The sequence below is a fragment of the Vanellus vanellus genome (assembly GCF_965231255.1).
Source record: "Vanellus vanellus genome assembly, chromosome: 6".
NCBI classification, from domain to species: domain Eukaryota; kingdom Metazoa; phylum Chordata; class Aves; order Charadriiformes; family Charadriidae; genus Vanellus; species Vanellus vanellus.
In genome coordinates, this window is record NC_138911.1 from 33,587,575 (window position 1) to 33,716,614 (window position 129,040).

At 46.7% G+C, this 129,040-nt stretch overlaps 2 protein-coding genes across 2 annotated transcripts; both read right to left on the reverse strand.

The window, feature by feature from the left end:
- Positions 1-5,513: 5,513 nt before the first annotated feature.
- GALNT16 (polypeptide N-acetylgalactosaminyltransferase 16) lies at positions 5,514-80,940 on the reverse strand (the record flags this gene model as incomplete). Its single annotated transcript, XM_082484832.1, has 15 exons — positions 5,514-5,651; positions 12,635-12,751; positions 14,136-14,277; positions 15,283-15,366; positions 17,623-17,715; positions 18,644-18,770; positions 23,061-23,164; positions 24,198-24,282; positions 25,299-25,386; positions 27,430-27,551; positions 28,627-28,692; positions 31,134-31,201; positions 38,425-38,523; positions 42,188-42,363; positions 80,725-80,940. 15 exons carry the CDS (start codon positions 80,938-80,940, stop codon positions 5,514-5,516), a joined length of 1,725 nt encoding a protein of 574 aa, XP_082340958.1.
- A 25,738-nt stretch (positions 80,941-106,678) lies between these two features.
- EXD2 (exonuclease 3'-5' domain containing 2) lies at positions 106,679-118,390 on the reverse strand. The gene is made up of 8 exons (XM_082485353.1): positions 117,752-118,390; positions 116,570-116,826; positions 115,390-115,516; positions 114,263-114,588; positions 111,838-111,944; positions 111,487-111,622; positions 110,372-110,728; positions 106,679-109,224 (listed from the first exon to the last, which is right to left on the reverse strand). Exons 1-8 carry the CDS (start codon positions 118,088-118,090, stop codon positions 109,008-109,010), a joined length of 1,866 nt encoding a protein of 621 aa, XP_082341479.1. The 5' UTR covers positions 118,091-118,390; the 3' UTR covers positions 106,679-109,007.
- Positions 118,391-129,040: the final 10,650 nt, after the last annotated feature.

The window sequence follows — 129,040 nt, forward strand, 5'->3', positions numbered from 1 at the left end:
AGAGGGAGGGATACGGGAGCTCTTCAGCTGGGTTGGCCAAGAAATACAAGACGAAAGAGAAAGGCTGCAAGAAGTGTATTTGGATGCTTTCCCAAGGGAAGAGGAGCCGTTGGGTTTCCAGGTGCTTCTGCAGTTAGTATGTACTTCTAAAGTGCTGAAGAGGTCCAATTAGAGGGATGGAGATATCTACCTCAGCACCCCCTGCAGCCCAACAGCAGAGGGTTTTGAGAATGAAGAGACACTCACATACCGTCTTTGTATCAAGCAGGTCCCTTTTAATAGACTGCAGAAAAAGGATGTCTCCTATCACCTAACTTTCTTACTGAACATAACTTGGAGAACATCTCAGTTTCTAACAAAATAATCTGTTTTGAGTGCTAAAATGAACTATTTGAGTATTAAAAAAAAAACCAAACCCAAATCGCAACAAATCCAAACAACACTTGATTTGACTTTTGAGACAAAGCATTTACCAAATTTGACCCACCTGTGTGACCACTGTGGATGTGATTCTGCTACGTTCTTAACCTCCTACAAAGAAGTTACTCCCCTATAATTTTCCCCACACTTGGTTCTAGACCCCTTTGATGCAACCGTTTCTACTCCAAACTCTTCTCTACCTCATTTACGTGCCAGATCACTGCATGTCTGACCCTACCCTCCTCAGAGGGGAACCCCTCCCTCACTCATTTGTCTGTGTCCCTGTCCCATCCCCCCCGCCCTTTGGCTCTTCAGAAGATCAATATTTCATTTTCCTAGACAGGACTAATTAAAGTCTTCCCAGCCATCGTTACAGCCCGAGATGTCCTGGTTTCTAGGGCACCAAAGCGGTTGTCACTCAGGGCGTGCATGGCAGGACCCCAGGGACACAGCTCAACTGATGTCCTGCTGCAGAAGCAGCACTAAGTGAGAAAGCCCCAACTCTTCTCCTTTTTATCGAGTTCTCACAGCACTCAAACACCAGATACATTTCCAGGCAGCGCAGGGAAGCACTGGTTCCCCTCACACCAGCTAACTCCCAGCACACCTTCACCCTCCTTCCCTAGAGGGAGGCTCTGGCACAGATGCTTTCTGTAGGCAGACCTAGTTGATCCAAGTTTCAAAAAGCCTCTGTGGGTAAACTAGCAAGCAGTTAAGCCCTGATTTTAAACTCAAACCCTCCAAATTGACATTGCTGGCTGGGCTTTTTTTTTTTTTTTAAGGTGAGATTAGGAAGGTTTACCAGCCTACTTGGGAGTCACAGTATTTGAGGCTAAGCAATGCACATGCTAGGAGGCATGTGTGGGTGGTGATGCTTCCCTGCCCTCAAGCTAGAGGCAGAAGAAAGACCTTTGGGAGGCCCAGTGAGAAACAGGCAGGCTGATAGCCTGAGGAAAAGATCAGGGAGGGAGTTACAGGAAGAATTAATTCCCCCCCACACCCAGCTATTTCTTTCAGCATGTAAAAGCCAGCCCATTAACTGCTCTTAACTTTTGCCAGGATACTTTCCTGCCTACCCAGCTGAGGAGGGCTTCTTCACTCGTATTCAACTGATATGCCATCATATCCCAGAAATGTCTCTGCCGGCTCCTGCAGTATCCCTCCAGAGGCAACCCAGGAACCTATGCAAATAACTGGGGTATGTATGCCTGGGGGGACAAACCCCGTGAGTGACAGAGGTAGGGACCAGGCAAGAAAGGATGGAGGCTCTTTTCCAATGGAAAGTAAGGGGGAATAAGACCAGGCTGAAACACTTGTTTCAAAGTGGATTTTATTCCAGGCATTAAACAGATTCTGGCACATGCTTTCTTCAAGAAAAGGGAAAACAAATCTGGGCTCCACATAAATTACATCTGGCAAAGTGCAACTTACAAGTGAGTGGGGAAAATAAACCTTTTGAAATTGATTTCTGTACAACATTAGCTTCAGCTCCTCTTAAATAAACCCCCGTTGGTTCACAGCACACAAAATTACATTGGATGATCTGATACATTAACAGCTTTCTTAAAAGGTATTACCAATGCAAATGCTTTGTCCTGACAGTCTAGGGGGCTGTTTAAAGTAAACAGGAAAACAAGGGCGAGCAGCTGCTTGTTCTGACTGTTGGAGAAACAAATCACTGGGCCAAATTTGAGGGCTCAGTCAGTTTGCTTTCAAAAACCCCACTGGAGTCCTGTTCCAAAACACAGCACTGTGTGGACCTTGGGGAAAAAGCACAGATAACTTCGTTCCTCCTTCCTTTCAGTGCAAGGCAAATGGAAAGTATATTAATAATGAATTTGGACAAGATTTTGTTTATTCTGAGGAGAAGTTTGGTTTGCCCATGCTTGAAAGAAGCCTTTTGTGATGCGCCTCCTTTTCAGCAATTGCTAAAATCCATTGGAAACCCACGGCTTCCAGAAGGTGATGTGGGGGAATGGGAGAAGGTCTGCATCAGGCAACAGGAAGGTCCTGCAAGCAGTGCTTAGCTGGAAGCCGAATGTGACATTGGGGAGATGACCTCAGGAGAACAAGTCCAAAACCAGGTAGAGTTAGGGCTCTTGTAGCCCCCGACTCCAGGGAGAATTTAAGTTATTGACATCTAGCATATGGCCACCTTTTCCCTTTTCTCCCCCAGGCTGGAGCACCCGAAGAAGGAGAGTGTCCAATTTTCAGCTGCCCCAGCTCACAGCCCCAAATGGATACCAGTTCACACTCTGCCAGGTGGTGAGCAGTAGGAAGAGAGGCACAAACCAACACAGCTACTCCAGGTACCTCTGCTCCGGGAGCAGTCAGTAACCTCCAACATTGGAGCCAAGCACAACGTCAAGGGCAGTAGCCAGCGTGCTGACAAGAGCCCTTTGAACCAGGGCTGGCCCAAAGCTTGGAGACTGTATGTAAGCAGGGCTCCCGTGGTCTGCAGCAGTCAGGAGAATCGTTTGTGGAGGAGCTGGGTCCTAGGCCCAGTACGGTTATGAAGAAGGAACTGCAAGAAAGCTGCACACGCACAGTGGGAGCAAGAAGGAAGGAAGCAGTACCTGGTGGAGGAGTGAACGTGCTGTTAGCTGCAACCCTTAAGCTGCTGGAGAGTGAAATGGGGGAAGCTCAGATGGTCCACTTAGGATGCACTTTGATGAAAACATGTAATCCTTTAGCACTTCATTGTATACAGAGCTTACACACAGTACCTGCTCAATGGCCTTTTGTCTGTCTTTGCATCAACTTTTTTCAAGCCAGGTATGTGAGAACTTGACTGTTCCTGTCTCCTACTCCTAATGATGATGCTCTGGAAGTAGCATCTCCTGCATATTCTTGTTTGAAAAAGCGATTGCTAGTAGGATGGCATCTCTCCCCCTTGATGGGTCTGCCTGCCCTGCCCTCTTTCTGTTCCTGGCCTATTTTCTTTCCTTCTCTGCTCTTTCCTGGCCTCAGTGGTTCAGGCCCAAAGCATCTCTATATAGGGAAAGAGAAAACTCTGCAGAGTCAGTGCCCCCATTCCCACACAGAAGTGCAGGTGCACCATGCTGTAAGCTTGCGACCAAAGGGAACTGCCTCCTGAGTTTTCACAGTGCAGGCAGGTCATTCATCTAGTTAATCAGCGTTGAGACGGTGAGCTGATGTCAAAGTGAAGGGGGAAACAGGAAAGGAGCTCCCGGCACCTGGCTGATTTAATTTTTTTTAAATAAAAAGAACTGAGAACAGAAAACAAACCATCCAATTCTCACACAAGCACTTTTGAGCACATGCAATGTACGAAGAACAGTATCTGTTCTTTTGTCAACGGTTTGGGCTAATACCAAGGTAGGAAAAAGAATTAAAAAGGGATACAAGCATGATCAAAAGCAGCCAGCTGTTCAGAATCCAAATTAACATCCTGTTCTTTTACACCAGAACAGAAAGGATCCAGGCAAACAATTGCCTACTGAAGGTGGCCCCACCACCTGGTTCCCCTGCCAGGCTCTTGGAGAGGAGGAACGGTTTACAAAACCTAGCTCCAAGAGGAAAATTTAACAGATCTAGCAGGAAAAGGTAATATTGTGGGGATTTTTTTTTTGTTTGTTTGAATAAGTAAGCTTGCCCTGATAGGTCTGAAAACCCACACTCAGCTACAGCTGGCTGGTAACTGGGAGCAGGACTGGGATGCTAGCTAGAGACACCCGTTGTCTTCGGTATTTCCAGAACACAAAGGAGAGATCTCTCCAGGCAGGCCTGTACTGTGGCAGCATTTGTGCAAGGGGTCAGTTTCGGCTTCACCAACTAACCTCTCCAAGATGCCCAGTGGGAGGAGAGTTGGGCGTCGCAAGCGGAGCAGCCCTAGGCCTTTTCGCCTCCTCTTTCTGAAAGAGAGGGGTGAAAAGCGACTAAACAGAGGGACTGGGTGGCTTGTCATGCTGGGCTGTGTTCACAAGGGCCATGCAGAGCCGGAGAGCCAGCGAGAGGGCTGTGCTCCTGCCCAGCCAGCAGCAGGAAGCCTGCAATGACCCAGGGGCTGTCCCCTTCCGCTTCTCACAGAGGGGAACTGGGTGGGCTCCTGCCACAGGCCTGAGCCAAGTGCAGTGGAACTGTCAGTGTGTGCTGCCTACACAGCTCTGCCCATCACTTTCGGTGTGGGGTGCAGCAGGCAGCATCTGGTAGCACCAGGAAGAGCAGCCAGAGAATGGTCTCAGCTTCCCTGGCATCCCAAAGTGTCAGCACCTGTCTCTGACCAGCTCTGCAGGAGTGTGGTACCCTCAACCCAGGTCCACCTGGGCTGCCTGTTGGCTTGGATCACTCATAGAGGCGGAGCTGGCCTTCCACCCGTAAAAAACTGGAAACAAGAATTCAACAGGGAATAGTCTTCAAAACAATCCCTGGTTATGCTGCTAAAACAGACTGTCCCTTTTCCAGCTCATGGAAAAGGGCATGATGCTTGTCAGCATCATGCCCTATTTCCCAACCTCAGCCCATTTGACTGTAGGGCAGCTGCTGCGGGCAGCGGAAGGAATGGGGCCACCACAAAGAGGTTACAAACCTGCCCCCAGGGTCTGCTAGTTCCTTTCCAGCCCCTCCACTCATCATGATGATTCTTCTTCTGGGCAGTTCTCACTGAGACACACGCATGCATAAATGATGCATGATGTTAGAGCGAAAAGCCAGGGAAGCCAAAGAGCTACCAATGTTTCTATAAGCATCATTTAAGCTGTTGGACTGAAGGTCATGGACTCTAGACGCAGAGAAAGGAACGGGTGGGGGAGAGCTGCAAGGCAGTTCTAGTCACTCCATGTATTGGGCTGGGTCCTTCTCCCTCTCTGGTTGCAGCTGTGCACAGACATCAGCTACAAAGGAGAACTTACAGCAGATGGGAAGATTTCAACAATTCTCCTCATCCCTCTCTCACCCCCAGCTTCTTTTCTGAAAAGCTCAAAAACACCAAGTGCTCAGCTGAAATGGTGGCTTGCAGATGGGCACAATGAAAACATTTAGGGTCAGACATACAAAACCATTCCTCCCTTCCCGATCCCCTTCTGTTCCCGAAGTCTCATGCACAAAGAAACAAGGAGATCTCTGTGCTACCATCATGTTGCTTGTAGCAGCTCCCACTGTTGGCCAGGTACATCTGCTTGGCAAGGGTTGGTCACCACTCTCCCAGTCTGGTTTTCCAGGCAGAGACCGCTGACAAAGTGTTGAATGAAACTGCCTTTCATCTTCCACTTCTGTGAGGAGACAGAGGAGAAACATGCTGTTACTTCCATTTCACCACGGAACTGTGCCTCCAAGCTGGAGAAGAAAGGTTGAGCATAAACCACAAGGAATCTCCAACAACTAGGGACACTGAAAATCTGGGTATGGGCAGCATCTTCAAAGCACTGGTTTCCTGTATTAACGATACCTGGAGTTTGAGTTTAGCTGAATTACACGGCTAGATATTCAGAAGTATCTAGAAGGCAAACAACACAAAAATCAGCAACCAGTGGCATTTTCAAAAGCATATTATATTCACAATTTCCCTGCCATTCCTTGGTTTGCATCTCTAGGCATCCAGATGCCTGTCAAAATCTAAAACCCTTCTATGGCTTCTTTCCAATCTATAGAAAGCAAAGCATTGAAAGCCCTCCCTACATGGAAAGCAATCCATCCACAGAAAGAAAAAAATCACATGAGACTGATGAAGAAACAGCTTAACATCACTGATGGATCTCAAGGCTGTTGCAGAAATGATAGGCAAAGGAAATAAAAAAACTCCTGCAATATCCAGACAATGTCAAAACTTACCAACATTTTAATTCTTGGGTAATACAGCAAACATTGCCACATGCTGTGTGGTTTAAGAAATCCAGTTATGTTCACATGTTGCTGGCAGCTCTCCTCCAAATCTGCGTGCTGGTTATGTTTCTTGGTGGGCAGGGCAGTTGCAAAGCCCAGAGTAATCTGTTACTCCTGTATCACATATTCCTTCAAGACTAAATACCAGAGGCAGGATCACTTTGCCAGCACTGCTAGCCCTGACTGACAGGATACCGCTAGAGGAGAGCTGTTTGTGCGGCAGAAAGAAGATGGTTTTAATAGGGAAGGGGGCAGAGGAATGTAATGATGACGGAGAGGAAGATACAACGCAGTCTGTGCACTGCAATACCCTCACCAGCTGCTGCAACCCAAAGCCTGCACAGGTCTCAGAGCTATCTGGCTGTCATCTGGCAGAAGTCTCCCTGCAAACAGCTGAGGAAGAGTTAATACCGTAAAGCCGCAGCTGTAATGATGGAGTGGAAAGCAGGAGGTCTTTTTCCCTGGAAAGCAGCGCACTGTGCCGAGCTGCACAGCGGCCTCCCCACCACTGCTTCCCAGGGTCACAGACACCTCAGTGAAGAGCGTCTTGACCTTCTCCAAAGCACGCCTACTGTGCAAAGGGAAGCTTTTCCTTGCCCTCCACCATCCCCCTGCCTCTTTGTACTTGTGAATTCCCAGCCTCCTCCTTTGCTTTCCTCTGTGGATGTGCAATGGAACGCCCGCCAGCCATTTCTCCCACAGCTCACCAGAAGACCCTGCTGTAAAGGAGTATGCTGTTATGAGATTTGAGCTTCTCAGTGAATCACACCACTGGAAAGCCCAGCGTTTCGAGTCACCCCGGATCCTTATATTCAACAGAAAGTGGGACAAGGATGGGGAAGGCGGAGGAGAAACACTGCAAAGGTGACAGAGTTGAATATAAGGCTCAATTGGGCTGCAGGGAGGTGCCATGCATGGAGCTATTATAAAGCGTACTGACAGTAAAAGCCAAAGTAGGGCTCCTCATCTCATCTTACATGGAAATGATATTTTAAAAATGATGGATTCTACCCTTTCTGGGCAGAAACTGTGCTTTGCTGCCCTCCATGAGATACTAGAGCAACTCCCCTGACTTTACTTGAACCTTTCGCAAGACCCCCTCGCCTAACTGCCAGACCACAGGATTACCAAGGACAGCCTACCGTCTAATCCTGTAGGGACACATCGTATCTCAGACCCTTGAGGAGGGTGGGCAGTAGGAATGGGTGGAAAGATGAGATAGGATGCTCGTCTCTCACTGTCACCCACCCCTCAGCTGGGCAACTTAGTCTAAACTAGTCACCTAGTGACACACTTATTGGGGGTCCAAGGTACAAGCACCTTCTGAGAGGGCCTAGCTTTCTCCACAGGCCACAAGGGGAACCTGGAGAGCTAACTTTTAAATGACAGTGACGATGCCCATCTTTAGGAAAAACAAACAGAGCAGATATGTCCTGCATATGCAGCCAAACATTACAGAGAGTCCTCTCCTCTCCTACACCCAGATATTATGACTGGCCTGTACTTGGAAGGAAAGCTTTTGGAAGATACAAGCATTGCACAATCTGAAAAATTTTGGCTCAAAAATCTTCCTTGGTCTCCCTTTCTTGTGCAGATGGAGATAATACAGTTTTTGGGTCACAGCAGGCTTGGAGTGGAGATGGAAAAATAAGAATCCGTATTTTCTTTGAAATATTGTGTCTTGGTCCTCTTCCCCAGTGTGAACCAAAACTTTTCCCACTCTTTTGTAAAGCTCTCTCTCCATCTTTATTATCTATCATTGTAGAGTACTTTGAGGTGACTGGATAGAAGCACTCCATGTGCAATTACTAAGAGAAAAGTCAGAAATAGCCAGTCCTCTTCTACCCAATATATACAAGATCTGAAAGTGTTTACACCAGCGTAATTTTTCAGGGTAATCAAAAGTCCAGCGCTTCCAGAATAGACAGGTTTTCACTCCTCTTATTCAATAGTCTATATAAAGTCACATTTGTCCGCACTTCGGGTAATATGATACACTGAGAAGCAAGGTGGGAAAAATTTCCCAGTCACGTCCAAAGCCACACAGGACTTCAAATACTGTTTGTCTCACAAGAAAACTTAGTGTCCTCATTTTCAGGCTGGGGTCACATTCCTTCAGCACATTTTAATGAAATATGGCTGTTTAATAGGATTTCTCAGCATGCTGCTTGTTCTGCTGGGAAATACTGTACCAGTGTTTCTCATTTTCATTCTCTTGTTTTAGTGTCTGACTCTCACTTTGCCTTCTATTTGTCCTCACTATAATACAAATTAAAACACCACTCCCACCGTCAGTCAGAGCCAAAATCAAAGCAAAAGGCAATAATTTATTGTGCATTCAACTAAAAAATGCTATTCTCCAAACAACATTATGGATAACATCCATCTGGTTTGAAATCTAGTTCTGATTATGCAGAATAGCTCTTGGCTGGTCTTCTGCTAGCAGTGCCAGCTGTTGCTGTTGAATGATCAACAGGATCATGGTGCCAAACAGATTTTGTTCCTGGTTCCTCTCAATCCAAGGGAGAATAGTCTGACAGAACCAAAAACCATCTAAAGTCTGATCATGGTCTCATATCCTCCTACTTGCAAAGTTCTAGACTTATTTTGAAGTTATATTTTAGATACAGCTTATAATACTGTAAAGCCTCCGCTAGAGTATTACATATATGTTAGATGGACTGTTGTTAGCACTCAAAAAGAACAATGAAATTATCTGCCTTGTGGTCATGCTTAATGCACAACAGCTGTGTAGCATGAGCACAGATTCAGTATGTTTGAAAACAGAAAGCAACTTTACCATCTGCATGGTGCTGTCATAAGGTCTGAACCAATCTGCTCTGGTGACACTAAATAATGAGGTTATCACATGCCCCATCTTGAAGTTCAACAAGGCTAAGTGCAAGGTCTTACATCTGGGTTGGGGCAATCCCAAGCACAAATACAGGCTCAGTGGGGAATGGCTGGAAAACAGCCCTGAGGAGAAGGACCCGGATATGCTGATTGATGAGAAGCTCAACATGAGCCAGCAATGTGTGATTGCAGCCCAGAAGGCCAACCGTATCCTGGGCTGCATCAGAAGAAGCATGGCCAGCAGGTCAAAGGAGGTGATTCTGCTCCTCTACTCCACTCTCGTGAGACCCCACCTGGAGCACTGCATCCAGCTCTGGAGTCCCCAACATAAGAAGGACTTGGACCTGCTGGAGTGTGTCCAGAGGAGGGCCACGAAGATGATCCGAGGGCTGGAGCACCTCTCCTATGAGGATAGGCTGAGAGAGCTGGGGCTGTTCAGCCTGGAGAAGAGAAGGCTCCGGGGAGATCTTATTGCAGCCTTCCAGTACCTAAAGGGGGCCTACAGGAAAGATGGGGAGGGACTTTTTACAAGGGCATGTAGTGATAGGACGAGTGGGAATGGCTTTAAACTGGAAGAAGGTAGATTTAGATTAAACATTAGGAAGAAATTTTTCACTGGGAGGGTGGTAAGGCACTGGAACAGGTTGCCCAGAGAAGTTGTCGAGGTCCCATCCCTGGAGGTGTTCAAGGCCAGGCTGGATGTCGCCTTGGGAAACCTGGTCTAGTGGGAGGTGTCCCTGACTACGGCAGGGGGGTTGGAACTCGATGATCTTCAAGGTCCCTTCCAACTTAAACCATTCCATGATTCTATGATACTATCTTTTGTCAGAAGTCTTGCTTTTGCATCACTCAGACATAGACATGAAGTCTAGATCCAGAAAAGTCCAAACATCGTCCACCATAGACTTCTGATGACAGTGACACCAGAGATGTTCAGAGCTGGGCTTTCATCATGCCACTGTCTCCTGTTAAGATATTGTATGTGTGATGCACGTTGCCCAGGCTCAATCCCTTCCACTCAGACCACCTATTTGAGGCTCTTGCTTGCCACATCCATCTCTGAAGTAGCTCAACTTCCCTTCCTCCACCCCCGCTCAGCTCCTCTGACTTTCTGAGAAGCCCACTTGAACTGAGGAGTGGCTACACTCACGTGTAGTTTGAAAATACCAAGAGTGTTTGGGCCACACTCTCACCCATGGGGACACAGGCAAGTTGTAGGGCAACAGAGGGAGTTCATTCCCTTCCAGCTCTGTTATTTCATTTTTGCACTTTAAAGTTACGACAGTAGTGGCTGTCTCCTTGAAACTTAACATCCCAAATATCAGGAGCTAGGCTTGCGGGACATCCTAGGCAGGGGGTTTTGCAAGCTGCCAGCCCAGGAAGAACCAGACTCCCTCTCTGTCTTGGCTCTCTGTTGCCAGAAACCTGCCTTGTCAGCCCAGATATACACCTTCAGATGAACCCCATAAAAGTTGTTAGCTTCACTTTGCACTTTCTAACTGGGACTTGGCAGAGAAAGAGTCAGTTCCCAAAATAAACAGAAAAGGTTGCATTAGATGCAGGTGACCCCTCTAGAAAAGAGATGAAGGAGAGAGAATGGGATAGTTTGCAAAGATATCTGACTTCGAGCTGATTCAAATTCAATGTCAATATTAACAACTACTGTTGTGTTTATGGAAGGAAGGAACCATAACGACACTCCCCAAGAACACAACAAGCTTGAGCATTGCAAGTAGAACTGGCTTTATAAGTAGAAATCTGAAACGGGAGTTTGGGACTTCCAAAACTCCCCAACATTTCAGAGCATTTCAACCCAAATTAGATTAAAAATTCGAATACCCTTCTCCAACCTCATCCCCACCTCATCCCTTCAGCTGCAAGGTGGTTTGGAATGGCAGCTGGGATTCAAATCAGTCTCTACTAATATGAAATGCTTAAACGAAATCCTTGCTTACAGTCAGTTGGCTAAATCATTTGCTAGGTCAAGTCCTTGCTTTAAATGCAGTTTGTTCCCATAAGGTAATGGAAAACAACAGCTCACATCCTTAAGTGTGTGTGCACGTCTTTATAATGAGCCTGTATATAATCAACGCATCAAGGCTCAATAAATCCTATTCCAGCAGCAGAATGAGCCTGCTTGTGTTAGGCTGGATTAATCTCTTTTCTGACTAATAGGGCTTGCTCTCCACCCCCCTTCAGGGGACCCTTGTCCTTCCATGACAGGGGAGGCGGGGAAAGACAGCTGATTTTGGCAGCTGCTAAAGTCCTCTCTGCTGCCAGGGAGGAAAATGCTGCAAGGCACCTAAGGGGAAGCTAAGTGACCTAATTACAGAGCAAGGGGGTGAGTGATTACCGAAAGAAAAAAGAGCAGGCAAGCACAGCCCACCTGGGATATTCTTACAAGGCTAATCCGAACCCAGAGTTTTCCCAACGTATTTACAGTGACAACTCTTCCAGACATTTCTGCATCAACCAACCCTCCAGAGGAAAGTCTACACAGGTTTTCCATAAATGGGCAAGACTGGATTTCAGTGCTTTCTTTCGGGAAGAACTAAATTCAGAGATTCACATAACATTAAAAAGTACTGACAAAAGAGGATGCTGCTGAGGCCTGGTAGCAAACTGAGCTGTCTCCTACTTTTGGGCTATCAAAAGAATAGAGCCAGCACAGCCACAGATGACAGAAAATGTGTTCTGTCTTGGTGTAGAGAGAAGCACAGGAACTAGGGATGAGACAAGACCAGTCCACTGTCTGCCAGTACTGCGTTGTCACCTTTTGTGTTTTGCCAAGTTCTGATAAAAGGGCACATCCCACCTCTGTGAGGGCACCCTGGCCATTGCAGAGGCCATCTCTTACCTTGTGCTGTAAGGCAAAATGACTTATGTGTCCTGACAGATCAGGGATGCACATCTTGGAAACGGCACACGAGTCACAGCGCTGCATTTTGTTGGGAACACTGCTGCTGTGTATTTTTCCTCAGGGAGCAGTTTGGGTGGAACATACGGTGCTTTATGTCAGTCAGTATTTCTCAAATGAGTTCCACACACTCAGTTTTAAAAGTCTGTTCGCATGTCCAAAGACACCACAAAGAACACAGATCTCTCACTTTTAAATAAGTTAACAAATGATAGCGCACACCACCCTTCTCTTGGGTATCTCAAGGCATTCGCTGCGTATCTACCCCTCTCTGATGCTGTGCTCCATCCACGCACCGATCCGGCTGAACATAAACGTATCCAAGGAGCGAGGTCGGGGTGCTATTGAGCTGCAGCTAACCATGCTGCCGAGGGCCCAGGCAGAGCAGACACACACACTCTAGTGTGGTCTGTGCTCCCCGCTTTGGTTGTGTGCAATCTCATACATCTGAGCTCATGAAACACACCAGAGAGGGAGGTGCAGAAGATGGAAGGGACCTTCATATACTTTGACAGGACTAATTTTGCCCCTGCAGGCTGCACTGATGTAGGAACACTGGTATGTGGCAATGGAAGGATTAAAAACATGTGTGCAGTTACCTACCTGTCTGCCGTCTTTTTGATTACAGGCTTCCAGTGTGACTTGAGAGCCAGTAGAGAAGGAGGTAATAGAAAGACACTTGTCCTGCTGTCTAATTAGAGGGTCACTGAATACCCACTCCTTCGGCATAAGAAAAAGAAAGGTTCCATTAGGATCATAATGGTGATCAGATGGGGGAGAAAGAGTTTTTTCAACCAGGTATTTCAAAAACTTGTATCCTTTTTTCAACTCTTACCACAGGCTCCCTGGGAAGACTATGGCAGCAGTCTTCACCTGATCAGAAGTTTATGCTCAGGCTTGCTGCATCATGACTGTTTCAAAGCCTGAAGCTGTCTCCCCTGACCATCTGAGCTGTCTGATTAACCTCGGATCCCACGTAACTCCCTGCTCTGCAGCTTTACAGATTTAGGCCTACAAAGCAGGGAGAACCCCGATTCCTGATTTACATGACGCGCAGCTGCTTCTGTATATTTTACATAGCAGATATGTTCTGTAACAGGTATCTGAGACCTATAGATTGTCAAGTGAAGCAAAACGCATGCAAGCATATCCACGGGCTAACATATATCACCAGCACACATAAAGCACAAGCCACTTCATTTTTCCCTCCTCTCACTAGATGGATACCCAACCCAACCAACTATTATTATCATACTTTCCCCAAGGAAGAAATACAAAATGCAGTAAGTTTCAGAGATTTCAAACAGTAATGACATGGAACAATGAGTCAGATTAAATGGCATGTTGAATGCTGGCTGCAAACTGGTTTCCAACAGTTAACAGATGTGAATATGTATTTTCTGGCATAAAATATCTTACTGAGACCCTTAACTTTCTCAAACTGTTTCCTTGCTGCTTTTGGTCACCAAAAGAAGAGGCTGAGTGCAGATCCACAGCTAGTATAAACCAGCACAGCTCCACTGCAGTTAGGAGAGCTGCACCAAATTACTGCAGCTGGGTCTTGGCTATTTAAACTCTATTTGGGTTTTATACTGAAACACATCTCTAAAACAGCACAATTCAAGCCATCTGCAGCTACAGTTGAACTGGCAGACCAAGGAACATTTCTGATCCTGGGAAAATCTCTTAACCCCAAGCCAGGGTACTAGTCAAGCACAGCCCAGGACCAGTTCTCATGGGCTGGACAATGAAGCAGCGCACACCCAAGCAACGGTCTGAGTGGGAACAGCTACATGACTCAAACCCTGGCCATATCCCTCCTGCACAGACTAGTCACACCCCTGAGCACTCAAGCACTACCTGTTGCATTTGAATGATGAAAATCTTCCCACTCTATGCCTGACTGCTGGGTCTGTTGAGCCAACAGAGCTCTAAGAGATGGGCACAGCTTCTTTTTCTGCTTACTATTAAAATCATTATTAGGGCCAACTTCTTCCTTCATTTACCTCTGTACAAACCCACCAAGGTCAGAGATGCCTTTTCATTCACCAGGACTAAAAAGGGCAGAAGCAGGAGCAAAGCACCAAACTGAAGACTGCCTTACCTGAGTGACAGGTGGATTGTTCACTGTTCCTTTACAGATTCCCATGCCAGCCAATGTATTCCCTGTGGTGTCCTGTGCCCGAGACTCCAGGCAGTTTCCTCCTTGTTTAATTATTCCTGGAATCAGCTCCTTTTCAGGAACCCTTAAAGTAAAATGACAGTTACCTGGCACTTCATACACAGAAATGTCTAAAGCACACACGCACTTAGAAGGGTGTAACTGGCCCCTTACTGAAACACACTCCCCTTTATTTGACAGAAAATGAACAATATCATGCTAGCTATCCACTGGAAATGCCAGGAAGAGGCAAAAGACAATGGAGAACTTGGTCAAAGAGATGGTACCCTTTTGTTTCAGAAGGCATAAAGTGCTTTAGGTGCATCCCAAGTGGTTCAATGTGATATCTCTTCTGAAAGAGGCCATTGCCAGTAAAAAGCCACATCCACACTGACTTATTCTGCTTCTGTCTCCCCCTTTTTCTGAGTCTTCCAGACAGGAAAGATCTGTCAAGACCAGGCTACACGTGGACGTATTAGCCTCGACCCATGCTAGCTACAGACTTTGCTTGACTGAGATTAAAAGTGTGTTGTCAGGGTGTGTGTTAGCTAGCAAGTGCTAAGAACACAGCTCTACCCAGACCACCTCCCAGCAGAGCAATGCCACAGCATTACTGCATCCTGAGCCGGGGCAGGGGAAGCCACAGACACAGCTGGTCAGGCATTCACCTGGGCTTTCTTTGAACCACCTGCACCTCTGCACTGGGGCTGTCCAGCTCTACTTGGCTCAACTACCTCCAGGCAGAGCATACAACAGGCAGAGATGAAGCCTTAATGGGGAGGGATGTAATGCTCTGGCACTTGTCTACACCCCACACCTCCGAAAACACCACTGTTGCACATCTCTGAGGGACAGCTGTATGGAGCAGAGCAGAGGGCTCCCAGAGGTGAGAGCAATAAACTTTTTGCAGAGTTGTCGTGGTGATACAAGCCAGGAAATCACAGGAGGTCTCTCACCAAAAAGAAGAACAGAGGAAAACCTTTTCCAAGCATAAGTCTAACTTTTGCCCACTGCCGTCAAGGCTCAGCTTCTCATTGTGACCCACCTCCCAAATCCTTCAGAGTTTTCTCCAAGCAGAGAACTGACTCACTTGAGCTCCGGGTAGACATTCTCCAGATACCACTGAAAGGATTTACAGTTCAGTTTGCGTCGCTGCTCCACTCGGTCTGTAACACTGGAAACACAGGCAGTTTTTTGAGGATAAGATAGTGAACAGGAAGGAGGGGAACAATGAAGATCGACCAGGAGGTTTGAGGGAGACTATATGACTCTTCCCCCTTGCTCTTTCTCCCACCTAGTTGCTGCTGGGTTCAGAGCACTAGCAGTGACCTGAGGTGAAAAGGAGGAGAGAGGCGAGTGGCAGGAAATAGAAAAGGAAGACATAAACACCTTCAGAGAGCAATTCTTGTACTTCCTTTGGCTCAGAATGATGGAAGGACCCAGGTCCTACAGTGTTAAATAATAAATTGCAGAAAAACTATTTACTGCAGGACCACAAAAGTGTTTCTGCCTCTGGATGCCCCTGTAGAGGCATACCACGAAACTTGCACAATCATCACCTCCTGAAAAGGTCTAGAAAATGTTGGTGCTCAGGTATATACAAACAGTTAATCTGTGTGTGCTAGAGGTGAGGGAACACAGCAGCAGCTCTAGGCTCAGGTTGGGTTTCAGACCTAAAGAGCATAATTATTTGTTCTTAGGCACTTTGGGGAAAGAGGAGGAGTATAAGGGGAAATTAGCTCAGTATTCCCATAACTGTCTGCTGTAGCAGTCCTCCTACTGATTTGCATGGCTTTAGCTGGCTGAAGAAAAGTACTTCCCAGAAGCAGTCCTACTGAGCAGTGACACTAGGGACTCTGCTCTTCAAGCTATACCACTACATTTGGCTGTTGGGAAGGACTTTCAACTGTACCCATGCTCCTTGCCATCCTTGGCCCAAAGAAGCCATTGTACTGCTCATACCTCAGGAGAATGTACTTAGAACCTATATTCACATCAAAATTGTGGGGAAGGAAGGTTCATTTTATACCCAGTTGACAGTGACAGTGTCAGAGGCATTTTCATTCCAAAATCTAGATTTAATGCAGGTTCACAGTGCTGTTACTACAGGTCAAGAAATTGTCTGAAATCAAATCCTGCAGCTTCACTCCAGCTCTTGTTCAGCCAATGCTGCCAGTAAAGCCACCAGGCAGTCTGTGTGAACAAGAACTGCAGGCTTTGGCCCTAAAACACATTAGCTATATATCCACGTCCAACATGCAATAGTCCGGTTTCCTTCACAAGCAGCAGGGTTACTTGCTATTTGGCCTCAGCCCAGCTGCTGCAGTCAGCTCAAAGACAGATAATTAGGTAGGCAAAGCTATTTGTAAAAAAATATGTAATGCATCATGATAATAAAGCACAATGTAGAACAAAAAAGTGTGTGTGGGTCAGACCAAACCTGCTTGTCATCAAGTTAGAAGGACATGCGTCATTACCCATAGCATGTAGCTAGACACAGATTTAAGTTGATACAATAGTCACTTGTTCACAGGCAGATATAACCTGCAGATATAACAGAATCACAGAATCTCCTAGATTGGAAAAGACCTGTAAGATCATCTAGTCCAATCATTAACCTAACACTGACAAGCCCACCACTAAACCATGTCCCTAAACCCACCATGTCCCCCATAACCCACAGATAAACACCACTCCTGGGACTTTTTACATTTATTTGGGAGTTACAGGGGTTTGTCAGCAAGGAAAGCAAGCTCTCCCCTCATCCCAGGTTTTGGTGTCCATCACTGACTTCTGGGTCACAAAGAATGCTTAAGCCTACAACACCAAATCCCACGTGGCCTGGAGACAGCTTTAGCAAAGGTGCTGTAAGGAGCACAGAAGTGGGCTCAGCAGGTGCTGGAGACGAGTCATAACCAGACTGGGTTTCTAAATGAGATATCTCACCATTGGCTCTCTCCTGCCCTACCAAGCAGGCAAACCACCCATTCACTCATCAGAAAAGAGGGGAGTGCACCAAGTGCAACCTGCCCCAAGTCTCAGCTAGCTGTGCTTGCCCCGGGATTCTGCATCCGCACAGGAACTTTGGATCAAGCTCTAGTAACTGCATAGCTCACATTTCCAGAGCAGCTGCATGCTGTGTTAGAAAATATTCTTATCTATCCACTTTAAAAGTCTAGCCTTTTAATTTCATTACAGATCCCTTTGGCCTTCTGCTAACAAACGATTTATGCAGGGTTACCGAGGGAAAAATAAAGTGAACTAGAAGCAAGCCTTGTTAGCCAGACACTCAAGCTGCAACCTCCCTGGCAAGCCAGCTATTCAGAGCAACTCTGTTTCCCACACTTAGCTCAAGAGAAGATCCAAAAACTACTTCTTGCTAGCAAGGGACTTACCAGAGCCCTCCTACTGAGGTTTGAGGGCAGCTTACCTTCCAAACGACTTCCCAATGGCAGATGGCCGGGCCTCATAGTAGTACTGCTTGTATTCATCCATCCACACCTCTGCTGTCCGCTTGGTGTTCCTGCATGAGGATGAGGAGATGCTTTGTTGAGTGCTGCCAGAAAATCTGCCCTCCCAGTGAGCAGACCCAAGGCCTGTTTGCCAGGAGGGAGCAGAGGACAGTCCCAAACATGAAACACAACGGGCAGAACAGATGGATATAGATTGAATGTCTTAAGTCTACAAAGCCTTGCAAGGATGATTCAGTTCAGAAGTTAAAATCTTAATAGCCATAGTTTACCACGATATTTTCAAACATGCTCCCCATGACACCTGGACTGACTTCCACCATCACCCTGCTTTACCGTATCCCTTTCCCCAGATTAGAGTAACACCATGGAGTAATTCAGCTTAGAAAGCACCTCTAGGTATCACCTGGTCCAATCTCCTGCTCAAAGCAGACTAGCTTCAGGTTAGGTCACTTTGTTCAGGATCTTGTCTGGTCCAGTTTTGAAATCTCCAAGGATGGAGATTTCACTTCTCTGGGGCCCTGCACCAGTGCTTAACTGCTGTCATTGCGAAGCACTTTGTCTCATCTTTTTATGTTCCTGAAGTGGAAGCTGTCCTTTAGGGCTTGCCTCAGAGCACATACAGCTCAGTAGGATCTCTGGACTCAAAAGCAGCTCAGAGACAACAGGGATGACTAAGGACTACTGATACACATGCACATGTCATAGGGCAGTATCCACGAATGGCCAGGGTCTCTCTGCGGTACTGCTCCTCCCCTCCATTGCAGACTGGGGAAGAACAAGATACACTAATACAAACAACAGAGAAGGGAGTAGGTTTTGTCCACAGAAAACAGCAACTCATCCTTCCCTTGAGAACAGATGCTCAGCCACAAGCTGTTCTCTGTCATCAGGCAGAAAGACAACAAAGAATTTAGGCTTATTTAGACATGCCCAACATCAAGGCGACCTGGCTGCTACCAGGAACTACCCAACACCTACTTGATGTAAGTCAGTGCATTGCCCTCAGGGAAGTCATAGGGATGGCGCTTCCTGAACACGTGTCCCACTCGACTGCAGGGAACGATCTCCAAGCTGCCACCGCACATCCACACTCGGAAAGAGAGCTCTGGAAGAGACCCCAAGAGTCATATAGCTGCAGGCAGATCGGCAGCATTTCCAAGAAGGGCAACTTCAGCAGTGTGCCTGAAAACCTTGCCCCTCTGCTCTAGATGGATTGCCTGCAACAGCAAACCCAGGAAAAGCAATTCCATGGTGAACGTGGAAAAACTGTCCTCCCTTTGTTAAAATGGAGGCAGCCCTTGTAGCTCAGAGACTTCCTAGCCTTCTCCAGTTCCACTCCTCTCTTTGGTCCCATGAGCATTTCAGTGAGACACCTTTCCCTTTGACCAGGTCCCTGTGGTTGCTGTCAGGCCTTCAGGATGGCATTTGGCAACAGACTGCGATCACCCCCACACCCACCTTATTTTGGACTTCTCCAGCCCCACACATGGATGGAAGGGAAAAAAAAAAAAAAAAAGAATTCACAGTGTAAAGCAAATCATGTGAAGAAGAAAGGAAGTTTAGGAGACAAGGAGAAAGAAGAGAACAAGATGAGGGTATAGGAAGTGAGTCAATGTCTACCGCAAAGTCCTCTCCCTCATATCTCCATGTATCCATCCTACAATATCTTGTTCTTCTCCTGCTTGGCTCTGTTAACTAGAAAAAAAAAATAAAAAGTCGATGACTGGGTTACAGTTTGTCATCAGTTGCCTCTGCTAGGGGAGCTACTGAGAGCAGAAACCAGTCTAATAGTGTGACTATAAAAATATGGAGAGAACCCTGCTACTTGAAGAAATCCAGCTGATCCTGAAGCTAAATTCAACATTTTGTTAAAGGATTAGAAGAACACAGAGCTTTGATGTACAGGCGCTAATTTGCATCACAGAAGAGATGTGACCTCGCTCAAGCTTACGGGTCTGTCCTCGCAAGTTTAATCGCTACCACACCGGAGGGGTTTTCCACTTGTGTTTCATGTGGTGGCGAGAAGAGAAGAAGGAAGAAGGAAAATGAAAATTAGCTGAGTAGTTTGGTAGTCCTTACCAAAAGGGCTTCAGATTGTGTAGACTGATTACTTCAAAAACTTTACTCAGTTGGGATCTCCCTCCAGTAATGCCTAAACTATGGGGCTCTGATGTTTAGAAATTAAAAAGAAATTATGTATCCACATCTAATAGCTGTTTCAAAGCATGTACACACACTAACATCTTCTCAACCTTCATCTTTCTTTCTAGCTTTCCTCTTTAGCTCCTGGGAAAGGTTGTTTAAACAGTGTGTTTGGGGGGGAGATGGTGTATTTAATCTAGCTTCTAAGTAAAAAAAAAAAATTATTAGACTGTATTTTGTAGCATTTCTTACTAGCTCTTGTCTCTCCCTGACTCTTTTCTAGACCTTATTATTTTCAGTCTCTTTTCAACAGGGAGTTCCAGCTTTGAAGAGAGGAAGGGCTTTAAAAACAAAAAAAAAAACCCAAAGGCCAAGACTTAAGTTTCTGTCTGGTGGTGTGTCCAGCTGGCATTTGCTGTCCTGGAATGAGGTTCTGACTCACTCTGTCCTGTAACAGAAACAAAACTCTCAATCTAACATGTAACTTAAAGCTACGTCCGTTTCCCAAGAGAGGATTTCTCACACCATATCAATATCTTAAGCACACAGACAGACTGCACGTCCAGGTTTGTAAATGAAAGGATTCTTTAAAGAAGGGTGAAAGAATGCAGATTTTAGGCACAGAAGAGAACATGGAGATCAAACATAGCTTATTAAGGACTTTCATCCATCCTCTGATGGAAAGCATAGGAGAACTTTTTGCTGTATATTTTCCAGGATGTGACCTAGTCCATATGTGTTTTAAATGACTTAATCACTGTGGCTTTTCCCCATCACAGTGGAAAAAAGGGGTTTACCAGATCACATCCAGCTGGAAGGATATGTAGACAGCTTGTAATTGCTGCCTAATCATTCCTGTGTACCTGCTGTGTGTGTAGAGTTTGTCCAGTTCTGTGCCCTGTGTTTAGTCACAGGCAAAAAGTTTCAAAGTTGTTTATTAAAAATGGCCTTTGTTGGCAGGGAATGGCCCATCTCACCCACGCAAATTAGTCAGAACCACTCTTTCACCTCACCTGCAAATGGTGACCTTACCAAAACAGTTCCTTTCCACTCAAAATTGTAATGTGTAATAAAAATAGTGTTCCAGAACATTATCAACATTTTTCCTTGATCGCAAAATCTGATTTTCAATTAAGTACGGAAAGCTTTTTTTAAGAGGGAAAATTAACCATTTTGAATACTTCAAGGAAAACCAATACTTTTTATTGTCAAATACAGGTTGGTGTCTACCTCTTTGCCATGCAACAGCAACCGGCTCAATGTAGAAGCCACTGGTTGATTTGTTGCCTCACATTATGCTGAAGAGCTGAACAAAAATTAGCTTTAAAACAGAAAAGTAGTCTATTTTGTTTTTAAAATACCTTCCGATTACAATCATCACAGTGGTGGTGTGGCAACGTGGCTCAGGGACAGGCCCCATTAAACAGAAAATTGTGCACTTACCTTTGCCCTCTTGTGAAGAGTGGAGGTGCAGGATAAGAGACAAGTGATGGGAGACAACGAATTTACACGGAAACCACACAAGGCAAAGCTGGCAAGCCTTGTACACCTGGCCCAGTCCCACACAGCCCGGCCCAGCCGCTGCCAGGCTTTACAAGAGCAATTTGAAGGGGAATGAAGCAATTCTGTGGAGGTTTTGATCAGTTCTACACGCAGGAAGGGCTGTGGGCGTGCAGGTAATTTAACGCCACTTATGGCAGAGAGCTCTGCTGAGCATCAAGCTACTGACATATGCACCAAACAACAAAACTGGTATCCCAGGTGGGCAGGAGCAGACAACCAAAAGCCTAAAGAAATATTCTTTCTCTGTCTTTGGGGTTTACAGCTTTTGCACAGTTGCAGCTCAGAGGCTGGCAGGATGGCTAGGTGGCTGGCTCTGCAGCTGGAGCGGGGCTAACGAACAGCAAGGAGCTGAGTTTGGCTCGGCAGAGGAGTCTGAGGGACACAGGAGAGGGGATCTTCATGCCTGCGTAAAGGCTGCCTGTTACTTCTGCCAACAATGCTTAGCTGATGCTACTAGCACTGCTGAGATCCCAACACAAGCCCCATTAAAAAGAGATACTAAATATCATGAATATCATAAAACTGAAGCAAGACCTCAGAAAACAGAGAACACAAGCACTCATCATTACTATATACTTTGTTTTAAAAAAGTGGTACCTTGATATGCTGTTATCAGCCCAAAATATTATTTCCTGGTTTCAGAGAGCATTTCAGAAAGAGGCAGCTCTCCCAGCTGTGTTCGGAGTAACAAGTTTCCTCTTCCTGACTATTTCTTTCTTTCTAATTGGTCCTCCAGGTGCTAGAAGACACCATATAAATTCTTCTTTAAAGGGATTTATTTACAAATCTGTGACATTTATGGAAACTGTAGAAACAGAATAATTTTTTTGGCAGAGTTCGCTACAGAAAAGTCTATTTAAGTTGACTGCAAAACAGAGTAAAGCTTTTATCTCTTCAGCTCCACCTGCATCATTTCTAAATGAATGCCCCAAATACATGAGGTCTCTGTGAACCTCTTTTCAACACTCTTCTTCCTTTTGTCACTAACACGTGGTGACCCTGCAGCATCCCTTCACACAGGGCAAAGAGAGAGGCCTGGAATATCTGTGCCACCATTAAGAGCAAGGAGATGGGTTTCAGCACCATGCCCTATAAGATTACAGTACTCGAGTGGACAGACTACCCTGGGCCTCCGAATTCTTCAGATGTTTGTCATGCCCTAGTTTGCTTCTAAATGTCTGCATTCTTAATCTATTTGTACCCAAATTCCACTTACAAAGAGGCTTATTTTATGAGGAAAAACACCCTTCTGATCTGTCAAGCTGGGAGAGCGACTCAGACTTATCTGGGAAAGAGGAACAGGTTTAAGAAAAGAGCGTAGGAGTGACTGTCCACGTCTGAACTGGGACGACAGACTATCATGTGAAGGCCTGGAGGAATATTCTCCAAAACCAAGCAACAATTTAAATATCAGGAGGTTCCTCTTTCTTACTTGTACTGTGGAAGCGCCTGTATAATAGTGCATATGCCTGTAAGAGAGTGATAGCCCTGATCGCAAAAAGCCTCTGTTTACTTTGCACAAAGCTGACAGCGATACAATTCTGACCAACACAGAGATTACCTGACCATGTCCCTAGCCTGACATCGACATACAGCTCAGATTTCTCAAAAGAAGAGTTCTGGTAGGTGATGAAGACTGGGAAGTGGTTCCGCATTAGTGTGTCATTCCCCTGAAACACCCTAAACTTACCAAAATTTTCTCCTCCCCAGATGTCCATTTGAGTATCATATTTTCCCAGATGGTTAAACCAGGACTTGTCAATCACAAAGATGCCTCCTGCTATGACAGGGGTTCTGGAAAAGAAAACACAAGCCCCCACAAACTAATCACATGTATATGTAGCACCACCACCTTCATTTTAGAGGGGGGACAATTTGTCCAGGCCTGACAAATCATATCTCATTTAAAAGAGAAAAATAGTAGAGCTGGGACGTGAACCTGCAGCAAGCTTCTGAGATCCCCTCACTAGATCATCCTCCTGCCTTTATTAGATGGTCCTGCAAGCACTACATGAGTAATTCTGTGGCTTTTGCATTTATACAGGTATGCACAGTGTGAAGGAATGACAGGGGCAACATCTGATGAATGTGTTCACCAAGTAGACACAGTGTGAGAGACTTTGCTGAACGTACTGCTCTGCTGTTAACAAGCCGGTTGCCTCTGGTGTACAAACAGAGGCTCACAAATTACACAGAGAAACTGAATGATACTTTTATGTTACAAACAGGGAGCTGTCTGCCTATACAGACAAGCACTGCGACTTTTTGTATCGGGTTTTGTCACATTCTACATTCCTCAGAGCCACGTTCACAGCAGCAAGGCTGGCAATAACTGCTCCAGCCAACAGCCTGTTTTGTCCATGAACGTGCATATTTAGGAGGGGAAGATAATTCTGTGCCCAATTTACTAGGCAAGATTCAGTTCCCAGGTCCGCTTTACGCTTCCTGAGTGACTGTTTGGCTGCTTCATTCCTTAATTCTTCACCCGGAAAATGGAGGTCATTAAAAAACCCCAAAGGGGTTTTCTGAGGCATTCAGAGTGTTGAGTGAGATCACAAAACCAAACATATAGAAGAGGTGGCATGTAGAGGTGGTATGCCTGCAAGCCTATAATTGCTATTCTTACAATATTCAGGGAGTAATACTCTCAGAATCAGGGTATAGACCTCAATGCATTCAGAAATTAACACAAAGAGTTTGTCATCAGCCCGTGAACACTGTGGCATTTTGTGCTCAACAAGGCAGTCCCTGTACACTCCTTGTCATACAGATGAAGGCTTAGCAAAGGCATTTGGAGGACTGTACACAGTCCATCAGAGACAGCTACCTTATAGACTGAGTTGGGTCTGTTCTGGACATCTTCTGCTCTATAGGAATCTGTTCCCACTTAAAGTGAAGGCTCCAGTCAAACCCTGAGAAGGAAAAAAACCACATCAAATAGGTTTTGTTAATATTTTTTCTACTAGCTTCTGTCATAGTCTCCACCTTTACATCACAGGCTATCCCTGCTTTCCTTCCTTGACCTCCTTCATGGTCTACCAAAAATGGCAAGAGTCTATCCTAATGTAGGTAAGAAGTCCTCAGCTTCTGTCTTGGCATCCTCATCCCTTAGCATTACAGATCTCTGCTCAGTTCAACTCCATATCTTCAGGACAGTGTTGTCAGTGTGAGATGTAATTGCATTTTGCCCAGTCAGTCTTATACTCCCCTGTCTGCCAAAGTTATGAGGCTTTAATCAAATGACTTTGTGGGATGTGAAGTATTCTGGGAACAAAGGCCTGCAGGCAGAATCATAGAATCGCAGCATCACAGAATAGTGCGGGTTGGAAGAGACCGTAACCATCAGCTCTTTCAATACTAGCATTTATTTATAGTTGGCCTGGGGTGGATAGTTGAGCACAGCACAGTCACTAACATTGTACCATTGTTAAGGGTGGCCACAGAATGAGTAGCCTTTGGCAGGCAAGCAGCGAGGCAGTGAACCCCAGCTATAGAAGAGGGAGAAGAGCACCAGGCAGTGTGGGTGACCACAGGAACAGCGGCAAAGCTGCTCAGCTGCCAGGAGAGAGGTGAAAATGCTTTTCAGAAGATTCCATGAGGTAGCGGGACGGACAGGAACAGCAACTGGAAGCACCAATCAGACTCACATGTACTTGTAGTGTAGGGAGAGCATGGTGATACGTTTAATCAGCTAACTAACCCCTGAAATTGCAAAAAGTTGTGACTGATGCAAGCTCAAGAGGTAAACACTAGTTGAGTTCTGTTCTAACTCTGCAAAAAATCTGACTTGGCAAGTTGCAGGAAAAGGAGGACAGAGAGCCCATCAGAAAAGACCATTATTCTGTTTTCTTAGAAAGCTGAAGAAGAACAGCAATTATTTTGTATGGACCATCCCTCAGGCCTAACTTACACAAGCTGTTATACCTACCTCCCCGCAGATCTGCTGATGCTGCCAGGTAGGCAAAATTATCCAGGCTGATAACATCAATGATTGGACTCACCACTCGGGTATAATCCTGAGGGAGAGAGAGAACAGGGGGGAAAAAAGAGTCAGGCTTTTTTTTGAACATCTGGCAAAGCTGCCAGAGATCAGAAAACACAAAGCTGCACACATAAACCTTTGCCTGGCTTCTCCAATACAGTTCTGGTAGCTGAGCAAGGGATCCATGGCCACTACATCCAAACATGGAGATGGTGGGTATTAGCCAGCTGCATGCCATGGATGTGGGGAGTGGAGCCTGGGACCCTAACACCCAGGAGCACTGCTAAGAAACAGATCTTTATTTTTTGCCCAAGTCACAGGGCATGAATCACTGTCCCAAAGGTTTTATGCTTGTTTTTCATATCTACTGACAGCACACCTTCTGCTCAGCCATCCTTGAATTAACTCAGTATCATCAGCCTAGATATGATCAACCCACTAATAAAGCATCTTCCTAACAAGAACTATGAAATCAAGACCCCACACTTAAGAATCATAATGCAAACTGAAAAAAAACATAATATTATAATACTGAGATATTGGGGGTACTTTACTGGCATTAAGGGCTATAGATATTTACAGTTTTCCTTTGCAATTCTTTTATTAAGCAGAAGTTGAGATTATAACAATTTCTCAACACCATGACATGGCACTAAAGACAGTCCTGTAACAGCTGAAATATAGGATGAAAAAGAGAGCTGGCAATGCCAGAAACAGCTGCCAGCCTCCATGCCTTTTCTATCAAACCTTCATTTTGTGCCTTGCAATAGTTCCTCCTGCCGTAGTGCACTTGGCCACGACGGCACACCCTAGGTAAAAGCTGTCATTCATGTTTATTCCCCTCCATGCTGTGATGGCTGCACAGCGAGAGTATGTCTGCCCAGCCTGAGCCCCCCTGGCATCCACCTGGCAGCCTGGTGCTCCAGTCACTGCTCCAGCCAGCCACTGCTAGGACTGGGCAGGGCAAGACTGAAATCTGAACTAGGATGCACATCAGAAATGTGGGAAGTAGGTCAGAAACAGGCTGACTTGAAATCTGCTCACTAAATAATACTGGAGTCAGCACCCAAGCTTTTGCAACTTAGATCTTTCCCTGAAGAAACTATTGAGGTTTTCTGCTTAAGGACCCCCATGCTGTTGCTGCTGCAGCTTGACTTAAAGAGCAGTAGTAAAGAAAACATTTATGGGCTTCTGAGATGGAGGATTTATTGAGCAGGAATAAAAAGCAGAAGCTTTTAAGTCATCAATCCTGAACTTTTACCTTCTTCTGCCCCTTCATATTAAGCCAAGCAGACACGAATACAAGGCAACATTAGAGCCTCCACCCCTTCTCCAGGGGCCCATTACTACACGGAATCCTCCTTTCAGAGGATGGGATCAATCTCTGCCACTTGCACACATGGCTGCGACTTCTCCCATCACTTCTCCCCAGTTTGCTCTTACAGCAGAGCCATATGTCTCCCCCTCCAGCCCTACAGCGCAGTCAAGGAGACAGCTGCTAATAGTCCTGCCTCATTTTCACTCTTCCAGCCTCATGTAAATCCTTTCCCAACTGAACCAGTAAAGGGACAATCCTGCACTTACAGGCAGCTCTTCTGTGCTAGGAAGTCACCTGCATGCAGGTGATGTGCTTTTGCAGCCTGTCGGGAGCACTAATGGAAGGAAAGTTTTGGCAGTGACAAGGCAGAGGGGAGGGTCCAGCAGCAAGAAGGGAGATGGCCACCATGGAAAAATTGCACAGCGTGTGCTGCAGAAGTGGCTATCATATGTACAGGTGGACAGGACTAGGAAGCACAGCACCTGCAGGAGACCCGAGGTATAAGTTAGTGGTTCAAGTGTTCGCCATTGCATCCCATCACTGAGCACCTCCTGCCCTGCCACATTAGCAGAATGTAAAAGCCCATCAGGGATCTCTTGCCCATCTAGCTCAGGCTGTACCTTCCTCTGTGATAGCCTTTCAGAGGAGTACCTGACAATGCTGTCCCCACTGGTGCTGCTGATGGCATATGAGGGCAGAGGATCCACCAGCACAAGACAGGTCAGCCCCATCCATTTCAGAGGGGGAGATGGTGCTCACCTCTTTCACTCTCTGAAGCATTGGCTGCAGCCACTCACTGTTGACTTCACAGTGACTGTCCAAGAAGGTGAGGATGTCAGCAGTGGCCACTTCAGCTCCTCGCACCCGAGAGCGAATCAGCCCTACAATGAGGAAAGGACAGCAGGGGAGCAGGAAGGTCAGGAAGGGAAACAGCTGAACCTGCTTTAGAAAATAAAATACTTTGTGTGGCCATTACAGGAGAACAGGTGGTTCTCCAACATCACACCTCCATCAGGAGCAGAGAGCAGCTTTAGCAGGGCATCCCCTAGAGGACACTGTCAGCTGAGCCTTCCCAGCAGACAAAGAATGACCTGTGACTTCTGTCCATGCCACTGAGCTTTCACCTGGTTCCTGCCTTAATGATGTCCCCCTTCACTTCCAGCCCTCCCGACAGGTACCTTGCTGCTGCCTGCTCAGTGTCTCTCCCACCAGGGCATCCCGTTGCCTCTCTCACCACTTCTGTGAGACCAAGCTCTACTCCCTGCTTGTTGTCTTTCTTACTGCTTATCTGCTTTATTCCCACTTGTCCTTTATTCTGCCCTGCAGTCAGAAATGTCAAGCTGGCTCTCAAATGTCTCTGTGCTTTCTTACAGACCGTCCCACTACCTGGGATGCCATTTGTGAACTGAGCAGTGACTCCCGTCTCCCCTTCCAGATCCTTGCTCCAGGCCTGTTGTGCACTGACAGGTTTAGAAATAAGTCAGCACATGTGAGTCAAGCTGAAGAGCAGCTGGGAAAGTCAGCGTTACCATTTATGTGCATAGGAGATATATGAGAAATAACTTTCCTTAAATGTATCTATTTATGATAGATATATGATTGTTCTTCCCTTTCCCACATCTCCTAGATGGCTTGTTATCTTGCATTCTGAGTTTAAAAGGATAAGACTTACATCAGCATCTACGTCCATAAAGATCTTAAACTGTGGTCCTTGTTCTAGCCCGGGCCTCTGGACACCACTTCTCATTATTTAAGGTACAAAATAAGAGCCCTGAAGCCTGAGAGTCAATAAGTGAGGTTCTCCCTCCACAGAGCCTCCAAACTAGGACACCAAGCTCTTATACTGAAAAAACAAACTGTAACTGTAAGAAACAACATGCAAGCAGCTGGCAAGCAAACAGGGCCGTGTGGGAAAATCTGCAAAATCTTTATACCTACCAAGCTTTCCACACTCACCTTCTCGCCGGTTGTTTCGTAGACACTTCACCTTTGGGATCTTGGTAAGGAGCTGGCAGTCCTCAGCTTAGGGAAGGCAAAAAAAACATTTGGCACACAGGCATGAATTATTTGGCCTCAACAGAGAGCTCCAATTAACTGTTCTCCTGCTTCTCCATGGGAGGGGAAATTCTGCTTTCACTTAACGTCACATTAATCAGCCTGATGGCCTTAATCCTCCTGTCTAAAGAATACACAGAAGAGCACTGCTTGCTTGCTGTCCTCCTCGGACAGCTGAGCCCGTGTTTCCCGATACTCTGAGCAGCCAGGCCTTCAACCTCCTGTGCTCAGGGTTTCACAGGAACAACGGGGCATGCGCGGGCAACGTGGCACCGAGCACTGATGAAACGGAGGGACCACGGGGAGCCGGGGCTGCAAATCACCAAAGTGCCACGTAAAAGAGCGTCCTGTCATATAAAGTGATTTCATCCACTCTCTTTGCCTTCAGTGGCTCGTCTGGGCATTTCCCATCGTTTGTTCTTGGGGAAGTTTCTACTTGATTTTATTCAATAAAGGCCACAGGGATGTGACCCGCTTCCTTGGAGACACCATTACGTTAACACATGGATACCTAACCAAGGGCTTCGCTGGCAGCTTGTCAGAAGTTTATGCAGTCCCTCATTTATATTGCCCAAGGAAGAGGACAAGAGAGGAACAGCTACTGGCTCTGGCCCAGCTGTACTAATGACCACTGGGTCTTTAGTTCTCTATTATCCCCCCTCTATTCCTGCCCTAGCAGAGGTCACAGGAATAACTGTTTCTAACTCGCTCTTTTCCCTTGCTCCACCAAGGTCACCCCAGTTTCCATGTTTATTGCTTGTTCCTTTTCATGTCTCACATGTCCCCTTTCCCGCTGTCATCCTCCCACAGACTGAGCGCTCTGGGGAGAATGCAAAGGCCATTAGCCAAAATGCATCTCTTGGCATGTTCCTGCAGGAGCATTTCCATTCTCAAGGATACGTGTAATCTGAAATACTGCTCTTGTGCGGGCACTTTGGCAGCTGCTGCATCATCCAAGCGAAGTGGCAGGTGCTCTTAATTACAGAGTACCAAGATTTTGCTGGGTATCTGCTGCAAAAGAAGGCAACACTCATCTTGGCCAAGTCACAACTTCAGGTAAGTACAAGAATCCTTATCAAGTCATTCACTCTCCGGGAGTGGAGCACATCACTCTGACTGTAACTACTTGCCAGAGCTTATGAACTCTCTGTATCTTTGAAGAAACCAAGGGGGATATTAAAGCAAAGTGTCAGACCTCAAATATGAGCTAAAGTGCCTCCATGCAGGTGCCTCAGGGGACTAGCTGTATCCACAAATATCCAGCTAGTCATAGGATGGGACTTCTTAAAAATCTTTCCATTTACCTAGGAGCTTATACAGGAATTTCTGGCCAAGCCCTGTGCAGTACATGTCCCTGAGATCCATCAGTGTTGATCTGGTACACCTTGGCCACTGAGAACTGAATTTCTAGATGCCGAATATGGGACATTTAGGACTGCTTGTTCGAGGTGCTCAGAAACGCCCAACTCCAAGCGCTAGGCACAGCTCAGTCCTTATCCAAATCACACTCTAAGGCCCTCAGAAAGTTAAATCCCTAATCTCAGCATCCACCTTTAAAAATTTCTTTGGCCAAAGCTACACAAGTATTTATCAGCAAAACCAAGAAAGCAACGCTTCCTTATCTCAGTAGGCCAAGGTGGGTATTCTCAGCTATCTGTAAAGTGTTCTGAAGGAGTAAATATCAATTATTATAAGTGGCACACAACTAGGCTGTCATTGAATTTAGTGTACAACATGGGAGAAGCAAGAAGTCTCGTCCCCACCACCTCACCACTACTACACAACATCCAGGAGGCAAGAGCAACTGTACATATGGAAAGAGTCCATGGCCTCCAGTCTGCAGGTCTGGTGGGACTCATGCAGAAGGCACTCCATCCCTGTGCCAAGCTGCAGAAGAAGGTATGGCACTGCCCAAAGCAATAACCCTTCCACGACCTCCCACAGGGATGCCTGGGATCCCAGACACATGGAGACAGGCAGACAGTCTTGCCTCAGTCTGCCTGCAGGACCCCAGGCAGCAATTTTCTGTAGGTTCCACTACATCCTCTTGCTTTCTCTTGGTTTGTAATTACCCACTTTGCTCATGTACACCATTGCTACACACATATCTGGGCTAAACAGCTCACAAAATGGTGCATAATGAAACTAGACAGACATCTCTGGCAACCTGGCCAAAACTGCCAAGCTGACAGAAAGGGAAGACCCAATGGAAAGAAATAAAGAGGAAGAAGCTCTGGCCTCTGCCATGCACGGACATAAACTAAACACAGAAAAACTTCCTGTCTTTTCTTTTTCTCTTGCATACAGGCAAGAGGGAATCTGTGAGGGAGGGGGAACGAACAGAGCAAAGAAAAAAAGGAAAAACTGAAGGGAAGAAACAAGTGCAAGGGAAGTATGTCCATACTTACGATCTGAGCTGAAGTCATCTACCAAAATGATCTCCTGGATGAGGCTGGGAGGGGTCCGGTTCAGGACACTGCAGGGACCCAGGGAGGAAAAACACAACCTTTGTGAGCTGCCATAATAACAACAATGGCAGGACTGATACAAATCTGCTATTACAGCAGGAATACCAAACTCCAGTAATGTGGAAGAGGTAACCTTGCCCTTGTACCAGGGTTCATTGGCAGGAGCCAAACCGCAAACAGGAATATCCCAGAGAGCTAGGGCATCTCAGCTGGACCTTACAAGGACACACAGCCAGGAAGCTGACTGCAGGACTTGCCTGGGGGCAGCTCACAAAGGATGCTGCGGCATGCTCTCTGCTTCTAAATATAGAGGAAAAGAGGAGAGCACCGCCTGCCTCAAGGCAGCCAGGAGGCCATTCCCATCTGTCAGGCTCTGGGCAAAGCTGATCACTGCCCGGGAGGGAAAGAGCTGCCACTTTCCACAGCAAGGAGCTCTGTCTCAATGCCACAGATGAGGCCTGCTGGGGCTTTCTCACCAATTCCCTTCTTTGGGAGGAAGGCTATTTTCTTTTGCAAGATTCTGGATTTGGGGTTTATTTTCCTCTTCTGCTTGTTACTTGTCTTTCAAACCAGACCCCACACTTGCTGAGAGCACCCCTCTTTCCTCAGGCTGGTGGCACCGTACCCCACAATACCCTCAGGACTGCAGTGGGTTTGCATCTGCAGGACACGGGGGCTTTCACACAAGGAAGGGGGATAAAAGCTTCTGCCCTCCCTGGGGGTTGATGCACTCTGGTACCCTGGAGTTAGAGCAGTCTGATTCTGACTGCTTTGTCCCTCTCATTTGTTTAAGATGCTTTAAGACTAGATTTCCATGACCGCCTTCAAGTTCCTCCCCTGGGTCTACTACAACACACTGCGTATTCCCCCTTCGAGCCTCCTTCTCCAGTGCCTCTATGCACAGGCGGGTCCTCATTGCCTTCAACAAAATTTAGCCACCCCAGTGATGAGGACAGCTAAGCAAACTTTAGTATTAAAAAACAGAGGTAAACACACTCCTCTTGGTTCTAGCAACCCATCTCATTTCAGTGGTGCTCGCTCTTCTGATTTTGAGCAATTCTGCAGATTGTTGGCTTTTTTTGTCTTTGGCTTTTTTGTTTTAAACAGGAAACAGACAAGAGTAATCCCATACTCCCAGGAATGGAGCTGTAGAGAACAAATTACCATCATGCTAAGTAGCATCACTGATGGCTTTGCATACAGAGCCAAAGTTTCCTCAGTTTGGGAGAGTTTTCTGCTGTCTCACACAGCAAAATCCTGACTGCTCTGCTGCTCAGTATCACATTCCACTCTATTTCAGACTTATGCTGCTTCATATGTCTCAGAGTATTTGTATTTTGAGCTTCTATGTCCCTAGATGACTGAGCTTGCATTTTTCAAAGCTGAATCTCATTTGCTTCTCTTGGCTTATACCTCTCTGCATTTTCTAGTATGGTGGGGTGGGAAGTGGGAGATGTTCCTTTTTGCATTTATAAGCACACTTCTCCCAGCATAGCCATCATCTGCATATTTTACAGACAAGGTTGCCTTGCACTGAAATTCTTGTCTGTGCAAACTCAGTGCAAACATAACCAGCCCAGACAGGCTGCATCCTGCAGTATAATGGCTATAAAATATTATTCTACACCTTCTCCCACCAGCTTGACTATTAGCAGTGCTCGCATTTTATCCACAAGTTTCGGGTCTTCCAACTCAACATAACTGGGGAAAAAAAAGCAAAAGCTTTGTTCCCACTTCCTCACCCGTCCACTGATTCCCCAGCAGAGAGAAAACACTCCTCGAGGAATTCACAGCTCATTGTTCAATGCCCAGTTCTGCTCTCAGCTCTGCAATAATTTGCTGTGGAACCTTGAGAAAGGTACTTAATCTTCTTTGCACCTTGTATTGTCTGTCTATTTAACAAGGAATCCTAGTATTTCCCTCCAATGAGGTGCAGAGACTGGCATAACAATTGATTACTTTTAGGTACAAAATGTATTAAGATTCCAAAATCCCAAAGACAATTGGCTTTTACAGCAGAAACACAGACTGTTCTCAACTCATAGATTCCCTACCTCCTTTGTCTTTTCTCCCAGCTTCCTTCTTTCACTATCAGTATCCTTACTCTGTCACATGACACCACATCAGCATTGCCAATGAGATTCTCTCCTCTGCTGATCTGTCCATCCCTCATCAGCTCACAGATAATGTTGTTTATTCCAGATGTTAGCAGAGGAGCATCTCTTTTTTTTTCCTTTGCTCTAAAATAATCTCCTCTTTTGCCATTATTTAAATTGTCATTGTAATGAGTTGCTATACCAAATGCTCCAGCATTACAACACCATCCTTTTAATCAGAATTTATACAGGTTCTCTGCATAGGCACCAAACCACTGACAGCTGTTCAAGTCCATTGACTTAAAGCCTGACTATTCACCTTTACATTTGCACCAAAGACAAACAGTACCCACAATACCGACTGAAATCAGAAATAAAGAGAAAGAAAGGGACCAGACAACAAAGCTGCTGATTTTCCCATCTGCAAGAATGGTCACTGCAGCAGAAGTGATGGTATCACTTAATGACTAATCAGGCGTAGACATCAATCACACAAAATGCCTTTTGAGTGACAGTTATTTCTGAGGGAGAACAGGATGCCAAGCAAGTAACTGGTTCAAGAGTGACAGCTATGTCCTGCCGAGGAAGAGATATCAAGCAAGCAAGCAGTTCTTGACTGACACATGTCTCCTGCAGGACCGCAGATGCCAGCAACAAGCCATTTGAACTGGCATGTTCACAGGTTCTGGTGGATAACCCATTTCCCATTTTTTTTCCCCTACTCCCCTTCTTAGTCTCTTGCTGGATATTTTTAACCAATTGTCTCCCCCTACACCAAAAACAAATGAACAAAATTTGTCTGAAGGAGTCCCTGCCTGGGACCAGTAGGATTTGGGGCAGCGTGGCTTATCGGTGCACTGGCCTGACCCCTATGGCAACTTGCAGGCTGGGCAGAAGGTCCAGCTGCCTGTTGCCTTTACCTAGGGCAGAGGAGGAAAATGGCTGGAGCCCACAGCAGCAGGCAGGCACGTAGTCCATGCTGCCTCTGGGGACCAGAGGCAATGGCATCCTGGGCTGTATTAGAAGGGGGGTGGTTAGCAGATCGAGAGAGGTCCTCCTTCCCCTCTACTCTGCCCTGGTGAGACCGCATCTGGAATATTGTGTCCAGTTCTGGGCCCCTCAGTTCAAGAAGGACAGAGAGCTGCTGGAGAGAGTCCAGCGTAGGGCAACTAAGATGATTAAGGGAGTGGAGCATCTCCCTTATGAGGAAAGACTGAGGGAGCTGGGTCTCTTTAGTTTGGAGAAGAGGAGACTGAGGGGTGATCTTATTAGCGTTTATAAATATATAAAGGGGGAATGTCATGAGGATGGAGCCAGGCTCTTCTCAGTAGCGACCAGTGATAGGACAAGGGGTAATGGATTCAAGCTGGAACACAAGAGGTTCCACTTAAATTTGAGAAGAAACTTCTTCTCAGTGAGGGTGACAGAGCACTGGAACAGGCTGCCCAGGGAGGTTGTGGAGTCTCCTTCTCTGGAGACATTCAAAACTCGCCTGGACGCCTTCCTGTGCAACCTCATCTAGGTGTTCCTGCTCCTACAGGGGGATTGGACTAGATGATCTTTTGAGGTCCCTTCCAATCCCTAGCATACTGTGATACTGTGATACTGTGATACTGTGACCAGGAGGGACAAGTGACAGGGTGCCGGAGGGAAGAAGTTATTCCTCCCCAGAGTCACGGCTCTATTTTGCCCTCTCCCTCATAGACAAACATTTCCCCCATCCTCAAGTGGCAACAACAGCACATCACTCCCATTGCTTCCACCCAGCAGCAGAGATCCCAGGGGCAGTGGGGAGAGATTGGCAACCGCTGAGCTGCCAGGGGTGCTTGAGCAAGTCCATGGGTGCACACATGCAGGTGTGGTGAGCAAGAAAGGTCTGCAGATCAGGATCTGGCCCCTAGAACTGCCACGTTTAGATCACCCTGAAATATGCAGGAGTAATGCAGGAGTCTCATCCCTGGGTCACTCCCCAAGACCTTTTGGTACCAGCATTACCACTCAACTGAGTTACTTTGCACAGCTGTCACAATAACACAGTAAGACGGTATCTGGCTCAGGGGAGCACATTTAGGCTCCCTCTAGTTTTAATTTAAGATTAGTTCAATCCCAGTACCCTTTTCATATATTTCTTCCCAGAAATTCCGAAAGTTTTACAGCTGATTTTTGAGCGCCCAAATTCAAGCACTCATCAGCCAGGCTTGCAAATTTCTCAGGTATGAAAACTTCAACTGGTACTCACCTCTAAAGAATGATTCTCTAAAAAAGTTTTCAGCCACAGAAAATTTTGCTCTTAGTGCTGCTAATTTCCATCAGTTGTCCTCTTCCGCTTCCACTTCTCTTCTAGCATCCCCATAGTGTAATTATGATAACTAAACTTGGGAAAAGGCCCATAATAATGGTCAAATGATATTTAACTTTCACCAGGTGCATCTCAAATGCTTAATTCTAATCACCTAAATAATCATGCTCTACCCGACTTAAGAAAGCTCATGGATATAGAAATAATGACAGGCTGCAAGCCTGACTAGTCAGCAGGTAGGCAGGCAGTGCAATTTTATGCCTCCTGTTGCTTAGTATCACTGTGGTCCTCTGCAGACTCACAGCCAGGTCATAAACCAAACAGAAGAGAACAGTCCTGTCCCTTTGATACTTGGCTTATTCCAAAGTGCTGCAAAGTAATAATTACATAGCATTTGGTGCACTGACTGTGTTTGCGAATTGAGCAACAATTATAGCCACAGCAGTAACTCAGCCTGGCACATTCAGATGCGTTTTGCTGAAAGACAGGACTCTGGGTTTACAGAAGAGTCCTTGAAGAGCACTGTGAAATCTTCAACTCCCTCTGTAACATCAGTTTCAACCTGAAAGTGGGACTCGGCCCCATACCTCTTCTAACAGCGCAGCCATGACCTGAGCCTTCACCTCTGTGCATGGTTGTCAAACTTCCCATGCCTCAAAGACAAAGCTGCTAGCCAATGCTTGGTTGTGTGACACTGCAAATACAATGGAGCCCAAGAAGAATTCAGCCTTCAGGATCCCTTGTCAGAAAGGGACACTTCTGACATTTGATGTAAGCAAGGAGTAAATCAACCACGTCCACTGGCTGTAAACCATCTGTCACTGAAGACTCCAGCTGTAGCCAGAGGTCTGGGAGGAAATGGCATCCACCCCACCATTTACAGCAGAGTGCAGCCAGTCCCTCCCAACAGCGCTCCTCCAGTGGCAGCAGAATTGTAGGGACCAATTTGAACAGATGGGTCATCCGTTTTTCAAGGCCTTTGTTGGGGGCTCTGGGTTGCAGGAGACCACATCTGACATACTGGTAATACCACACCTTGAGTGCTGTGTCCAGTTCTGGGCTTCCCAGGACAAGAAAAAGAGGGACATGCTAAAGCAGGTCGAGTGAAGGACCACTAAGATAATTAAGGGACTGGAGCACCAGACATATGAGATGAGATGAGATTGAAAGAGCTGCAGTTGTTTAGCCTTGAGAAGAGAATGTTCAGAGAGATTGCAAAGTCTCTATCCTTGAAGATACTAAAAACTGACCAGGCACAGCCCTGAGTAACCTACTCTAGTTGACCTGGCTTTGAGCAAGACTGGCCTGTTAATGCATTGGCAACACTTATCTGCTCATTAGAACACATCACTTCGTAGGACTTGGATATCAATTTCTCTCTATATATGTTACTACTGCTCTGAATGTCATCTTCTCTTCATTTTAACTATCGTGGCATCTGGCTACTCGATAGGCTGCCTTGAGATTTTCTTAAGGATCCTACTTCCATGGTTTCTGAGCACCTAACCATTTATTGTCTGACCTATGATGTAATCAGCAGAAATCTCCTGCCGTTGCCCTAGCAGCACCGTGGTTCCAAACAAATCTGCTCATTTTCTGAACAGTGGTTCTGTAGAACTCATTTTATGGATCGAACGAAATAGAAATGATAGGATAAAAAGGCAAAATGTGTTAATGCAATATATACAAGCCTCGGGAAACACAGTAGCACCAAACCTGGCAGACAGAAACCCAGCCTCCTAGCCATGAGGCCAACTTGAAAAAGCCTGTTATTTATTCACAAAGCACATTTCTCTAAGCCCACAGGATCTGACAGGGGAAGAAGTGGTGATGATGAATAATGCATTCATGTTAGTGATACCATCAGCTCAACCTTCTACTCAGACAATTCACTCTTCCTTCAGCCTCGACAGGCTGTTCCTGGACCTTCAGAGACCCTTTGAGAAATGACTTGATAAGTCAGAGAGGGCAGAGGGCATTTTTTTTGTGGAAAAACTAAAAGGAAAAGAGCCTCCCTGGGTTCTGTGGGGGTGATGGGGAAGAGAAGGAGCAGCTGGAACATTGCTTTGTGGTACAGATAATTGCATGCTCCTGTCTACTTGGGGATGCTGACAGGCCCTATGCCACCCATCTACTTGGTTAGATTTGGCCACTGCTGATGATACTCAGATGTGAGGAGACACTGGTAAAAGATAGCAAGTGTCCTGCATGTTCAGCAGGGTCTGCGCGCAAAGCCCCAGCGAGGATCTGGTGGGCCATCAGGTTCAGCAATTGTTTACCAGCAAGTGACTCTGAGCACCTGCTCAGACCTCAAGGGCTCAGTCTCCACGAGACTTCGAGTTCATCACCTTCTGCTTGAAAGGCTTGCGAGCTGTGCCCCCTGCCCTCACTGGGCCAGCCCCAGCTTCTGTAACACGTGCCCTGGCAGGGCTGCTTATTCCCATTTATGGAACACAGTCCCTCCCAAGCCCCTTCCCTCAGTTATATCTATCAGTTGCACACAGTGTCCCCTTTGGCCACCCCTCACTCTTCCAAACCAAGCTCATACAGACTGTTCCCACCTGCAGACACAAGCCCAGCAGCCCCTTTCCTGTTGCTAACGATTCCCCCCACAGGGGCTATATAGTGGCTAACTGCATATGCCCTGTCTTTGAAGATACGCCCACACTACCAATCCAAGCCCCTGACCTGTCCTAGCGGAGCAGCTCGAGGGCAGATCACAAGCACTTGGGGACTGCGGCCACCCTGCTTGCCCAACTGCTGGAAAATGCCTAACCCTCCACCAGTGCCTTTCCAGGCACCATCGTTTGGGCCCAGCACGCCTTGCCGAACTCACCTCTTCACCGTGCGGAGCAGAGTAGAGCGTGCCTCGTTGTGGAAGGTGATGATGAGGCTGGTGGCTGGCAAGTCTGTGTCATAGCGTACAGAAGTGCACCTGCAACACAGGAGAGCAGAATTGTAAGCCAAACATCACCCACAAACAGCACTCAACTGCAGCAGTGTACCTAGAATTTCTAAAGGAGAAGAAAATAATATGCTAAAACCAGAAATAGCACAGTTGAGCTGCAGCAAGGGTGGTCTCGGCACACCTGCACCAAGGTTAGCAGAGCTTAAAAAGAACTGTGCCTGTTGAAAGCCAAAGTTTTGCGGCTGTGATACCTAAACTCATCATGCTGATACTGAGGAGGGCACATGGGTTTCATGGGGAACAAAGGTTCAACATTGTGGGCTCTAGTCCCTGGATTTGCCTGCGATTCATGTAAAATCTTGTTTATTCATGCACAGGACACACACATGCTAAGGATGCATGGAGCTGGTACATCCAGGCATCGCTGTATAAAGCACTTCCATTTCTTTGGATGTTGGGCTTTACAGAAAGAAAAACATTAGCTAGTGCTGTGATCTGCATCAGGGAGTTGCTGAGGTTCAACACTAATACCTCAGCTGGTAATGGAAAGCAATTCCTCCCATCTTTTCACCTGACTTTGTAATATTAGTTTCGAACATTCATAGAATCATAATATCATAGAATTGTTATGGTTGGAAGGAACCTAACATCAGTGAGTCCAACCATTAACCTAACACTGCCAAAACCACTGCTAAACCCTGTCCCTAAGCACCATGTCTACCCATCTTTTAAATACCTCCAGGGATGGCGATTCAACCACTTCCCTGGGCAGCCTGTTCCAATGCTTGACAACCCTTTCGGTGAAGAGATTTTTCCTAATATCCATCCTAGACCTCCCCTCGTGCAACTTAAGGCTGTTTCCCCTTGTTCTATTGCTTGTTATTTGGGAGAAGAGACTGACACCCACCTCGCTACAACCTCCTTTCAGGTGGCTGTAGAGAGCGATAAGGTCTCCCCTCAGCCTCCTTTTCTCCAGACTAAACAAGACCAGTTCCCCAGCTGCTCCTCATAAGACTTGTTCTCTAGACTCCTCACCAAACTTGTTGCCCTTCTCTGAAAATGCTCCAGCACCTCAATGTCTTTCCTGTAGTGAGGGGTCCAAAATGAGGTGCTGCCTCACCAGTGTCGAGTAGAGGGGGACGATCACTCCCCTAGTCCTGCTGGCCACACTATTCCTGATACAAGCCAGGATGCTATTGGCCTTCTTGGCCACTCAGGCACAATGCTGGCTCACATTCAGCCAGCTGTTGACCAACACCCCCAGGTCCTTTTCTGCCAGACAACTTTCCAGCCACTCTTCCCCAAGCCTGTAGTGCTGCATAGAGTTGTTGTGACGCAAGTGCAGAACCTGGCACTTGGCCTTGGCCCATCACTCAAGCCTGTCCAGATCCCTCTGTTGAATGTAGATGTGAATCCTGGATCCAATTGTGGCAGGTACCAGGAATGGCAGATTTGGGCTGATCTGCTCCGCCAGAGTGTCTGCTTTCTTACCTTCCAGCCAGTGTCAAACAGCAGTCGGTCTGCACTAATTCCATGTCCGATGACGAGCCCACACCTGAAATTGTGGCCTAGAGTTTTTAACAACTCAAGGCCATGCATAGACTGAATCCATCCTGGGAGGGAATACAATTTAGTTCTTACAGCCACCACTTCTTCTTCCACATTTACTTACTGTTTTTTTACAGCTATTACTAAACTATTACTGGTTTTATCATCATATTCAATCCTATCAAGTTATGACTTTTTCATTGCAATATTTTATTAAGGGGACAGCAACTTCTTACAGCAATTTTCAAACATATAAAGAAACATTGATAAAGACTAAAGTGGAAAACCTTAGCCCAGACAGGAGACATACCACATTTATCATTGTTTCAAAATAACTCAATGATGTAATGCATGTAAAATGTATTAAGGCATCAGGAAATGGAAAAGCAGCAGAGATCGGTGTATGTGTTATTTGGGGAAGTCTTCACAAGACATCAGCATTATTACAGCATCACAGAGGACAAGGACAAAGTTTGTGCTTGAAAGTCGGCCCTCTCTGGTTTGGATCAAAAAAACAGTAAGTGCTAGGTCAGAAGGAGCTTGTAAGATGCGGAGTCAAGTATGTCCAAGCTCTGCTTGAGTGCCTGAAGAAAAAGTGACATGTTAGTGACCTATTGACCCCTTACTCCTTAAACAGGGAACCAGGTCCATTTGTGACACAAGGATGGGCTTTCCTCAAACCACAGTCTAACTTGTATCAGCTGAAATAGGTCCTCATCCTAAATTGTCATCCCAGCAACCACTTCAATATAGTTACAAGAGAAGGTACTCAAACACAGCTCCCTCATTCTCAAACTGTCACCTCTGCAAAAGGAAGGAGCATGGACATAGGTTTATCTGTTCTGATTATACTTTGCTTTGGACTCCCCATTGCTGAAGGGAATCCTTGCAAAGCTGGGGCTGAAATGGCCATACATTTCCACGGAATCACATATATGGTGTTTTTCAGACTGAAGTGCAGAGATGAGGCTTTTCACAAAAAGCATGCTCTGCATGCTACCACAGATCAAAATAAACAAAAATTCACCTTTGAAGTGAGCTGGTTTTAGGCCAGAACATGACAGCAGATTAACAGAAAACAGCAATTCTGCATGGCAGGGAGACTTGTCAGTAACTCAGGACATGGCACCGCTGCCTTTGAGTCACTAGGAAGCCAATCCTGAGTACTATGCTGGGGAAGAGGAGCACAAGACTTTCATCTCACAACCAAGGTCCCAACTGTTTTCATTCACGAAGCGCCCTTATGGCTGTCAGTGCTGGCAGGCTCACAAAGCTCCGTGTCTCCTGACATCACTTTCACAGCTTCAATCAAGTTAGATGCCTTGTTTCCCATTCCCACTAGCTGTGAAGTGTTGCTTTGAAACCCTAAGTAGGGTCTAGGTACCAGCCCAGGTAGACAAGCATTTCAGACGTGGTTAGTCTCCTTCTATTTTTTCTGCATTGAAGTAGGCTGGTTTACACTATCCTATCACTATCAAACCTACAGTTTTCAAGGTACAACATTATCTTTTTTTACTCCAGAAACTACAAAATAGTTATCTGAGTGCTATTAGCAATTTAAAGGTGAGTTTAGTTGGCAGAATAAATTCACCCCCACTGAAACAAAGACAGAATGATGAGCACTTTGCAAGCCATGAAATATTGACTATAATCACATGTTCATTTCATCCTCACCCCAGCAGCCTTCATCCAAACCGTAATGCTCAGGCTGGAAAGAAGGCATGAAACCAGCTTCAGGCAGCCAGGGCACAGCAGGTGAGGAATACCAGAGTAAAGTGAGGCTGCAACAGCCAGGACAGAGGGTCGCTGAGAGAAGCCATGAGTGTGAGGGGAGTAGTGCAAAAACCAACAGCCAGATGAGCAATTCGAGCTGCAATGGAGGGGCTGTGCTGTAAAAAAAGATGATGCCTGGACTTGCGAGAAGAGATGCTAGAAAAGCAACAAGCTGGGGCAGAATTACTCAAGGGTCTCTGCGCATTTGAGACCTTTCCAGATTAACTATGAAATACAGTGAAGTAATGGACCAACGCTAGCGAAGAAAAACCCAAACCGTCCTTTGTCAGTGCTGCAGAACAGCACAGGAGGGCAACTGACTCCCCACAACAAGCAGCAGCCATGGCTTGGAAGAAGAGCTGCACAGTACCTGTAATGCCTGGTGTCCCGAATGGGCCGATCGCTGCTGAGTTTGTCGCTCTCTAGCTGATTAAAAGCATGCTGGCGGTAAGGGTCTTCTCCGGCCTTCAGCAGCTTTGAGGACAAGTAAGCCTTTTCATCAAAACCCCTCCGGCTGTTCTTCTCTCCTTGGGGAGCCCTTGTCATCTAGAGCAGAGACAAGCATCACAGCATCAGGAAGAGCAGCCTACTCATGTTGAGACACAGGTAATAAGTTCAGACACGCGTATGCTAAGGCAGGTTGTTTGCCACACATCTGGAAGTGGTTCAGGTACAGGGGAAGGCAGGACAGGGAAGAGCTTGGAAATGAAAGCAGGAAACCCTCACAGATATGGTACCAGAATTGCCTTCTCCGAGGAAGGCTGCAGGCCCTTGCTATCCTTACTGGCTGAGCTTGGGACGAAAGCTGCTGTTCCTGATAGCACTAGGCAGAGCCAAATTCCCTTTAGCACTTGTTATGCAGAACGTGCGAGACTGCAGGAATTTGGAAACCCGTCCAGGCAACACAGGTTTGAAAGCAGCCTCCAGCCAATGCGGCTGAAACACAGTATTTTGAGGAAAAACAGTTTCAGCCTTTCGGCAATCACTATCGCATCCAAACACAGAGGCAGCTGATTTAACAGGTTGCCTGCTGTGCCTTGCCCAGCGTTGCTCACAGAATGCCCTGATAAAGTTGGAAGCTGCATGTAACTGTCCCCAGTCCCACACAAGAGCAAAAACACTTGGGCCATCCCTTTCCTCTCCTAATTTTCCTCTAGCTTTCCTAGGCCACACAATCAGTGCAATGCCAGCACCCAAAAACCATTCACTAGGGCTACTGGGAGGGAGGACAGGCATAGTTCTAGCCCACGCTGAACTCTTAGATATGAGATTTTGGTTGGAAACAACCTAGAAACTGTAAAATATTGGCTTATAAAGCAATCAGGATTGTTTACACAATGAAAGTAGTTCGACAAATTGTCTATGTAGATATTTGATAGACCAAATCATGAAGAAGCCATAAAATGGTCGCAGCCTTGTATGAAGGAGTGTTGGAGCTCCCTAAAACTGCTGGAAAAGGCAGATTCTGGCACATTCACATCTCATCCAAAGCACCGAACAGTCTCCCAGATCTTGAGATCCTTCTCTGTAAAACAGTCTGAATACCCTCTAATACTAGGCTTGATCACGTTCCTTCCTCCACTATACAGCTCTTTTTAAGAGCTTTAGAGGGCAAGAGACCAGGGACTGGTCCCCAGTATCACACAGCATTTTTGTTGAACCGTCTTAGTGAGGTGGGAAACAACTCAAGAAACCCAGTGCCACAGCAAATTCCTTAAGCAGGAGAGCACTCAGAAGAACAAACATCTCTACATCTTTCTCCAAGAAGGGCTACCCTGCAGTGCAGACAGCCCTGGGAGAACCAGACAGTTGGCAAATGAAATTCAGCGTAGACAAGTGCAAGATAATGAACATTAGAAGAAACAAATTGAACTACTCATGCACATTGATGGATTTCAAATGAACCATGACCACGCGGGTTACAGATCTGAGCGTCCCCATGGACAGCTTAGAGAAACCCTGCACTCATTCCGCTGAGATGGGTAATACAGCAAATTGAGTGCACTGCAAATGGGACAGAGTAAACTGAAACCACCGTGAACACTGTTATACGAAATCAGTGACGGCTCAGCAGCCGTGGCCAGAGCACAAGTTTTGTCAAACCAGTCTCTGGAAAGAAGCTGGAAGGAGAATGAAGAGAAATTAAAGGTTAGGACTATTCCATTTGGAGAGAAGATGAATGAAGTGAGAAGAAAAATGAAGGTGGTCCATAAAATTATGCCTAATACAGCCAAGGTCAGCCTGATGCTCAGATTTCCCTTTCTTACCATACAAGAACGGGCCTGGCAGCCAGGGACCGTTCCACCACCCAGCCAGAAACAGCACAGCCCGGGGGGCACTGGGGCAGCCCCAGCCCCGGGCAGCAGGCACCTCTCTGGGGACGGGCCAGGCCATGAGTCCACCTTGGCAGGGCTCATGGTCAGGCAGGGCAGGGCTATGGGGAGCTGGAGACTAGCCCTGCTGTGGCATCGCTGGGGCAGGGGATGACAGCACCTGGGGTCTTGGGCCATGGGGAGGGTGGAGGGAATCCCCATGGGGCTGACAAGAGGTCCTGGGCCATGGGCAGGATGGAGGGAGCCCGGGGAAGTGAGCAGGGACAGGAAGGCCCATTAGTGCCCTCAGAGCCATGAACTATTGAGCCTTAACTTGAACTATTAGGGGTAATTCCTCTAGATACTATGGTTCTCACCTTACTTACACATCAAATTTAAAAAGTGGTAAAAGAGCACTAGGAATTAATTGTCAGTTAAGAATATCTCTCATTTTTATCTCAGCCAGTATCTCTTCAAATGGGGAAAAGGGAGCATTAGGGGCGCCATAGCTCAGAGGGCCTAGCTTCAGCTTCCAGACAGACAGCTAATCAACAGGTAATCAACAAGTAATCAAACAACTGATTTGTGAGCACCAAGAAGATAACAAGGTAATAAATAGGAGCCAACTGAGATTTGTCAAGACTGCATCATGTCAGACCAACCTAATTTTCTCCTGTGATGGAGTAATCAGTCTTAAGGGTGTAGAGAAGCAGTAGATAGATACATCATGACTTTGGCAAGGTTTTTGATAGGGGCTGGTAAGACGTTGTCATTAGCAAGCTGGAGAAATAATAGTCCAGATGAAACTAATGCAGAATGAGTGAAACTGGTTGGAAAACCACCGTCAGAGCAGAATTACCAGCTGTTCACTGTCAGAGCAGAGGGTCTATGGTGAGAGCAGGTCTTAGAGTTGTGTTCTGGATCCAGCAGTATTCAGTATTTTCATAAGCACCTTGGATATTGAGACTGAGTACATTTACCAAATCCATAGGAAATCCAGCAAAAGTGTCAGCCATACTGGGGAACAGGATTAGAATTCAAAATTATCTCAACAAATGGGGAAAAAAAAAGTCTGTAAACAATAAATACAATTCAATAAGGCCCCATAGACCTCTACAGTTCATCGGGTCTGCGCTAGCAGAAAACATGGAAGAAACAGCGAGCTCCTCAGAAAAGCCCTAGATTTTACAACTCATTACAAAGCACACAACAGCAAAGCCCAATAAAGAGAAGAGAGCAAATACCATCCTGAGTGGAGCCCAGACAGCTACAAACAAGCCTGGAAAAGCAAATATAAAGCTTATCTTTAAGGACTGGCTTGCTTTATCAGATTTTTTTCCTAGAATATAGATGTTTGATTACAGGACATTTTTTCACTGTTAATTGAAAACATACTTGACAGGAGCAGCACAGGTTCTCTGTAAAATAGTAGTCAGTCACCTGCCAAACCCTCTGAGGAGGGCGGACTGATGTCCACCCCCTCTTTCCTCTCCCTTCACATTACTTCACTCACTTCAGGAAGAAGTCAACATAAGCACATATGAGCTCTGGGTATATTAAAGGCACAGTATATACAGCTGAGTGCAGAGTTAACCACCTCCACAGGACAGTTCATACCTGTTAGCTCTCTATGTAGCTACACACCCTGTAACCCCATGCTTGAGGCTGGAACAGTAAGTGGGAGTTATGTGAGCAGAAGAGCCCAGTTTCTGACTAATGCTCTGTGATAGACCAAAAAACTTCGCTAGATGAAAGCAGAAATAACAATGAATAGGCACTGGAAATGTGAATGTCTAGACTAGGGATTAGCAAAGCAGTTTGCACAAGTTAAGGTTTGTCCCAAAGACCACTGAGACCTCCAACACAATTCACATACCAAAATTTCAGGAAATACTGTAAACCTTCTAATCTCATTTTGCCATTTCTCATTTTCACGTATGCTTTCTCCTTTCAGTAACAGAATGGACTGAGTTGCTCTTCTGCTGTTGAAAGTATGCTCTTATTTCTGTTTCGACACTGTTCACGAGACCTGAAACTATTGAAGTCGTGAAATCAACTTTGTAAGTAAGGGATTAAGGGAAAGGAATTAATGCCATGCACATCTATGAAAACTTGAGAGGCTCATTTCTCGACTAGCACAGTGATGTTCCTCCAGGCATGATCACTCGTAAAATACCAAGACTATAATACAGACAGTGCCACTCACTTCTGTGCATTATCACCGTCTGCCACCAGACACAGGCACGCCAGCTCCAACATCGTGCAAACAGACACTAAAATCAGAGCAGCTGGGGACCTCAGGGTCCCAAAATATTTTTTTGTAACAGCAGGCTTGGCCAAATTCAAAAAGGATAACCATACCCCAGGGGTCATGAGGAATCATTACTTAACTAGAGTAAGTACGCAAAACTCTCAAAGGTAAGTGCAATTAATCATTTCACAGTTACTGTGAAGTTAGTCCAAGAGTAGTTTTATATGACAGGACATATACTTTGCAGCTCTTGTATATCTTTCTTCCAAGTGTTTAGCGCGAGTACAACAAATGGAGCAGGGGGCTGCCACACTTCTCTTTTGTTTTAAGCTAATTTTCATGATTGTGGAAGCTCTGTCAAATCCCAGGACGGAAAAGCATCAGTGACAAGCCATCCCCAGTAAGTGTCCTTCCGTGGAAGAACTAACTGACTAAGAAGGTCTAACTGATGAATATGGACACAAAGCAAGCCAGGGAGTAACAACCCCACCAAACCTTCCTTCCTCTTGAGGCACCCCTTTGATTTATCACACTGACGCAGCCTCACATACTGCCACTTCCGTGACCCCCAACCATGCCAGCACCTCTCTCCCACCAGCCTTGCCTGTCCAACCCCCCTCAGCAGAGGTTTCCCTCTGAACTGGTTTAATGCCAGCTTTGACCCATTGGGTTGAGATACAACCTTGCTGGCTGAGTAAATCCTTTTCCCTCAGAGCAAAGGCCAGGCCCAAGTCACTTCTGTAAACCGCAGTGGAGCTTCTGGGGCCCGCACGGCGCGAAATTTTTCTCCGTGGCCTCACTCCGCTTGCTCCGTATGCTGTCCCAGTGACCTGAAGACAAGTCCCAGAGAGGAGAGGAAAGGACAGCACAGCTCCACCAGCAGCAATCAGATGCTGGGGTGAGCACACAGCAGTGCTTGGGGATGCTACAGGGGCAGGTGCTGCTCAGCTCTGTAACCCATATGCTGGCACATGGATGGGCTACAAATGGCACAGAGAACAGACAGGGAAGGACGGAGAGCTGCAGCAACTCCCAAGAAATTCCCAGGAGAACCTGCTTGCCCGGGGAGCAAGCTACTCTTGATGGGCTGAACCTGTAAGATACCGTCTCTTGAACACCTGTTGCCAAGAGTATTTGTTTTAGAGGGTGTGTTGCATTTCCAGTTGGGATTAGGAATCCCAGTGCGCACATGGCTCTTGCTATGTCTCATGAAATAGTTCGTACACTTCTCTGAAAAATAGCTCAAAATACTTTAAGAAAAAAGCCTGTGCCTGACAGCACAGGGCCTATTTTATTCATGCTTTGTTTAACTGTGTAAAATATTTTAAATGTGGTTTAGGAACCATGCTCTTAAGGAACTTCTGTTATGAAATGTTAATAAAAATTACCACAGTTAAATAGAACCATCTCTGTTCTTCAAGAAGTGCAAGTGCTGACAGAGGAGCTCAGAGACCGATTTGAAGGTTTTGTTTGTGGCCTGCACAAACTGGAGTAACACAATGCAAGCAGTAAAGCAACTTGAATGGATCAGTTCCCACCACAGCTAATTGGTTTCAAGAGATTTTCTACTCCCATCAGCATTGGACAACCTTGAAGGCCTGCTGTCAGTTCCAAATTGGGCTGGAGAAACCAGCGGTGAGCCGCCAGCAGAGGCTATTTATTTTCAATGCCCTCTGAGAAGAGGCCATGATTTCCTCCAGGCCCTGTGACAGAGCTGTAGTCACCAAGGGATGGTGGGAGTGAGAAGCATGGAAAGTTTCCTGGGGCTTGCTTTCCAGAACTGCTGCTTGCACAAGGTGCTTCTCCACCTCCCTACTCTTTTCCATTGCCTTCCGTACATGCAGAGGCAGTCCTCTGCCATCTCTGCAAGACTGCATCTCTGTTCTCTTCTGTTTTAACCCTGAAGAAACCCTTTCTTTCCATCCCTGCCTCATGGCTAGGAAGTCATGGGATTCCACCAAACATTTTCTATCTTGTTCTTCTCTTCTTCCCTCATAGTTTCACCAGACATTGAGCTGTTGACAAAGAAAGTGTCCTCAACCATCTGGCCTGAAAAGGTGGAAATCCTGTATAAGGCAAGAAAGGAGAAGCAATTATTTTTCTGTGTTTGGTTTCCACAGCAATGTTCTCCCCACACCCATCAATTTTTGGATGCTACTTTCAGAGTCTCCTCCAAGAGACACAGAAGATGGCACAGTGTTTTTCCTGTTATTGCCTACAGCCTGGGTGAGGTGAACATCACACTCTCCTGTGATGTCTGTCACAAGCAGACATGGGTTGTTAGTGTGAAGAGTTTACAAACAGGATGTTGCAGACTTACAGGTCATAACAGTGTGTTGATAGACAAGGCTTGGCCACTGCCTCTCGAGCAGCCTTGCCATGGTTTGACAAGCTGGTCTCTTGGCCAGTTTTGGGGAAGAAAGTAGACAACACAAGAGAGGAAAACAATGCAAGGGACGTTTACAGGGGGAGCAGCAAAAAAAAAACATGAGCAATTAAGTTACTACTTCTGTCTATCACAAGCGGTTGTTCCCTGATAGCTTCACACACCACTACCCTCATCCAACTTCTCAGCATATGGAAACATGTTGTCTGTTCTACCATGGTCCCAAGTCCTTGCTTTCATGTCTAAGAACTCACAATCTTGCTTCTGAGGCAGCCACGTGTCCTCTGCCCAATGATCCTACTTAGACATCTCTTTAGTGACTCTGTGGAGAAGCATCCTTCTTGCAGTATTTCATCCTGATCCTGCATGTCCTTGTCTACAGAAGGGAGGGATCCTTCCAGGAAGCACATCTGGATCACTTTGCCCAGGTCCCAAAGGTATGCAAAGGAGCATGGGCTGACAACTGGAGGACAGCCAAAAGTAACACAAAGTGTGCAAGCGCCAGCACTACAGCACACACCAGTCTCATTCATTTGGCAGACAGCAGCCCTAAAGAGTGTGGGGTACTCTACTCTCTGCCATGCTGCTTATCTGAGCTCAGCATCGCACTGCATGCAAACAAGTCACTTCCACATGCAGCGACCGGCTTCAGCGTGAACTAACCCGTCTCCGCCCCCACGTAGATTAGCAGTCCATGCATAAATCATGCCAACTTGGATTCCCCTCCGAATACAGTCCTGATGTTTATTCATCACAGAATGATAACCTGAGAAGCTGGAATGTATTATACAACCTCCCATGTGACAGGCACATGATACTATCAGTTATCATACTCTACTGCTGGCCAAGACAGATATATGGTATATAGGTATAAAATAGAGCAAGCGATGACTTCTAAAAAGTATGTCCATCTTTGGCCCAGCTATGTAATCCTGAAAAGACCTTGAGCAGTTAGCAAGGGCTGGATCATGCAATGTTTTCTGGCCCAGCTGCCCTGAGGAAGGAAGACATTGCCTGTAACTTGAGGGAGGGGACATGATACCCTCGGGCATCCTTCTAGTCTTTTTGGTTTTAGAAGTGTTGAATAAAGCAAAGCAGTGGAAGCCAAAAGGGCTTCAAAGACAGATGCCCGAGGGCACTCTCGTCCAAACAGCTCTAAGGAAATGAGTCTGCTCAGAACCCTGGAAAACCAGACCCCAGATGAGGTGAAGCAGTTGCCAAGGCCTATTTCTTCCCTCAGTTTGAAGTCCAAGGCACACAGATGTCCATTATGCAAAACTGAAAAATGATATTATAATTTTTTCAAATATATTTATGGCATTTACATATATTGATTTTGTATAAACACCCACATGTCCAGACACACATACATCTGGCTTCTATGTTCATTTGATCTTCATCTCATTCCCTGCCGTTTTTTCCCTATTTGGCAAAGGTGACATGAACACGGCCATTTTTGCTGACAGAAACCTTTATGCTTTTATATTTCTCTCCAGGAGACATGTGGACAAAACCCTGAAGAATAGTGAGGGGACGGTCTTCAAAATTACTGAGTACCAGCACTAGAGAGTAGCGTAAGGACCGTGGGGCAGTTTTTCCCTGAAACAGCACTTGTTTTCCAAGCATACCTCTCTCTACCCATAAATGTCCATGACAACATGTAATGTCAGGGAGAAGACAGACATGACAGCACACCCTTTGAATACATAAGGGACTAGGCAGTTCATGCTAGCACCCCCGCCAAAACAGCAGCATTGTCAGAAAGAGACCCCAATGGGTAGCTGGGATATAGTCCCTCAGGGAATTAAGGTTTTGTACAGAGAAACAACGGTCACACGGACATGAAGCTGTCTGCATTCAGACATCTGTTTAGTATCACATAGCAAACCTCCTTAGCAAAAGCCATCTAGGTTACTTACTGTATATAGAAGTACTGTTCTGCTAAAGATTATACATACACAGTTTGTAAAGTTGTGTTTTGAGGTCCCTCAGAGCGAATAAAAAGGCACTATAGGAAGCTGCACTTCTGGAAAAATATCCCGGTCTTTCTAAACATTTAAATATATAAAGAATGTCCCTGTTTTCCAAGTGATTTTGAATTATTAAAATAAAGAAATAAAAGGCACAATGTTTTGTTACCTGTCTTCTAAGTGTTAGATGCTCAGTGTCCTTTTAGACATTACCCGAACTCTGATTTATAGCATCTGTATCAAGATGGATTGACACAGCATTCTGTATCAAGTCTGATGATACCGTCATGATTACCTGGTAGCACCAATGAAGCCAATAAGACAGTTCAAATGAGGGTGGCCTAGGTCTTCATTAAACACATCAGTCACATAAATTGTGTCTTTCTGCCCACTCCCCCACCTACTCTGTCTGTACGACGTGTGTATGTGCCTCCTGTGCCGATGCACTAATTTATTCCCTTTGAACTCGAGTGACCTACATTCAGCCTTTTCCTCCCAGTGAATCACAACTGTCTAGAGTGACAGATGCCACCACAGATTTTTTCGCAGAGGAGAAAGCAACTTTAGACCTCATAAGCTGCTAACGTAGTCAGCAGTGACCTCGTTAGCTAAGAGATGAGCAGAGGTCAGCTAGCACTGAGGACTAGGCACTGCTCACCCAAAGCATTAAAATATTTAATATAATTAAGTTTGGGGCTCATTTTTTTTGCCTTCAATATCACGTTGTAAGGTCTTTTTGCTAAGGCTAGAGAAAGGAAGCTGAAGTACCTTTTTAATCATTCATCCTCAAGAGTTAGAGCTTTAAACAGAGATTAGAAGATTAAGAATAAAATAGTGTGGTTTTGCAACTAGCCAACATTCACACTCTGCAGAAATACTGTGCATGTGCACAGCTGAGCCAAGAAGACAAGGGGACGTTTCACACCCCCAGCAGGGACAATCCCTGCCCCACAGCAGAAGGTGGGAATTTCTCCCCATCTTCCAGCAAGGAAAGATTTTTCCCTGACATGTTTTGTTTTGTGGATCTTGCTCAAGCAGTCATGATTTTGAATATTATCCAATTCCACACTAACTCTCTCCTCTCTCCCCATGTTAATCACCAGATAGATCCTGTTACAGCCCCTCTCACTGATAGCTGCAGGTGGGAAGCACCATGGCACATCCCGCAGACCGAGCCGGGTGGCAAGCTGGCCTCAGGGAGCCATACTCCTGCCTTTGTGCTGGCCGGGGTACCACGCTGCTCCTGGAGGCTGGCCCACAGCCCCAGAGCCTGCACAGAGCTTGTCTTCCCACAAAATAACACCTGGGCAAGATGTGACCTTGACAAGTCAGGTAATTTACCACGATGCTTTACAGAGCCCTTCCTCACATTAGCTTCTGAACATCACACAGAAAGGCTCTTGGCAGGACCAGTTGGTTGGGAGAGAGCCAGGCCCAATATGAAAATGCAACTTGTCTGTAAACCAACAACCAAACTGGCACTTAACAAAGTGACTTAATATAACTCCTCATGCTGCCGTTGAATCATGACCTAGTTTCTTAGAGAAGTTCAAGAATGACCTTCAGCTTACAAGGCGGACTTGTATTTCAGAGGTTTGAAGCCATGAGATCTATCCCTAGGGACTGTACTGGTACTCTTTCGGTAGCGACAATAGTGATGGTGCACATACATCCATGATTTATTACAAAAATGAGTCGTTCTGCACAAGACCTTGTTCACTCAGATATGTCCTCCACCGTGCATTCAGCCCTGCGGCATGCAACATTGTCTTCTAAACTGGAAAAACTCATTGCTTATTTGTCAGTGAAGATTTGAGAATATCAGGCTGTTGGCATTTTGTTTAGGAGCCAAATGATATTCCATTTTAATTGATTAATTTTTCAGTTACTGCATTGCTCCAATTCCAGGACCCGGCAATCAATTTGAACTGACAAGACCCTCAGAGCCGTGCTCCGCTTTCTGCTTGGGTCTCCATTTGCAAAGGCATTAAATTCACCTCCCCAATAGCAAATTTAATCAAGGATGGTGCATACCAATGAAGAATCATGAAATGGGCTCACATATGCCTGTCAGATATGAAAAAAACCCGTGTTACGCTATGCAGGCCTCTGTCATTCTAGGCTTCAATCACGTTATTAATAGAGGCCTCCTCAACAGCCTCTCTGCTCTGCCAGTTTAATCACTGTCAACCAAGAAAGAGCTGGGCATATAAGGAAGAGCAGAGCCATTGAAGCGGGCACCACAAAAACGCACACATCTGACTGTCTTGAAATACACTCAGGACAGGTACAGCCAAAACCACATCTCACAGAAACACAGTTCTCCCCATGCACAAAACGCCATGGTCCCTCACAGGGACACTCGGCTCATTCTGCAGGTGCGAACTGAGGCAAAATAAAGTCAATTATTGCAATGACCAGCAAAGATTCTTAAAATTCATTACTCTGCCAACCCCTATGCATTACAAAGGGCAGCCGTCATCTGACTCCACACATACAGTGTTCTCAGTTTCGCTGCAAGTCTCATCTCGTAAAGATGCAGTTCCTGGGTTGTATTGTTAGGAGAACTCACAGCTTTTCTTTTGAAAGGATAATCTTTTGCCTTTGTAGTTGCAGAATAGAGAAAGGGGGATACCTAAAAATTCAAAACCCCGAAGGTGAAGATGAAGGACACAAAACTTGATTTTCAAATCAAGTAATGTTTGAATGTTTGTGGTCAGCAACAACACCGTTACAGAAACCTTGGGCTACAACTGGTTTCTGTCCTGGCTAAACCAAATCTGGCCTGTCCGAGCAGGCAGATCTGAAGAGCTGCTGGGTTTGAGTTCATTTGTTAAAAGATATGTCTGTCATTTTTCTCCACATATTCAATTAGTGAGTTTTTGTCCAAATCTCATTTTCAGAAAGCTCCCAGAGCCCTGCAGATCAGTCCCGCTTCCCTCACACCGCACACAGACTGCGCTCCTGACAGCATCCCCCCAACACAGCTGGCTGGCTCACAACCCAGCCACCAGCTCAGCAGTTTCCACTCTGCCAGCAAGTTTTCAAACAAAAAGTTCATGCAAGTGTCATAAGAAAAATGTGGGTGTCTGTTTCTGATAGCTGGGGCCGTGCCCCTAACCTTTTGCTTCCCAGAGGAGTATTGTATGAGCATAACCAATGCTATCAAGGAAGATAGACTTCCCTTCTCAAGATCTATTGGATGTCTTGTTTTTAAATTTCTCTTCTTCAAAACTATGACAGCGGAATATAACCTGTAGGACTGAGTGAACTCCATTCACGTTTTTGGGCAGTGGAACAGCCCAGATACCTCCCATTGCCCAGGAGCACCGGGCAGGTGCATTTTTCCCCACACAGATTTATTTCACCAAAGCACAGCTCCAAAAAGCCACCGGTGCTGTGATGGTCAAAGAATCTTGCCTGGACCTTCAGCAGCTTTCCTAAATATGAATGAAAAACAAAACCCGGATACATTCAGTCCTGTCACAGCTCCATGAAAACCACAGGGTTGCTCATGAGGATGAGCTCTGTTTGCTCCTCTCTGCAGAGAGCAGCATGAAGCACAGAGGCGTTGTTTGTGTTCAGAAGAACACAATGTAAAAATCTAAGTATGCTGTAAATTACTAGCGAAATCCAGTGGCAAAATTCCCAGTGACATCAGCAGGACAGGATTTCAGCCACAACAAAAATATAAACAGAGAGAAACAAACACACACAGCACTTATCCATGCCCCAGTTTTTCACTACCTTTCAGTCGTTCACACTCAGTATTTTATTTTGATCTAGTGGAAAAATTAAACTGTTTAACACACTGAACTTCCCATTCTTCCAAATCTTTATTTGCCCTGGAAAATGGCAAGATGTTGTTAAATAGCCTTCATTACCCAGAAGACAAATAATGTATACATTTCTAGCTGCAGGTTGTGGTGGTGAGGTGAAAGTTAAATGCAATACAGCTTGTTAGAGACATGGAGTCTGTAACACAATTCATTTTCTCCCAAACAGAAAAAGATGTTGAGACATTCTTCACATTTCTGGCTGGCTCCTGTTGGGTTTTAGCATTTCTGGCTCCAGAAGAGAACATGGAGATGAACAAACATGAACAAAGGGAATGTGCTGACAGGTTTGTTCAAAGTAGGTTTAAAAAAATTCATAAAACCAAAAGCAGAGCTGTGGTTGCAAGCGTGGGGACAGACAGCACCAAAGATATCACAAAATAAACTTTAAAAAACAAACAAACAAACAACAACAACAACAAAAAAACAAAACAGAAAAGCAACCATCAGAAAACATGAAAGAACTGTTAGAGAGGGAACAAGATGAGGGAAGCCTACCCTGAAATGACAAAAGGTGGATGCGAAAGAGAAATTAACCCGTAACTCTGCATTACGCTGTCTGGAATAAGCATTTCTTACTGTAGCTGGTCAGATGTAAGAGGTATTCTATATAATGATTCTGAATGTGGCAGGACTATGGACCGACAGCACCCAGGCAGTGTATTCATCTGCACATCATGCATAGTGGCAGCCTGTCCCTGCCACTGCTGAAGATGGGCTGACCAGCAACACACCCAACACAAATGCAGAACAAAACTCTTTAGCAGAGCAGCACCTCCTACTGAAAAAATGCATTTAATGGTTCAAATCTTATTTTTGCTTAGCGCTCACCTCCCAATGAGACCTCTGCAGCCACAGGGTGTGAGGCACAGAAGCTCTCATGCCCATCAAATAACGTCCACCGCTCAGGATACAGCCAATTGCCAGGACAGCATTCTTCAATCTTTCTCTATAATTAACTGATGTTTAAGCAACATGAGTTGCTCTGGCTTTCTGAAACCAGTGATGAGAGATGTGCCAAACTTTTACAGGAGCATATCCTTCAGGACTTTATCTACCTTAGTTGAAGGGCACTTTGCTGTCTGTCAGTATATATATATTACTTGATCCAGCTCTTTCCCTTGCTGCCTCCACCCCAAACCAATATTAAAAGGCATATTTAAGGTTGTAGAGTCAAGCACTCAGCACAGAAGGAAATCATGAATTACAAGTGTCAGTGCAAATCTGACCATGCATGTCCACTACCAGCACTAATTGGCATGACTGCGCATAACTACATGCCCACACGTGCCCTGGCACAGGAGACTGAGCTCCTTGAAGTTCTTCCTTTGCTTCCCTGCAATCACATGCAAAGTAGAACAGAAACAAGTGGCATGCCAAAAGCATGCAGATCAGGTCACCAGTGATATCTCACACTCAGTAGCTTCAACTAATTTGAAGCCAGAAATGGTAGCAAGAATCAGCCTGACTTGGTCCCGAGGGGAGCTGGAGCAGCAGTAAGACAGAGAAATCCTCGCGTTACAAGAGACACATTCGTTTTCCCATGCCAAGATCCTTTCAGGATCATCCCTCAAGAAAGGCTGCAGGGAAACAAGACCTCTTTTAGGAGCCCTGTTCTCCTCTTCAAAGGCAGGCCTTCTCAGGACAGGTCTTCTCTCCTAACATCAGCTTCCCACAATTATAGAGGGGTGTCCCACACCTCCATATTGCCCTGGTGGAAGTTCCTTCCCTTTTTCTCTTGCCCTATTGCCCAGTCCTGCCATATTTTTGGGAGATGCTTGTGGAGGGGAAGATGGCTGAGTTACCAAGACACCCTGTGCTTAGGGGTGCTTTGGAAGAACCTGGTCCATCTCAGCCAGAAACTCCAAGCTCTCTGCTGCTACCACCTCCTACCCTTCTTCACTGATTTTAACACTGCTCGTAACAGAGTGAAAACGGGAAATAAGAATGAAAAAAAAAAGCAAAGCACAGAACCATTGCACACATAATTAAACACCGTGCCAGGGAAGAAGCTGAGCTCCCTTTGCTTCCTCCCAGGCCTGTCGTTCAGTGTTCTGCTGGAAGCTGCAAATGATACACTATATGCAAAATGAATTTGTCTTCTTCAGCTAGTCAAAGCCCCCCCAGAATCCGATGAGAGGCCAAGGTGTTCTTAAACTCAAACTGCAAGATATTCCAATGCTGATCCCATAATTGGCCATTTCTGCTCAGCCATAACAGTGCTGTGAAGCACATTCGGCCCCTCATCTCTCATTGCCTGGGCGGGTAGTGAACAGGCCATGACAGACGCGTACCGACAGCTTGCTCCTAGCCTGCCTCAGAGGAAGCAGTAGATCTCATATTTGGAAAGATCCCAAGGTATCATAAACCTGCTGCTGTTTTCCCTTTACAGCATCATTTCTGTCTCTGATGGCATATGCAACCACCAGGGCACAGGCTATAAAGCCTGCAGTTGATACAGAGATCTGTCTGCATTTCTAGATGTTTGTTACCATAGCAATACCATAGTAATTTTTAGTTTGTTTTGTTGCTTTTGTTTTTTTTTTTTTAAAGCTAGGTTCTTATCCGGTGCAAACAGAGTCAGCTCCCAGTTATGTGAGAAGGAAATTAATACTCGCAGCACACTGTGGATGCAGCAGGACCTGCTACCCAGGAGCAGGGAGCTGAGAGGAGATGCTCAGCTCCTACCTCACACCCCACTGAATGCAGGGCTTCATTCACCAAAGCCATTTCTGATGCCCGCACCCAGCACGGCGTTGCTACCTACCCAGGCTAATGAGTGCCACGCTACTGAGCCTCCTCACCTCCTCAGCGAGCTCTTGTGATTAACTTTTCTCAGAACAATCATCAGATTGTTATGAGCATCCACTTTCGGCTTCTTCCCTAGACAGCTCAGCTAAAAGGAGCTTACAAGACCAGCACAAATCATGTAAAGACAACTTTTCCTTTAATGCTAGTGTTTACTTCCAGGGTCTGGTAGTGATCTACAGAAGCATTAATACAACTACCATAAGGGTGTTTTCCAGAACTGCCATATCAACATACATTGGTCAACAGCTTGGTTTTCAGCATGTCATTCATGGACTACTCCAAGGAATCTGGAAAAGATTAAACAAGTTGACTGCCGGACATTTAACCCCTAAATATAATTAACTGTGGTCATGTTCAGAGTCAAGAATACCCAAGGGAGAATCCTTCCAGAAGCAGAAAGGTACAGAAAGGTATCCTTTTCCAAGAAGCTTTTTTTTTTTTTTAAGAGCCAAGCACTTGGTACATTCAGGAAATTCGGGAAACCTGACCCTTTAGCAACCAATGCTCCAACTACACAGAGCAGAAGAGCTTAGCAGCACACTTTTCATTAGAAACTAGCAGTTAAGTGAAAAAAAAAACAGAAAACTGTCTCACAGCATCAAATCCTGGTAAGGTACATCCATCATAAAATGGAGTAATTTTTCCAAACCTACCCTCCTGATTTGCTAGGCCTGCACACTACCCATTTCTGTGTGCTGGTTCACAGGGGATAACTGCCTGGTACTGTTCCTGCAAATGAACCATCAGTCCTTAAACGCAGGCAGTAGAGGTTTGTACTGTGCTGCTAAAGGCCTGTGGTTGATATATATATATGTCAGTCATGCAGAACAAGAGAATGAATAATTTTGTTAAAGGAGAGTAGAAAGGTATCTTTCAAAAGTCCACCGATCTTCAATCATAGATTAGGGAAGAAATCATGTTTGGTTTTGCAGAAAGTAAGTGATCTTCCTCACCAAAAGCATAATAGCAGTGTGTGATGGACTGCTTCAAAATGGCTGCCTTGGAGAGAGACAATTGACACAGACACACACCGTGGCAAAGGTAATGCAATAGAAATTCATACCTCTGCATTAACCAGTGTCACACAGTTCAACTCCAACTGTGCCAGCTCTAAGACATGACGATAAGTGTCAAGAGAAAAGAGATACCTATCTCAAGGAGGCTCATTAACTTGGGAACACTGAAACGTCTCACAAAATCTCATGGGTTGAGGTACTACAACTTCACTTAGCCATCACAAGCAAATGCTCATTTATTGAGGTTTTAATCAATGGAGTTGAAAGTGATTCACCAGTTTCTACTGGCAGAGCCTCTGCTGCAAGGCTCACACTGTCACCTCCAACTAAAGAGAGCTCTACCTACTGCAAGTCACTGCTGCGTTGGTGGCTTCATCAGAGGATGCACACGAGGCATCCAGTCTTGGGCAAGCCCACCCTCACACAGGAGGGGACTGTAACCTGCCTTGTTCCTAGCTCTTGGATGCCCCAAGTCCTGCTTAGGGGTGCCCCAGACAGGAGAAACCGAAGAGGAAGGAATGCAGTTGGGTCCTTGGAGCCGCCTGCCACCAGCCTTTTCTGCAGGAAAGCTCTGAGCCTTTTAAACTAAAGGTGTCCAAAATGGACCACTGCTTGGTGGGGACAGAAGTGCATCAGCCAAACTGATCAGGTTTGGTCTCTCATTAGGTAGATATGTCAGTTCCCCTGGTAGATACAGGGAGGCGTCCCTCTGACCTCCAATGGTTTTGCTCAGGAAGTCAAATGGCTTGTCACCATTTCGCTTGTACCACTCAGGGCAGTAGGAGAAACACTAGATGTGAATTACTACTTTAAATAAAACAGGAAAATAAGTACAGAGATGATGAAAATCCTCCGTTCTGAAAAAAAAAAAAAAAAAAAAGTCTCCAGAAGTTATCACAATTAAAATATCATTACATCATGCACTCATAGCTGGGCTGCCATGTGAATCTCAAGGATGTCAATATACACCCACACAGATAACACATACACATCTCCCAGACAACTCAGTTTAGAAACTGTGCACATACCCACACCTCAGGTTTCCTAAAAAATTATTGTCCCTTTCTTTCCTCATCTGAAAGTGGGAAAAGTCTGCAGGGCTGTTTAAATTGATGCTGTTCTCTACAGTCTAGAGCGCACAGAAAGAAGCACAAGGGACAAAGCGCGTCCTACCTTGCCACATTGCAATATGCTTCCCCTCCAAATTAACTTTATCTACCCTGTCTGGCCTCCTGCAAGCTCTCCCCATTCCATGTCGCTTTGATGCACTGAATCAGAGGCCGTGAGACTTTTCTGTCTCCAGGTTAGTATTCACTCTCTGAGTTATGGAGCCAGCATTTAGGCCAGTGGCTCAAACCGCAAGGATATTTCCAGCAAGGCTTCTCCAGCAGCTGAACCAAGCTGCGAGTCCAAATGACACCTTTCCTCCCAGTCCCTCTGCTCAGTGCTGAACTGGAGCTGGGGGAGCAGCAACCACCCCAGCAAATAACCATCTTGAACCCGATAACATCTTAACAGATGATAGCTCATACAAGTACTCCAGCACCCATCATATACGCCTTGAACAGACTCCTCCTATTATAACATAAAGAGCAATATGCCAGAACCAATTCCCAAATTGCTTACAAACTTTGGAGGGAAGCACCAAGTGGGAAAAGCACATATAGAGAACCCTTCCTCTGTTTTCCCAAACACATTGACCCCCTCAATCCCTTCCTGTAGCACCGTGTTAGCCTGTGTGAAGCAACATGTTTTAAACCAAGAGGGAAAGGAACTCCCTCAGCTTCTTTTAGTTGATAATGACTTAATGTCATCCTTCATTGCATGCTTCCATGATACCAGGCAAGTAACAAAGTCATCATCCCTTTCATAACCCCTCATTAATACCAGGCTAATAACAAGAATTCCCTTTGCAGACAATTCGTCTGAAGCAAAACACTCCCAGAATGGCGTCTTCACCTCTGCCCGAGTGCTTTGAGTACTACCATCAGTGGCAACAGAGCAAAAACGCTTTTCTTCAGGGACCATAGCCAGCATCTGGTGGAGACAAACTTGGCTTTCATTCCTCCTGTTTTCCCCCATGGTCCTTCCAAATACACCTTGCATCCCTCAGTGTCTGCTCAGTCCAGTTATTGGAAGATGACCTCTCTGCCCCCAGGCTTCTCATGACCTAGCAGAGCCCCCATCTTCTGCTAGTATGGGGCTGTACTCTGCCTCTTTCATAGCCCAAAAGTGAGGCAGTACCCAGGGACAAGGAAACACAAGCATCACTTGCAGACAGATGGAGGGAGGTCATGGTAAGACTAGTTCCTCCTATGTTTCTTGACCTCTCAGGCACTGTCCCTACTGGCAGCTAGCAAAATCTGGAAGAATGGCACAGTTGTTCACAGTAACCTGCAGAGCAAAATATAAGATTAGTGTCTTAACAGAGCAAGAGGAACAGTGCCTGCAGGCTCTTAAATCAAATATTCTTGCTTCTTTCAGCAAGCTACCACAGCTGTCCATCCCTTCTTCCAGCTGTATGGCCCCAGCAAGATCTTTTGGAGGACACAATCAATGACGTTCACAAGACTGTAGCGATGTCTTGCAGAGCCCTTGAGAAGTGATTGACACCTTCTTTCCACCTCAGCTCAAAGGGAGAACTGCAAAGCATGAAACAGCTTCATAAAACACTGACTTCCAGGTCTACCTAAATCCTTCATCTGAAAGACTCTGCAAATCTCAAACCCAAAGTGTTTATTTGAATTAACTGCTTAAGGATACAAAAGACTTGGATTCACTTTTTTTTTTTCAGGAAAATATTGTCAAATAATTAAAAGTAGATAACAGTATTCTCTGCCTGGCAACAGCCACTTTAAACTCCTGTTTTTATGTTTTTTTGAGCCAGCAAGGCAATTTTACATTACTCACATATTAAAGAATAAAATTTTCACGGAGTTTCACGGAGTTTTCAGAGTTGGAAGGGACCTCTAGAGATCATCTAGTCCAACTCCCCTGCTAAAGCAGGATTGCCTAGAGCACATTACTCAGGACTGCATCCAGGCGGGTCTTGAAAATCTCCAGAGAAGGGGACTCCACAACCTCCCTGGGCAGCCTGTGCCAGTGCTCTGTCACCCTCACCGTAAAGAAGTGTTTCCGTGTATTTGAACGGAATTCCTATGTTCTAACTTGTGCCCATTGCCCTTCATCCTGTCACTGGGAATCATTGAAAAGAGCCCGGCTCCATCCTCCTTCAACCCACCCTTTAGATACTTGTACGCCATAATAAGGTCTCCCCTCAGCCTTCTCTTCTCCAGGCTAAAGAGTCCCAGCTCTCTCAGCCTTTCCTCATAAGGGAGATGCTCCAAGCCCTTAATCATCTTAGTTGCCCTTCGCTGGACTCGCTCCAGCAGTTCCCTATCCCTCTTGAACTGGGGAGCCCAAAACTGGACACAGTATTCCAGTATCACCAGTGCCGAGTAGAGGGGGAGAATGACCTCCTCCGACCTACTGGCCACACTCTTCCCTATGCAGCCCAGGATTCCATTGGCCTTTTTGGCAACAAGGGCACATTGCTTGCTCATGGATAATTTACTGTCTACTAGGACCCCTGGATCCTTCTCCTCAGAACTACTTCCCAGCAGGTCTGCCCCTAACCTATACTGGTGCCTAGCATTCTTCCTCCCCAGGTGCAGGACCTTGCACTTGCTTTTGTTGAACCTCATTAGGTTCTTCTCTGCCCAGCTCTCCAGCCTGTCCAGGTCACGCTGGATGGCAGCACGGCCCTCTGGGGTGTCAGCCACCCCACCCAGCTTGGTATCATCAGCAAACTTGCTGAGGATATACTCTGTCCCCTCATCCAGGTCATTAATGAATACATTAAACAAGAATGGACCAAGTCTTGACCCCTGGGGGACACCACTGGTTCTAGAGAAGAGTTTAGTCAATTAATCCTCAGTGCTGTACATGAGATTTTACACGGAGGAATCCAATAAGCTATGAATTGTCAGTAAATTCTTATCTATTTTAACTAAATTCTTATCTGTTCTAAGGGTCTGTAAGTCTTGTCCTCAGACATGCAACAGATCTGAAAATCATTCACATCTGGGTCCCCAAACTGCAAGCTAGACATTTAAAAAAATGCACAGAAACTATTCTGTTGTTTTTTTTCTGGACAGAGAAGGCATCACAGACCACAGGTCAGTGACTCTTCAAGCATCTTAACAACTCCACAACAGTCTGTTCCTCTCCTGAGAGTGATACGCACTGCACACTTGAAAACAAAGACGGGCAGAAATGCTTGTTCTACCCCCATTCATTTTGAGATATTTCTTTAAATTCCAACTCAATGTCCACTTAAACTCAAAAATTTCATACTGAAATAAATAAAACTTCCAGGCAAGACTTTATATCGGATAGTATCTGGCAGAGGAGGCACTTTCATCCCTAATCATGACATGGGAGTATGGAAGACAAGGAGATGAAGAAGATTTCTTAAATCTTTAATTCCAAAAAAGTGCAAGAAGTGTGCAGAGAGCATCTGCAACAAAGCACCCACTGAAGAGCAGGTCTTAACTAAACATATGGACAAACACTCGTCTCCTCTCTAGTAGTACCACGGATCCCCTCGCTTTTGTGCTTAGAGGACAGAAGCAGCTGAAAATCACAACTTTTACCTACTGTGACAGCCGGAGCAGGATTTGGCCCAGTACACTATAGGTGCGCATCCAGCTGCTACAACACTGGTCTCCTCAAAACACACTTTGTCCGTTCTTCCTGCAAGCCACCTATGTGAGCGTCCCTTTCTGCCTCTGCCTGCCACACTGGCGTTGCTCCTCAAGGCTCTTGGGGTGAGAGCAAAGTCTTTGCCAAGTTAAAAGAGGATTCAAAACTCCTCTCTGTGAGACAGCTTCCATACGTTCACTTCCTTTTTAGGCAGGGGAAGGAAACTTCTCCTCGGCAATCTGTTTATACCATGATATCCATCTGGGGAGGAAGAAAGGAGACAAACCAGCTAAAAGAAAATTTCCCTGAGGAGGTAGATGGGGATTACTGGTCAAAGAAAGCCCACCAAAACCAACTCTCCAGTGGTCTAATTGTTCCCGCTAGCTTCAGAGGAGAGCCCTGCTGCACCCCACTGCCAAGCATTTCAAACGATGCTTACATGCTTCGGAGCCAGCAAGCCATTCCTGCATTACTCTCTGTGAGAGACATAAACCCTTCAAAACCTGAATGTAAGCAATTAATCCTTGGTGCTGGAAGCTAGGTTTCACACAGAAGAACTCAATAAACAATTTTAATCTCCAGTTCTTGAGCCTTGCACAGCCAATGGACTTTCTCTTCTTCAGACATTTTCAAAAAGGCATCCGTTGGCCAGCTGAATTGGAGGGGGCAGGAGGACAGAGGGAAGAGAAGCAGGATGCAAGATCTACTTCTGCCCCAAACTAAGCTGTTAATTTTGAAATTATCATAGTAAATTATCTCCTTGCACTCTACCCCTTCCTTTGCTAATGGCAGTATAGGAAAGGAGAACACATTTTAGGAGAGGGCTGCTATTAAAAATCTAAACATGCCATGATTTTCCCCCTTTATCACTGCAGAGCTAGAAATTTTTGAATATGCAAGTTTTAAGCATCTCCTCATCAGCAGACAGCAAGCCTTGTGGAGCGACCTCAACTCTAAAGTCAGTCATTCATTAAATAATTAAAAGCATAATAGTGGCAGCACAGCAATATCATATGGAACCTCATCTCTGTCTGCAGACACCAAGGACTGCCACATTTCATAGAAATAGTAAACAACAACAGACATATTTCCGCTGATATAATTAATCTCTATCCCCTGCCATATTAGCAAGAGAAAAATGCCTGTGTTTATGACGAATTCTTCTAATTAAGAACCCTGTGCAAATGGCATGCGTCTCACCCGAGGGATTTTATCTTAACCAGGAACTCAGTTCAAGGATGAAATTCAGTTGCACAGCTAAGCAAAGCACAAATCACAGTGACATTTTTCCTTCTGCTAGGCAGGAGCCAATGAACCATCCCTGGACAACTTGTTACCGTTTGCTTCATTCGAGCCACTCATTACAAGGGCCTTCACTTGCAAACAGACCCCTGAGCACTCCTGATGCTTCATCCCAAAGACACCCCAAGAGGAGTGTCCTTGGGAGGCAAAGCATGCTGGCACTGTGCATCAGTGGGGTATATTCACCTTGCTTCTCCTTGATCCACCTGACCTCCCGGCAAAATATCCGCAACTACTTGCGCATGCACTGAAGCTCTAGGGAAAGGGATGTCAGTCAAATGCCCAGTGGGAAAGACATTCAAAGAGAAAGTCAACGGAGCCTGAGCAATCAGTGTAAATCAAGACTTTAACCTTTCTGAGCCTCCCTCAGACTCTTGATCTGTAAAAGAAGATGCTTGAGCACTTACCACATTTCTGAAGAGCCAAGTGCACCAGAAATGTCAACGCAAAAAATGTTTATTACCAAAAGTACCAATTGAAGTGTCTCAATCTTACTGTCTCTGGACTGTTTCCCCTGTAAAAATCATTGGGCAGTACAGATGCCGCTACAAATCTGTTTAACGTAGAAATACGGATTCACTTTCAGCCTGTACTTCTTTAGTAGATAGATCCTTGGCTTAGTGCAGTATCTAGGTCCTAACTAATCTGACACTAGCAACTAAGTCATAACTATAGCAGCCAGTACTCCAGTTTCTGCTGCATAAAACAGCAGTTTCTGTTTATTGACCAGCACAGAGAAATCCGGCTGCCTAGCAGCTGAATCAGATGGAAGCAGCCCGTTTCCCACACAGCAAAAAAAGTGTTCAAGGAAAATCATCCTCTATCTGCTGCTCTCTGTGGTAACACCATTAGGCCATGACATACAGCCAGGTCACTTAATGCACTGGGAAAAATTCCACTGATAGCATTTCCCTTGCCTGAATGGGAGGCAGGCTCCTGTATCAGCTCTGGAGGAGCAGACAGGCCTCTCTAACAGCAGTCCCCTCCTCCCAAATCACACATCTTCAAAGGAGGGGATGTGGCCGAGCTCCTTCTACAGCAAGGAGCAGTCAGCTCCAGCCCAGTGACACTGAATCCTACTCTATAACCCCAACATCCTTAGATAATCTTTCTTTCTGGTTTTGGAATGTGGGCATTCAATCTGGCTCAGTACAGACTAAAACCACAGCGCTGTGCATCCTGTATATTATATTGTCAACCTATTTAATGGGACAGGGGGAAGGAAGAGCTATCGGATGGTTTCCATACCTCCCCAAACAAGCAAGAGGCTCCAAGAGATAGTGTGGGCCATTACTACGGGACTCAGCATCTGCAGGGAGGCTGCCTGGATAATACAGTTATTTTAACATCTCTGCTTTCTGTGACCGATACAAACACCACCATATGTGTGAAAAGGAAATACAAAAAAATCCTCTTTTCTCCTAATAAACTCAAATAGCTGAAGCGACAAGGTAAGAAAGATAATATTAAGATTCTACATTTCAGCAAACATTCAAATGTTTTAAACCTACCTGAATACTTCCACACCCACAATACACGAGGAGCATATACTAAAGACAAAAGTTCTTGCACCCCAGGCCTCTTCATACGTCTTTCTCATCTGCAGGGAGCACAGAGGAAGCTCCTCCAAGTTCACATAAGCTCGTTCGGCAAACCAAGGAGCATATAGCTGTTCACCTTCACACTCTCAGAAATGCACCAAATCAATTTCATTAAAAACTAAGGGAGATTTTTTTTTTCAATTAACAGGTTTTTGAGACATGCACAGCGACAAGTTCTTTGAGGTCAAGACTTACTAAAGCATAGTATAAATACCTTTCTCCTTGCCAGATTTGGTGTCTTGTCCAGAGGACAGAGAGCTGAGCTGGCCTCTAAATGACATCAAAGACATTGCCATGCAGTTGCTTTTCACAGGTGCTTTGGTCATGCTGGCGGTACTGAACTGGCAGGAGAATTGCAAATAGTCCTTCTGGAAGCACAGCCTACAGGGAGCCTGAGTGGCCCTACCAAACAGGTGGGGATTTTCCCCCCACCCTTCTCAGGAGCAAAGGTATTTCCTTTACATCATCAGGGTTTTCAGTCTATTTTGGCCATTTTTTTCCCCTCAAGGAACTCCAAATAGCCTGTTTCTGCTTACAGTGCAGAGCCACCCTGAAGAACCACTTCTGTCCCAATGCCATAGCGCTGTTTGGAGACATTCAAGAAGCAATAGCAAGTCTATGTCAAACAGGACAGACTTCCCTAGGGACTTAGAATTGCTTGTGGCTGTGAGGAGCCTGCTTGAGGTGGCATATTGCTGCTGGCCCAGAAACATTGTTCCTCACCTCTCTGATCAGAAGAGATGGTCTCCAGTGTGCCTTGCAGAGTGGGTTGTCCAGCTCAGGTACAGGCTGTACCCCAGGGCCTTCACGCCTTAGACTGCTACGTGTCCCCTGCCTGCATTACAGAATTGCTAGCAACAAATATTACCCAATATCACTCGCCAAAACAATGGGGGTAAAGGCCCAGTCATCCATTTACAACTTTTCATCATCCAACTGATGTCATCCAGACTGCCTGAACAAGTGACCCACCCCTTCTCGACATCACAGCAGTGGGTGTCCTACGCTCAGACTCCTGTTTTGGGGGCAAACGAGTACAACTAGCTGAATTCATCCTTGTAAAATCCTGCTACAGATGCTGCTGCTTGTGTTTGCATTTGACAATTAATAACTTGTGGCAAAAAGGCCACATGCCCCGTCAGATGGTATTGCCCGTTACAACTTGTGCCACGTGCCACCGGACGGGAATATAAACGTTGCAGCATGCAAGTACTCACGGTGCTGTTATCTATCTGCTTTAAGAACTTGGTAGCAAGACGAAAAGTGAATACATACTACAAACGCCAGGAGCGTGTTCCCAGATGCAAACACACTTTTTCCTGCAGAGAGAATGATTAAAGTGCCTACGGTGTATTTTTTCCCCCAAGAAGAGCAAATGACATAGGCTACTGGTCTGGGCACAGAACGAGAATCCAGACGCTGGTTACAGATGTCACTTGGCATTAAAACGAACATAACACGGGGAACCTCACTTTACCCTGATAAATTTGAGAATTTAACTCTCCAAAGACAGAGTTAAGACTGAAGAAGCAGCAAGCAGCCCCAAGGAGCCCCACTGGCACGCAGTTTGCCACCACAGCCCGCTAAGAAGTGTTTAAACACCACTCAGTATTAGGGCTGAGGTGGGAGAGGCTGAAGTCAGAGCTCAGCAAACACCCTGCGATTTATTCCTCTTCAGCCTGGAGGGGCAGCTTATCATGACAAGATGTCACACTGTTAAGCAGTAGCAGGTTTAATGATTAATATTTGCGCATACAGGAATTGTTTAGAAGCTTTTTCTAACCTGTCTGCCCAGTCCTGCTCCCATTGGCTACTCCTCAAACGCTGCTTCTTCCCCCAAATGAACGTGCAGAAAAAAATGCACACAAAACCCTGAGCTGGCACTCAGGGTAATTGAGGGGGTAGAAAGTTACCGACCCACTCAGACATGAGCTAAATTTATTCCCCCCAAGCGATCTCAGCCCCCTCTGGTTATGCAAAGTGCCAAAGCAGTTTTTAAGTGGCCATCCCATAACCTATCCCCAACCCACAGAAATTAGCAGGTGGGCAGGTGATCCAAACCACCAAGGCAAGTGAAACCCTAAAAAGAATGAGGTAAGGCCAGTTACAACAGCAGCTACCACAGGACAAACTGAGTTTTAATTGTTTCTGGGTAGTAGCTTGAATCCAGTGCAAAGTTCTTTGAATTCATATTGGCACACAGTTAATATCCAAGCCGTCTTGGCTTATTTTAATCAGAGTTAATAACCAGAGGCTAGCAGATCTGAATAACCAACATACCTTTTTTTTCTTTTTTTCTTCTCTTCCTTTCAACAGAGATTGAGGCTTAATGTCAGCTCTACATCAGGGAAATGGGGGGAAGAATGTTTTCTCTCCCCAACCCTTTATCTTACTCATCTATGGAGGTTATAAACTTCCTGGGACAGAGGCTGTCTTTCTGGTTCTCATTTCACCTTGCACAGAAGAGCTCCAGGTCTGGATCCCCAAACACCCCTATGAGGAGCTTTGTGCAGACTGTTGGGAGGGACCCAGCAGCGCAGGCTGTATGTGAGGTCTGGGCTAGGAGCAAGCCCTACGGGGGATCTACGGGGCTGTGTAACTTTGATGTGCAAATCGCTCAGAAAAGGATGACAAGGCAACTGGTAACACCAGGGAGGCTTGTGGCAGCCCCTAGCAGCCCCTATTATTCAACGAGTCACCCTGCCTCACTCTCCCATCCCAGAAGAGGTTCAAAACAAGTCCCTCGCGTACAGAAAGAGTCTGCTACGGAGATACACATCCAGCTGTGAGCCGGGCTATGCGCTCCCTGGCATACAGAGTTACAGCCCGGGCAGGGGAAAGGCTGGCAGTTTCCGGAGCCGGCTGAGTTTTCATAGAGAACAGCTTCTCTCCGTGTCTCTCCTTTTGCACCTGAACCCAAAGCACAGTGCCAACACTCACTCAGCTCTTGCCAAGCAGACCTGGGTAATGGCTGGTGTCCTCCCAGTCGCGACCCAGTGCAGATCTGAACCCTACGTTGCAACGGTGCTGAGCCCATCCCAGGCTGAGCAACATCTGACTCTCAAAGGGCCACCAAACAACAGGCAATGACCAAAATGCATCTAAATTTACCCGCATCAGATATGAGAAGATGATATGGGGCAATGACAATGATATGGGAATTTACCTTGAACAGAAAAAATATTAAATTAATAACTTAAAGCAAATTGTGATCCAGATAGGAGTATTTTCCATTCAGATTCAACTCACCTACTCAAGACTGGAAAGATATGAATTGCCTTGAATGATTCAAAATAACTTTCTGGCAACATGCTTCATGGCTGTCCTTGCCACTGAGAATGGCGTGGACCACAATTAAAGCTTCACACAGGGCCAGCAAGTTAAATATAGCAGTGGGAGGTGTATTTCTAGTGGAGTTATAAAAGCATTAACAGAAAGTTAGACCAGAAAATTGATAATGCAATGTGGATCCTCAACATTTATTTAGCCTTAATGAATCTGTCACAAGGCTCAGTTTAGCAAATTCCTGGACATTTAATAAATGCTGTGTGCTGCATTATTTCCTAATTTCTTAGATTCATTGCTATAAAAACTAGGGAGTTCAAACGGTCACCGGGCGTTACTGCTTTCTAACACTTTGAAGGATTCTTCCATGGTGAATAGCACCACTCACCCACCCCCCAAAAAAAAGTCAAGATATTTCATTTAAACTTTAGATGTTACAGTTTTGGATTCTCTTGAAGCCCAGCTGAAGGAAGCGAGTGCATCTGCATACTGGGTTTTCTGAACGTGCAACCCATGGGCAGCAACAAGCTCCTCTTGCACTCTCGTGAGTTGGGGAACTGGAATACTACCTTACGAGGCTCCTAAGATACAGGAGGCACAGAAGAATAAGAAGGGGATCCCTCCATACACCCAGTTCCCAACAGCGCTCTCCCCTCCTGCGGCTGCTGCGCCTGCCCAGCTGACTGCCAGCAGTCCCTGCTCCTGCGTACCAGGAGAGCTGGGGACACGGACTAACGCCAGGGTGTCGGGGAGCTGCCAGAGTTCGGGAGGCTACAGAGCATCCCGTGCAGAGCCTGAAAGGTTAGGGAGAATTTTCTCACCCCTTCTTCGGCGCTTGTAGTGCTGCTAATACCTGTTTATCCATTCCTGAGCCTTCCTTATGATGTTTCTTAGGAGATATTGGGGAAAGCCAGAAGAAAGATACAGAGCATTCCAATCCCCTTTAAGCTCAATGCGACAATTATAATCCTCTAACTAAAAAGAAAGAGAAGAAAAAATGAGATGGGCTGTGACAGGTTGGGAGGACTAAATCCCCATTAACTAGGGCACCAAGATTTAAAGGGCTCAGCTTTGCACACATCATACGCCTCTAACAAGGTCCCCGCATTACACCGTCCCTGCCGGTTCCTCAGCGAGCAAGAGTTGGTGAGACCCACTGCCCGAAGGACACTGGCGGTGTGCAGAAGGACTCATTGCCACGCTGAGACTAACGCATCCAAAACCATGGGGGTGGCAGGAGCACTCAGGTAGCCCCCTTGATTCACAGATGCAAGGGGCAGCACAGGTCAGAGTGGTACCAGCCAGGCAGGGCAGAGCTGCACAATTAACAGCTGAATGGCAGCAGAAAGAAGCAAATAACCTACTTTTCATATTAGCCCTGCCAAGCGCGATCCTTTATATCACCCCACCATGTTCCCCTTCAACTTCGGCACATCTTTCTTGAAGGTGAGGCTTTGGGCCCAAGAAAATGAATGAGTAAATAATTTACAATCAATAATTATTTGTAATAATGCTGTAATCTAAGTGATGCAAGCAGATCAGCAGATTTTCCTTGCTACCCGATGTGACTCAATCTGTATCCTGCGCTGTAAGGACAGCGTTGTTTACTTTCACTGTAAACCACCTCCTCCTGGCTCGCCTAACACGGAGCATGAGATTTGTGTCTGTTCAAGAACCTGACCCGAGCCAGGAGTCCGTCCGCTGACTTAAAACCTTTTCACGCTGGGCCAAAGGGAGCTTTTGATGGGTGCTTGGGCAGCCTCTCCGAGGCTAGACCTCACTTGACCGAATCTCATCACAGCCTGACCCAATGGTCCCTCTGTGCTGACCACAGCTAGTCCCTCAAGGAACACTGATTTCCCAGCCCTTCCCAAAATTTCTTTGGGAGTGTCCAACCAGTGTGATCCGGTTTTCCCAGCACAGACTGGAAATGCCCCACAGGGCTACTCAGCTAGCGGGCATGACACAGCAACAGGGCATCCCAGGGCACTGCATGACCAGACTTAGATCACCCAAACGCAGAGAGGATGCAAACAGACGCAAGTTTGCTCAGATTTGCTCCAACAGATTTTTTGAAAGGGTTACCTCATCGCAGAGCATCCATCCTTCTGCTGCCAACCCAAGCTCAGTATAAACACCACATTGCACTCCGAGCGAGGGGAGAAACATGACTGTGCTCACCCCAGCCTGCATCTGGTCCTGCCAGGGTAGACGGCTCCCCTGTTCCCCAACACCAACCCAAGAGCCTTAGCATCACTTGAGCAAGCATAGCACCAGCGGGGATGCGGCAACTCAGCGTCCCTATGCGGAGGAAGGGGTTATGCCCTACCTGTTTGTCACTGCCCCTATCAACCCGCCCAGAGACCACTTTGGGAGGCTGTGCCCTACCTTCAGGTGTAAAACAGGTACTTCAGCCAAACTGAGGCATGCCAGAAGGTTAGGAAACACATACCGCCTACTCCATCAGCAGCCTGGGGTAGCTGGTAATTCCTACCATGCCACCAGATCCAAAATGTCTCCCAGAAAGGTATAAAGAAAAAAAAAAAAAACAAACAACACCACATACATAGTATAGCACTTGGGAATTACAGCATGATCACATCGCTGAGCAACAGGAATCTGCAGTGAGCACTTGCAACATTCACATTTCCTAACTCCAATACGTTATTATTTTTTACAATTTAAAATTACTTTGGAAAACTACATAGGGACCACAGAATTTTTTTAACTTCATTGTGGGGCTGCGATGGTTCCCATTTGCTCTGCTACTGTATCCCTGTTCCCACACTCAGAGACTAACTCACCAGTTACCCAAGGAGCTACACCGCTTTTTGCAGCTTTTACATGCTCTTCCTCATTTATTAGGCTTTTTACTGCAGACTTCATACCAAAAGGCACAAAGGTACAGCATGGCATCACTGAGCATGATGCTCTCTGGCACCAAATACTTTGTTCGGGGCACTCAGCGTGCAAGCAGATGGAAAGCATCAGTGTTTTCCAATTTTGTCCTGCAGGAAGACTTTTTCAGAGAACCTCTGAAGACATCTTCATTGGATAAGAGCACTTTTCCAGCCAAGACCCGGCTGTTTCAGGATTCAGCCTGTCCAAAATAAAAAAGTCAAGAAAAATATTCCTTTTTTTTTTCCTCCTGGGCCCACAAAATAGCCGATGCAGGTTTCAGCACAGTTGCTTTTCTCTCTCTGCTACTTTAAAACAAAGCCTCCTCACAAGGACCACATTTCGGCTTAAAAGATGAAACATTTGGAACGTGGAAGAAAGAAAACAAGAGGTTAAAGTAGATCATTTTCTGCAGCTTTAGCCAAGTGCCGTCAGTGCCTGCACTATAACAGAGTCAGAAGCTGGAGCATTATCCCAGCCTGACCATGGCAGCCTTGAAGCCTGGACTGCAAAGTCAACCCTGCAGCTCCATCATGGCAGGATGACCAACCAAGCATCATCAGCCTGCCTAAAACAGCTTCCCTGCCCAGGGGCAGCCCCACGCAGCAGCCTCATTCACATCTCAGGGTACCACAGAGCTGACCCGCCAGCGGTGCTGTTGGACCTCCACTGCCACCGCAGAAGGAGCTGGGGCAGGTCTCTGGAGGGATGATGCCCCTGAAGCGGCTCCAAAGACAGCAGGCAGCTGCCTGTCAAAAACTCAGGTGCTACCAACACTGAGAAATTACCCATATGCTCAAAGCACATCACAATGTGGGTAATTTCTCTGCAAAGATGGGGCTCAAGACCACCTTTTTTTTCTTTTTTTTTTTTAATGTACTCCTTTATAGCTTATTGTCTCCACAGCCACAAGCACAATTTGGACCTGCAAATCTGATGAGGACTGTCCAGCTCCTGTCCTTTATCACTTCTATTAGTTGCAGAAACATGTGCTTATAAAAATACAGTGAAAGACAGAGGCAGGGTGGTCACCGCCTTTCCCCATAAACCCCATTGCTCAGCACGCAGAGCTCGCCGTGCTGCGCCTTTAACCCCTTCCTCTTGCAGCACATCGTCCCTGACCTGCTGCGTTTCTGCTAATCTCGTTCTTGGTTCAAATGCGTACAAAGGGTGAACTCAACCAAATGTTTTGCTAAGGTTGTCTCATCTCCAGCCCTTTACAAAACTTGCAAGCTAAGCCTCCCGTGAAGCAGCTAAAAATCTCCATTTTAGACTTTGGGGAAACTGAGGCACGGAAGCCTGGAAGGAGGATGAATTTGCAGCTCAGTCAGTAAGCCAGCTCGAATCCCAGTCCATGGCTCTCGCTTTAGTTATGTCTTTACCTTACTGCGATGGTACAGGACATGCTGTAGGTCACGGCCTCGGCACTAGGCGCCACACAGGCAGAACAAGCAGTGACATACAACACGAGGAGCCCCAAAGAGCCTACAGCCCCGCTGTGGGAGCTGGCAGATAGGGCTGCAGGAGCACAAGGGAGCAGTCTTCACCACCGAAACAGGAAAAGGAGAACAAGGTCCTGGGACTGTCCCTGAGATGCTGTGGGACAGGACCAACCAGCTGACACCCTGAGGAGAGCCAAGGAAGAGCCAGAGATGCTGCTCTGCACCGGGGCTCTCCCTGCGGAAGTGAGGCGATGCCCGGCACAGGGGAGCCAGGGTCACCCGCTGACCCATGTGTTGCATCCCCAGCACGTTCATTGCCTTTGTGCTACGCCGCATGTTTTTCTAACAGGAATAATTAAGTCATTTTTCAGTGCTCCCATATGGGCAGTCCCAGTTCACTGCCACTGAAACAAAACCAGATCTGATTCTCCCCATGCCTTTCAAGTGACTCCCAACCTGCCCGCCTCGGCATCAAGCACCTGGGAAGAGTTTCACCACGGCAAAGAGTGACCCAAGATGTTTCACAAAGGCAAATACCACTAAATCTTTACCTTTTAAATCTTTGGGCGGTTTTGTATACGCAAAGACAAATCTAACTGCGGAAACAGCTGCATACTGAAAGAACACTTTAGCTCACTAAAACTCACAGCTGCTTCACCCGTTTATTTAATGGAAAGGCTCTGGTAAAAAATTATCTTCAGGGGGTCTGCATTTCACCCCCTCACACCTCTACACACCATCCTGGGCTCCCCAGACCACCACGCTCCCCGAGCCCCAGCTACCTTGCTGCAGCTGCCCCGTCACTTTAATTAACAATTAAGGCCAGCGCTGCCAACTGGATTTTATTAATATTATTATCGTGAACCATTTCTTTTATTTTTACTTTATTTTTTAATGCACTGCATGGGCCACTGGGACAAATTAAAGATAAAATCGTTTTCTGCCATTTAGGCAAACAGCATTCATTCCCACAGTTTTAAAACACAAACACCGTAAATAAAATATTAAGCTGTCAAACTGTCACCAAATCTTCCTCCGGCAGTGATACCCCTGGAGAAATAGTTACCAAGTCATCCTTTCCCAGGGAGCTGGCACAAACCTCTCATCTGGCATTTATAAGAATCCCACAGGGATCCAAAAAAACCCGTCAGTGTTACAGGGGTCTGGCCACAGCAGGAACGGCTGCCACAGAACCCCAAGCATCCAGGGCCACCCCACCACCACCCTAAAATTAACAGGGAAGAGCAGAGGCCATACAGGTGCAGGGAAGAGCTGGGTGGGCGCTGGATTTTGGCAGGGGAAGGAGGCAGGCTGAAGGGCACAGGCAAACCCAGCACTCGGAGGGGACACCTTCCCCTTGCAAAAGCATTGGCGCTAAGACCTGCAGCTCCTTTTCCATCTCGTTTCCAGCACCTCAGACATTTGCAGAGCCACGGGGAGCGGAGCTGCTCTGCCGGCTGGCGTGACGGAGAGCCCAAAGCCCCCTTTACTTTTCTTTTAATTTGAAGGGAAGAAGATGATTTAAGACAAAGTCTCACAAGCTGTTGAACACAGAGACTTCACCGGCTGGCTCACCGTGCCTCCCCGGACTCGGGTTCCTGATGCCTGTGTCTGATGTTGTCTGGCTTACAGGCAGCGCCGCAGCCTCGAGGAGACTGTACAGCCCCCTGCGCTGCGCTCACACGTGTGCGAAATGACGTGTGGCCGCCCAGCATAAGAAAAGAAAGAAACCTATATAGCCACATTCCTCATCTTTGCCCTAAAAGGCAGGAGAGTCACGAGTGGGCAAGCCGGTAAGAGAGGCAAATGGTAAGGAGGCTGCCAAAATGAGCTGTGGCATCTCATTAAGTATTAGGGCTTCTCTCTCCACGGCACAGCAAGACGTGAAATCAAACCTGTACTCCACAAGCCTGACAATACTGACAATATGCCAATGCAAGGAGCTAGTGCTCTTCCCCTTCTTGCTGTCTTTTTTTTTTTTTCTTTTTTTTTTTTTTTTCCTTTAGGACCCATCTCGGTTCCCAGAGTTACACCACTGTGGCTACAAGACTTGCCTCTGGGCCGGCACACACACACAGGACCCCTGTGGGATATAAGCCCCTGAAAAATGGTATCACTTATTGCTCCACGAAAGCTGCAGCTTATCCCAGTTGTGAGGGAAACAGCATCCCCTGGAAGCTGCGCACAGAGGGAATGTGATGAAGGGATGGCAATAAATTCCTTCGCAAATGAACGGTGAACATCAGCCAGCACCTCCTCTGCGGGACTCGGATATCCCCAGCCAACAGCAGCAGAAAACACACGCAGCAGAGCGCACTGTTTGGCCAAGTTAGTTAAGTCCACCAGGCTCTGAAGAGCATACGTCAAGGTGGTCTCACATGGTGGCAACCACAAGTGTGGCTAAGCTTGCCAGTCCGGCCACCCCGAGAAGCAGGTAAACCCCAGTCACTGCCTATTTTCTGGCTAAACAAGAGGGGAGAATCAAACGATCAACATCTTTCCTCACAACTTGCTCGATGCCTACAGACACTGCCCATTCTCAGCAGCGCGTCCCAGAGGAGTCTCCCGCTCGCTGTCTCACCACAGGCAGGTGACACTCAGTTCAGCAATGTTTGCAGAGCATTTAGGAACCCTCAGCTACAAGGGAAAAGGACACCTTGATCATATCTCCCTGGTGCTCATTTTACGTGGCTGAGCACGGAGGCAGGGAGCAGCCGAGAGCTGAGCCCAGGCCCTGTGAGCCAGCATTACAGTATCGGGTGGCTCACCTGCCAAACTGTCTCTACTGGCGCACGGAGGAGCTACACAGGTCACAAAAGTTGGCAGGACAAAGATAAGAGACAACATACCTGCTCCAAAGATCAATCAGGCACCAGCCTAACCTGACCCAGAACATTTAACTAATGATACTCTTCTGTCTCCATCTTCCAGGTGTGTTGCTGCTTTCCTACCACACCAGAGAAGTCAGCAAGCTGGAGAAGCCCACGGGCAACCTCACATCCAGCTTGTGACTGGAAAATGGGAGCAAATACTCCCTTGCTCACCTCCTAGTCAAGTCAAGAGCAAAATTCCCCTTTCAAAGCTACCTACCAGCCACCCCTCTGACTACCAAGCTTTGCCCACGCAACAGTGATGGCTTTCCTCTCTCCAGCGGGACACGGGTGACCCGCAATCTTTAGAGGCAGGAGGACAGAGTCCTGGGCTCTGCACATCAGCGCTGTGCTAAAGCAGACGAGCAGCACATGGTGAATCATTAACCACCCGTACGTAGTCTGGAAACGATGCCAAAGCCCCTCCAGAAGACACACTGCACAGCTCCTGCCTCTGGGAAATTTCTGAGGAGGAGGAGACAACCTCCTGCCTGGGAGGGACAGAGAAGCACCCAGGGAAGAAGTCCATCCTCCAGAAACACCCAACACACAAACCAACTGCCAGAGGTCCCAGGGCTTCTCCTAATTGATAGGAAACTATGCTGTGCTCCAGAGAAAAAAATGCATTCCTACGACTGTGGTACTCATTCATGTTTCCACCCTCTGTGGCGGGTGGAAGGGGAAACACGCAGGGGCTCAGCGTGCCACCGAGGCAGCCCTGCCCTTTACCAATTTCTGCATTTTTATTTCAAGTATCTGTAGGACCTGTTTGGGGAGAGGCTATTGAAGAGAGCCCAAATGTCAAGATTTCTGGCTGCAAAACAGGGATCTGCAGGATCACCGTTAATGCATGAGCTGTTTCTGGGACACTGATCTCTGCTGGCTCAGCCCCAACTTTAATATCCAAAGATTTCCCTTGCTAACTCTAGGAGTCAGACATCCACATTTTAAGATTAAAGTTGTGCTAATAAACATGAGGTCCACGAATAACAAACCAGTTTGAAGCTGAGACTTGCAATTGACTATATTTTTTACCTGAGGTGATTTTTATTCTTCACTTTGGGAGAGAAGAAAGAAGAAAAGCACAAACCCAGAAAACACTTCATTTTTTAAAAACCATGCAATTCACCTTAATTTGCCTGGGATTTGAAATGTCACAGCATAGACGCAAGAGCAGAACTCTTGGACTCGCTCACCCAAAAGACGAGATTTTTTTTGTCCCAGAGAGAAAAGCAGCCAATTTTAGAAAACTAAGAAAAATATTTTCCAGAGACCCGTAAGTCACATGAGTCACCCTTATTTGCAGATGAGCCCAAACCTAAACCCCAACACCATCACTCATGCAGAGCAGAGGAAACCAAAAGCTGGATCAAAATGGGCCGCTTGTCTCAGTGGCTCTACAGAAGGCCAAGGGACGCGAGAAGCATGCGGAGCATAGGCACGCCTCCTCTTACACAAGACTGCCATTATACATTAAGTCAAGCAATCTGAGTTCGCGGGGAATGAACTCGGGGTCAAGGGCTCCGCACTGCAAAAGGACAGCTGTTCCTCTAAATGCATCATTTCTCCAGCGGTGTGGTCGAAATGGCAATTTCCCACACTGGCTGGGAGAGGGCGGTGGGCAGTGCCGCAGACCGCACACCGTGCAACCCAGGAGCCGGGGTAAGGATGCGTGCTGAGGACCGCTCCGCACAGCTATAGCCCCTGCGTAACCAGCCCCACAGGCTCACACGGACAACTCAGCCCAGGAGATCAACTGCTCAGACACCAGCTGGATGCCACCCACTGTGGGGGGGTGCTGCCCCCAGGCCCCCGCCAACCTTCCTGCCCTGCGCCCGCCTGCAGTCGCTTCCCTGCTTCCACCCCAGCAGCGCATGGCTCGTTATTCACCTCCCATTGATGCGAAGCCCGTTAGGCTCTGCGATAGCCATGCCGCTGCATACTTACAGCAGCACAGATACTGCATTTTACCAGCTCGCCTCTCACGGCAGCCCACCGGGCCCTTGGGAAGCAGCTCTGCACGCAGGAGGGGAAGCCCAGACACCACACAAAATCCTCCTGTTTCCCTTCTCGGTGCAAACGGATCGTGGCAGGATGTGGTACTTCCACCACACCTCCCTGTCAGGTGCATCAGGAGAGCATCCTCCTTCATCCCAGCCATTACTGCCGGGGGGACCAGGACTTACTCAGGGCATGCTGGCCCATCGTGGGACCCCAGTTACAGAGGGACAGGAGAGGCAAAGGATGATTATTTTTCCCCACTAAGGGATTTCAGGCATGGAGCAGAGCTGGGACACTTTACATCTTTCTGCGAGCAGGACCGGATTTGGAGCAGCTGTTGCATGGCACTATAGCTTGTAAGGAGAGGCTTTGTGGTTAGCCATGAGCACACACTGCCTCCCCCAAACAGCAGCAACATAACAACGTGCAGCACTGCCACAGCATCCTCCTCTCGAGGTTTTTAAGGTGCTTGGCAGACGAGATGGATTCACGTAACCTCACAAGCCCTCTGAGAGGGAGTAAAGTAAATGTAATAAAAAATGGAAGGGATAAGCAGGGGAATGGAGAAATAAAACTGCCAGAGCAGCATGTTCAAGCACGCGCAAGAAATCAGGGGCAGCTTCCCACAGCTAAAGTGGAATCCGACAGGTGGCAAGCACTCCAAATCCTCCGTTTGTTCGAGTCGGCCCTGGCCAGCCTGAGAGCGCTTCCCAGCGCGTCCTGAAGGGCTATGGCACTTGCACAGAGCTCCTTGCCCGGCAGGCACCGCATTCATTTCCACTCCTGCTCCGTCTGCAGAGGGTCTCACAGCAGAGCAGCCTGAACTCCTGGCAGCCCCCAGCCCTAATGAGCGGCAAAATAACGTCCTCGCTCAGCCCGAGAGCCTCGGTTTTGACTTTTGAGTTTCGACTGCTGCAAGCAATGGCCAAGGGTCTCAGCAGATGGATATTCCTCCTGCTGCCTGAGAGCTGGAGCTGCTCTGACAGCATTTTCCAAACATTCACGAGGCTTCCCAAACACCCCCCCCACACACACACACACACCTGCCACTCCCAGTTTACAGGTGGAGAAGAGAGAGAGACAGGCCAAAAATCCCAGCATCAGCTGAGGAGGGAAGCAGAGAGCCCCAGCACCCGGCCCCTGCTCCGACTCTGACCAGGCTGCTGCTTTTGTTTGCTTCCATGTGTGCATGACCAGCTGATAAATGGATTTGCAGCCAAAGAGTGACACGCAGTGCAGTTCCCGAATTGCTTCAGCTGGATCACTCCTGGGAATGGTATTGCTGGGCCACTTTTGCTCCAGGGGCTGGTTTATTTTTTATGAAGCTACTGCCTAGAGTTGGGAGAGCTATACTGACACTATTATACAGGCTGAAGGAGTACAAACCTCTTCCGTGGTAAGACCAGGAAGGTCCTCATCATCCTCAAGTCAGGAGCTCAATTTTATCACCCCGCCGAGCCCACAGATATCCAGGGAGGGCAGAGTTTGGGGCTTTGAAAGCAATTTAGAAGCAGCACATCAGGGCACTGCTACCAGCCCTTGGGTTAGCAAGGAGCCCCGAGGGCTCCTCTATCTCCCACCCTGCCCAAGCCCGAGCCCACTTCCAGACTGCCGTCTCTGGCTTAAAACAGACAAAACTCGGGAGCTGAGCCCAATTTCCCCTGTTTGGCAGCAAAAGCGGAGGGAGCGGAGGCAGAGGCTGGTACCAGCTGCACAGTCCCCCACTGCGAGAGCCGCTCACGTCCCCCCGGCCCGAAGCGCAGCGGCCGGCTGGCCAGAGCAAGGGCTTGTGAGAGGTCGTGGCTCTTACCTCATCCTGATGGGAAAAAACCGCGATCATATATGTATGTGTGTGTGTGTGTATGTATGTATGTATATATGCGCCTCCTGAATGAGAACCAAAAACCTTCCAGCTGTTTCACCCCCCTTTTCCCCAGCCAAGGGCAGCCGCTCCCCGCCGCCGGCGCGGTGCCCGGTCCAGCCGGCGGAGACAACTCGCCGAGACTTTCCCCGCGGCATCACTCGTATTCCCCCGTGGTTTTGCCCACCCTGCTCCCCGGCTGTAACGGCTGCCATGGCGACGAGCGCGAACGCTAAAATAAATACAAAGCAACCCCAAGGCAAAGCCAAGCCCTCCCCGCTCCCCTTCGCCCCCAACCCCCCTCCGAGCATCCCTCTCCGCCGCGGCAGGGCGGGATGCTGAGCGGCCGCCGCTCGCTCACCGTGAGGGGGATGGTCCTCTCCTCCCGGCGGAGCTCCAGCCTGCCGGCCGCCCTCTGCCCGCTGCGGGCGCTGCCGCTACCGCCGCCGCCGCCGCCGCCGGCGGACCTGCCGGCGGCCGCCGAGCGGGGCTTGTTGTCCTGCCATAAGTAGTAAAAAGTGCCCAGGATCCAGGCGACGGTCAGGATGGCGATGGCATTGGCCCGGATCCTCCTCATGCCGAGCGCCCCGGGGGAGCCTGGGAGCGCTGCCTCGACGGGCAGGGGCGGCTGCGGGAAGAAGGAGGGGAGAGGAGGAGGAGGAGGCGGCGGAGCGGCGGCTGCTGCCCCCGCACCGCTCCGGCCCCGGCCCCGGCCCCGCACCGCCCAGCCGCCGCCGCCGGGTCCTAACGCCTCGTCCGTCCCCCCCGCTCCGCCGCAGGGGGCGGAGGGCTCCGCGCTGCCGCCTCCTCCTCCTCCTCCTCCTCTTCCTCCCCGGCGGGGGGAGCAGCCGGGCCGCGGCTGGCCGCTGGCCGGCTCGCCTGCCTGGGTGCCGCTCCGAGGATGCGCCCCGGCTGGGGCGGGGAAGGGGGGTGGCAGCCCCCCCGGGGGAAGCGGGTGCTCCGGTGTGGCGGCAGGGCCCCCGTGGGGGGAGTGGGTGATGCGGTCTCAGCCCCACCAGGCAGCTGCTTGGGATGATGGTGCACAGCAGCCTGCCCTCCTGCACCGCTAGCCCAGCTCCCTGCCCTCGGTGGCCCCAGCGCAGAATCACAGAATGGTCAGGGTTGGAAGGGACTTCTGGAGATCATCTAGTCCAACCCCCCTGCCAGAGCAGGGTCACCTACAGCAGGTTGCACAGGACAGCATCCAGAAGGGTTTTGAATGTCTCCAGAGCAGGAGATTCCACCACCTCTTTGGGCAGCCTGTGCCAGTGCTCTGCCACTCTCAAAGTAAAGAAATTCCTCCTCGTGTTTAGATGGGACTTCCTATGTTCAAGTTTGTGCCTGTTACCTCCTGTTCTATCACTGGGCACCACTGAAAAAAGACTGTTCCCATCCCCCTGGCACTTTCCCTTTAAGTATTTATAAGATCTCCCCTCAGTCTTCTTTTCTCCAGACTAAAAAGCCCCAAGTGCTTCAGCCTTTCCTCATAAGAAAGATGCTCCAGTCCCCTAATCATCTTTGTAGCCCTTTGCTGGACCCTCTCCAGCAGTTCCCTGTCCTTCTTGAACCGGGGAGCCCAGAACTGGACACAATACTCCAGATGTGGCCTCACCAGGGCAGAGTAGAGGGGGAGGATAACCTCCCTCAGCCTGCTGGCCACACTGTCCTTGATGCACTCCAGGATGCCATTGGCCTTCTTGGCCACCAGGGCACATTGCTTGCTCAGCGTGCCCCAAAGGACTATAACAGTAACAGTGGTAATTAGTCCAAGCTGCACAGTCCACAACTGTCCCAGTGGTACAAGTGACCACTTTGCCATAAGGCAGGTATACCGTGGCACCTCATGGCACAGGGGATCGAGGCACCCACCCCATGGAGATGGGCGCATCCCTGGAGGCATCTCGCACTGAAGCCCTGGGGATTCACAGAAGCAGGTCACTTGGATGACAGTGGAGCTGCCCAAGCACCCGCTCCCATCACTGCTACACACAACCGCCTGCCCGGCCATCACACACGGTCACATGAGGGCTGGGCGCCTGGTGAGCTCTACAGCTACAAGGTCTTCCGAGCCCCATGGGAGGGGAAGTGCAGGAGTGGAGAGGCAACGATGATACAATTCTGCATCACAGGGCATTGCCAAAACTGTAGCCGTAAAAAGCTCACCGAATTCAGCCCCGTGGCAGCTTAGGCAACCGACTGTCCAGCTTGTGAAACCAAGCTACATTTAAGCATAGTGCAGCTGCTATGCAACTAGGGCTTAAGGGCTTGAGAGAGCTGGAGGAGGTACTGAGAAAACTCTACCAGTGAAGACGAGTTTTTAGAGAATGTGGGTGCCTCCAAGGCACCTGACGAGGGGATTAAAGGATTTGAATTACAGTGCAGAAAACAGCAGCAGGGCTTCTAAATGACTTTTTTGCCTACTTTCCTCCTGGCCAAATCCCTCTAAATGTAATTACAACCCGCCCTGCTAAATTGCCATTTCAGGTTTACCTGCGCACCGCTCGTTTCCTGAAGCACAGCACAGTATGGAATTCATCCGTCAGATTTGTAGTGCACTCGCACTCATGGCAGAAAGCTACTGCTAGGACCACCTTCTCCCAGGGCTGCAGCATGGCTCCACACCGACCTCTCTGCAAAGCACACTGCACTCCTCGTGCAGAAAGGTGTTACAAAGCATCTTACATCCCACCAGGCACCTTTCCCAGTAACCCGTCAACCACCCGCAGCTTCCCAGGCCAGCTGATCGTAGCCAGCAGCAAAGGGAAGTCTGAGACACTCAAGGCAAAACCAAAGTCTTCCAAGAGATCAACAAAAATGTAATTAGTCCAAACTGCCCAGCCCATGTCTGTCCCAGTGGTGTGAGCAACCCATGGAACCCAGGCTCCCACTGTTTTCGGTCTCTTTCACAGTCCTACAAACAAAAGGGTGGCTGCTCTCCTCTGTGGGTTTGGACCCAGCAGCTGCCCAGGTTGCAGAGGGACGTGAAGAGAGGCAGAGGATTCAGAAAAGGGAAAGACACATAAGAAAGACATGTTCGTGTCCCTGCCCCTTACACTGTCTGCTTTTTCACCACTGTGTAGATCATACCAGACTTTGCTTGTTTCCTTCTGAGTCTTTTCTCACTATTGTGTGAGATTCACTACAGAAAAGCAAGTCACTCAAACACTGATGGAGAAACGCATGTGAACCAGGAGAAAACCCTCTGTCCCAACACTTGAACTAAACAGACCACCTTCTCCTGCCTTTCCAAGCATGTTGCTTACCCCTTCTACTGCAGCTGTTCATTTTCTTCGTCCGTTGTCCTCCCTGCTAGCACACCTGCTATCTGTCTCCATTGCCTCCCCACACCACGTTTCAGCACTTCCAATCATCCTGATGGTGTTCCCCACCCCACAAGTACCTCAGCCTCCACCAAACCTCTAATATATGAGAAGTTCCCCCTGTGAGGTCAGCCCAACATCTCCTCTTTTCTGCTGAGGTTCCCCAGGGAACCCAGTTCCCTGACTCTTCAGATTCTCCAGGGACAACATCATTTTAAGCACCCTTCCCCTTCCAGAACAAACACCACCTTTTGGGGAAAGGTGCCTCACACTTTATTCCCTATGCAGGACAAGGGCCGGAGGAGCCCTATATTTTCACAGCATTACCACTTCACTTTTGCAAGTGCAGTCTAACATTTGCCATCTGCTAATAAATGCCAGAACCTTGTCTGTACTACAATCCAGGCTCACACTCTGAGGGTTGGCCCCAGCCTCCCCCTGCCTGGAGCAGCCATGGACAGCTATGCTAAGTGGGTGCAAAGCACTGCCAGGTGAGCAAGGGAGCAGAGTAATCTGCGTTTCAGAACTGCAGTCATAGAACCATAGAATGGTTTAGGTTGGAAGGGACCTTAAAGATCATCCAGTTCTAACCCCCCTGCCATGGGCAGGGACACCTCCCACTAGACCAGGCTGCTCAAAGCCCCATCCATCCTGGCCTTGAATACTTCCAGGGATGGGGCATTCACAACTTCCCTGGGCAACCTGTTCCAGTGCCTCACCACCCTCACAGTAAAGAATTTCTTCCCAATATCTAATCTAAATCTACCCTCTTTCAGTTTAAAGCCATTAGCCCTCGTCCTATCACTCACTGCATGCCTTATAAAAGTCCCTCCCCATCTGTCCTGTAGGCCCCCTTTAGGTACTGGAAGGCTGCAATAAGGCCTCCCCAGAGCCTTCTCTTCTCCAGGCTGAACAGCTCCAGCTCTCTCAGCCTGTCTTCATAGGAGAGGTGCTCCAGCCCTGCGATCATCTTTGTGGCCCTCCTCTGGGCCCACTCCAACAGGTCCATGTCCTTATGTTGAGGGCTCCAGAGCTGGATGCAGTACTTCAGGTGGGGTCTCACAAGAGCAGAGTAGAAGGGCAGAATCACCTCCCTTGACCTGCTGGCCATGCTTCTTCTGATGCAGCCCAGGATACAGTTGGCCTTCTGGGCTGTGAGTGCACATTGCCAGCTCTTGTTGACCCTCTCATCAGCCAACACCCCCAAGTCCTTCTCCTCAGAGCTGCTCTCAACCCATTCTCCGCCCAGCCTGTATTTGTGCTTGGGGTTGCCCCGACCCAGGTGCAGGACATTGCATTTGGCCTTGTTGAACTTCATGAGGTTGGCACTTGCCCAGCTCTCCAGCCTGCCCAGGGGAACGTGCCAGCAGAGAGCTTGGCCTGTGTTGGCACTTAACCTCCATGCATACATGCAGGGAGCCGGGCAGGGCTCTGCCCACGGCAGGGTTCAGCAAGCAGCTGCTGGCACCCAGCTGGCCCTCATCTCTGGAAGTACCTTACATATCAGCCTTGAAAGCTGACCATGTGCTGTTGGCTGCTCCCAGTCACTAGTGAGCTCATGCTCCTGGAGAGGAGGCTCTCGAGCTCTCAGAAGTGCTTTCTCGTGTCTGCAAAACACGCTGCTGAGCCCTCTTTGCTATTCTGCCCCGTCACATCCTGTGATTCCCAGAGCATTGCCAGCAGTGCAGAGAACAGCACAGAAAATCCAAAACCTCGGAGTTTACTTGTATTACCTGGGTAATGTGACCTGCTGACAACTTACACAAGTGACAGGAACCTTCCTGTGCAGAATGACTACTTTCCTTCACTAAATCAATTCATTAATTACAAGAAAAACACAACCCAGATAAATGAATCCTTTCATTTGAAGACTCCAAATCCCTTTCACTGTATGGCCTGTAGGTAAGTGTCAGAAACAAGCGGAGAGCTCTGTAGGCAAGATTCAGCAGAGCCCCGAAAAGCTCTGATGTAGGAAGGACAAGCTGAAGTTCAAGGGGTCTTTCTCCCAGGACAAAGTAGCTGTTACTTCTCTCTCCCTCCAGGAGTCAGCCCCAGACCACACGTGTGTTCCTGCAGAAATGCAGCCAGAGCACGGGGTAGGGAAGCTCTGCTCTAGCCCACAGCCCCACCAAAAGCACGGGGTTACCCACCCTCAGAGCTGTTTGCAGAGTACCCAGTTCAGCACAGATAACCCAGATTTGCAGAGAGCCATTATTTACATCTCTTAAGCTTTGGGACCTATTTGAGCTGGAAAGGGAGACAGGACCTTCAGCACAGCTCCAGCAGGAAAGACATGTACTTTTGCCACACCAGGCTTCCACACACTTTGAAAGTGTCTCCACAGTGTTGTTTCATCTTCAGGGCCCAAATACGTCACTGCGGGATGACCAGCTCCCAGGTCTGAGCTATTCGTACCCAAGGTCCTGTGTTCCGCAGCCAGAATTTGCAACGGTTTCACCTTTGACTGCAGAGCTTTGCTCCAGAATCTCATCTTTCTTTTAAAAGATAGTACCTTGCTAGGCTTATATATCTACAGGGATCTCTGAAAATATAAATAGTTCCAGTATAGCTGTACTGTAAGCTGCAATGGTGCACACAGGTATTGAAGCAGCCCCATCAGAGACAACAAGAGTACCAGAGGGAGTCTGGCACAGAGATCTCTAACTCAACGCAGCCTGCGATGTAGGCATAGAATGAATATTAACAGTGATAACACTTCACTGCTGATCTTTGCAAAAGCATCGGCTAATTCAATAAATGCCCTAAGAGAAGTGACCTGAGAAACATAATGAACTAAACAAATCAAGATTATACAAACCTCACAGCAGAATTATGGGGTCTTACCACCACACTTACCTTTTTCAGTTTCCTCTATAGCTGTTACTTCCATGTTAGAGATACTAAGTTTTTTCTTATTTTGTGAAAAACTTTGTACAGTTTTGGACAGTGGAATAATATAAGACACCCCTCGACAATTCAGGTGGCTGGTCCTTTAACATAAGCATAGGCTGTTTAGTGAGTAATCTGGATACAGAAATGTGAGGGAGGAATATGACCGGCTACACGGAAGAAGTTTATGTACGGTGTTAGGACTCTTATCTTCTTTATTATCAACAAGGCCTTAATCTGTGTCACCATCAATGGAAAGAGATCTCCTAGAACCATGAAAATTAAAAAGTGCATTTGAGAAACCAATTTTGCGTCTTTGTGATGTTGGCAACAACACCCAGGAAAGCAGATCCGGTGTCCCAAATTGGCCAGATAGAATTAAGATCTTTGTTGCAGGGGAAGGAAAGACAAGCATTGTCCAGACTTGTCTTCAAAAAATAAGTGAAGTGTGGCTGCTTTCTAGTTATAGTGAGACAAAGTGCATGCTTTTGCAGTCATCTGACATAAAATGTAGCTAAGCTTTCAACTATGAAACATCTGGAGAACACCAAACGGTTTTTCTTAGCACTACTGTGATCTGAGAAATCAGGTCCGCTGTATTTTTGGCCTTCGGGCATGGAAGTGCCATCTGAACCATGAACATAATGTCTGTCTAGACTCTGGAAACAGTTTGAACAAAGTCATCCAGAGTTTAGCTAAGAACATTTAAAGAAAATGAGCATTAGGGTTTAGGGGCTGGAACAGGTGTATTGGGTTTGTGTGGCAAAGTTTTGGTAGCAGGGGGGCTACAGAGGTGGCTTCTGTGAGAAGCTGCTAGAAGCTCCCCCTACGTCAGACAGAGCTGATGTCAGCCGGCTCCAAGAGGGACCCGCTGCTGGCCAAGGCTGAGCCCATCAGCGACGGCGGCAGCATCTCTGTGAGAACATATTTAAGAAGCAAAAAAAATACCTGCGCAACAGCAACCAGGAGAGAGGACTGAGAGTAACAGCTCTGCAGATGCCAAGGTCACTGAACGAGGGGGAAGAGGTGCTCCAGGCGCTGGAGCAGAGATTCCCATGCAGCCCATGGTGAAGACAGTGGTGAGGCAGGCTGTCCCCCTGCAGCCCATCAAGGTCCACAGTGGAGCAGATATCCACCTGCAGCCCGTGGAGGACCCCACGCCAGAGCAGGTGGATGCCCAAAGGAGGCTGTGACCCCATGGGAAGCCTGCATTGGAGTAGGCTCCTGGCCAGGACCTGTGGTCCCATGGAGAGAGGAGCCCACGCTGGAGCAGGTTTGCTGGAAGGACTTGTGACCCTGTGGAAGGGACACACACTGGAGCAGTCTGTTCCTGAAGAACTGCACCCTGTGGAAGGGACCCATGCTGGAGCAGTTTGTGAAGAACTGTCTCCCGTGGGAGGGACCCCATGCTGGAGCAGGGGAAGAGTGTGAGGAGTCCTCCCCCTGGGGATGAAGGAGCAGCAGAGACAATGTGTGATGAACTGATGATAACCCCCATTCCCCGTCCCCCTGTGCTGCGTGAGGGGAGGAGGTAGAGAAAAATCAAGAGTGAAGTTGAGCCCGGGAAGAAGGGAGGGACAGGGGGAAAGTGTTTCAAGATTTAGTTTTTATTTCTCATTACCCTGCTCTGATTTGATTGGTAATAAATTAAACTAATTTTCTAAACTAATAAAATTAATATACTAATAAAACTAATTTCTAAACTAATAAATTAAACTAATTTTCCCCAAGTCGAGTCTGTTTTGCCCATGACTGTAACTGGTGAGTGATCTCACTGCCCTTATCTTGACCCACGAGCCTTTTGTTATAATTTCTGTCCCCTGTCCAGCTGAGGAGGGGAGTGGTAGACCAGCTTTTGGTGGGCACCTGGCACCCAGCCAGGGTCAACCCACCACAAAAGATCATGCTCCAGAGAGAAACGAGAGTGGCACATTAATCTGCTGGGACAAGAGAACTTGCTCAGGGAAAGGCAGCTCTGCTTGTCCATAGCTGGCCGGGAGCTGAGCTCCACCTTGCATGAAAGTCCTGTGCACCCAGCTGGGCTCCTGCCTGCTCACTACGTGTGTTCTGGACTGAAGATCCAGAAAGTCGTGCATTTTAAAGTCACGAGGGACAAGGGCATAAGCACGGCTTAGCTCCATATAGCCCTCCAGCTGCAGGAGTTCCTTCTTTTAATTCTTACTCCAAAGCACATCCATACACACAGCTGAGTCAGCTCTTTTACTTTCCTTAGCTAAGCCTCTGTCACAGCTCCTAGCTAAATTACACAAGGGAAGAACAGCCTAAGTTCAGGCATTTTTCATAAGAGACTGCTCCTCAAAGAGCTCTTTCTGCAGGGGCAGAGCAGGGTGCCCAGGAGAAGGTGAGACATCTCAAGATGGTTTTCTCTGAACTTGCTGCCACCAAGTGGCTCCTTCCTCCACCTCTGGCCCATCCCTGGGCTGGACACTCACTCTCCTTGACGAAGCTTTTCCCAAGCAGGGTCAGTGGTCTGCTTCCAGGTCAGGAATAGGTGGGTAGGAGCGGGTGAAAACAATTTACCTATAGAAGGGAGAGGACTCAGAGCTCATCCCTGATTTCAATTCAGGAAAACTCCAGGAAAAGGAGGGAGAAGGGGAAATGTTTGTCCCAATGGGCAGAAAGAGCTGAACTCCTTTCCCTGTAATGGATGAAAGGCCCCTCTGACATCCATAACATCTCACTGTGCTCTTCATCCAGATCCCAATCATACCCCTGCAAACCTCCGAGACATGTTCACCCGTGCCGTAATGCCAAGATGGCAAAGTGTGTGCTGCTGTCTCCCACCATGTGGTTGTTGAAAAGAAAAAGAAACATGTTATCTGCATTGCTCATCTACATTGGCCAAATTCCTAAACTGCCTGAAATATTCTCCTTGTCTGAAAAAGCTTTCTCATGCTGGTCAGAGGGCGTGGGTATGTGTGTGGGTTTCTGAAAATCCATGTTGCTGTGCCTCAGGTCATATATCACCCTCCACATCCTTGGCCTCTAGTCACCACTGGGAAACTACGTGGTGGGCCACAAGTCCAACAGCTAGTCTTCATCATGCCCTGCCTACAGCTAGATACTGCTCAGGCACTCTCCAGCCCCCCACCACCTATGCCATGGCCACAGGCACCGTAGAAAGCCCAGACAGACAAACCACTCCCCTGGCAGCGGCTCCATCCTTAATTTATCTTGATGCCCAATCAGAATAGGCACAGAGGGCAGATGCCAATTATTTCTGCATTTAACAGAAGATAAGTTGCCTAGGGTGGCATATACGCTAAGCAGGACAGAAATACCTTCTGGCTCACTGTTTCTGGCCAGCACGCAAACAGTAAGGTGGTGGAAGGGAGTGACTCACGGCCAAGTTAAGGCAAATAGCATATAGTTAACTGGGAACTAGGATTTCAGTTGCTTCCAATTGTACAGTTAAACATTAAGAAGTGCTATTTAAGGTCACTGTAACCTTAACGTTATTTTCATGAGTGTGTTTCTTAATGAAAATGGGAGCATAGAGAAGAATTCCCAATAAGCTGTAATTAACAGTTCCAAATTGCACTTGTGCTCTTCAAGTACGAAGAGAAAATCATCTGCTGAAAGGCAAACAGCGGCAAGATGAATCTCCTTTGACAGCATGGAGGAGCCAGGAAAGTCTTTAGAGATGGTTAGCCAAGATTCAGGGCACCCCTTGTCCCCCTTGGGAGACAATCCCATTAACCCTCTCTGAGCCAGGTAACCCACCTGTCTGCCACCGCAGAGTAGGTGCAGCCTTAGTGAGGAGTGGGGTCGTGGCAGAATCAGGCAGGAGCTCTCAACAGCACCAAAAAACGCTCTAAATTCATGCACCCATTGTGCAATTTTTTAGAACTGTAGAAACAGAATAAATATTTAAGTAGCAATAATTACATATTAATACAACTTATTAACTAGAAGATCCACTTATAATCAACTTGATTCACTTTATGAGACTGACATAAATTTTCACTCTCCCTCCTACCACTTTTCTTATCTCCTTTTCTCAACCCAAATCATTTGCTTCTCTTTCTTGCCGCATCTTTTCTAGGGCACGGATTTATTTCCCACCTTTATGGTAAAGCACGTAGCCCTTTTTCTGGTGCTCAGAATTAATTAACAATAAAATCCTTTTATTACGATCTGACGACAATTTGCTCTCCTTTATTGGCAGCCCATCCCAGTGCTGACTGTGACCTGAACTGCAATTTAATCCTCATAGAAATTCAAAGCTTTTACAGCTCAATGTAGCTACCAGGTTAGTGCTCATAACAGTCCTCTTGGCTGCAAAGCAGAAGCAGCTTGAAATGCTCATCTGGCAAAATGATGAAACTCCTGTCTTCCAGTACAGAAGAATTCCATGTGAAAACACAATCTGGGAAATAACCTGTGAAAAATATCCTACCCAGTTTCTCACTCATCCCATAAAAGGGGCTTGCACCTTGCACAGCCAACTGGGTTCGAGTCGAATGCAATGAAAAATGCTTAACCTTCCTAAAAGTCGCAGCAATGTGTTTATTTTTGAAGCTCTGTCACTCAAAATAGCCTAGATAATTAATCAAAAACGTTCCCAAACATTCCAGCCCTGGCACTAAGCGTGAGAAACTCCAGGCTGTGTGGAGCCCAGAAATAGGAGCCACAGATCTGTCAACTCCAGAGGCACTGCAGTGCCCCTGCAGCGAGGCTGATCCCGTAATCTCTGCCTGCTGGCATTGAGATCTATCTCCAGGTGGCACCCAGAGAGTGTAAAAAAGCGAGGGCAGATGCTGGAGTCCAGAGGACATGAGGCATCCCTGCAATGTCAGGAGTAAGATCCAGGCAGATCAACATGATGCTCGAGATTTATCAGTTTCTACCTTTTCCACCTGGAACATCTTCACTCCCAGGGAGGTGGGAGAAGGGCACTTCAAGGATGGCAAGAATATTTATTGAAATTATAGCCCTGGTGGAACTACGACCAATAAAACCTGCTGACCTGCACAGGCCAGCAAGCGGTTACATCAGTCTGGAAGACACCAGGGCACTCCATGGGACAATGCATAGACACCTCCATCAATACGGCACCATTTCTAATTTAAGAATAAGGTACTCGGTGTGAGCCTGGCAGCATCCCTTTCCATTGCGATCGCTTTAAACAACGATCCAGGTATTGCTAAGCTCCCACAAACACGTCGCTAACTTATTTTGAAGCTCTTGCAGAAGCAGAGCTGCTGTCCTCTCGTGACTTTATAAAGTCATCCAGCATGGGAACCCCTCGCACTGGGATCACGCAGGGCCAGTCGCTGCGGATGAGAAACCCTCAGCAGTGACAGCTCTGCCTGGCAAGACTTGGCAATTAAATCCCTGCACAACTCCAGCCCCCCGGCCTCTGCCGGCGGTGGGACAGGTCAGCAGCCAGCGTGTGACATATCCACCCCTCCTCGCTCAGCTCTTCTCATTCATTTTGGTGGGGTTTCAGTATTAGCATTCACTGTTCCTCTCCCACATTGGGGTTAAGCACTGAGGCAGCGCGGGAGGATGAGAAAGCCAGGCTGACCTGTGCCGTATTGTGACCCAGAATTAATGAAGCACAAAAAGTACAACAACAGTTGGGGTGGCGAGAGAAGCACTGGCAGGAGCCACCTCCTTGAAGGCAGCTGCGATCTCAGGGCAGGTACACATAACCTCCTTAGACTGATGCTGCGAGGTCCTGGGAGCGCTTGGCTCTAGCTGAAGGTGATGAGGGTTTGAGGGAACCAAGTTCACATCATCCCTGTTTGGCATCTCTGCACTTGCAGGTCCTTTCCAGCCCCGAGTCCTGCAGCAGGCACATGGCCATTCCGATTTGCTGATCAGGCCCCAGAGAACAAAAGGAGATTCGGAGGTGCAAGCCTGAGGGCAGAGTTTTCCTCCAAAGCTCCCCAGTGCTGGTGTCCGAGCCGACAGCCTCACCGTGAACATACCTGACACCAGGGACTATCTATCACAAAACATCCCAAAGGACTGCTAGAAAATGTATCATTTGGCACATCGCCAGTAAAGCCTATCTTATGTTCTTGCTAAGTGAAACCAATGGTTCATTTCACCCTATCACCCTGTCTCCAGCAGCGGTCAGAAGAGATGCTGCCTAGGGAGAGCTCATAAACCTGGCCCCTTCCTGCAGCCCGTGCCTCTCCTATTCCCCTGGGATACCTGCCCCTCTCATACGGGATGCTGGCGGGTACAGTCCTGCTATTTCCCATAGAATCTGTTTATGGCAACAGAGCCCATAAATTATGTAATCGCCTTCTTAACCTGTCAACAGCGTCTCTTTCCCCTATCTCCTGTGACAGCAAGGTCCAACACTTCACTGCTCACTGTGCAACAACACTTTGTCTTTTACCTGTTGGAAAAGAACCTCCTCCAGGCTCCACCAAGTGCCCCCTGGTCCCAGAGCTGTGGGACTTGGTACATGGGAGCTCTCCATCCACCCTATCCACCGCCTCCATGACTTGTCCTCTCTGCCAGCCTTCCCCTTCCCCAAATAGAGCAGTCCCAGACTTTTTGTCTTTCCTTGAAAGGCAAGGTGCTTCATCATTAAGAAGCCATTTTTATAACAGCCACTGTATAATAAAGAAATGAACTAGAGATTACATTTGTAAAAGCAATAGGGAAGGTCAGATTCATATTCTATAAATATTCACATTTTAGGACAAACATTTTTTTCCTCCCTAAAGGTGAATACTTTTGAAGTGCTGAACAAAATGACCTTCACGACTTTTGCACAGAAAAGGAATTGGAATTATGAAGTAAGAGATTTCGCTGTTTAAAAAATGACCCCTCGTTTTTGCTCATAATTGTCTCCAATACCTGAATGGAAGGCTTGGCAATGAGGACCTGTCACCGTGGGAGCACAGCAGCCAGAAAAAGGAGTGAGAAATGGGAGAAACTGCTTAAGCCGCTGTGAGTAGAAATGGTACTCTCTCGTTTGAACGCTTGCGTGTCTGCAGAGATGCTCAGCAACGTCACTGCAGCATTTTCAGATGCAGATACGTCCTTGCGTGCATACACATGTATGCACATGTGTTTCACACGCTTAGATTAGTTTCGAGACTAGCTCGAGTTTGCAGCAGACACTACTTTCTCTGATGCTGGCTGAAGACAAGGAAAATATCTCCCACAGGAGATAAGAGCCATCGTAAGGCTGACCATTTCTGTTTGAAGGTCACAGCAAGATCAAAGAAATGTGCCACCTCTAGCAAATATATAACCACTTACGTGTGTAATTCCTCTACAAGTGTGTCCACTGCACAATACCTTTTTCTGCAGAGAGAGGATGAAAAAGCCTGTGTGCAACAATTATGACCATATTGCTTAATGGCCTACTGAAGAACACTTACGGGTTATTTTAGTGCAGTAAAATCTATACAGACAAAAATAACCATATTGATAGGCCCAAGCTTTAAAGCCCCATGTACAGCTGGGTGCAATCTCAGCCTGCAGACAGTTACACTGCCGTACATCAGCACGACAGTGGCATTTCATGCTCCATCGCCTGGCTCTTTCCTGCTCCAAGCCGCCATCTCAGCCAGGCAGGCTCTGTCCCAGCCCCAGCACGGGGCGAGCTCAGACCCCGCCATTGCAGCACCTCAAACACGCACCGGGCCCTCACGCAGTACTGGTGTCTCCATGGGTGGGAGGCAGCTCTTCCCTCCCTGGCACCCCCAGGGGCAGCTGAGGGCAGCAGGCACAGGGCAAAGGGGGAAGGAGGCACCAGGTTCCCCTTATCATCAGGTCCAGGGAGGAGCTCGCTGGGAGGACAGCTGTGGCAGGAGAGGACTGCTGTAACTTGTAGGGCCATTTGGTCCCTGCCAAGCTCTGGAGGACGGGGTGGCTCTGACAGGTTTCCAGCACTCAGGGACTTCTGCAACCCTCCCAAGATAATCCAGGATAAACCAGATTTTAAATAGATTTTCTTTCTTATTTCATTTTATCTCTTCTGCTCTCCAAACATCACATCCTCATTTGTCTCTGAAGGCTGTCGTGCAGAGGCTCTTTGTGTTTGGGATTTGCCCTGCCCAAAGATGGGCAGCTGCGCCAACCCCAGCAATGGTGGCTGCGCCCTCCAGGCTGTGGCCCACCCATGGTCACCCTCACCACCCCCCGAAAGTCAGCTTTGAAGCTTATCTTAAAAACTCGGTTCCTATGTCCAGGCTTATAAAGCATCTCCCAAGGCATTTCTTTCTCTTCCAGTGTTAGCAGTGAGACCAAGATCCAGATTTAAGACAGCTTGTTGTTCAAGAGCAAAGATCCAATGCCACGAGACTCTGCTCTGAGCAGTGGTGCCAAGGAGAAGAGCCACACTTCATACCTCTCAGCAGGGGCAGAGCGTGCTGCAGCTAATTATTTTCCAAGAACGGCCTGAGATTAAGCCCTTCTGATATTTGCAAGGAAAAACCTGCTTCTCATTCTTAAAGAGTATAAACAACCACGTTTGTTGAAAAGGAAAAATAGGAAGAGATGGAGAAAAAGGGAAACATGGATGTTTCCCATGATTGGAAAAGGAGGCTCATTCTGTTTCTCAGAAACTACCCTTGTAAATTGTCATTTTTGAGGTGCTTTACAACAAAAGCATCTGTAAATCAGAAAGCCAGCCGCTCTCCCCTCCTTCGCTAGCTCTTCTTTTTCTTGCAGAGGAGCTAATACACTCAAGCTGGGCCTGCCGAGTATAAATTTACCAGGACATTGTGAGGTTTTGGATTTGGGACTGAAGACGGTGTGGTTTTGCTCAGTACAGAGGCAGGGGTCAGATGGGAAGGTAGAATGGAGATTTCGGAGAGCCTAAGCTTTCCTCCACGTGAGGGATGTGGAGAGATGGTTAAAACTGAGGCCTCAGCACCCACGAGTCCCTCCAGTTTGGGAATGTACCTGTACCTTTCCCATGGACATTAACTCTCTGGAACCGCAAAGCTCAGTCAGCTGTACCCAGTGTGGGTTACAGGTTTCATCTGTAGGCAGATGTACCCCTATATTTTAGTCCAGTCATCACATCCCATGCACAAGTTTTTTGTTAACCCTATCAGGCATGGTGCTTTGCGGATCCAAAGGGACGGAAAATGCTTGCACAATGATGAATTGGAGAAGGACCGTGCATTACTGCAACACAACACGCAAGAGTCAGCTTGAAATATCGGGCTTTGTCCCTGGTCAGCCTCAGACTCCCCAGTCTCTCTTCTTGCTGAGAGATCAGCCCTCACATAAGCAAACTTTCCATTTAAAACCATATAAATAAATAAAAAGGACTTATTTGAAAGGATGCTGCCAGCCAAGTACGGATGAAGGCTATCTCATTAACACAGGCAGACCCTCGACAGCAGCCCAGGGGGGCTCTGTCACCATCACCCGGTGCTCTCCCCTCTGGCTGGGGGAGGCCACAGCCCCAGGGTGGAGCAAGGTGAGCCCACAGCACAGGGCAGAGGATCACTTTGAAGGACAGGGCAGCAGTTCTCAGCCTGGCCTGGGCAAAGGTCCCTTCTCAGCGGGTCCCAGCCAGACGCTCTGCCAGGAGCATCCCAAAATGGCTTTTTGTCTGTTCCAGTCATGCTTCGGGAGATGGACCCTGCATGGTGCACCAAGGTTTGGCCTGGCTTTAGCCACTTGTCTCTGAGGACACGTCATTGCAAATGGTCCACCAAGCAGAAAACCAGAGCTGGAGGGCCAGCCTGGGCAGGCTGGTGACACCCCTTATGCACAGCCCGCGACTGCTCCAGTGTGGCCATGTCAGCTTCCGTGCATCTGAATCTGTTCCTCCAGACCTGGGCTGCACGCCATTTTCCCCACAGCAGCTTAAAGAATAATTTAAATGAGTTCAAGCCTCTTGCTTTGAGCTATGTCTTAAACTGATTTAAAAGCATCAAATGAAACCAGTTTAAAGGCTGCCCCATGGCTGAAACGAGCACAGATTTGTGTGGCCATGATCTCACTACTGCCCTTGAAGCCTTAGTGTCCACCTGAACCTGGAGGTGGCCTTTGCTGATCTGTGACCAGCTCACGCAGTGATGAAGTGCAGAATGGTATGATGGCTATGGGGCAAATCGACCTTGTGTGTCCCCGTGCAGAGCAGAGGTGAGACACTGTCAGAAACACGCGTGTTTTCTCCAGCAGGTTGTATGTGCAGCAGAAGCAGGAGAGCAGTGTGGAGGGAGGGAAACCTGGCAAGGGAAGATGGACCAAGTTAAAACCAAACAGATGGAGAAGGATGAGGATTTGTAGAACAAGCCAGACAACTACCAGACTGAGGAAAGGAAAAACCTTAATGGGCCAGGAGAAGCAAATGCTCCCCTTCTTCCTATCTCCCTCCTCCTGCCTTCTCCTCCTTCAGGTTCTGGATCACAAAAAAAGAGCTAAGAATAAGCAACATGAAAGTGTAATCAACAGCGAAGGAAGTGTTTTCTGCTCACTAGCAGAAAACTAGCCCTGCCATTAAACGACACAGGTTGACAGCCTTTTGTGACATGAGGAAGTGGGAAATGAAAAGTCAGAGCCAGTAAAGCTGAGAATGACAAACGGGAATCCCAATGAAAATGACTGATGGATCTGGAAATGAAAGTGCAACCTCCTGGAGCCTCAGAGGGAGCCACAAAGAGAGACCACTGACCAGAGGAGCAATTTTGGGGAATGCCAGGAATTCCTTGGTCAGGTGTCCCGTGCATCGCAAGAAAAAGCCAGGAGGCTCTTCCCCTCATGGGCATGCTCAGCACTGCCCTGGCTGTTTCGGGACAAGCCTGCTGGAAAGAGGAAAAGAGCACAATCACCAGAGCGAGTGAAATTATGGTAAGGAAAAAGAGGGAGAAGGTAGAGTGCTCGTACTGCAGAGGGGGCAGGACAAAACTGAGGGCTGGTGAATCCAGGGTACCGCAGGAGAGGAATAAGGATGACAAAAGAGGTGGCTAAATCTAAATCCATCTAAATCTGAAGTTGTTTTAAATCATCTGCAGCGGAACTGATTTGTGATGACATCGGACCATGAGGTCATTGCCCATTCATCATGAACTGGGGCTCACCCAAATTTCCACGCATAGTTAGGCCACCGGCCACTACAGTATAAATAACAAAAATTGCCATTCATTTTTGGCTCAGACGCATTTCTTTCACTAATAAAACATTGAAACGAGCAACCTGGCACTGCTTTCCATGAACTAAACTGGGGCTGACCCTGCACATTCATCCAGGTGCCCATTTTTTGCCCTCAGACTGAGCAGAAGTCAATAAACAAGCTACAGACAGCACATCAAGATTTAGAAGGGTTTCCAGGTACTTCTGATCTTGTGCCTCTGCTGATTTTGTCATTTCTTGACCTCAGGGTCATGCTTTGCTGTGGATTTATTGAAGTCAGGAGTTCACAGCTTCAAGTAAGATTCAGAAGATAGTTTGGGGATGCCAGGGACGTCAGAAACGAAGAAGTGGGACAGACGCACCTTAAGAAAAGCACTTTCCTGCCCTCCCTGAAGAGTAAGCAGCTCCAGCTCTGAAAATCCTGTTCAGCAGCTCGGTGTCCTTAAAATGCCCCAGTCTCACTCTATTTTTGTGTGGGTTTTTTTGTTGTTGTTGTTGTAGTTGTTTTTTTTTTTCTAAAAAACTATTGTGCTGCATTTGGGAACCATTTTTTCCAGCACTGTCCCACTGTTTGCAGCTATGCTGTGCTTGAGGTGCAATGCCCTACCACCACCCCACCCGCTGAGGCACGAGCTCAGCCACTGGGGCACCATCAGCCCTTTCTAGGGATTTGGGGTTTTAGAAATAACATGGACAGACTTCCCCATGTGAGCTGTCTGAAGGAGCAGTGACACATTTCCAACGTTTGTTTTCTGTGGCTTGGGTCTCCTTGCTGTGACATTAACAGGGAGCAGGAGCAAAAGGTGAAATTGTGAGGTCCGTAATGACTGAAGTGAGAGATGGAGGAGCTCCGTTCCCCAGGATTCCTTAGCTCCTGAGGCAGGTTGGCCCCCTGGCGCTGTGACAACCTCCCACCTCGGTTCAGCAGCACTCCAGTGCCTGGTTCCGCGGCAGGCTCCTTTGTACGCGTCTGCTGGGTCGCAGCAGGGGTCCAGGCTGCCAGCAGTGCATAAACGCACCCAGCCAGGAGCCTGAGGTGGGGACACACAGATTTAATGCCTTTTATTCTCTGTTGTCAAAAAAAAAATATTGTAATTTACTCACTACGTGTTTGCATTGCTAAAAGAAAGAGGAGCTTGTCGATACACAAGGAGTACTGCTTTAATATACTGACAGCGTTAAACCAGTGCAGCTCCCTCAGGATGGACACAGCTGCCGAATTTGAGGTGTTTATAGCACTGCATTGCCAGGGGAATGAGCTACAACCACATAACAGACCTTCGCACCCTCCTTGACAGCATCAGATCAAATTTAAGTTAGATAAACAAAAGAAACTATCCAAAAACCCACCCCCAATCAAAATAATAACTAACGCCATGTAAGGGAGGTCTAAATTTCTGGCTATCATGGCAGAGACAGATGCATCCAGAGGGTCCTCTTCAGACAGTCTGTAGTAGCTTAGAAAATAGGCTACTTGATGCATCTCAGTGGGCTTTGATAGGCATAGCTAGTAAGGACTGTTGACAAATTTAAGTACTTCAGTGCTGAAGACACAGCCGTGGTGTTCCTCAAGCCTGAACAGATGATATCTGCTCATCTGTCTCTCTGTCACTCTTGTCCGTCCCCCCAGCTGGATCATCATCAAGTTACCTTACAAGGGTTTTGTTTGCACAGTGCAGCTGTTGATGGGCAGCCACAGTTTCAGCAGAGGCAAAAAGGACCACAAAAGCAACTTTGTCCTCTCCATGTCAAATCTGCAGAGCAGCAAGGCTAGCACACGTGCAGAGGGAGTTTCTGCTCCTCTGCCACGTGTTGTAATTGAGAAGTCAGGTTATGTGTCTCTGACACTGCTCCCCAACATCTCTTTACGTCACTATCGCCACAGTCCACTGACAAGCATAGGAAGGAGGGTGGAGAAGCCATTTTTGCTTTATCAAACCAGCACACCTAGAGCATTGAATTATTTGGGGTTAAAACATGCAAAATAGCTCATGCAGTTTACCACCAAACCTGCCTGAACACCAGCACTTCATTCCACAGGTACCCTTACTACATTTGCCATTACTCCTTGCATCTCCCATCCCTAAAAGAAACAAAGAGCCAGCCAGGGAACAGACTACTTCAAAGATCAATCCCTGTAAAGACTTTGAAGTTCTTCCTTGTAAAATGCCCTGTTAACTAGACAACAGTCCCTCCACGCAGGAGTTTTTCAGCCAAGCAAACTAAAGCAGTGTTGTATCAATCAGGGTCTTTCTCCCCACACTCTTCAAAACCCTAAACGCAGTTTGGGAATTGGTGTTGGTAGAAACACGTGCAGCCACTTTAGCTGACATTTTTCAGACAGCCGACTCACTGAGAGTCTACTCACTGCTGAGTATTGAGAGAGGGGAAGGTGAAATGAAATCCAGCTGACCATACGGCTCATGCCCAGCAAGGCGGGCACCACACCATGTGTCTTGGTGATGGGAGACATGCTAGAAAAATCCTGCCTAACTTTCCTCAAAGTACCACATGAAATACAAATCAGCTTTTTCACCCTGAAAATATGAAGTGTGAAAAACAAACTATCTAGGGAGAACCAAGCTCTCACTACTGACCACTAACTAGACTTTGGCTTTGGTCCAGCACAGCAACGCCTACTTCTCCGTCCTTGCCCTCACTGATCATTTGAAGTACTTTTTTGCAGTGTCTGAGACACGGCACCCCATGGCTTTTGGAATTCCCTTCAACTTTAAGCTGATGGTGTTTGCCAGTATTGTCCCTTCATCTTTGTTCAGGATATGAGTATAGCCCCATAAGGATAGAAGTGAGAAAATCATGCTGGCTTTACTGGTGTGTATTTCTCGTCCCGATTCCAGCACAATTTCTTTGTCCAGCAGTTCCATTTAACTTCCCAGGGAAAAAAAAAAAAAAAAAAACCAACAAAAAACAAACCTACAAAAAATTTCCCTAACACACTCACAGGGACTTATAGAAAAACACGGCTGGTGAGGTTACTGTCTTCATTGTCTCCCCTAAGTGAAGTTCTGAGATATAAAAAATGAATCCTTATTTAGACAGAGAAAGTTTACCTGGGTCTGAAGGTCTGGTTTTGTATTTCGTCTCAAGGGAGCAGGGATTTTTGGAAAGCTCCTAAGTTGCATTTGGAAAAAAAAAAAAACAACAAAACAACACAACAAACCAAACAACAAAACCAAACCCAAAATCATTTGGCTCATGTGTCCTTTTTTGAAGCATTTGACTGGAAGAGCAAAGTGTGGTGCTAACACATAGTGCGAGGAGCAAAGGGGAGGGAACACGTGCCAAGGTCACCTCCTCAGCAGTAGCAATGGCGAGCTTCACAGCAGTGATATAAAACCTCCCTCCGACACAAGATACCACTCACAGCTACTTTTTAAGAGCTATAAAAATCCAGAGCAGGCACACATTAATTAAAGAGTTCAGAGAGAAGCGCTGCGTGTCAGTCTTGGCAGCGGGTGACTGAAAGGCACGTAGCACGGATGGGAACAAAATGCCCGCGGACAGACTTAGCTAAAATATTTCAGTTTTTATCACCTCCAGGTTTGTCGGTGGGCAGCACAGATGGTTTGCAGCTGGGGAGCCAGCCAGCACGCTTGTAAGGAAGCGATGTGACCTGTGTCATGAAGCAGCGCATACCATAAGGAAGCTTTTCTTCATGACTAGCCCAGATCTCCTTCGTTGACATTTAAGTCTATAACCTCCTGTCCTAGCTAGACTAGAAAGCAAACCACGAAAATCCCCTTCCTCTTCACCACGATATTTTTCTTATTTGTTTCCTTGTCTCTCGGTTCTGTGTTTCCCTTAAGCTAGACAAATTCAGTTCTTCTGGGCTTTGCTCATAAGACACATTTCCATCCTGGTGTCCCCTGTAGAGAACAGGACTTACCTTCCAGAGTGGCAGGTCCCAAGCAAAAGAGGCAGTGAGGAGGGTGAGGACCCATCCAGGCTTCCCTCAGCTCCTTTCCCTCCATGTTTAGGGCAAAGCAGGTTGAGATTATTACCCAAGGGCAAAGCTGCTAGCTACAGCAATTTCTCTTCCTTGTCCCCTCCTGCAGCCCATCATGACAAATAAGCTTTTTCTATCAACCCACTGATAAGCCACAGCTGGTGGTAAAATACACCCAACTAAAGGATGATGGCTAACAGGAGGTCTTTCTGGTTTTAACTGGTGACTAGTTCAATTGAGTGAAATAAAGATAACCCACCTTATATCTATCTACCTGTACTTACCCCACCTCCTTTGCCAAAGGTGCAGCAGGACTTCTACTCTGCTGATAGCAAGAACACCTTCCAATATTTCACTACTCACAGGAAACCTTGACAGCAGCGGAGCAGAACTGGGGGGCATGGAGTTAATGGGGCCAGAGCCCAGTGGCATTAAGAGTCCTAATGCCCATTTTACAAGGCAGAGGAGAAAGGAAGGGAAAAAAAAAAAAAAAAAGACAGACACTTGGGTATTTTGGGGGGTTTAATACTCAGCACCATCTAGTGGTTGTCACCTATGGCTATCGTACACAGAATATGCCCTTGAAGGCCTGCTGAATTTTAAGCTTTCTCCCCCATAACCAATTTGTTAAGAGATGGGCAGTCAAGTCTGGTATTTTCCAGGGCTCTGTAAGGATTTCTTAATTTCTAATTATACAGCTTGGACTGACTCTTTTTCTAAGCGCAGGGAAAATATCTGTAAAATGGAGCTGGTCTTTCAGACACCAGCATAGCGCTTTGAGATGTGCAGCTGAACAACATCTAGTATCGCTACCCATATATCACAGGAGAACCAGAGGGGGAAAGAAGAGGGTGTAATGCTTTAAAAACATATGGAAAGCATTATCTGAATAGCAAAAATCTGACATAAAACTATACACACATACTTACAGCTCAGATTTGGGCTCTCCATAGCCCTTGCTAGACAAGTAGGGATAATGACTTTTTATTCATACTGCATTGAAAGGAAGTCGCACTCTGATTTTCACAACTTGCTACAAGCAGTCAGTCTCTCTGCTTTTATTTACAGCTGAAAGTCCTGGACAGAGTCAGGGCACAGAGGAAAAAGGGAAGAGCAACTGGCAGATCTCAGCTGATGCAGAGTACTGTTTGGCACTTTTCAAAGGACAATCAATTGGAAAGGACTTGCTGTTAATCAATGTGAAACAGATACATGTCAGTTCCCCACAGGGCACACTACAAAGCGAAACAGCTTCTTAGAGCAGCAGGTCTTTTGTGGAGGGGGTTTGGACAGGCAGTTTTTCTCTTAAGCCTGCATTTCTGACAGCTGCCTAGTACCTATTTCCCCAGATTTGTCACATTTGTGCTGAGATATATAAATGTCTCCTCTCTTTTGGTCCTTAACCACTGCACAATCTTTCTATTTTTTAAGCAAAGAAAGATAGAAGCCATATTTTATATCATCTATAACTGAGGCTGGAGATTTTCCTGTACGAGGAAATAGTTTCTTGTTATCTGGAGATGACATCTCTATTTTACAATAAAAGCATCCATCCCCCCCTTTTTTTTTCCCCTGTTCTCTTTACTCTCCCATCTCAGAAATTGAACTTATCCAACAGCTTACAAAGAAAAATAATAAAAGAAAGATGGTTTTGCTCTGTTTCCTGGCGACCAACACCACTGAGACCCCAGGTGGTGTCACGCTGGCTAATTCAAGACAGAAACAAGCACCATGATAGTTAAGTGGGAAGAGAAGATACAGCACTAACCTTGGTGCAGAAAATCCTTGCCACAGCTGTCCGCTGTTCATGATGGAATTCACAGTGACAGAGGAATCTGTTTTGAATATGGGAAATTATGTTCCACGCATGTTTATTTGGCTTTTTGGTTTGGTTTTTTTTTCCCCTTACTAAGCTTAACCATGTTGGCTTTCTTGCATTACCCTCTCTACCTGTAAAAAACATTTAACAGAACTCCCTTGATGCGGGACTAATACAAGAGGGCACACTGTGCCTCCCTTAATAACACACAAGAGAAAGCTGAATATGTCTTCTTTGCACTGACCTCAAACTGCCTCTCCCTTTCTCCAGACCAATGTACCCCTGAGGGTGCGGAAAAGCCCTTATGCCAATAACACAGCACTATGCAGAAATGAGAGAAAGGGCTTTAAAGTGCCACTTATTCCCAAAGAACGTCAAGGGGACGACAGTTTGTGTCAGGCTGTGGGAATGAAGAAGGTGGTATAGGTCTGGCCTGGAAGCCTGAAGGACGGAGGAGCTCAAGGAGCAGAGATAGGAACTGACCTACTGGTTCAGACTGGAGGTGCCTCTAAATCAGTACAGACGACTGCACGCTGGCGAGGGCTCCTGGTGACTCCTTATTACAGAAGCTCCCTCTGCATATGCAAAAGGCCCGGTTCCTCAAAGGCATTTAGGCACAGGGCCAGGGCAATGAGGTACTTCTCAAGGCTAACCACTTTGCCTTCACTGAAAAAAACCAACCCCACCAAAACCATGTAACAGTGCAGAGTTCAGATACTCCCCAGGGAGCCAGAGCAATAGAAATGCAACAGGAAGACAGCTTCCCATTCCTGCCATTAGCGAATACCAAACAGAGAAAAATGCAAGAAGCCCACAGGCATATGTTGTCTTCAGTCCTGTCAGTCATAGATGTGACAGCTGGGACCTTTAAAGACTGTCAAAGGAGAGAAACCAAGGCACTCCAAATGCCAAGTCTGTCAGCAGCATAATTAACATGTCATGTAAGGTCTGCTCAGAAATGCAGCACTTACTGCACCTCCAACTGCCAGACTATCAAAAATGCTGCTCAGCTAGTAATTCCTGCACCTTGCAATAACGTCTAAGTTACTGCAAAGCCAAGAAAAAGGCAAACTGTAGTGTTTGGGAAGACAGAAATCAGTTTGTAGCCCATGGGGGAAGTCAAGCTAACCTACCGCAGGGCCAGCTGGTACTCCTGCTCCAGAGGAGTGTCACTGGAAACATGTACCCAGCCATATTCAGAGAAAAGCACATCTGTTTCATGTAGGCAAAAAAACTGAAACAAAAAGGATGGAGGTAAATTCTGCAGGGAATTCATAAACTAAGACAGGTTTAGGGACCTCAGCATCTGGAGCATGCTCCCCACTAACCTACAAGAACCAGTTTGAGACAGATGGCATCAAGCGCAGGGCAAAAGGGAAAATTTCTCTCCCCCATCTCTAGCAGCGTACCTTGGGCAAACTTACAAACGTAAAGTGACAAGCAACGGAATGAAAAATCCCATGTGAAATCCAGCCTGCGCAGAGAGGCACGGCAATTCTCTCCCTCCGCAGGCAAAATGGATGCGTGTGGTTTGGTGCAGGAGGGCCCTAGCATCGGTAAGATACTTAGGGCAACCTAGATAGATTTTGCTCAACCAGAGCATTCAAGTTTTTAATTTAAAAAAAGGTAGATCAGTAGCCATCATGACTGACCAACACGACCAGGCCAAAGTAGACACTAAATTATCCATGACCCAGCAATGTGCCCTTGTTGCCAAAAAGGCCAACGGAATCCTGGGCTGCACAGGGAAGAGTGTGGCCAGTAGGTCGGAGGTCATTCTCCCCCTCTACTCAGCACTGGTGAGGCCACAACTGGAATACTGTGTCCAGTTTTGGGCTCCCCAGTTCAAGAGGGACAGGGAACTGCTAGAGCGAGTCCAGCGAAGGGCAACTAAGATGATTAAGGGCTTGGAGCATCTCCCTTATGAGGAAAGGCTGAGAGAGCTGGGACCCTTTAGCCTGGAGAAGAGAAGGCTGAGGGGAGACCTTATTATGGCGTACAAGTATCTAAAGGGTGGGTTGAAGGAGGATGGAGCCAGGCTCTTTTCAATGGTTCCCAGTGACAGGATGAGGGGCAATGGGCACAAGTTAGAACATAGGAATTTCCATTCAAATACATGGAAAATCTTCTTTACGGTGAGGGTGACAGAGCACTGGCACAGGCTGCCCAGGGAGGCTGTGGAGTCCCCTTCTCTGGAGATTTTCAAGACCCGCCTGGATGCAGTCCTGAGTAATGTGCTCTAGGCAATCCTGCTTTAGCAGGGGAGTTGGACTAGATGATCTCTAGAAGTCCCTTCCAACTCTGAAAACTCCATGATTCCATGAAGGGCAGCACCTGAATCCACCAGGAGCCTCAGAGCAACAATTCAAGTATACTTGAGCAAACTTGCTATCGCACTGCTTGGAAGTAAAGTATTGCTGCCAGCATGGGCTCTTCCATGACTCATCTCCTACAGACACATCAGGGAAGGCACTGGAAAGGGAAACTCAGAGGGTGAGGTCCTGGTGTTAACATAAGGAACGATGGACTCACAAGTACAGGGTGAGACACAGGGAAAGGAGAGAAAAAGCAGGCACGTGAAAAAGGACAAAAAGAGCTTCAGTAGTGCTAAGACTGGTAAAAGAACAAGTTTTTACTGAGTGTAACAATTAGCCATGAAGACATACACACAAGTTTTATCTATAGACTGGCAGAAAATTTAAAATCATAATCATATAAAAATAATCTGTTTCTGCACAATAAATATACCACTTCCCCTCCTCTTTCAAGTTGACTTAAAATAATGCAAGTTAAGGATATCTTACAAACAACAAAGAATCTTAGTTAAGAAAATATTTATGAAGTTTTTCCTTGCAAATCTCTATTCCTGAACAAGTGATTTGGAAAAAAAAAAAAAACAACACAAAAATCGTCAATGATATCACTGACGCCTTAAGTTTAGAGGACTTGTAGAGTCCAATCCTTGTCTCAACATCATTTTCTTGACTCAACAAACCGAAAAGACAGCAGCCCTGTGGTCAGCCTGTCAGTTCCATCAAACAAGGACAGATTTATCAGGAGTTCCTGCATCAGAACAAAGGGAGAAAAAACAAAGCAGGACAAAGCGAGATGGACACCTTGTACTCCTGATCGTTGAAAAGGAGTTTCTGAGCCACGCAGAGCTCTTGCCACCCTGATCAGATGGCACTAAAGATAGGAGAGGAGATAGCCCTATCTGAACACATACTCAAAATGCTTTGGAGAGAAATAGTTATATCCAAGCTGCTGCTGCAGACAGGAGGTTCTTGCTGAGATTACAATCAGCTGTGTGAATGAGCACAGAGACAGAACACATTTGGCTAGATCGGTTTTTGTTAAGACCTGTCAGTGGTACAGGAAAGGAACAAAATTGCCCATATAATGAAAATAGTCTCATTTGCAGCTCTGTGATAAGTAGTATTTATCATGAATCTTTGATTCCTTGTGCTCTGGCTGCTACTGCAGCTTCTCTGTGATGGCACTAACGTACCATTTCTCCATGGCTCCTACTTATCTCAAACAGTCTCTGCTGCAAACAGGTTTTTCACTCCTGGCCTGTGAAATTTCTTGAATTATCTGATAAGGGAGAGTTTCAGCCATGATCACAGCACGTACACGATTCTGCCCAAATGTTATAATAAAATATGGGTCAACTGTACTATACACAGTAGTGTGAAGTATGACTTCAGGGTTTTACTGAAACTTCTTTACTGAGACCTATAAAAATGTTGAGCATAGCTTCATCATTCAGGAGAAGCACACCCATGCAATCAAAACACTCAAAAGCGATTTCACAGAAAAGGGTATGTATTTTTAAAAAGTTATATTTATCTAAGGTCTAGCACCAGGCAAAAAACATTAATATTTAAGAAAGTCAGACAGCAGCACATTTTAAAAAACAACAGTAATAATTAGCACACACTAGCTTATATTTTCAAAGCATTTTACAAAAACATGAATTAATTAAGCCTCACAACACCCTTGTGAGATAGGTAAGTATTATTAGTCCCATTTTAGAGACAGGGAAACAGGCATGAAGAGAATATGACCCGCTCACCACCATGCGTGTCAAATCCAGGAACAGAATACCAGAATTCCCAGTTTTCTACCACACATGGTCTGACCTCTTAAAAGATGCTGGTATTTCAATAAAATTTGTTTCCTCTCATCCCTTTTAAGACACCTGACCCCATTTCAGTCTGATATGAAAAGGTACCCACCAAGAGCTAATCATGATAAACAAGTGGAAGTAGGACATTACATTTTTTTTTTTTATAGACTGTGTGTTGCTGGAAGCTGTTTAAGGAAAGACTTCACATGGGTGCTTCCATACTGCCAAAGTCTAAAGACTGTCGCTTCCTATCAGGGAGCTGCCACCAGGAAATTCACTGAGGCCTATATGCAATGCTGATATATAGCTCAGAATCTGAAGAAAAAAAGGTGAAGTTTCTTTGTCACTTCCAAACAAGGAATCTCTCTCTAGCAGGGAGTCTTCTCTGAGAAGAACTCATGCATACAACTGCACTGAAAGCAAAGACTTTTTTTAGAAGACTCTCAAGGTGCAGCTAAGGGTGCAGATGTATCTGTTGGAAAACCTGGAAATGTTCATATATTGTGCTCTGTGTTAAGAGAGATGGTCTGGAGGCATCAGCGACCCTGGGGGGGTCGAAAACAACTCTCCGTAGTCACTCTGAGAAGGCAAGTTCCCTTAGCATATCACTTTTGCACTGAACTAGTCAGTGACAGACTAGGATTAAAAATTCAAAACCACCTTGTCATGGTTTCAGCTGTGATAGAGTTGACTTTCTTACTAGCAGCTGGTATAGTGCTATGTTTTGGATTTGGGATGAAAATAGTGTTGGTAAAACACTGATGTTTTTAGTTGTTGCTAAGCAGTCAAGGCCTTTTCTGCTCCTCTCACTGCCCTGCCAGCAAGTAGGCTGGGAGTGCACAAAAAATTGGGAGAAGACACAGCTGGGACAGCTGACCCCAACTGACCAAAGGGATATTCCATACCATAGGATGTCACACTCAGTATACAAAGCTGAGGGAAGAAGGAGGAAGGGGGGAATGTTCGGAGTGATGGCGTTTGTCTTCCCAAGTGACTGTTGCGCGTTATGAAGCCCTGCTCTCCTGGAGATGGCTGAACACCTGCCTGCCCATGGGAAGCAGTGAACAAATTCCTTGTTTTGCTTTGCTTGTGTGCATGGCTTTTGCTCTACATATTAAACCGTCTTTATCTCAAAACATGAGGGCTTTTTTCCCTCACTTTTACCGTTCTGATTCTCTCCCTCATCCCAGCTGGGGGGAGTGAGCAAGCAGCTGCATGGTCCTAGTTGCTGGCTGGGGTTAAACCACAACACACCTGAAAATTCAAGTCGGATTCAAGAGATTTAACTCTATCAAATGCTAAATCTGGCAGATCCACTGCCGCCTGTTTGCAAACCCAGGCCCAGATGTTAGTGGAGACAGAAATAAACCCGGTCCTTCCACCTTCAGTTACGTATGTCCGTAGACACTGTCTAGAGTCCAGGAAGTTAGTTTCACGACAGCTCAATCTGAAGATCCTCCCCGTACTTTCGGATCAGTTTCATGTGGTTATGGTCCACTGACCATTGCTCTGGGAGGTGCTTGGGCTGCATGCTGTCCAAGAAATGCTGCCGCCAGCGTCTCTCCAACTGCATAAGGGAGCGCAGGCCTCCTTTAGCAAAACACTGCACCACCTTCAGTCCATGTGGCATGTAGCTCTCATTGCAGATCCTGCCAGGACACAAGCAGAGTTTATTTTCACACATGCTCACTGTCAGAATCTAGACCTGTCTACAATGAACAGCAAGACACTGAAGATACTTTCAGCTGCAGAATCTAATTACAGACACATGGTAAGCTAACCAGGAGGGAGAGTTTTAAGCTTTGTTTCCATGCCAGACTGCTTCCTGAAACACAGTTACACTGGGAAGCTGGTTCCTTTGAACTGAGAAAGTGTTCCTTCTTTTACAGCAATACTAAACAAAGCTCTCAAGGTTCATTACAAGCTCCTCAGGAGACAGACTGCAAATTTCAAGGCAAGAACCATATGACATTCCAGAGCCCTGATCCTGCCACTGAATTCCCTGCCTGGATAGGTTCTGAGTTATAACATTGCCACATTACAAACAACAGTGAAAATACTGACTTCGTGCAGAGGCCAGATACTAGTTAAGAAAAGATATTTGGGGAAACTTTGAGAAAGAAGAAGAGAGGAGACTCCCGATATGATTGTCTTTCAGTCTCCCTCCGTGATCTGACCTTCAAAAGGTATAAAACAGTGGAGGGGAAGATGGAGAACAAGAACAGAAGGAGATTGCTGGAAACGGAAGGGGAAGAGGGGAAGAAACAAGAGCGGCAGTTCACAAACTACTGCTGGGTTGAGGGGAGAAGGGGGTAAACAAAAACACAGTAAGAAATGCAGAATGCACTTGTCTGCTTAGAGCCTCAGCATGAACAATTATCTTCTTCCTAGCCTTGCTTTCTAGTTAAACGTATCAAATTACTATAAATCCAGACTCTGCAGGCTTATACAAGTGATAAATCTATGCTTTTAGAGGCTCATTTCTCCTGTGCAGATCAACTCCTAGTAGTCTCAAATTCAGAAACTTCTTAACTTGACACCATTGTTTTAGGGAAGATACATCAATATCTCAAGGAGACCAGCAATGGGTTTTGTCTTATTTTCATTAAAATGCTTTGGGGGTGATGGGCGGGAAGTCAGCATGTGTGATCCTCAGCTCTGCAAATCCTGCTGGATTTTGTTTTACTTTGCTGCAGTAATATTTACCCAAGGCTCTGTGTGTAGACAACTTTTTGTCGAACTTATATGCCAACATAAATGACTAAAATGTTACATCTACTGATGGGCTTGTCATACCTGGTTTCCAGACCAGCTGCTTCCTGGAGCATCTCTGGGGTGACTGCCTCTGTGTTAAAGAAGTCCTTGATGCTTTGCAGAAGTTCTGCCCTTCGGGGGTCAGGCAGGCTGTCTGCATTCAGCAGGGCTCGGGCCCCTGAGCGCACTTGCCTGCGCAGAGGGTCCTCCAGAAGACGTACACCTTCCTCAGAGCCAATGGGGGCACCAAACTCCTCAGCCAGCTGCTGCTTGAGATGGTTATCATAGTAATTGGAGATGGCATGGCAGGACGTGCAGAGCAGGAGCACATCATGGGAGTTGTGGTCCTTCATCTGGATGGGGAAGTGTCTTCGGTATTCATGAGGAACAATATTCTTCCTAAGGAAGACAAACCAGCCACCTCATTACATTTTCCTGGGGTTGCTATTCCCCAGTTCCTCCTCTTCCTGGCCCGCAAAGGGACAACTAATACTAAAAGTCCAGGAAAAAAAAAGATCACCAGGGTCAGGACCCTCAATGCAGCAATAGATTCTGCAACTTTTTTATTCGTACTTCTCTCTACACGTTTTCTGCATTTCTCTTTTTCCTCCCCTTCCAAAAATTCACCACTTTCAATTAAAAAGAAGTGATTTATACTGAATAAAAAAAAAATAATAAAGCAATGCACTATGAGAAGCATACCTCTCAGCTGAACAGTAGCAGCTGCAAAGACAAAAATCTCACCCTTTGTGACCTCATGGGCTTCAGGCTCACCTAATCCTTATATTTTTGAAAGGTTTAAGTAGTGGAAGGAACAGTACAGCTATTTTCAGAAGGGGATGCCATCAGAACAGTGTGTTGGCATACTGCTGCCCCCTGTCATTCAAACAGCGGCACATACATGTTCCATTGGCTTTGTTCTCTCCAAGCACAAATACCTCCTGCCTCTGTAAGAAGAGGGAAGGTTGGCCTGTTCACTGTCAAACTTACCCAGACACATACAACTACAGAGCATTCAAACAGTGATAGCTCAATCCAGGATGTGAACAAGCATGATGTTTCAGGCCACTACCCAAGCTTCTGGATGCCAAACTAGATGCAGACCTCAGTCCAGTTTTAAAAAATGTGTTTTTCTCTTATCCCACTAAACGACTCACCGGATATAGGACTCTCGCTTGCCACATACAACACACAGGTTCTCTTTGACTGTCAGATAATAATCAACTTGAGACTCGGGACGTCCTGAAGGCTCAAACCGCAGCTTCACAACAAATGGGTCTGTGCTAACTAGCTCTGAAAGGGTAAAGGCAAACAGAAAATATTCAAGACTAATTTGTATTTGAAAGCTAAAATAAAAAAGCTAAAACACAGGAGTCATCTTAGTGAATCCCCAACAGTACTTCCAATAAGAAAGGATACAAAAAATTCATGCCCAGTTACCTAAGAAACAAGGCAAAAACCCAAAAGTTATGTATTTCAAACACCAATAGGCAAATCGGTATGCTCACCGCCAATCCCCTTGTCCAGATACCACTGAGCCTTCTTGCGATCACAAGTGCACAGGGGCTGTCCATCTGGTGCATGCAGGAAGCAGTTGTCGTACAGTGGAGATTTTCTATGAAACAAGGGGAGCATTACAGCAACTATAATAGCATGCCAAAAAACCAGAGCTCTCCATAGCCATGCATTCCACACTGCAACTCATGCAGCCTCCTCCAAATCACAGGAGTGCCCCTAAACACACATTATGGCTGCTAAGTGCTGCGAAGGCTGCTGCTAAGGGAAGCAGAACATCTGAAAACGTACCTAGGGTTCACCAACTGACTGTAAGGTATCTTTGCTCTCCTGCTGCCAATAGAATTGTAACTCTGAATCCCAGTTTAAGAGATGCCATCAATAATGACAGCATTTAAAAATAAATTACATTAGAAAACAAATGAGAATTGAAGTCAAGAAGGATGATGAACTAAGAGTAAGCTAAAAGAGAGTGTCAACTTACAGGCAAGGCAATTTCAAGGATGAGCTGTCTAAGCCCGTATTTTAATGTTTTATTAAGTCAAGTTTTCTAAAACTTAGTGTAAACAGCAATTACTTCACTCATCCACAAGAAATATGCAAAAAACCTCTTGGAGCACTGGGAACCCAAACACCCGAGTCCATAGGAATAACAAAGGTGAGCTGAGGCCCTCTGAAACACATGCACCTAACCTTCGTCAGTGGTGAAAAGTCCTGCTTGAGCGGTCTCTGGTGGTTTGTGGCAGTGTGTGGAAGGGCTCTGTGTTGCAGATAACATTTCCTTACTTTGCAAACCTCCTTCAAACAAAACTGAAGAGCAGAGCACCCTGAGCTTGGGGAGCACGTGGGAGGAACTGGCCAGGGATATAGACATATCCGAATACACTGTGGAAAAGTTTCCTTTCTTTCCAGCCAGATCATACAAATAAGTCCTCAGCAGAGTTTTACCAGCTAAAAAGGTTGATTCACAGGCTATGTAATCTGACAAAAAGATTTCTTCTGAGGTCCACAGGGGGAAAAAATGCAACACAACAAAACAATACAGGAGGTCTCCTTCCACTGAGCATCAGCAGTTCAGTTCAACCACCATGATAATTTGAGTACTTCCCAACTCTAAATGAATAAACATTAAAACTAAACAGGCTTACAGAAAGGAAGAGTGGAAGAGGACTTTTGAAATCAGTCTTATTACAGACCACAGCCAGACTGCTGGAGATACTGTAAAGAACAGTGAGTCTACAGATCTCTCATGAAGTAAAGAGCGGTTAAAAACAACAAATAAACAAACAACCGACCATGGGGAGAGCTCAGTTTAGCTCAGAATGCAATTTTGTTTAAATTTTAACCCTCCCATGAGGTGCAGTCCTCCTGTTTTGTATGGCACAGGCTCCAACAGAAAAAAAAAAAAAAATCTGAAGGGACTTGCTGTGTACAACACAATATCATTAATGATTGCTAATGAAATCAATATTATTGACTGCATTAAAATGTCTTCATTGCCAATCCAATAAGCTTGAAAAGGAGAAAACAAACACTAAAACGATGTTTTTTCTTTCCAAACAGTAACTACAGACAATTTTAGTTCCTACATCCCTGTGATTAATTTTATTAAATTGTATTCAAGCAAACCCAAACACAGTAGCTCTCCACATACTCCACTGCATTAAGCTTAAAGAGACTTCTCCAACTTGTTTTAATTTAAAAACAACTGAACTTTCACTAGCAAAGGGCCATAAGAATTGAGGATTTGCTCCACAAAAATCACCTGTGGGACAGGGATCCTGAATCCAGCAACAGCTGCTTCTGCAAGGCCAAAGTAGTACCATTCCCTCCTCTCTCTCCCAGGCCAACATAGATGTGCAGTGCTTTGACGCAGCCGCAGACTGTTCCTTTCTTTGCAATCTGGCACCTCACATTATGTGTCTCACCCCTCCTAACCTTAGGCTTCAGCTTTGCTCAGTACCCTGACATCTCTGTGGCCACAATGACCTGGGGCAGCACAGTACCAACAGCAGTCCACAAGGCAGATCCTGCTTACAGGACAAATTCTGTGCAGCTGCCACCTTCTCCCCGGAGGAGACAGGGCACAACTGTTTGAGCAGTAAATGCCACTCAGACAGCCAACCGCCTCCTGCTGGGACTCTGCTCTCCAGCTAATGCTCCTCCATAGGAGAAGGAAGGGCAAAGCTGAAGACAACCTTCTCATAACCCGGTACAGATCCAAGTGCTGCCCCGGCTTTCAATACCACCTAGAGGGAAATGGGGAAAACATAAACAAGGTCTGGTTCCCATGACCATTGGGTCCTGCATTTCCTTTCCTAGCTCATATTATCCACTTGGTTTAATGAGTAGAGCATAAAGCATCATTCAAAGTTTTCAATCTGCAGCACAAGGAGTAAAACGTGCTCATAAACTTACCGTGCAGAATATCCCACGCCCAGAGGCTTTCGCTTGTGCCTCCGTGGATCTCTCACTTGCTGATTGCCAGAGGGCTGGCCATTCACTGAAGATTTCTGATTCTTTGCTTTCCGAGGGGAGCGTCCCTCTCCACTCTTCTCCTCTCCTGTGCTGCCACTCCTTCTTCCTCTAAATGGGATATCCACCAAGCCCCGGCATTTACCCAGTGCTTTTTCCCAAGCAGTGACAGAGCTTTCACCTTCAGATGTAGCAGGGAGGCTGGCAAATCCCAGCAAATGAAGGAACAGCGCCACCGAGACCTGGGCATCCCTAGCAGCATAGAGAACCTGCAGAAAAGCATAGGCATCAAGGTACTGACAAACAGCAAACACTCAAACACTACATTATCAGTCTTTAACACCAGGTACAGTAAAGCCAGAAGTTGGATTTATTTCCTTTTGAAGTTCACGTAAGGTTCTGGCAGTTGAGTGACACTTTCATAACATCACCCCACTCCAGGTTTTTAGGGTCAGTCAGGCTTAAAATATGCATGGGTGCCCTCAGGAACCACAAGGGGCTTAAAAAAATTCAGGTGAGCCAGGCCTTAAACATCCTCCCACCCCTCAGAGACCTCCTTAACTACAAAAAAAGCTCCCTTTAGATACGCTTTCTACAAATACTCCGTGTGGTTCTTTATCCTGTCACTCCCTCTACCGGTCACTGATTTTGTAGACATCTGCAGCATGACTGTAAAGAAAGTGGGCAATCAGGGAAAACATAATGGTCTAAAGATGGTGAACAAGGCTTCCAGGGTCTCTCTTTAATATTGCACTGACTGCTATAGATTGAAGGAAAGAAAATAATAAAAAAGTGAGGTTTGGGGTGCGCAAACACTTCTTCAGGGGATCTTATAGATCTTTCAGGTAAACAAGGGCCAAGAATCCAGGGAGAACAGCAGAAAATTACCTTGACGGAAAAGGAGGGAAATGCAGGCAGAGAGTCTGAAATTAACTTCAGACCACAGTCACATGTACTGAGGTTCTGAGGCAGAACTCGAAGAAGGCTCAGATCTCCCTATTGTAATGTCTCTTCTCTACTAAGAAGGTTGCTTTTCCTCCCAAAACACTAAGTTGAAGTGGAAGACACACCTGATCTTGTGTCAGTTCTTCTGCCTCCCAGTTGCTGCAACGCACATGAGGAGACTTGTCAAGCGGGCAGTTCAGGACTTCTTCAGCTAAAGACTTAAGGCTAAGGCAGTTGCGAAGTAGATCCTTCCTTTAGTTTAACAAAGAAAGTGAAACAAACATATTAAAAATGAAACTATACACCCACGTAAATTTGGATGGCCTCACACACCCTGAACCTACCAGAACACAATGCACATGATGGATGACTCCCACTCAAACAGCACACAGCTGCCTGTCAGCTTTACAGGCCTACTCCCTCCCCTCTGCTAAGCTGTCCTTTCTAGATTCAGTAATTATCTAGTGCCTGCAATATGCAAAACAGGCAATGCTGGGAGTTGATAATATTTAAGGCTGTTCGATGCTGAACTACCCACTTCTGAACTAAAGAGGTCTATCATAGAGGGATGGACCGCCTGTCGCCGGGATTCATGAGGAGCATCAGAGCCAGGAATGACTCAGAGGAATCCTGGCTGCTAGAGACAATTAGTCCATCCTCATTTATGAAAAGGCACAGTCAGGTCAACAAATCCATGCCCCAGACCACTAACAACACACCCAGGCATACATATACTGTATGTGAAAAATATTCCCAAGTAAAACATTGTATTCTAGGAATAATGAAGGATGAGAAAATGGCATCATAATTGTAACCTTTCAATGGAAGCATTGTTATTAGAAGAGAAAATTAGAGATGGTGTATTTTAGTCATTTTTCAAGAAATCCTGTAATTCAACAGTTCCACTTACGTGCCCCTGGCACATTTACCCCATACTTTTAGACAGTGTATTCAAACATCTGCTGACATGGTGATCACTCTCATTGCGTTACATCACTATGCCTGGACTTCTTACAAGCTGAAGCATGACACTCACTCAGAAAAGTCCATACAGGTATTGCATGAGAAAACTAACAGACACAATTAGCACACGAAATCTTCACAAAGATTTCACTTCCATTAAGACCATAGAACAGAAGCAGTACATGTTCTTCAGCTGCAGCTGTCAACGCCCATGCTCTAAAACCACACTGAGAACTCCAAAACTACCTGCCTTGTATCATTCAGCGTGTGCAATTTACTTTTAAAATATTCCCAACTCAAATGATGCCCCAAACAGAGCTGCCTCTGTCTTCAGACACTCACCGCTGTCTCATGGCTAAATATCGGAGATCCACACTCCCTTTGACTGGAAGACCATAATCATGAAGTAACTTGCAAGCATCTTCCCAGCATCCCACCCCAACTTTCAACACAGCACTATCTGCCATGATGTCCACCAGGGTCTTTGGGATAGTCTGTCCATTGGCAACAAGCCTGGGCAACCGAACAAGAATGCAGAGGCCGCTGGAAGAAGCCATCTGTAGGAGGGATACAGGATTTGCTTTTCCCTCCACAGATACCTGAAATAAAGACAAAAATCAGAGCCTGGGTTATAGTATTATCAGCAATACTGGAGCTGGAACAAAATGCAAAAGACACTACTGAAACACGAAATACCTATCAGTTTATATAGTCAGTATTGTTATGCCTCTAAATTATACTGCAAATTACATGATCTGTTTCACAGTATTACTGTTCCCCAGCTACTTCTTGCTACACTCCTACAAGAGAAACTTTCCCCCTTTCACCCTTCCCCCTCGTAGCTGAGCTGATGGAAGAAATCAGACACGTTTCTTAATCCACATCAGCACAAAGCCACCTACTACATAAATGTTTATGGCAAACACATTGTTTAATTGTGGCTTATACTAATGACTGTGAAGTGAATAAATTTCCAGCCAAAATAATAGCAAAGCCAGACTTTATAAATGACTCAAAGCCTGTTTTGACAGTTCACACAAGCAAATGTACAAGTGGAAGAGGAACTTTGCCTTCTGTAGTCCCAGTGAGTTATACCTACCTATCAGTATTATCCTCCTTTTTGGTTTTATTATTCTTAAAATATACTTTTCTTAAGTGTGTAGCTGGATTTAAAACAGTGTAAACCCAAGCTACTTCTAGTAAATCATGTTTAAAGAGATATTATACAAAACACATAATGCTATATTTAGCCATATAATTATCACTACGTTTAGCATAGTCGATTTATCACAGGAGTTCAGCAAATGACTACAACTAGTGAATTAAAAACTTACCATCAGCACATGTAAATGTGAGAAAAATCAAAAGTTAGCAGCTACTTCACTGCTGTCATGACAGATAATCACACAGGCAGTTTCAATAGTCACTCCTGTTTTATCTGTTCAAGCAAAAGAATCACTCCTACCCAGATGATTTCCCATTGCAATTTACAATCTAAAGGAGAGGCGCTTCTTGATCACTCACCCACTCACAATCAACTCCAAGCACTGGCCACTTCTCCAGCTCCTTCTTCAGCAAAGGTTCAACACAATCCCACTCCTCCTGCTCTGAAACTATCACTATGTCTGCACCAAGGGTCCTCTCTACCCAGGAAAAGGTGGGAGATCTGAAGAAGGAAAGCACCTCCTTATCCTCTGCCTTAATCAGTTTTTCATCTCCAGAGTTTATAACTGCTTCCTCTCGCTGACTGCTACAGCACGCTTTTCCTTTCCGACGCTGGGTTGCTTTCCACAAAACCAGGCCCCCCACTGCAACACCCAGGAGGGTCGCCAAAGTAATCGTCACTGCTGTTTGCTTGGGCATTTTTTAATCCCTCCTTTTCCCCCCTTCACTTCACCCACTCAAAATGGCATTGTAGGATTTTATTTTGGCCTGCAAAGAAAAAGGAGAGAGGTGGAAATTAAAGACAACTTAATTAAATGTGTTTAGAGGAATTAAATACACCCACTGGTATCAAAACAAGGTTCTAGCCACAACTTGTGATCCTGACAGGATTCAGGACCCAGGAGGATTGGGTCCAACTTTGATAAACTGGGGGTCAGGGAACAGACTGCTGCAGTGGTGGACTGGGCAGTAACAGGAGAGTGAACGCTGCTGCTGATCACACCACCAGAAACCTTAAAGGGAATCCACTGATTTACACCAGGGAAACTAGATGATTCCACAAGCTCTCATATTATAAATAAATAAATAAATGTCAGGGCTATTCACAACATCTTTTTGCTTAGTTTGGAACCAGATCAGCCTAAACGACGACAAAACGAGATTACTGCAGAATAAGCATGCCCATTCATGCATTATTAAATAATAGGCATTGTCCATTACATTCACATCCATACTCAGGTCAAACGGCTCTTCAGGCACTGAAAAGCCCTAAAGAAGCAGTGCTTATTTATAACACAGCTTTCCCTCTATCATACAGATGCTTAACTAACTCCCCTTCAGCGATCGGACATCAATCCTGCCCCTCCATCCCCATCGCTCCAACCCACCACGTTAGTTTTGAAGGTTGGCCCTTACACGCTCTTGGCAGCGGCTGCAGTGTTGGTGGCCCCACAGCCCCGCTGAGTGCGGGCACAGCCACCTGCCTGAATGCTCCTGGACCCACAGGTAATTTGCTTCTTACACCGACCGAGAAGACTGGAAGCAACCAGGGCCACCCTCACCCACGGACTCTGCCCCCACTCCGCTACCTGCCGCCTCTTTGGGAACCAGAGGGTGCAGGCGCAGGCAGCCCGCTGGTGCGGTTCCCCCCTTCGCCCCATCCCGCCCCGGCTGGAGAAGCCGCGACGAGACCAACAGCCCCGGACTCGGGCTCGGCCCCGGCCCCAACGTGGGGGCGCCGGCCGGGCCGAGGAGACGCAGGCCGCCCGCCATGGGGAGGCTGCGGTGCGTCTCGGGCCCGGAGCGACGCGCGGGGGTAGGCCGGGGAACCCTGACCGGGGCCTGGCCGCCGCAGCACCCCACCGCCCCGGGGAGAGCAGACAGCGCTCGCTCCGGGCCGGCGCAGAAGGGTGGGGGTAGGCGGGGGCGGGCCCCAGCGCCCCTCGGCACCAGGGCGGAGGCGCTGCCCGGTTTAGGCTTTACCGGGAGGAGGCCCCGGGTGCCGCCCCCGTGGGGACAGGGCAGGCGGGAGGCGCCGAGGGCCCGGCCGAGCAGGCCGCGGGCCCTCCGGCCTGCGCAGCCAGGGCACCTGCCGGCGCGGTCCGCCCCCGGGATGCGCGCAGCAACCTCTCCCTCCCGGCCACTGCCGCGGGCGGCGGGCCCGGCCCACAGGCGCCCCGCCGGAGCGGCCCACCTGCCCGCCCGCTACCTGCGTCTCCGCGGAACGGCCGTCTCCGGCGGCAGGAACGCCCCGCGGGGTAGTCGCCGCGCACACCGGGAGGCTTAGAGTGGCGGACGCTTCCTCTTTCCCGGCGGTGCGAGCGGGGGGTGGGCGCCGCCATGTTGTACGGCAGTTGCTGGCCGGGTGGCTGAGGCGGGGCGGATCACGGTACCAGGCGAGCCTGCTGCAGCCCCGGGGCCTCCGCGGAAGGCGTTTGCTGCCACCTCGGTCCGTACCTTCTAATTGTTTGCAATTAAGAAGGCTTGATGGGCGAGCTGTTGACGGGTTGTGGACACCCACCCCACCCCACCCACCCCACCTCCCAGCACCCGGAGAGCGCCGTTGAAGGGGACGGGCAAAATGGAGGTCGCGGGTTGCCTGAGAGCCGCGGCCGCGCTGCCCAACGCCTCGGGCGGGAGCGGGGGCCCAGGGAACAGGCAGGGCCCTCCGCCCCGGGGGAAGCGTAAGGGGCAGCGGAGAGAAGGGAGAGTGAAGGACAAAGGCAGACCGGAAAATAAAAAGCAAATTGTGGCCGTCTCCAAAGTGGCAAACTGGAAGAAAACAAAGAGGGGAAAAATCAAGTGGAAAGGATTAAGAGTTTAACAGAGGAAGAACTATGGCAAAGCTCGTGCGTGGGGAACAAGTATGAACACGAGAACCATCACACCACAACTTAGACTATAACAGGCAGCTGCCGTGTTCAGAGAATGGTTAGAGTTGGAAGGGACCTTAAAGATCACCGAGTTCCAACCCCCCTGCCATGGGCAGGGACACCTCCCACTAGACCAGGTTCCTCAAAGCCCCATCCAGCCTGGCCTTGAATGCCTCCAGGGATGGGGCATCCACAACTTCTCTGGGCAAACTCTTCCAGTGCCTGACCACCCTCACAGTAAAGAATTTCTTCCTAATACCTAATCTAAATCTACCCTCTTCCGGTTTGAAGCCATTCCCCCTCATCCTATTGCTACATGCCCTAGTAAAAAGTCCCTTCCCATCTTTCCTGTAGGCCCCCTTTAGGTACTGGAAGGCTGCCATAGGTCTTCCCAGAGCCTTTTTTTCTCCAGGCTGAACAACCCCAACTCTCTCAGCCTGTCTTCATAGCAGAGGTGCTCCAACCATCTGATCATCTTCATGATCCTCCTCTGGACTTGCTCCAGCAGGTTGATGTCCTTCTTATGTTGGGGGCCCCAGAGCTGGACACAGTACTCCAGATGGGGTCTGACAAGAGCAGAGTAGAGGGGCAGAATCGCCTCCCTTGACCTGCTGGCCACGCTTCTTGTGATGCAGCCCAGGTTCAGGGTTATCATCATAAGTCTTGAGGCCAAGATTGTCGAAAAGCAAACAAGTTTCCAGCCCAAATTCCACTGCAACCAAAAGGGATCCGAGCACCCAATTTCTCCCAATTCCTTTGCAATTCCCAATATTTCTCAATTTTTGTGCTGTTAGAATCCCAGCTAGCTGCATCTGTTTGAAGGAGATGCTGAAACCACAGGAAATAGTGCTTTAAATTGCTTTGACAATTTGACAGTGTCAAATTTCATTTTGTTTTAACTTTTCTACTTGTAATGTGATCACCAGGGTAGGAGGATCTCCCTAGCAGAGACTTGGCATTTAGCAAACAGATTGTCCAAGGGGTGCAACAAAGCAGCTAATGGCTGTCATCAAGGAAACTCTCTATAGAAGCAATATTTTTTCTATCTTAGTGTTTGCATCCTACCTCCACCCCCCCCCTTTTTTTTTTTTAACTCGGGAATGAAGTAGGGACCAGTTGATAGTAAAGATGGAACACAGCTGGTTTCCAGAATAATGCTTCTCTGATCAAATAAGGCCCTCTCCCTTTCAGAAATGAGATGACCAAGCCATTAAAGCTTAAACAACTGCTCATACTAAGGACCTGGTCTAAGCCAGGATGGTATAATCATATCAGGTCTCACTGGTGGTGTGGTCATATCAGGAAACTTTGCTTTTCATTGACTTGTGTCTGTATTTTGAACACACAAAAGCTTTATACTTGAAAGTTACAGCTTCTGTACAGTAAGTCTTTCTGCAAAGACCCTCAATCTTGTTCTACAGTGAAGAAATTTTTATCCATTTTTACATTTATCCACTTGGGGTTATAAGCAGTGCCATCACACTATAATAACTCACACATCATGTCTCCAGTTCATTCTCCTCTACAGGGAAGGGATGCACCTCCCTTATGGTCACAACCCAGCCACACCTTCTCTGTCCGTCCCCTGTGATCTGATGTACCAGTTGAAATGGAAGTCATCAAGCAGGAACCAGCACTACTCCAACGCTCATCACATGGCTCACACTCAGGAGAAAAAGCTGAGTTCCCACAGTCAGATAGACATATTCTTCCTCCTTTTCTCCCTCTTCCCTTCACTCCCCCCAATGCATAATGCTTTGTTTTACATGGTCGTTGTAATCTAGCCCAAACCTGGAGTGCCACTTGGAAGGATAGTCCCACATTTCCTGTTCAACCTGACTGACTGCTCCCTCCCTGCTCCCTTGCTCCAGCACCAGCATTTCTATAATGACAGGGTCAGAGAATCAGGGAACCGATCCAGCTGTAAACTAATTCAAGAAAAAAAGTTAACATCTGGGGACACGACGGACTTATTTCAAGGTCCAGGTGACTGGGAGGAGACCCAAGAAGCCAGTGTGGCTGGGCTCCAGGATCCAGCTGCCCTGTTATGGGGTAGGCAGGGTATTCATAAGGGCACTATCAGAGCTCAAGATAAGCTTGGAATAGCAACAAAATCTGAACAAATCTGCAAAGTTTGTTCGTAGCTGGACCAGTTTGTAATAAACTGGCATCCGCCCAGAAATCTGAAACAGGCCAGTTTTTCCTTGAACAAATTGTTTCTTTTAGTTTCTAAGGTAATAGGAGCTTAAGTGTAAACTTACAAAAGAGAGGAAAACAATAAAATACCCCAGCATTTATTACACAGTGAATGTCTCACAGAGAAGATGCTGTATAATGGAAGCCCCAAGTCTAGCTTTTCTACAGTAACAGGAGTGTATCCTTGGCTGCATCTAAAGCCTTTATTTTTCATGGCATCATTGACATAAACAGAGTCCTGTAAACCACAAGTCTCTTTAACAGCTTGTCTTACTACCTACATAGCCATTTATTCAAGTATAAAGGTTAAATTAAAAATAAATGAAAGCAACTGATGCATGAGTGCACTCTGGCAAAAAAACCCAAGTTCCCAAAGCCTGATGGGGACATTGCTGAAGATGAGAAGGTAACCGAGTGAGTAAACACCAACTGCTGGCTTAGCCTTACTTATGAAAAATCTGTTGCAGCAGGTAACTGGAAACCTTTACATGGTAATCAGCAAGATTTACTTATCTTTCTCTTTCTGTAGCCTGATCTGATATCTCTGCAGCAGTCTGTCAAAAGACTCATTTTTAGCCTGATTTCTTAAGGAAAGAATGCTTATGCAATTTCACTCTCTGTTGGTGTTTCTTCCTGTGGGTCCTCTCTCTTCCCCCTTCTCCTTGCCAAAAAAGCATGTTTAAGCCATTGGCCAATTCCATCTAAATTTGTACAAAGGTAAACTTCTATGAAATGCAAAACAAATCAATGAAACAGATCCTAATAAAGCTGTCACTGATAAAATGACAGGGGTGTGCAGACACTCTTCAATATACATAAGAGAATCCACACAGCAGTGCCACATCAGCACAAGTCCACAGGAAACCAGGCTTCACTTGTTCTGCTGATCACAGAAAAAAAAAATATTTTTATAATCACATTAGCTCATCCTTTAACAGGGAGAAGACTAGGGTATATGACTCGGTGTTCAAAGGAAAAATCAATGATTGTGGAATATCAAAGGAAAGAGGCTCCAGTCAAGACTCAAATTGCTGCTAGCAGACAAGGAGCAGAGAGCTGCGTGTAGTCCCCACTAGCTCATTAATAACACTATTTGGGGCCCCATCCCAATCTACAGAAGGAAACCAAAACTCACATTTCAACTCCTAATGTGATTTATCTTCTTCATGTTGATGCTAGCAACCCCACGACTACATATTCAAGTAATTTTGAGCAGGGTTTGTTTTAACAGGGCTGGTACCAGGGAGGCAGTAGGACGGCTTCTTTCATAAAAAAGTCAGAATGAGATCAGTTCCTATCAACTGTGAAGCCACATCCTAGAAGTGGAGTTTCACACTGCAACAAGGTGGATAGAAGTTTTAGCTCCTGTTGAAAAGGCAATTCTGCTTACCCCTTCTACCTGTAGGCATTCTTCTACTGCCTCACTTCTGCAAACGCTGGTGCCAGTTTGATTCAAGGAATTAAGTGAGTGGAAAGCTAGCACAGTGAAAAATAGATTTTTCTTCTGGTTTAACACCTTGAACTAGCTTACCATATAGCCAGATCTCAGTGAAACTACATCCCAAGCCAAAAGATGAATCAGTGGCAACTCACTGCAGGGATCTGCCAGAGTTTGCAGGTTTTGCAAAGAATCTGAAAAAACTGCTCTCAGAGGTGTGAGCTGCCAGATTGATCCCATGAGGATGAGTTGTATTAACATTCATCATCATCAACATATTTCTTCATTAATTGCCAAGTCTTTCATTGCTTGTGTAGAGAGGAATTTCACAATTCTGTTTCTTGAAGAGCTGCTTAACTTACCCCAGTGGTTCAGTTCCAGTAGGCACACTAAATTGACCTCGCAGTTCATGGCTGCTGAGGTGGTGACACCCCCCATCTCCTGAAACTCCACTCCCAGCTGGGCGCTCCTGACTAGCCTCTGCTGATTTCAGCACTCAGTAGGACACCTCCATGAGCCAAATGAACTCAGTAAACCAGTAGATAAACAGGTCCAATGAGTGGCAGCGTCAATACAAAAAAAGGGACAGAACACATACCCATGAAGAATAAAGCCACCTTTCAGTGGCCACAAGTCATTAGATTGGCTCAGCTGTGTGTTAAAGCTACATCTTTAGCTGAACAGATCCAAAGGGAGATAATTTGAGAAAACAATGCTTGTTCTTCCCACCTTTCTGGTCTGTGAAATCAGTAAACAAAATGAGAAAAGCCCAGAAGCCATCTAATTTCCACTAGAGGGAATGAATTCCATGAGCAAAGTTATTAAAAAAAAAAAAAGAGAATATGGGTAAAATATGACATAATTTTCTTGGTTCACCCTCCTTTTGCTTCTATTTCCCCTCAAAAATAGAAAATGGTATAAATAAATAAATAAAAGCCTTGACTCACACTGACTTTCCTCTCTAGTAACTGCCCTCTCGCTTTCACCTCTAGACTCACTCCATAGACTGTCGGTCTGTAGATTCCAACTGTCAGTGTCCAAACTTGTCCACACTCTGGATTAACCAAAACCATTCAAAGGTTCAGCAGAGCTCAAAAAAAAAAAAAAGTATTTAAACCTCATCCTCTCTGACCTGACACAATCAACCATGCTTCATTTAAAATCTTTTCCTTTTACATATTTAAGCCTTCCTTCCAACTGTTCTTTGACAGACTCTCCTCATGCTCTCTCACAGAGCTGTATCCTTGGTCTTCTGCTTTTATCCTCCCACGTTATCTCCAAGTTATCTCATCTGAAATACAAATACAACTAACATCTCTCTGCAGATGATTTACGGATCTGCTCCTTTCCCCAGAGCTATCTCCCCTTATCCAAACTCAAATCATAGCCTTTTCTCCGTTTTCTATGTATGATTAGCAGGAAATTAAAGCTCAACAGAGCTAGAACATGGTTCTTTCTCTTCCCTGAAAGGCCTCTTACTATCTTCTTTGTGCGTATCTGTGGATAACATCACCAGTCTACCTGCCACTCAAGCTTGTATGTCAACTATCAGCTCTGACTGAAACCTCTTTTTAGATCCTTGCACCCAGGGTAGATCTAAATTTTAGACTTCTCCTATATGGCATCTCTAAGACAAAGTCCTTTGATCCATCTATGCAACTAAGACCCTTGTTTAGGTCTTTTGCTTCCATATGTAGACTGCCCCTATACCTCTCCCTCCAGCATCAACCAACATAGCTTGTAACACAACAGCCACTAACTGCTGTAAGTGCTGTGACCTGACAATGGAGTAAAGCTGACTGTAGGCCTCCTATTAATGATCAAATACGCCACAGCCATCAAATGGAAACCACTAACACAATTTAACTCATTCTGCCAATTCAAATTTGTTCAGAAAAAATACTGAAGGGATAATTTTGTACCAGCAGACGTTAAAACCAGATCAGTTATTGTCTGTCCTTCCAGAGGCAGAATGAAAACTCTGTAGCGTGGGCAGAAGCTAATGCGAGAGCAATGTGACACCATGGCCATACCTGATCCAGATCAATTTAGTACTGCTGGGAGACTGGGCTGTGCACAGCCCTGGAATTAGCAACCCTGAAACCACAACCCAAGATTCTTTACATAGATCATTATTCTCACCACAACACTTCTCTAAAGCATTCTGCTAGTTCCCCTCTTCTGTATTGCATCAAACATTATTTACTAATCTTCATTTCCAAGAGCCTCTACAGAAAGTCACCACTCTGTTCGTTATCTCCTATTTCCTTTCCAGTTCACTCCTCCCCTCTATTGCCCACTTGTTGAAATTCCAGTCAAAACGTTTTTTGTGCTTTATTTCATGCTGCTTTTGAGACATGGAGGAGACTATAAGCATCCTACAGAATTCAGCTGCCCAAGCAGTGCATGCAAACAGAGCCTGACTTACTCTGCCCATTGCGCCTGGCCAGACTCAGTCGTTTGTTCTGTGACATTCAGTCTCAGTACAGGACCCTGCGCGCTAGCTAACGTGTCCAACAGAACAGCGACTCAATGAAGACCAGTCACTTTGACTAAGTACTCAGTTCCATTCCAAGCTGCAGAAGGTTCCTATTAAAGTCAAAAAAGATGCTTCATTGATGCTACTTCAGCATGACTCAGGCCAACAGTGTATGCGTTTTGAAAAGGTTACAGCACTCGGGTATTAATGCAGCAACACATTATTTTCAAAGGAAAATGTTACCAGTATAGGTCATTATAATTTTGTTAGGTGTTATATATTTTCAAAATTAATTCAAACAAAGGAACCAGAGAGTGAAAAGAATGCTTACCAACGCTTTTTTTCTAACCTATATGGCCACATGAGAGAATACTGCATTTAGCAGAAAAGATTGGCAGTCTTCTATTATTTTTCTTTCAAATTCTGACAACATGGTATCTTTTTTCTGACTGCTTACAAATGTGATTTAAAAAAAAAAAAAAAAACTCAGTTAAATCTTTCCTGAAAATCCTAGCACTGGAGGTTTAGGAAATAATTTTATTTCTATTTGGCCCTGTAAGTACAGAGCTTTCGTAGAGACTGGATGCAGAACATGAAAAAGCACCAGAGATTTTTATTGCGTTGCATTTCAAATGGAAGGCTCCTACAGCTATTTAATTCAATACACAAACCAAAGACATCCAACCTGAACAATACTTTAGGAAAAGAGGAAAAAGTGAACAACATGCAATGAAAGTGACAGCTACAGTGTTCAAGGCCAGGCTGGATGGGGCTTTGAGCAACCTGGTCTAGTGGGAGGTGTCCCTGCCCATGGCAGGGGGGCTGGAACTAGATGATCTTTAGGGTGGCTTCCAACCTAAACCATTCTATGCTTCTGTGATTCCATAACGTATTTCTGGAAGGCTCACAGATCATATGGTGATGTGAGCTGCATGAAAATTAGAGAGGAGAGAATGAAATACAAACTGATGGAGTCAGTTTAGAGTCTGTTGGTAGAAGAGTGTAATGCCACCTACCTATGTTGGGAATTCAGAAGTGAGCAACAGTTTCTGATATAATTGTAATGCGTAGAATTTAATGGCATGCAAGCAAAAGAGCTATAAAATATGATTTATACCAGTGCAATTTACCTGTGTCTGAAGCTAAGGTAATAAACACAAATCATGATGGACAGGGTCTTTGCCTCTCTGCGCTGAGGCTTGCTAGGCATGTTATATAGCAATAGCGGGCCATCAACAACTGTAACTAGAAAAAAATCTTCATATAGTTCAGATGCAGAAGACATTTAGTGTTCTTGGTTTTCACTTCAATAGTAACATTGTTAATTACCATTCTAACAGAAAACAGTTAACAGACTGTGCCTGGATATTACTCTCAAATTATAATTATACCTTTAATTAAGTTCTGGTATTTATACCTATTGATAACACATACAGAAAAAAAGCTATATATAAAGTTGAAATGTAAGAAATGTTCTTTTTTTTTTTTTACATTTTCTTCCATTCTTTTTATTCTCAGTAGAAGTTTGTAGTTTGTTATTTTCTTTTGTTATATGTTAAAAGTAAGCATTGTCAAATAAAAACCATGGTTTATAGGATTTCATGTTCTTCCTATAATCTTAGCCAAGAAGAATCCCAAAGCACTTAATTGACTCCCTATAATTAAATAATTCCAATTTCAACTGAAAAGCTGTCACTGGAACATGGCAGCAGTCTCAGTACCCAGTAACATTGCCACACCACAGTTTATGTCAGGAAGGATTTTGTTTGTTTGCTTTAAAGTTTGGAGACTCCTAATTCCCACCAGGTGCTGTTCCACACAGAGAAGGCCAGGACCGTCAGGCTAATCCCTCACTTTCCGAAAACTGGATCTTCCCTAGGTACTGGTGCCAGTCCACCTGCGCCTGTGGGGAAATGCACACCTCAAAGTTTCAAGCTGTGGGTCCAGGACTGCTCACCTTGTGCGCGGGGAGTCTGTGGTTGGGCACTGTGATGTGGGGCTGGGGGCTACACGCTGCGCCTCGCCGCTGTCACTCTGCCACTGACACTTATGCGGTCCCAGGCGTTACACGTGAGAGACAGGGTCCTGTGAAAGGCAAAAAAGATATTTTTCCCCACAGACACACAGGTTAGGGTGTCCTAAAGCAGCGAAGGACAGCACAGATCAGTTCCACCTGTTTAGCCGGCTGCCTTTTAGGGGGGTGTGTGTGTTGGTACTGAAAGGTAAGAAGAGAAGAAAATTCACCCGTATTTCTGACAGTCCTCTGGGGATGAGTCCAGAGAGTTTACTTACTCACTGAAGAAGGGGGGGGTAACCCTCCTATTTTCAGCATTGCTCGAGTGGGAGCAGGAGAGAGCAAGCCATAAAACCTCAGCGAGCCCCGTAGAAATCATTTTAAAGAGGGAAAAAAAAACAAAACAAAACAAAACAAACAACCAAAACCAAAACTCAAGACCTAGTATTTGGAAACCCCCCAGAGCACAGACTGCTTACCGCTTACGGAGGGCAAACCCCACTGCAAACAGCACGCACTGGTGGTCCTATCCCCCCCCTCCCCCCTTCATTGGCCGCAGGACCCCCGGGGGGCCACCTCACGGCGGGCCGGCCCTGCCTCCGGAGAAGTCCCTTCCCCTTCGCCTCCATCGAGGACGGCGCCGGTGGCG

Bases quoted from the DNA above. Each gene is read 5' to 3' on its own strand.
- EXD2 (XM_082485353.1), bottom strand. From the start codon at position 118,090: ATGCCCAAGCAAACAGCAGTGACGATTACTTTGGCGACCCTCCTGGGT. The intron at 116,827-117,751 runs GTGAGTGATCAA...TCTTTATTTCAG, and splicing joins TTGGAGTTGATTGTGAGTGG to GTATCTGTGGAGGGAAAAGC. The intron at 110,729-111,486 runs GTGAGTCGTTTA...TGTCTTCCTTAG, and splicing joins AAGCGAGAGTCCTATATCCG to GAAGAATATTGTTCCTCATG.